Here is a 129199-nt window from a genome sequence, read left to right on the forward strand (position 1 = left end):
CATTTCGATGGGAAAGTTACGAAAATCACTTGTGTCTTCGATTTAGAGGCACGTTGGAAAATTCCAGGTGGTCAAAATTCACCTCCATTCCACGACTACGGCATGCCCCATTGTGGTTTCGACAGAAGAAGCACGACTTCCCTATGGAACAGTGGAACCCCAAAACGTTTGTGTGTGTATGTGTGTGTGTGTGTGTTTTTACCGCTCGATATAAGGACATCCGAGGCTTGACACCAGGCTAATTTGTCTGTATTCAGCAGCGCACCAAAATAGTGAAGAAACAAAAAAATTGTGATGATTTAACGGCAAATGTGAGTACCGCGTCAACGTGCAATCGTAACGTGTCGTGGGATTTTCAGGTCGCGAGTCCATGATTTAGAGCGCGTTCAGAGCATTGCAAGGTGATGTTGAGAGGCTCACTTGACACGCGAGAAGAAGAGCAGGAAGAAGTTAGCTGGCGTAGCCTCGGGAAGCCATCTTGACTTCACTATCAACCTTGCCACTTAAATAAAGCCGGTTCAACATGTAATAGTAAAAACAGCAGAATTATGTACTGACCGGTACAGTACCCAGAGCAGCCACGGTACCTTCAATCGAAGTAACGATGAACGGGCTACAGTGGCTCTTTCGGTAACTAGTGTTGAAGTTAGAAGGGCTTTGCAGTACATGACTCGGGGGAAAGCAGCAGGCGAAGATGGAATAACAGCCGAGAGGTGGAGGAAATATCATGCTTGAATAGGTTGCGAACCTTTATACGCAATTGCTCACGACTTCAACTATACAAGAAAACTGGAAGAATACGAAGAATATATCAATAGGTAAAAAGGGAGACGTTAAAGAATTGAACAATTATAGGTCCATTAGCTTGCTTTCAGCAATATATAAAATATTTACCAGGACAATTTGCAACAGAGTCTGGACAACACTTGATTCCAACCAAGCAAGATAACAGGCTGGCTTCAGCAAAGGATGTTCTAAACTGAATCGCATCTATGTCATCGATCAAGAAATCTACGAAGTACACTGAACCTTTCTATATTGCTTTCATAGATTATGAAAATGCTTTTCATTCAGTAGAGATACCATAAGTCATAGGGCATTGCGCAATCAAGGTGTACAGGAGGCATATGTGAATATATCGGGAACAATCTAGATTCCACAGCTGCCTTAGTTCTCCACAAGAAAAGGAGAAAGTTATACTATCAACGAAGGGGTCAGGGATAAAGGCACAATCTCTCCAAAGCTACTCACAGCACGCTTACAAGAAGTATTCAAGCTATTAGACTGGTACGGCTTATGACTGAGGACCAACGACGAATACCTCAGCAACCTTCGGTTTGCAGATGATATTGTACTGTTCAGCAGTACTGGGGACAAATTAAAACAAATTATTGAGAACCTTAACCGAAAAAAGGGTAACGTCGAGGTTGAAGATTACTATGAAATAGACAAAGATAATGTTCAATAGTCTGGCAAGTGAACAAGAATTCAGGACGGCCAGTCAGCCTCTAGAGTCTGTACAGGAGTACGTTTATCTAGATAAATTACTCACAGGTGACCCTGATCATGAGAAGTAAATATACAGAAGATCAAAAATAGGTTGTGGTGCATACGGCAGGCATAGGTCGAATTCTGACTGTGTGCTTTCCACTCTCTTTGAAAAGAAGAGTGTTCAGTCATTGTATTCTACACGGGCTAACATATGGGGCACTAACGTGGAAGGTCCGCGCAAAGAGCGATGGAACGAAAGTGTTAAGCGTAATGTTGAGACATGAAGAGAGCGGTGTCGATCAGAGAGCTGACAGGAATAACTGGTATTCTAGCAGACAATAGGAGAAAAATAGTAATCTGAATATGACACTCCCTAACGCAATATTTGAGCGCAGTTTTGTACGTGTTTGCATTTCTCCATATATTAGCTGGCGAGAAAAATCTGTCGCATGCTGCACGTTCCAAACGGAGCAAAGTGTGGCGCCACTGCCTCGCTAATCGGGAGATTGCGAGAGGCAGCGCGGAGGTGACACGTGAGCACGTTACACAGGAGCCGCCGCAAACAGACCTCCGCTCATTCAGCGCTTTGTTTCTACATATGGCATCAGTGACGTCATCGGTGAACAGATGACGCGCGCTACTCTGGTGCCATGTCGTAACCATCGTCGTCACAGAGCCCGTCTTCTACGGCACTATGCGTTTCTTCTCACGCTTCCGGCATACCCACCTCTTCCGCTTTCCGCTTCATGGTGCGGCTCCACCTACCTCTTCCGCTTTCCTCCTCCTGCTCTCTTCGCTATCGCCATTTTTCATCGCTGCGTTCCGCGTTCTCTCTTTCATCCTTCGCTGTGCTCATTCACTAGGTCATGCCGAAGACGCCGATGGTCACCGCAGGAACGTGTGCCGGAGCTGCGCTCTAAAAGTGGCAGTTCGAATAAGCTTGCGAATATAAAGCTTCCTCTGAGAGATAAATCCGATGGCGGTGACGAAAGATATTGTGTTCAGGAAATCAGCCGGCCCATTCCCTTATTAATCTACGATGATTTAGTAACTCTATTCAGTCTTCAGGGAATGCTCCCTCAGTTCATGCACATCTCAAAAGCTTCATCACCCTTTTTTAGCCTACCTCTGTCTATTGCTTGAGAAGCACACAGGCGAAAGAAGCACACAGAGGTTGTTTCGCACAGAGGCGAAAGATAAATTCGAAGATGGATGCGAAAAAATGTCGTTGAATGCTGAAAATTTAAGGGTGAAGAAAAAAAGTTCTGATGATGACCAGAAAGATCCTCTATAAGCGAGATGGCGTGGTGAAAGTGAAATAGGAGTGGCGAGATATGGATTATCTTTCCATTACCTTTTTTGCATGGAATGTCAAGTCACTGTATAAACCTCTGCTAGCACTTCGTCAACTCTGAAGTCCACGTCCTAATTACAGCCAGCGTTCCCAAGCACAATTTTCTGCAATGGACAGCTAATTTTGACGAAAATGGTTTTTAAGGGAGTGACAGCAATACATGTGCGAGAAGCAAACTTTATTCGCTTGAAGCGGCTCAATCGCTCGGTGTTCAAAATCGCTGTCCCAGCGACTCTTGCACGAAGCATTTTACCAGCGGGCAAATGTATCCAGCAGAAGTAACGTTCGCCTAAGCCACTGCGTGGCGCTGTTAGTTGTCGAGTGGTCAAGCAGTAACACTATGACAAATCTTTCTTCATCACACGACAGCTTATCTGTGCAGTGAATGCCACTTACGTGAAGCCACAGATAAATCTGCCCACGGTGTGTCTTGCGTCGCGCAAGGAAACCGAGGTGTTTCGCTCGCCAGCAGCAGACCACGGACAGTCAACAGGCTGACCTACTTCAGGTGTAAACCGATAGCTGTCCGTATGCCAAGGCGGGGAGGCCTGGGATTCCAAGGAAGCGTACGGGTAGCTGGTAATTCGGTCAGTCCAGTGGCAACTGTTCGTACTCCAGATCCACCGCGTTCCTTCCGCGAGCTCGGCCGGAATCCGTGACGTCATCACCTTGGCTGCCGTGGTCGTGGCCCGTCATTGGCTCCCTCTGAGCCTCGGTGTTTTCGTTAGCTGCAGATGCAGCGCGCATGGACCCCTCTTGGCGGCGCGGGCGTGGGTAGCGGAAGATGCTGCGTTGATGCTGCAGTAGTAACTGCTGCTGCCGCTGTTGATTTTGCTGCTGTTGATGCTGCTGTTGCTGCTGTTGCTGTCGCTGTTGCTGTCGCTGTAAGCGATGCTGCTGTCGCTGTAGTGGTCGCCCTACCTGCTGCTGTTCTTGCTGGATGGGTAGTTCCTGCGGTTGACACTCCTGCTGCAGGCGCTGGCGGTGGGCGTCTAGAAACTGGAAGCGATGTGCATGCATCGGTGGGTTGGCACCCATGGCCTCCGCGGCTCCTCCGAGGGACAGGAAGGAGGACAAAGCGCTGCATCCTTCGACGAAGCTCTCGACGGGCGAGGAAGCACCTGTGCGACAGCGTAAAGGATGAGAAACATTTATCAATAGGTTGCGCGCCTACAAATTAGTGACTCGACGACGAAAGTCAAGAAGAGTTGAGACGCATGTTGTCCTGAGACGTGTCTACGGCCTTACAGCAAGGCGTGTTAAACAAATGTAATGCGTTTTGACATGCCCAGTAACGCACTCTGGCACAAAAGGTGACTGCTGACTAATCCTTTAGCGGGTGTATGTTGCTTGCCAATTTAGTGAACTATGTTTATGCTTGTTCAAACGTTTAAACATAGTTTAAACGTTTCTAAGCTATGTCTTCCGCAAACTTCCGGTATCATAATGGAGCGGAAACTACGTCACCGTTTGACATAACGGCCTCCAGGCTAAGCAGTCCAAGCCAAACGAGTAGCCATTCACGACTCGATTATCGTCCCCGTGTAGTAACTACCAACAAGAGAGGCCTTACCCTTATGCCAGAAGTGCAATATTTTTTTGGTGCTGTAGATTTCTACTACCCTTCGCCTAACCTCGGCAGCCAGCTTAAGTCGTTATTTCGGTAGTATTCAGGTTGGTTCTCGTTGCCGAGAGATGGAGGCCCGTCATAGGGTAACATGCAGGCAACCAGCCATTCCACTAGCCTAGGTTGGCGCGGCTGCCGATAGCATGCCCCACCATACGCTTCGCGTTAGCTCGCTCCTTCATGCGATTCAGGCGCTCATTGATATACACGAACGCGTGAAAAGGCTTAGTTTTAATGGATGCAATGGTTCCAAATAAATGAATTCATAAATGCACCTTCATTGTTCGACGCGCCTTCTGCAAGGTGGATAGTTTGTGTAGTACGCTGTTAGAGGCGCTTTTGGTGTTCTTGCGTTTTTGTAGATCTTGAACCACAGCATGTGTTACGAATATGCGCCAACAACGGCACTCAAAGCTTCTGAACAATTTCTATTTGTTCAAATGCACATAGAGGAGCCGGATCAACAATTCGGACTATTTCGGCTTTTTTTTCTTTCGCTGGACCTTGCGAATTGAGGCTGTGTACGTGCTCAGTGATGTTTCTAAACGCATGAATGCGTGAGAATTCTGCTACACGTCTTTCTCGACTCCCAAACGAACCCTTCGCGATGGCTATGGTAACGTGAAGGTAGGAAGACTCTCACTTTACATTTATGATTTCTATGCCACAAGGTGGCATATGTTTTAGCGATGTGTCACGGTGAGCAGCTATGGATCCATCGCGATAAAACGTTTGATCAATGGCAAAGAGGTGTACGGAGCGAATTTGGTAGTACCTGCAAACGAAAACCTCATGCGTAGAGAATAGGGAACGTGCAAGGAACACAATGCAGGCTAATATTCCGGGACGTCTTACACTCCCCAATGGAGTACGCGTATTACGACGAGAGTTGCAATGTGAGATTGTCGGCATGACATCGTAAGGGTATTCTACTGGAGCAAGACGCAAGAAGAGCGGATGCAGGAGGACACAGACAGCAGCGCCTCCTTATGCGTGCCACCTTGGTTGCGCTGTTAGAATTCCCTACGAAATAGCACGTTCTCTCACAACTCTGCGTTGTAGAGTGACTCGGTACACATTTAGACTGTGGAAACAAACAGAAAAATAATGGGAGCGAGGAAACACACAAAACCGGATACTGTCGTGCGTCCTCCCTTCGTGCAGCTGTCCGGCGCCATCTCTCGTCACTAACATTTTTTTATGCTTGTTTCCACCGCGTAAGTGGTACGCAAACTCCCATTGTACAGCGAGGCGTTACAGCATGGCCTCTGGAACCCCACCCATGCGCTGCCGGATCTACATTGGAGAGCAGTCACGTGTTTCACCCGACGTGGCGCCGCTAGTGTCCTTCCAGAGTTTCGAGAGAAAAGGACGAGTTTCCGAGAAACAGGGGCAGGACGGACTCACGGTAGGAGATGTAGTTCTGCAGGTCTTCCTCAAAGTCTTCAAAGTCCACGACGTCGCTCTCGTTCACGTTCCAGGGCATGAGGAACGGAAGGAAGGACGAGGCGTGGCGCGCCCCGTCCGCGTTGCCCATGTCGTCCACGTAGAGTGGGTATGGCGCCGCCGCCGGATGGGCACCGTGCTGGTAGTGGCCGGCTGGTTGCAGGGGCTGCCGTACCTGCGGTCGCGGAGGCGACATACCGGGCGGCCTCCTCCGCTTCTCCATCGCGGTCCAGAGGAACTCCATCTGGAAGGTCGTGTGCGGAGCGGCGTCAAAGCATTTGGATGTGCCAGAGATTTCGTGTGCAATGCGGCCAGGTCTATTAAGGAAAGTGCGGTAGAGTGAGCGTCTCTACAACAAAATATACCGTAGGGAAAATTCTGTCCCTGTTCTATCGTGTACTGCGCGGTTTGCCCTCTTTACAACGAAGTCACCTATACAGCGAATGGTTTCGGACCCCGACCGCTTTATATAAAGGCGGTCGACTTTATAAGGCTACTTGGTAGCTCAAGGGTAACAAAACAATTTAACAGCGCCAGCGAAGGGAATGGACAAGAGTTGACAAAGCCAGTGCTGACATCGAACTGCTGAATTTCTTTTCAGGTTGACGTTACATATAGCCACAAATAAAGCAGGAAAAAACTCAAACCCAAAGATCTTATCCCTTAGTCTATTGATCAAGAAAGTTGTTAATCGCGACATTCATGTCCATTGCCGCGAGCGCTATAATACATTTGCCACATCGCTGTAATATTTGCGATATCATCGAGGATAATGTGTAATTTTTGTTGTTTGTTTGACTGGCTTTGTAGCAGTAAACGCGATTATTGAATTTTATTTTTCTTGCCTTCTTTTGGGACATTCTATATATAGATGTGAGAAACTAATATAGTTGGAAGTCAGCGCTATGTTGCTGCCTTTCGCTCTTTTATAATGTTTTGCTGAGAGTAAGGAGAAACATTGAATTCTTTTAAATGGACAAGGTATTCTTTCAAAACTCCATTTTGTAGCGCTAATAATATGCCGGCGATGAGAACATAAAATGAAGGTCACACTCTCATTCTTCTTTAATTTCGTGCGAGAACCTTTAAGGTGGTATGTCAGTGTGATTTTGCGGATTCCAAAGTATCTTCTCGCATTCTGGCTTTTGTGGTACAATAAGTTCTGTCCAACCTTGCTAACTCCAGTATTTGGCCTTTTCAGAAAACACAATGTGTTTTTCTTTTTACTTCCAGGATTTTTTTCTTCAAAGCTCACATAAGTTACTCGAATCTGGTCACTGCAAAATAATTATATGCTCAGAAGGACATTATTTACTAGAAGAAGCTACGTTAAGTAGCTCACGTTAAGTAGCTTCCTAGTTACAAACTTTAGGGTACATGTTTATATTGTAAAGTTGAAAGAAGTCGGGATAAAAGTCTGGTTCCGTGTTTATATATTTAAAAATGGTCATGTAAGCGGTAATAACTGTCCTCGACCTATTTGTTGAATTTACGTGGTTTATTCAGTGAATCCATTGTGTTGTTGTTTTTTTTTGCAAATGATGTCTTCGTGGGGGCATAATTAACCTCTAGTGACGGGATTCGAGTACCTGTCGTGGGCCATTTAAAAAGAAGTGCTCTGAATGAAGAAAAACACTATTTCAGTCCATCATTTAACAAGGCCCGAGCAGATGCCGTAGATATCTATGACGTCACGGCGAAATGTTACCAGAAATTAGGTGTCGCCACCACCTCTTCGTTTCTTTTGCGACTTTTCTGGCTAACCATCCCTTTTCTCAGGGTAACAGCGACTTTTGGTATTCTAGAATAGTAGTTAACTTACCGATACAGCTCAAATATGGTTTCTCTTTAGAGTCCCTTCAATTTGCTGCTACGATGTAAGCAGGTAAATAAGCGGCTCTTCACACTAAACCACTGCCGGTCGGTAATTGTCAAAATGTGCCTTTGAAGCGGCCCAACGTCACTTTGTTTTAAATGCATAGCCATTTATGGGTGGCAGAAGGTTTTCAGCGAGATGTGTATTTTAGGGACTTTTCGCGACCGGAGCGGAGGCCTAATAGGAAGAAGGCGAGGCATTTCGAAACTACCAACATGAGACCAACGGACGTGATTGTGATTGGCTGAAGCGATCCCTGACGTCACCGCTAGAAACAAAGACAAGTGCAAAGGGTCTGCGCCATCGTTGAGAGAGGGTGACTGAGGAGGAAGGGACAGTCGCGGAGGTGCAGGGGCCTCGCTGCCGCTATTGCCGCGTCACCTGCAAGCGAGGCCTTTAATCGTTCCGGAGCTTAACAAGCGTATTTTACAAGACTGGACGTTGGAAGTTTTTTGTTGTTATTACGGTAACGTGAAATAAATCATCATTATGTGTGACGTGCACGGAAAGTTAAAGGCGTGTGGGTGAACTACGGCTCCAGCTAAAATTTCCTTGGTGAAGCGCTCAAAAGCGTTACATGCCGGTGCTTCATTAAAGCGCGTGGCTGAGTTACAGACACCTGAAACCCCCAATGCTACTACTCTAAAGAAACAGTTTCACTGGAAACTGGGATGTGTTTCTGCAATCTCGCATGAGTTGGCTGCATTTCTTTTTTGTGTTCGCACGTGTGTGAACAAGAGGTGCACCTTTTTACGCTCCCTGTTCAGCGCCAGTTGCAGCTGCGCGTTCTCGTCTTGAAGGGTGAGAATCTCGTTCTTGAGGTTGCGACGCCGGACCTGCAAGTCGGCCACCTGCTGTACCAGGTCTCGCAGTCGGACCAGGTGTGACACGAACTGGGCGAGGCGCTGGTGGCCGTTGCCGGCGAAGCCGCGGAGAGCCTGCTGGCGGCAGGAAGAAGGCTTGGCCCCGACGAGGGCGTCTCCCGTAGGCCGGCGGTTATTCCGCTGGTCCCCAGACCCCGCGGAGTCTCCATTACCGGATTCGCCGTCCCGCGCTGAATTCTGGGAAGGTGACAGAGCGCGTGTAAAAAAATTATGTCAGTAAAAAAAACCAACAAAGACGTTTGTGAAATACCGGGCTAGTTATTTAAGAACCGCTGGAATCCCGCTGAGAGGCATTTTACATGAAGCACGTGGTGTGCACGCCAGATGACACCAGGCCACTCTGATGTGCACACCAGAACACGCCAACCCACTCTGGTGTCCGCACCACGTAACGCCAGACCGTGCAGGTGTTCACACTAGAAAACACCAGAACACACCAAACCAATCTGGTGCATATTTCATCTGGGACCTAAAAAACGAAGGGCAAGCGCACCCAAGATCAGGGAGCAGAGTGGCGTGGTGCGCAGTGAAACCACCACGCGACCACATCACGTGGCAGAGGCGACCATGTATAAGTGGCTCCGGCATAGGCCCAGTTTGCTATTACACCACTTCCGCGATCGGCCCAATTTTCTCGGCAACAAACCGACGGGGCGGATTCGCTGTATTCCGTAGATGACAGAACATTCATTAGAATAACCCGCAACATGCAGATGACAATTTCTTCTCTGATAGCGGGAGCGTTGAAACTTTAACGCTTGGATCTTCCTTTTGCCGCTCCAGGCATGATAACCGGCAAGTATTAGTGCGCGTGAGTGGCGACTTCCTATGTATACGTGATTGTGGCGCGAAATACATTTCGTGAAAAGGGGACAGAAAAAAATGTAGCAGTTTCGCGCGAAAGGCGAAGCATCGATTGCGATAGCAAATTAGTAGACAGCTATACGAATTACGGAGAGTAGTTTTCTCGGCCGTATAACCTTGGAAACAATCGCTTACTAACTGAAAAAAACTAGCATGGTGTCAGCGCGCACAAGCAAGCATGAACACATCACACTCGATGAGTGCGGACACTCGCTGTCAATACGCTGGTTTGAGCAAACGCGGCAGCAGCAGTGAGCGAAGTGACCTTCGTGCGGTCTGTCGCATCAATGCAAGAGTGGCCAGAACGCAGTGCGCACAAAGGTATCAGACGACTGCAGATCTTTCTCAAGGTAAAGCCCCTTAAACTTTGTAAATTATCGACACTCTCCTCCTGCGCCTTCACTCCTCCTCGTTTCTCCTCTCTTTCACGCTCCCTCCTCGACCGTGGCGCCGCCTACATCGCTCGAGCGTAGCAACGGCGCCAACATGCGCTCCTCGCCACTCCGTAGGCGCTCCTCGAGCAAAAATGGCGCTGATGCAAGGCGCGAGGGCCCACGTGATACTATTAAGCCAATAGCGACGCGGCGCCGGCATTCTTCAAAGCGTGGCAGTACTTTACGAAGTATAAGGGGCTTTATCTCAAAGCAGGCGCGCGTGACCCCACGCGGCCATGTACCGCAGTCGAAGCGGACTCCCCCGCCCCCCTCACCACCGCGCTGCCTCCCCGCTTTCTTCCACGTATGGCGCGCGAGATTGAGGCGCGATCGATAGTTCCCATTGCGTCCGGTCGCGAAATGCGCATATGCTACTGGAGCACAACGTCGCCCGCCCCCGCTCCCTCTCATACCCCCACGGCCTTTCGCGCGACGGAAGACAGCGCGCTTGCTCTACGCTTTTCTCCTTCGCGCGCGCCAGACTGAGCCGTGATCGCCGGCTTCCGTCGCCTGCTTCCACTCGCACATATAGCACACGATGGGCGGCGACGGTGTTATCAGCCTTGGACTTTATGCGGAACATCATGGCAACGCCGGTGGAGACGGCAAAAATGCACCTGAAGTGTTCATATAATTGCTATTGCGATAGAAGAAGAGAGTAGAAGAATAGAAGAAGCGCAAACGCACGGTGCGTTTGGTTCGTGGAGTCAGCTATATTAAAAAAACGGCCAGGCTTAGCTTGGTTAAGCCAAGAATGCGTTGCATATTGCGCGAGTTGGGGCAAAGCTTTTCCTCCGGATGTCGTGACGTCACGTCACGTGGTTGCGCTAAAGGTCAATGGTGGCTGCCCGGCGGCGCCCAATGGCTGAACTGAGTGATTGCAATATGCAACGCATAAAAATGCACAGATATAGCAGTTGCGCCGACGTTCCAGACATTCTCCGAGGATGCAACGCGATTGGCGCAGATGTCGGCCGCCGTTTACTCTTGCCTATGCTGTGTCATGGTGCCGTCTTTGTGTAATATGCTAGAATAACGCTTGGCTTCAACACAGAGAGAGCGAGCATTTCTCGAAACCAGTGTCAGTCGTGATGGACGACGATCTCGCCGCCATATTTAGCGCAGATATGCGGAGGGACCCAAGCCTCCAACCGATGGCTCGAGTCGAAAGCTGCTGTCCAGCTTACCTTTGAAGATCTCGTCTTCTTGCGGCGCTCCATGGCCGGCTAGGGGATCAAACCGCCAAAAAACATGACAACCGCGACACACGCGGGAGACGCGGACCGCGTTCTCATCTCGCGCCCATCCCGTCATTTTTCTCTTCTTTCGACTTCCTCCCAGCGCCATCTGATGCATGGTGCGTGCAGGATCATTTCGGCAGCTTGAGGATGGGCTTCTCCCTTTGCGAGCGCCTGTACTGCATGATGGACAGTGCCTCGTGTTACTTTTTGTCGTTGCGAAGACGCTATAGTACAAAGGCTCCTCTTACGAAGATGAAGGAAGGACTTTCCACCCGGTACTGTAAGTCGACTGGACGGCAGAGTCGTCACGGAAGAAAAGAAAAATTGGAACCGCGGACTCGACTGGCCGCCACTCCGGAGCGTTTCTACACTTCTTTCGGGCAAGACTGGGCTTGGCGACGGCCATTTACTGCGCAGTGATTGCTGTTGTGTTCGTGTGTTTGTGCATCGCTTTTTATCTCTTTCTTTTCCCTAATTATCTTTTCTTCTTTCTTTTCTTCCGCCTTCCCCCATCTGCCGTGTAGTATAGCAAACCAGCTGCAACCTGTATAACAACCCAGCCTTCCTGAATGCAAGTGGTATTCTTGGCAATCTAAGGCCACTTTTCTTTCGCGAACCCAAAAATAAGGGCCAATACCGAATATAGTGCCCTCTAAGAATGACTGTGTTTGCTCCAGTTTCCAATTAACCTCTTTCACGCCAACTTGGGTCAAAGGGTTTGTACTTCTGGTCACGTGCCACTCGTCATAATAATTATGACCAATCACACACTCATGATGAAATAAGTTGCTCATAATTTGGGCAAATCGAGTAAAGCGCACATGGAACTACAAACATCCGTTCAGTGTAAAATTAATTCATTTTCATCCCAGAAGAATACGAAACCTCGATAGTCATCATGGTTGGGTCCTGCCGAGCTTTCTCATTCCTTCTCTCTCCATTCCTTCACAGAAAGAGAAAAGGATTGAAATGACGGAACGTAGCCAGTGGGTAGCGGCCGATGAAAGAACGCTTTATTGCTTGGTGTACCTAGTTTTATAGCGAAACAGAAAAGGGTCACATGACTGGACATGATAGCAAGAGTGTGACACGTGTAATATGTCTTGCTTATGCTATACATCAGCGCGCGGGCTTGCTAACGCCACATTGCATATACCCATGCATATAAGTCTGCTGAATCCATGCATCGTCTATGTCATCTCCCGTTTTCATGCTAGGCAGATGACCACGGCGCACTTCAATTTAGACGAATCACTGTGCCCTGGCTTAGCAACAGAGGCACAACGAAGGCCCATGCAGCCCCGATTGACCATTCAGTTAGATAGAAAGAGAAATATATTATTATGCTCAAATGATGGCTCCATGTTTATCTGGGAGAGCGGGAAAGGGACATAAGCACGCAGCTTATGGTTGGATGATATTCCATATTTATTGAGCAATTGTATCAGCACATAGACAGACACTTAATGATGCTAACTTCGGTATGACGATGATTATTTTTATTAATATTACTTTTCTCGTTTCTCGGCTCACGCCCACTAAGTGGGATATGTGGCCATGATCTGGTGGCAGGCGGTAGCTTAAGAGAATCCTCATTTTAAGAGGAGAAACGTCATTTATAAAGAAAAAAAAGAAAAGGAAATTCCGGAAAAGCTAGAATAGCGTGCGAGTGAGCAGTCAGACTAGGAAAATTAGCGGTTCTGGTGGTGGTGTGACTGATGACGACGAATATCACCAATATCTTTATGGCACTAGCTTTGCAGCGATGGTAAGACAGTACAGATGGTGATATCCATTTCCCATCGGTATCTCGGACCGGACCGGCCTTATCTGCCGGCAGCTCCGAGGCACGGAGCTGCTGTCTGTTGCTGGAGACGGTGGCTGGGCTTCACATTTGTTTAATAATTTTTCATTAGGTCACCCTACTCTTGGCCAATCCCGCATAGTGGGTATGAGCCACTCGTAGAGGCAAACAGACACGCCCACGCCGCACGAGCAACGAAGTGTGATTCGTCTTCTATGGGGCAAGGGACGAACGCCCCTCGAAATCCACAGGGAAATGCAGCCCACGTATGGGGAAAGGTGTCTCGCTTTGAGAAGTGTGAGGTGGTGGTGTTGCGAGTTTGCAAAAGGCCGTGAGGACTTTCATGACAACGAGCGTTCGGAGAGGCCGCAATGGGAGAAATGTCTTAACCGGTGCATAGACTATGTACAAAAATAGTGTGGGGTATGCACAACAGTACGCATACTTGTCATTACCTGTATGCACCTTTTTTTGGCTAATAAAATATAGAGGCAAATACTTCTCGATTCGCCCTGGTAGTTTAATCTCCGTGCCACTATATATTTACATCAAATAAGAACAATGACTTTACCCACCGCTCTGCAACAACCCGGGAAATACAGAATCACCCTCGTGCACACCAACGCTCACGTTTTCACGCCACGTGTATACCTGTACGCCAAACGGTGCTGGTACTTATTCTACACCCCCGCCAAACTGCAGTCGGCAACTTCGAGGCGCTTCCAGCAGTGCAATCTGTTCCTCGTCCTGCCGACATCCCAACGACACACAGTTTCTTTAAGGTTTGCAACTAGCGTGTGACGAGAAACGAAAACAGACAAGGTGACGCGAGTGAGGCGTTTTCGTCTTCTTGTGATGGGCCATTTTGCAAATTTGCCAATTGGCTCGCACAAGGCTGCACGTCACTGACATTTGCCGATGCTTCCTCTGCTGACAAACAACCGCCTATGCTATAGACCACCTTCTAGCGAGAGAAAAAAATTTACGCGGGGTGAGGGTCTCGACACATTGTTTTCAAAAACCAGATGGAGCCTTGAAACATCGTGGCCATAGAAATCGTAGCGAAATTAGCATGTTTTCTTTCTGTTTGTTTGTATTAATGCAAGAACAGGAATGAGCCTTTGGTTGTTCTCCTTCATTGCATTGGCAGCCCTAGCACTCCATGCTTTCAGGTAGCCGGCAAGGGTAGATAGATCTCAAGTGCCCTTTATCCTTCACTATGTCCCCATATACGAAGAAGAAATGGCAATGCTCAAAAAATACCCCGGCCCTCTTCCATTGTATAACAATTGTCGTGTGGTGCTGTTCATAGTCGTTGAATGAAGCAGAGGGAGCGAGTGATTATGGTTGTGTTTTCTGTCACAAGCAATCAATGAACTACGTTGAGCATTACAGGCGGGTGCAGCAGTTGTGCGCCTCGAGCTAATGCTTTAAGTACAGCTCGAAACTTGAGCGGTAATGTGTGGTTCCCACATTAAGATATACCATGCCGTGGTGACAACTAAGAATTACTGCCGCAGTTTCAAGTTCTCAAAATTGAAACAAGAGCATTGGCTGAAACGGAAATTTTATTGTTGCTTCGAAGATACCACGTCAAAGAGAAGCTTTCGTTCATTTTGCCAATGATGTGGCAGTACTCCTTCCATTATCGCGGTTGTACAATTGCCAAAATTTGCCTTCGCCACCACGGATGTACCATGTATTTCAATGAGCGCCCCTTGAGACGATGAAGAGAGCATCATGTAATGCTTTTTATTAGACCTTCAGTTGATTTCCAATTTCAGGCACGTCGAAAGGACAGCCGCCTGTAGTACTGGTACTATAGCACCTGGAAGACAAGGATTTTTAAATCGGCTGCCAGTCATTCCCGAGATCACGGGTACGTGTAAAAAGGAACATCCGTGAAGTACTGGTTCCGATGGACTTCACGGGCTCTGGAGCATAGGGCGTCCTCATCACAAAAGCTTGCCTACTCTCGTGGTGGCGGAGTTCGGCGCCGCCTGGAGGGTTCCTTCTTCTGAGTGTCCAGGGCGCGTTCCAACTGGAACAAAGGCCATTTCGAGCAAGTAAATGGAGAGCGGCTGTTTGCGAATACCTCAGAAACACAATGCATTCCCCCAGAATCCTCCTCTTTCCGAGGGAATGGCTCCCACCGTGGAGCGGTAGATGCTGTTCAATTACATAGGACGACGTGAAACAACGTGCAAGCTCATGCAACCACACGCAGCGCTAAAAACACACTGCCATGAAAATAGCTACCCTCAATGAAAAAATAATAATAAACTGTGGTGTGGCGGCTGAAGTTTCAGAGCTGGCATCCTGTGTTTTATGTTCTTCGAATTTTCATTCCCTGTATACGGGCGAAGGTGAGGCGCTGCGCTGAGACAGAACTCCCCCTGAATGCAACAATGCGAAACTGCCATCTGTAGCTGCAGCTATCTAGGCCACCGCTCCAAGATGCGTAAAGCGAGTCGTGCATTACCCGCACGACTCGCTTTACCGGGGCGTCCCGCAATGCCTAATTTGTTTCGAGGTTCTGTGGCTTCTTTTGTGTGTGTGTGTGTGTGTGTGTGTGTGTGTGTGTGTGTGTGTGTGTGTGTGTGTGTGTGTGTGTGTGTGTGTGTGTGTGTGTGTGTGTGTGTGTGTGTGTGTGTGTGTGTGTGTGTGTGTGTGTGTGTGCGTGTGCATGCGCGTGCGTGCGTGCGGGCGGGCGGGCGTCACTGTCACTGTCAATCAAGTAACGGTTAGGCCATTTCATAGCTTGCGCACAACTGTTTCCCCTGCGTAGAAAAAAAAAGGCATTGCTTGGTAAGCTAACAGCACAGTAGTGTCTCGCACATGAGGAGAAGGTAGAATGAGATAGGCGCCTTCTAGATTCTTTTCTCAGTTTTTTATGGAGTCATTTCATCGTCACGGGATATCTCAAAGAGAAGCAAAAGATTCTGAAATGCACCTGCAAGACAGCTGCCTTGAATCGCTCCAGTTCCCGAGGCCCCATCCTTTCCCGGAAGTCGTCCCTGGTGTCCATCTGCTCCCTCACTGTGGCCAGCATGTCCTGGGCTTCATCCAGGGCTTCCCTGGCCAGGGCCTGTTCGTGAACAAAGCTGCGGCGGCGGGCCCTTCCACGGCTACGAGTGGGGACGACGCTTCGCCGGGATGTCGGACTACGATTGAGTCCTGCCACGGGCGCCATTTCGTCGCTCGGCACAGGTGACGGACTAGGGTCCCTGGCTGGAAGCGAAGTTGAAATGGCCCGACGGCTGCACACAGCTGGCACTCCAGGACTCAGCCTTCGTGCCTCAACCGTTCGCCTAGGCCTCCCTCTGGCGCTGAGACTGTACTGCGTGGGAGAGCCGTCGCTTTCTGGCCACTGCTCCACGTCGGTCTCGACGGGTCTGGGTGGACCACCGACCACCGTCAGCGAGCTCATCGCGTAAGGCTGCGCGTAAGGCTGCGCGTAAGGCTGCGAGTAAGGCGTGCAGCCTGCGGCAGGCCTCAGAATAAGCTTGCCAACATACTGGCCCGGCACGGTGGTGGTGGGCATGGCGTTCAGCTCTCGTTGGCTTCTCGGAAAGCGGCTGTAGCCACCCGAGCTGCCCGCGGGGTTATCATACGGCCCGACGTAACCGGCGGGCGAGGAGGCATCGCGTCGATATTGCGGCGCGAGGGCGCCGTTGTCGCAACAGGGCACGCAGGCGCAGCCACCGCTGGTTGACGTGGCGTTGGAACCGTGCTGAGACGTCAGGCCGCCGGCAGTCCATGGTCCCGGAGTGCCGTAGCGCTGAGCTGGGCCGCACATGGCGCCACCTCCGGGTTGCGAGGACATCCCGGCAAATCCCGCGTTGCCGTAGCCTATAGCAGGTGCAGATGGTCCGCAACAACTGGTAATCGGTGGAGCAGCATTGCCACCGGGCGCTGGCGTCAGGCTCACGAACGTGATGGGCACAGTACCTCCTCCGGATTGGGATAAAAAACCACACTGCTGCAGCACGGTCGCGATTTGGGTGCCAGTCAGAGCCAACACATCGTTACTGGAGAGCTGGGCGGTGGTGTAGTCGCATCCTGGCGTTGGAGTTACGTTGAGAGCGCCCGCGGACACTGCTCTCGCGGCGGCTAATTGTGGCGTGCCGGAACAGGGCACCATTATGGGTCTCAGAGGCCGAGGCGTTAATTTGGGGTCGCTAGGCGAGTAGTAGGCCATGGTTTCAACAGGACCGCATGCCGACCACCGCGGCTGCGTCTCACAGCCGGCAGAGCTTCGGCGTGCAATGGCAGGAGCCTCGAATTTCTTGGTTGGTTGTTCCTACATGAAATGGTACTGCCCACTACAGAGGCTAAGCTGTTTATTTGGTGGTAAAAGAAGCAAAATTTTAAAAAATTCACCGACGATTACGATACTCTGTAAGGTGAAATTTGAGCGCAGCTCTACGCGTGTTTTCATTTCGCGACATATTGGCGGGAGCGAACAATCTGACTTGAGAGGAACGTTTCAAACGGAGCCGAGTGTGACGTGGCTGCCTCGCTCATCAGGAGATTGCGAGAGGCAGCGTGTGGGTAGTGCGTGGGCGCGATTCACGGCAGCCGCCGCAGACAAACCTCCGCTCATGCAGCGCTTTCTTTCCACATGTCGTACCGTTGGACGCGCTCACCGCACGCCTTATCGATGACGTCATCGGTAAACGGTCGATGCGCGCTACTCTGGCGCCATCTCACAGCCGGCGTCGCCCGAGAACGTGTTTTGCGCAGCACTATGCCCTTTTTTTCCTCACGCTTTCGTCGTACCCTCCTCCTCCACTTTCCTCCTCGCCCTCTCTTCGATCGCTATTGCCGCATTTCATCTCCCGCTGCGTACCGCGTTCGCACTTTCATCATTCTCTGTGCTCGTTCGCTCGCTTACGCCAAGGGACGCCGACGCTCAACGTAGAAACGGGCCCCTAAGTGCTGAGCTCTGAAAGAAAAAAGAAGCGTGATGCTCGGGAGCCTTCGGTCCCCCCAGTCGAGTTCCTCAGGACACTCTTAATAAAGTTCTTGTCACTGTCACTGTCACTGATGCTCGGTGCTTTGCTGTTGTGAAATTTGAGAAACATATTAACACAAGAGATACTGATATAATAGTTACAAAATAAGGATAAGATTGTAAGATTATCAATAAATTTAGCATAGCAGTCACTTCGTAAAAATCGGAAAATCAGGCAGTGCATTACGTGCGTTCCTGGCGCGGAAAACAGTGCCAGCGCCTGTTGAGAGAGAAAAGCTGGAAATCTAGTTCACACATTATCTGATCTTCGAACGAGCACTTGATGAACATCTAAAGTGTCCTGAGAAGCAATGCTCGATAGTTTCGGGTTCGTTGAAAAACTTATATTGATGGGAATGCAATGGCAGGCGTGAAACGATCATCGTTGAGCGTTGATTTGGCATGAATGGGGTCCTATTCCGGACGCTATCAGAGTCACATAATTTTCTGCTATGTTTGCAATTCGAGTCAATGAGAACTGGCGTAGTCACTCGGTGAGCCAACCAGATCTGGCCAGGCGGAATCGTGATAAGCATGGCGGAATCGTGACAATGTCAAACAGCAGCGAAAGAATAGATTTCGCAGTCCCGGCGCGAGTGTTACCATGGTACTATGGACTTACAGATCAGGAAAATGCCACTTTGTAAGCGTCTATTCTATTTAAGACAATCTCTTGCACTGCACTATTATTTGTCTCTATGAGGATTAGTTGTTTCAGAGAAATGCTGACCTGTACCTAGTCCCCCAATAAGCAGCGGGACCCTTAACGCAAGAAATTCCTTTTTTTTTTGTCAGACTAGTTGTTAAGGCCGCAGTAAAGAAATAATTTTACTTCATCATTGTATTACAACTGTGTTTTTTTTTATTGGACAATCTAGGCACCGTCGAAGAGATTTGATGTAATGTTTTATTTTTCTTTGCTTTGTGAGTGTCTAGACTACGGAGGGAACACACATTTCCGCACTTACCTTCAACGACTATTATCTGGAGTCATACGCTTTATTTGTAGCCCCTTAATCTTAAGCTACGCAATTGTCCCGTTGCAAAGCTACGTGCAAGGTGCAGGAATCTAGTCCTGCACTTCAAGTGACTGTTTGGTATTTAGTAATTGAAAACTTCGCGATTATGCATCTTATCCGATACACCAACAGAAAACATTTAATCCTGCGAAAGAAGGGAACAAAAACGGAATGACGGGGTGGAGTCATGGGATGGTGTGGCGTGGGGGGGTTGGAGTAAGTGAGGCGGCAGTCCTTCGCCAACGGGTGTACGAAATTCAGAATACGAATGAGAATAGCCTTTGCTATTCGACTCCTACTTTAAGTGGGAATTCATTGTACGAAACTGTCAAATATTCATTTCTGTTCATATGTTCGAGACTCCTAGTGGCACTCCGGGGTTTGGGCCCTAGAGGAAGAGAGCGCTACGCAAGTCATGCCTGGTCCAAATGATTTTACTCAAGGAGAGTCGAAGTTGTGGCGCAGTCACAAATTCCTGAGCAAACGTACAGGGCAGACAACTTCAGCTGCCTTATTCGCAGCTACTCAACAAGAATACATTTTTCACTGCCAGTTAGCCTACATACAAATTTGTTGTCTGGGTTCAGGCCAAGCTAATTGTAATTTGGCCAGTTTCACCGTGTTCCAATAACTGTAAAATAATGTGACGTGCTGTGGCATCGGGCGTCTTCCGTTAAACGAACACAGCAATGTACGTGCCTCTGTTTGTGTTATTCGTTTCGGTATTGTAAATTTTAGGTTATTGCAGACATAGTTGAAAGCAGTTCTCTCTCGTTTACAAGCCTGTTCATTTGCTGATTACCCGATCGCGGATGACATTACATATCTACATATATATATATAAGGTACCTCTGTTTTGTTTTATGCTTTTTTTACAAATTGACGGCACACAAAGTTCACATTCAATTTGTTCAGCAATGGTAAATTAGTTTCTTTTCACTTTTATATTTGGGGTTCATTTCTGTGAAGTATTTGTATTTGATTCGATTAGGAAATTTTGCTATTAGAACGATACTAGATCTGAGAAGAAAACTTGTTCTTCGCCAAGGAGGTCTTTCTTCGCGTGCCATATGGGGGCCGCTTATGGCGTGCATAGAGAACTCTACAGCACTGTACGTGGGTTCCTGGAAATTCTGTAAGCTGTAGAGACACGGATTTATGCCGCCTGGAGCCATGCGCTCCTTCCTGCGGCGAAGATATTGTCTATAATTGAAGCAGTACCCAGAAAAAAAAGATGAGCTTCGAGTTCCAACGACTGCGGCCTTTGAAAAAGATATTTTCTTGTTTAAGAAAAGCAACATATGTTAATGAAATGTGCAATATAAATCTTCTGGAGACGTTGCCTTCGTTGTTTCTGCTCATGATAGCAGTTCCTCTCCTATCGTTTCTCTTTTCCCGAATCTACTCTTTGCTGCTCTCCCTCGTTTAAATATGACCTGCCACCTCCATCACAAATCCTTATCCACTGGCCCTTTCCCAAAATTCGTTTCAAAGCTTATATCCCGCGATATCTTAGTCGTGCTGAAGGAATACTACATTGTCCTTCTCTCCCACTTAACGGTATTGTCATACCACAAAGCTAGTCAGCTCCTGGCGTCCGCTGCTGTGGCTGTGAACGCATTCGTACTTCAGCTACAGAAGAGCCCACAAGTACTGTTTCTGGTGCGACGACAATGTGGATGCAAAGTCTAAACACCTGTGTCTAGCACCAAGTCTGGAGTTTTATCTGCCAAACAAACATATGATTATAAGGCACGCCGTAGTGGGGGAATCCGGACTAATTTTGACAGCCTAGGGCTCTTTAATTTGCACTCAACGCACTGTGCGCGATCGTTGTTTGCATTCTACCCGCTTCGACATGGAGCCGCCGCTGCCGGGATTCAATCCCACGCCCTGGGGCTTTGAGCGCAACGCCAAAACCACTACGCCATGGTAAACGCTTTTATGACGAATGCACGTGCTTCCTCAATAAAACTAATTGTTGAACACCGCGTCACGAAGCACGATAAAACATTTATCGGTCGTCGATGCTTGATACGCAAAGGCACAATGACACTGGCTAGTGTATGCTCATAAAGTCATACAACCGCATTTATTTCCTTTGTGGCACAAAACTCATTAGGAATCTCAGGTTTCGGAGATTAGGCACTCTATCGAAAAAAGTTTTCTTTCCACACAGTGTAATAATAAAATTTTATCTTGTCGTCATTCTGCCCGAATTTTCTCCGTGATTTACGCGTCCATGTCTTCAGGAAGTGAACGTGCCTTCAACCGGAGAGGGTCTGGCTTTTTCAGAAGAGGTCCACCTGACCGCACAGTGATATGCTGGTATACTAACAGTCCACCAATAGGTGTCCCAGCTTGCAATCCAACAGCTGAAAGGCGCAAAATAAATTTTTCTTCATTCGTTGCTCGACTAACGAAGGCACGTCAACACAGGCTAGTGTTGCTTGTAAAAGGGTATGGCCGCGTATGCTGGTTTCTCGGACTGTAACCTTAACACCAAGGTCCTAAAGGTTAGGAACAGCACGGAAAATTTTTCTTTTGCCATTGCGTAATGATACAATTTTTGCGCCACCGTCCTGTTGCAAATCTCCTGACCTCAACACTTCGCGCATTCCACGTCCTCGAAAAGCAATTTGTCTTCACCAATAGACGGTCCGGCTGTTTCAGAAAACGTCCAGCTATTGGTCACCCCGGCCCTTCCCGCGACACACTCCTCCTCAGTTGAGGTACGGGCACGAGTCAAAGATCGAGAACATCTTCTTGCCGGCGAGCTTGTTGTTCCGGTTGGTGAGCCTGTTGTTCAGATCGTTTATGTCGTTCTGGCCCACCGGAGACCTCGCGTCTGGCGAGAGCGATATCGGCGACATCGCCAGTGGCGGTCCTGCGAGCAGCGCGAAGCCGGGCGAGGTCGCCACGGGAGAGCTCGAACTGGCGTTGCTGTCGTTGCCGGTCAGCGTCCTCAGGGACGGTCTCGGTCTTGACCTCGTCGCCGAACCGCGGCCTCTCTTTGAGCTCGGAGACCTCTTGGCGCCTGGGCCAAAATTAGACGTGAATGTAGCGGTCGGTTCTGAAGGGCTTATTTGTGCGGTTTAGCAAGTGATGTTGAAGCGGCCTCTCTTTGAGCTCGGAGACCTCTTGGCGCCTGGGCCAAAATGAGACCTGAACGTAGCAGTCGGTTCTGAAGGGCTCATTTGTGCGCTTTAGCAAGTGACGTTGAAGTCCTGCCGCCGAGCGAGAGTATATAGCTAATGATTTGAGTGTGTTCTAGGCTAGAGCGAGTGCAGTCGGTGAACCCCTGGGGCTACGTTTTCGCTAACAACAACATAAAGTCGGTAGATAATGGAGACACGAAAGTTATAGGTAAAATTATAAGCTTTCTTCTTAATTTAAACAGTGGATTGAGTTCTAACATTGAAATATACTTATTTTCAAAAGGAAACTGTAAATTGATGTGGGAGAACAGAAAACTTGCCACTGTTGAGAACTGAGCCCGAACATCCCCATGACGTGTCCAATGCTCCATAATTAAAATAGAGCTGGCCGCGGCGGTTGCATCCCCCCTCCAACCCTTCTAACTTTCGTATTTACTCGTGGAAGTCATTACGGCTTCTTGCAGTGACAAGTTTTTTTTTTAGTTTCATTTCTTTTTTTTTAACTCATTAAAATTATCAAGCTAATCCCAAAGTGAGCGCTCAAGCACAGTTTTAAATTTCTGTTTAAGAAAAACAGCCACTTTCTCTCGTGTTTTCCCTTGCTTTACTGTATGTTTGCTTCGTAAAGTTCTAGACGGCTCATTGAAATTCAACTCATATGTGCGGCTGCCATCGCTTATTTAAAGTGCCTGGCATTGTCCTGAACATTGTAAACCGACATGGAGGGTTTTCGCAGCGCCTGTGTCTAAGCAGATTGAACACGGTGCATGAAGAATTACAAAAACCCCAACATGAAAAACTAAATGCAGAATGGGCGCTTATTCCCCGAAAAGACTTACCATCACTTCTTCAAATGCTTCAAATTCACGGGAATATTATTCTGCATATCTTGGTAATACCACGGTTACGGCAGCCAAAAATATTACCCCAATGACTTTTTCGGCGTAAGACTGGGCATGCGAGTGCCGATAAAAGACGTGCAGTCATGAGAAAAACAAACTATGGTTTTTGAAGTGCCCAAATGACAATGCGATTATTAGAAACACCGTAGTTCGAACTCCAGTTTAACTTTAGCCGCCTGGGGTTCTTTAGCGTGACTTAAATGTAAGTACGGGGAGTGTTATCGGGTTTCGCGAAATCAGCTTCACACAATCAATGGAACCTGTGTGGAACTCAGGTGTATACCGGCGACGTGGCTTGCACTGCGGCCCCCTCGAGTGAGACCGCGACCTCTACGAGACGTTCCGGAAGGTCCAGGACTGGGAATGACCCTGGACGTCGATGCGCTACTGCCGGTGGTCTCAAAAGTCAAGTCTATCACGCATGAATCAGTGTCGCTGAACGGCTGGTATCTGCAACGCATCGCAAAAAAGTTGTTGCATTGTTTTTATAGAGAGAAATATGTGGCGTGCAAACCATGCATATGTATACATTAGCCCCTTCATCATGATTTTCTTTAAGTTTCAAGGCGTTGCAACACACACACACACGGATATATATATATGTATATATGTAGTTAAACGAGAGAAAAGGGGGTTAACCGAGGGGCCCGATTTTTATTAATCCTGTGATGGGTAACCAACAAGCACAGAGGCCAAGGACAACATAGGGGAAGTTACTTATGCTTACTAATTGAATGAAAGAAGTGATAAATTGCTGGAAATGCAAGTGTATGAAAAAGCAACTTGCCGCAGGTGGGGAACGACCCCACGTCTTCGCACGCGTAATGCGCAAACGTAGGAAGCAAGACGTGTGATGCATCCGAAAGTGTGATGCAAGAGATGGCTAAAAGCAGCAGCCTAATTTAGGCGAACTGGTGTATTACACTGTTTTAGCATACCATTACCGTTCTACTTTTACCGGTACCGCCTGCCACCAACTAGGCATGCACAGCTTGAGCGAAGTGATATCACGAACAGTAGCACTAAGGCGGCAACAATATACCGAATACTCTATTGTTGGCATAGGCGCTTTCACAGAAGATAAAAAACTTGGACTTAGTAAAGTACTTAGGAAACAGACATATAGCTCAGTCGCAAGACAACGTCAGGACTTGTTGCCTAACACATACTGTTACTGCCATATTGCTGCCATTGACACGGTTTTGCTATAATTGCGCATGCTCACTGTTGATGACAGGCGGCGTCTGCAACGGTAGATTTTCGTGTCCATCTTTGCCTTCTGCAATGCAGTAAGTTTTTATGTCAACACAGCACCAACTTCATTTACCTAGGAGGTGACGGCGGGAACATGAACGGGCGCATCGAGTTGAAGATGAAGCTGCTGTCGCGTCTTGGCAGGATCGGCGGCGGTATCTTGCGTCCTCCTCGGTTGGTGACGGAGCCCCTGCGGTCCCGGCCGTGCGCCTTGCGTCTTTCGCGGACCAGTGCGCCGTGCAGGTGGACGTTCTCGTCCTGCAGCGTGCGCAGCTCGTTCTTGAGGTTGAGTCGCCTCTCCGCGAGGGCGTCGGCCAGCGACTCCATCTGGGAGATCATCTTGCTCACCTGCGGACGATACCGCCCCACAGTAAGGCCAGAGTCCTTGACTGCCGAACAGCTAGGCACGAGATGTGTTAACGCCTGGGGCGCATGGTCAGCGTCACACGCCTAACCTATTTAAGCCCGCTGCACAACTGCTATTTCAGTGTTTACATCAGTTAGCCATGTCATTTGTCAGTCGACTTTGTGCTTCTCTATGTTCGAATATCAACATTGCGTCTGATTTCTTGCAACTCTCAAATGAGCCAGTCCAATTGGTGCTCATTCCGTTAAGGGTTATCTGTTCTACATCTTTTTTTTTTAACTTTTCCGAGCTCCTTTTCCTGCTCATCTCAACAAAAAATATCACCTGCTGCCGTTCACTCTATAATATAAAACGCCACCTTTCTGTGTTCTAACCTTAAGCCTATCAATATCTGTGGTTCCATCGCGCATCGTGGGGTCCTTGGGTTTTTTTTTCAACTTTATTCGTTATGCTCTGAGGTTGGAAGTCATACTTCAGCAGCAATCAATGCTTGGGTACCGATTTCCTGTTCTCTTTCACGATAGTAAGACCCGCGACGGGCATACCTCATACCACAGCAGGGTATGTTCCTATCGAAAGTAGTGTCCCGAGGACATTGGGCGATGTGACCGAAAACGAAAGGTCGACCCGAAGAATGCCGTGACAGCGGTACGCCCAGCATCGTATACAAAAGGCGAATTAGCAGGCGTACGCGGAGCTAAGTGCTACCTTTAGTGCGTCCGCCAAACTTTTATAGAGCTCGCCGATTTCATAGAGTTTGCGCCAATGAAGGAAGTATGTAACATGAGTAGGAAAGCCAGTTCGCACAGTACAGAGAGAGTGCTTGCCTCCAGCAGCGCCTTCTTGAGCTGCGGATAATCTTCGGGCGGCACGGTGTCCAGGGAGTCCTCGATGGCGACTAGGTGGTCCCTCAGCACAGCCGCGTGCTCCTGGTAAGCGGCCAACGCTCTGCTCGGCCCCCCGCCGATCATCCGGTGCGGAAAGCCCTTGCTGGGGCCGGCCTTCGTGTCGCTTCCCACGGTGCACAGCGGTAGAGCCCGCAGCAGGAGCGGCGGCGGAGACGGGGGCGGCGGGGGTGACGCTACGAGCGCACCTGGCGTCGCGTCGGCCGCGCTTGGCGGGAGCTCGATGACGCTCATGGTTCCTGGAGATCAGGTCATCCTGGCCAGACTTAGTCCCCGAGGCCCCGGTGTGGCCTCCCTTCGTCTTCCTCTTTGCTGATGTAGAACCCTTCAGTCTGTGGCATTACCCACCCTTAAGGATTGGCCAGGAATCGGGTAGCGGAAGGCCTTACCAATAGAAGTGAAGAGTGCCGGTAACTTTTTTTTTCCATAAAAAGATTATATCTCTCAAAAATTAGTTAAGAATGTTGCTCTGTCTTTGTGGTGATATTTTTTCAGTGATGCTATTCCACTGTTGCACTGATGTATGTTTTCTTTTTTCCCTCTTGTTTTTCATCGTGTACAATTATGTATAATCAATTCGCATTTGTTCATCACTGTCCTGATCGCCGTAGCACAAACGCATGTATACCACATGGGCCCACGCTAGCCTTGGCTATGGGCTCAACAGTTGTTTGCTTATGTTGATGTACACATTTATGATGAAATAAATAATGTCTAATGTCTAATGTCTAAGCAAAAGAAAATTCAACAGAAGTGTGGAATAAGTAGGTTAAGTTTAAAAGGGATTGGCGATGGTGAATTATAATGTGGCTCGCCATCGCGGCCCTGCGAAAGGGGTTTTTCAGCGAAGCTTTTGTAAAACCACAAATATAACCGCTGAGGGAGGTATGCAATGCTTTATTGATGGTTCGGATGCTTGTTTTGAGCTTGTTCTATATTGAGACGTATGCTATTCTGTGTGTTGTATGGGTGATTTCAGTGAATGTAAACTGTTTGCTGCACTTTTCTGAGCACTTGTAGCCTCTGCATTAGGAGGGGGATGATCCATCGAATTCTTGCTTGCTCAGGAGGGTATGAGTCATTCAGACGATAAATTTTGTTCACGGACGAACGCCAATAACGCCGACCACCGAGTGGCTAACAGCTTCGCCGTACGATGAGGCAAATATAACTAAATGTCAAGGGAAGAAAAGAAATGGTTCATTTTTCCTGTAGTCTACAACACCAAGACATTATGACAGTGACTATCATCATCAATAAGCTGTTTTCCTTATGGGCATTTCTTCTTTCATTCGAACATACTGATCTCTACTGCAGGGGGCAGAGAGGAGACTAGCGTTGAAACGTCTTGCTCTGCGGCATATCAAGATGCTTCAATGGAAGCGTGAAGCGACTGAACTCAAAGCCTGCAAGGCCAGTATTCAGTATTCGGATTTCCAGCCTGTACCAGTGTATGCGAACACCATTGCAATGTACGGTTTTACTGGCTACTGATATAGGCGGCTCAGAACTTGAACGTTTTCTGAGATACCATGGTCTGTAAACTTTTTCTGGTCCTCTTTATATGCTAACGTATTTTCATGTTGTTTAGTTAGGAACATGGTGTCTGGGATAAAGCGGCTAAAGGCAGATGCAACCGCCTGAATAAGGCCCCCTAAGCTGTAGATTACTCAGAGGCGGAAATCAAAAAGGACACAGCAAAACATTACAGAAGCGTCAAGAAAAGTAAAAATGCAGCGATAGGCCACAGAAAGAAAGATATACGAGAAGCTAAAAATTTATAATTTATACAAGCTTTATTATGGATAGTGCGAAACAATTAGGAATATTTCTGATAAACAACAACGGTTTAAATTATTCAATAACGTATACAATAAATAAATAAGATAGAAAATAACAACACGACCACAGCAGAACTACATACCGGACGGAGAGGGTTCTTCTACAGAACGCAGCAACACATAATCTTTACCTTTTTTGACCGACTTCCACTGGTGAATCATTGGATTTACGTAAGCTCCACCGTGTGGCAAGAGAAACCCGTACTTGCAATTTTGTGTTCTCGCTGAAGCTCTCTATGCGCAAGTTAGCTCAGTCGCGCTTTTATGCGAGGAAGCGTCAGTTCCACGCTTAACTCGCCCACGTGATTCAAACGGACAAAAGCGCGTCTCCAGGGTGCTCTGTGGTGGCCTCTAGGCAAGCTCACATGCACTTCGCACAGTATGCAGATCAGCATGATAATTTTGGCGAAATGCTTATCACGCGGTATAGACTGACGCCCACAAGGGGCTAACGCCTAGGGCGGTATACCTTTCTATATACGTCTGCACATTTACAGCCTCCTCCCCCACTACTGTAGTGAGTACATCGTTTCTTCAACCGTTGTGCAGAAGAGCACGTCATACACTTGTTGCAATCGTAGGCACCAATATGGCGACATAGACGCTACAAATATTAAAGTGAAGGATATAATAAATTACTTTGCATTCGCTATATGTAGTTCATCACAGACAGAAATAAGAATATTAACGTGGTAGCGTTAAGGGGCCTGTTTCGCTGAAAATCCGCTGTCGAACGACTTCTAGGCAAAAAGACTTTCGTACTACTCATACCCAGGCCCTCCATGTGGCGCAAGGAAATTACTGAACTAATTGAATTTCGCGAGCTAAAATACGTTTAAAAATTGTAAAGCACGACTTACGTACAACCTACAGACAGGATAACGTCGGATTGTAATTTGACTATAGGAGAAAAGGTAATTCTGTTACGCGAAAACTTAAAGAAACCCCTTTTCCAGCGTTTCTACCATACATAGACCAGCTACGGCGCCCGCGGTTGGCGCGCGCCGGCGCGCGAGTATCTCGGAGGTCACGTCCCGATTCCTTGCAAAACCTCCAGATGGCGCTCGCCTCCACGCAAGAGGCCGCATTTCCACAAGAAAGGCCGCCTTCTTGTATAGCGTTCTCGGCCAGGGTTCCCGGTAACACTACGATTACATACGCTCCAGTTGCCGAGAAGTGTGAGAAGCAGTCAGGGATCTTTGGATGCTATCGCGTTAAACTCTTAAAGGTGAAGCTTAAGCGTCCTCCAAATTTTTAGCGACGCATGGCATACAGTTAAGACACTAAGATGGGCTAATTGTTCGCTGTCTTGGTGGAACATGGTTATAATAGAGCGTGCGAAGACAGGACACAGAAACAATGCACCGAGAAGGACCGGTGATTGTCGACTGTGTATTCTGTGTCCTGTCCTCATGCGCCGTTACAACCATGTGCCATCAAGGCATGCAGTGGCCGTGTGCGCAACGTTAACCAAGAGTCGGTGAGATTGCCGCCAATGGAATTTCAACAACATTCCACCCGTACAGCCATAGAGTTCGTGTCATTTCCAATTAGCGATGCGCTAACATTCCAATTACGCGCCAATAAAAGAAAACTAACCAGCTTTCTTTTTTCAAGATAGTACGTTAACAGCCTTGCTCTAAACTGTCCTAATCGTTAGGCAGTTCTTTTATGGCTAGCAGCTTGTGTGTCACGCACCTTCGACAAATAAACATTTAATATCGCAGCTGTCTCTTAGCTTCACACGTTTCGTAGCCTAAAGCGACCGCTCCAGGACACGCCAGGAGGCCCTGTAGGTCAATAAACCACTACTAAGTGATCTCCAGGCTTGTTCGTTTCTTTACCCAGTTACGTCCTGTATTTTCTTTTATTTCGAGACAACGAATCACGTGCACATGTACTGATACCTTGTTTCTCGAATTGTTGGCGCAATTTTCTAGTCACGCTGTGGAGTGAATCATCCAACTAGCCTAATGCTGTCCACCGAAGTCCATAATGCAGCTGCAAGTCTTAACACATTCTGTGATCGACACATACGAAAACAGTAACGTTGACTAGGACGGATGGCGTATATACCACAATGTGTCCTTCCGGGTGATTCATACATAGTCCGGGCTCCACACGTGCTAGTGACGCCGCCCTATCAAATTCGCCATGCCAGCAGCCTGTTCGGACGGACAAACAGAACATGCTATTTATACGGTATTCCTGATTGGCTCAAGACGAAGACGTACGTCACTGAATTCGACGACAACGGCGGCATTCGGTGGCGTCCATAACGCGCTTTAGCCCAGGGTCGAGCCTATGGGCACGAAGCATGCCGGTGCTTTTCTCGCGAATTTCTCGTTCCGCTTCTGAGGGGAACGCACTAGTTGTTCTGATCTGGGTCGTCCCGTCCCGGTTCCGGCGTGGAGGTGGGCGGCGGCGTCGAGTCCTGGGTGCTTATCGTCAGTGTGCCTCCCGGCGCAGCTACGATGACTGGCGAGTTCGAGCAGCCGCTGTTTTCGCAACCGCTCGACGACGTTCTCGGTGGCCGCCGCACCCTCGACCTGTTGGCGGAGCCGCGGCTTCTCTTCGCGGAGCCGCCAGACCGCCTCAAGCCTGCGAGAGGATATACTTTCGGATTTGATAGATGAACTGAGCCCACTATACGCTGTTGTGAAAATCTTGAGATATCATAGAACCGATAACAAGTCGTCTACCGACCACCAGAATGAGTGCCAAAGGAGGGAAATACGCAGTCGAAGACGATAGACGTGGCTTGTAAGGCACGAAAATTCGCAACCATAGGATGGATGGTATGGGCTGGGGTGAAGTCGATGTTGTTTGATATTGTTTGGAGAAGGTGGAGAAAGGTGACACCGTCCTACAGTGGATACAATGTAGGTTATAGTGCTAGCTAAATTAAATGGAGTCCTGGTGTCTTGCGTGCCATCGACCTGATCTGATTTTACGACCTGATTGTCTGCACGCCGTGGGGGCCGACTGCGGATTAATTTTGACCACGTCGAGTTCATTAACGTGCATCCTACGCATGGTACACAAGTGCCTTTTTTGTTTATTTCAGCCACATTGGAATGCAGCCGCCGTGATTGGTATTGAACCTGTAACCTCGTGCTCAGCCGTACAATGCCGTGGCCTCTGCGATGCTGCAGTGGACATAGGTGGCCTTCTTGGATGTGGATGATAATTACGATCTTGTCTCTGATAAAGTAAATAAAGTAAGAACGGTGGTTTGGAATATACACAGAACAACCTTATTATTTGTTAGCGCAGGCTATAGATGTCTACTTCTCGCCATTAGCAATCACCATAATCATTAGGTCGTAGCTGAATATCGCGTAAAGAAATTAACCCTGTAGACATAACAGCCGTCTTCTTAGCCATATGAGAGAAGTGTTTGCTTCTCACCTGTCATGGTGCCGGTTGTGTTGCTTCCGCCCCGCCAGGCTCGGGAAACCCCGCGCCCCCTTCTGGTGGTTGCAGATGGACCGGTACCGCTGGCCACACTGGCAACCACCCTGCTGGAAGAGGCGCTGCTCGCAATGCAGTCATTCGTCAAGTCGATCAGGGACGACTCACTGTCGCTGAGTTGTCGGTACCTGCAAACCGCGATACAAAGAGGACAAGGTTGAAAATGTAGCACCAAGCGCGATACTTTAGCTGGCAATCCCGTGAAAACTTGGCAAAGCTCGGCCTGCTCAAACTGTCACGTGGTTAGCCAGCCTGGCAGTGCGAGTATTGTAAGGCTGTAGCTAGTCACTGAGTACATGCTACACAATATAATAAGTGTAGGATTATAGGCATGCAAAAACACGAGCAAAGAGTAGACGCGGAAACAGGATCGACGAGGGTTAGAAGCCACTTCTGCAGAGAAAACAGTCAATTATTTTTAGCCAGTCGCTGTAAAGACAGACTTGACTCCTCGCTTTTGCTCCTGAATTTCTTCCATTCCCTTCCTGCATGGGCACAAGTGGGACCTCGGCTGCAAAAAAGTGCCTGAGCTTGCAGAGGTGCCAGAAGCCCTGATGCAGGTTCGTCTTTACACCGACTGGCTACGAGTTGTGGCCGGTTGTTATTTCCTTTCCACAAGTGGCGTCTGTTCCTCGTCCGTCCGTATCTTTATTAGCACGCCGCTCAGCCCACATAGAGTTTTGTAGTTTATTTCAAGATATCAGTTTGACCATGCATCCCCTCATCGTAAGTTGTTCCAAGGGATGACACTCTTGCTTATGGAAGTATAGTAATATAAACTGATCAGGCAGGTCTCATTATCGCTAAGTGGCTAAGTGGTTATCGCTAAGTGGCGTACCTGCAACACGCAGGCACGCGGACACACAAGAAGCACTAAATCTGCATGCACTGCATACTTGGATGATGATGAAAAACTTTATTTATCCCTCTTTAAAGGGAAGGGGGCAATGGAATAGAGGGTGGGGGAGGAACTACTTGAAGTAGGCCTCCTTTATCCTCTTAGCCCACTCCAGGATGGCCTCCTGAAGATCGGGCCTGGAGCTGCGCAAGGCAGCCTCCCACTGCTCCTCACTAGATATTAATTGCTTAAGGAAAGGGGGAAGGGGGTGCTTAGGGCACCCCCACATGATGTGGTTTAAGTCTGCTTTGGGAGAGACACAGAATTTACAAGAGGGAGAAAGGTAAATGGCGGGATGAATGCGGTGGAGGAGGTAAGGGGACGGAAAGGTGCGAGTCTGCAGCTGTCGCCACAGAACTTCACACCTACGCGGGGATTTGCCCATGAGTGGCGGAAAGGTTAAGCGGTCTAATCGGTAGTGTGCGCAGATGTCGTGGTAAGTAATAAGTCGATCCCGCGCTGTAAACGGTGCCTCCTCCGTGGCGAGGTCCGACACATCTGATGCCTGAGCCCGGACAGTAAATCCTCGGGCACAGGCATGAGCCGCCTCGTTTCCGGCAAGGCCCGCATGCGCGGGAGTCCAGATTAATGCCACAGTTTGCTGGAAAGGATGGGCCAAGAGGAGAGAAAGGGCTGGCTTAGAGACCCTACCCGCTCCGAAGTTATGTATGGCTGCTTTGGAGTCGCTAACGATAACTGATGAATTTGGAATTGTGAGGGCCAGGGCTATGGCCGCTTCCTCCGCCTCCTCCGAGGAAGAGCCAGGAATGGAGGCGGCCGCAGCGACCTGGCCGTGAGAGTTAATGACTGATATTGCGTAATGATTTCTGTTCCCATATTCGGCGGCATCAACATAGAGCACGTCTTTAGAGGTGGAGAATTGTTTTTGGAGAGCCTTTGCTCGCTGCCTCCTGCGCTGTTTGTGATGCACAGGGTGCATGTTTTTAGGAAGTGGGGGGATGCAGAGGTTTTCGTGTATGTGATGTGGAATGGTGTATTTAGTCTTGATGATGGGTGCCGGAGTGATAGAAAGAGTTTGTAGAATGTGTCGACCTGTTGCGGTGTTAGAAAGTCTGCTATATTGGGATGTGAGGTTGGAAGAACAAGTATCGTTGGAAACTCAATCAATAACGTTATTCCGTCCTCTGTAAAGCACTCATTATATGTGAATGATCTACAAATTGAGTGCCGTGCCTCAAATTTGGCAACCTGTGAACGGCAAATCCAAATTGCATTAAACAAACTCAAGCAGTGGGCATCCGATAACTGTTCTCGCTTCTCAACTGAAAAAAACTAATAATGTTGTCTTTTCACAAAAAAAGAGGTCTACAACCAGATCTCATCTTTAAGCAACAGGAAGCTACGCTACCAGTAAAAAAGGAGACAAGTTTGTTGTTCTGTTTGGTAAAAAGTTGTACTTTCTCGAGCACATAAATAGTCTTAAAATTAAAGCGAACAATGCACCTAACAACCTCAACGTCTTGTGCCGTAAGCGCTGGTGCTCTGACCGTAAATGCTTGCTACGCATCTGCCGCATATTAGACTGTGGTAGCATCATATATGGTTCAGCCAGACAGTTCTACATCGGGCGATTTGATCCAGTTCATAACCTCGGAATACGACTCACAAGTGGATCTCACAGAACATAGACTGTCCTGAGTTTATACGTTATATGTAATGAACCTCATTTGCAGCAGCGCAGAGTGCGACTAACTTTTCCATATGTACTCAGAATCAAGCCCTAATCACAACACATATGCTACAACAACGTTACACAGTGCAGCTCACGCTCACACTATACAAATAAACCGAACATCACTGAGCCGCTTGTCCTGCGATACGAGGAAAATTGTACGGATTATGACATCCCTCGCGAAGCCCTCCAGGTTGCCAGAAAGCCACGATGTTTTCCCCCGTGGTGCGATTTCACACCGTTATGCGACTGGACACTAATAAATTTAAAGAAAAGAGACACCCCACACGAACACATTATACAAGAATTCCGCACTCTTCAGGACAAATAAGAGTAGCAGGCGAGAGCAAGTTATAGCTTAGGCCGACCTCTGTGCCTTTCTGTAAATAAATTTCTCTCTCTTTAAAGATTACATAAAATTTTATTCTTATGGCCCTAAAACATAAAACACGTGGGTATGCGAGCCGTAACAGATTGCAATGAAACAAGTATTCGGTTACCACAGCATGCCTCTGTCTACACAGCCGAAGTATACGCAATATGGACGGTAGTTCGAAATATCATTGACAAACACGAAAACCGAGTCATATACACAGATTCATTAAGCATATTCAAGGCTCTGCACGTGAAATCCGAACGCGAACACCTGTTAGTGCATAGTTTAAACACATTCACGTCAAATAAATATGGCAGATCAATTAGTTTATGCTGAGTACCAAGCCAAGTTGGGATACCGGGTAACGAAGCAGCAGATAAAGGCGCATGAATAGCAGCGAACAAAAACTTAACACATAACTTCCATATAAAAATAGCATCAATGCGATTCACAAGGCCTTGACGTCAAATTGGCAAGACGAACGGGACCATTGCTTAAGCAAGAAGCTACATCTTATTAAACCTGTAATTGGCGAGTGGAAGTCATGCAGTCACCAGCAATATGGTTCTATTAGGTGATCTTGTGTTGACTTCGGATTGGACGCACACTTCTGACGCAAAATTTCCTCTTTCGAAAAGAAAACCCGCCAACTTGCGCAAAATGCCATGAACGTCTTACAGTCATACACATCCTAATGACGTGTCCACACATCGACATACAGAGACGGAAGTTTTTGCACAACCTGTATAATTTACATATACCATTACACCCTGCCCTATTACTGGCAGCTGACCCCCCAGTGCCATTTACTAACTTGTTCGACTTTTCAGAGAAAACTTGCTATTCACACCAACTATAGTGTAATGCAGGTTTACCTGCTTTAACGTTGTGGTTCCTTTTGTCTTGTCCTTTGGCGCAGCATGGCCATAGTTCCCTTTGCGCCATTAAACCCAAATTAACCAGGGAACCAACCTTGTCATTAGTCGGTCCAGCAGTGCTGTAGCTCTGTGCCTTAACAGTGTAGCGCATGGGCCTTCAAAATATTAGCTTGCTTTAACACCACCGTATCAGACACGGACTTCTTGCTTTTAAAAGAAATATCCTAATTTGAACTGAAGAGCGCAGAAAGAGAAGCTAAAATCCGCTTATCTTTGTGAGCACAGCACGGTACCACAAGTGGGAAAATCTAGAAAGCCTGAAAGGCATGTGGTCCCTTCGAGCACTGCCTAATATACGAATTCAGTAAGATGGCTGATTGGTTACTAATCGCTTGAGAAATTCTTGGGTTTTCCGAATCAAAGATACTCGGACCGTGGCCACATCCGTCGATGACGCAAAAGATTAGGTGTGCACTGGTGAAGTTCTTGAAGTGTACCGGCCTGAGTGGCCATTTATACTCCTCTAGTGCCTCTTCCTGCGTGCACGTAGTGTTCTCTCACCCCTACTTTTTCTAACCCCCAGTGTAGGGTAATAACCCGGATGCTCGTCGCGCTGACTCCCCTGACTTTCCTCTGCTTGATTTTTCTCTCTTTCTCCCGTTTTACGTGCCAAAACTACGATCTCATTATGAGCCGCACCATAAGCGGTCGTCCGTCCGTCCGTCTGTCTGTCTGCTGTCTGTCTGTCTGAGCACGAGGTGACGGGTCCGATTCCCTCCCGCGACGGCCGCATTTGGTTGGGGTCTAAATTAAGAAAGCGCTCTTGACACGTAGATTCAGATATACGTTAAAGAACACCAGGACGACAAAATTAATCCGGACCACAACTCCATTGCGGCCTCTCCCAAATCCTTAGTGTTGGTTTGGTACGTTAAACCGCTACAGTCAGTCAGTCAGTCAATCAGTCAGTCAGTCAGTCAGTCAGTCAATCAATCAATCAATCAATCAATCAATCAATCAATCACGTTAGCCACGACAACACGCATGCAAGCTGCGCTACCTGGTCAGCATCGGGGAGCATAAAACCGCACGCGTCGGGCTGTAGAGGGAGACACTATCACGCCTCGGAGGGAGAGGAGGAGGCGGCAGAGGCGGAAGCGGTATGCCTCTCCCTCCGTGCAAGACGGGCCCGCCGCGGTTCCGCGCCTGGAACTTGCGGCGCTCGTGCGCCACCGCCCCCTGGAGGTGGACGTTCTCGTCTTGCAGCGTGCGCAGCTCGTTCCTGAGGTTGAAGCGTCTCTCGCTGAGCGCGTCGGCGACCGCTTCCATCTGGGATATCATGCTGCTCACCTGCGCGATTGTTTAGGCGAGCAACATTGCAAGTTCAGCCAGCACTGCTGGCAACCCCGATAGGGCACGCCAGGCAAGGATGACGGAACGTAATTTTGAATGTCCTGGGCGTCGGGAAAAGAAAGACAGATGTGTTAGCGATCTCTCTCACGCGAGCCATGATGGGTCGTGGTAAAACTGTGATGTAGAACTGTAGCCAGGATACCTGGAGACGGATAATCGTGCGCCGTATCCGGTGTTTTTTCGTCGTTCACAAGTGAGCTCCTTTCTCATGATTTTGCTTGCTTTCTTCATATATCTTAATCTAGACATTTATGCATCCTCTCTTGACCAAAGATCACTCGATGCCAAAGTTTCAATGATCGATTGCAATAAACAGTTTGTAGGTTGCTATTCGAGAACCTTGTCTGGTCTGTTCCTCCGTCGGCAGCAGTACTCAATGTATTACAAGATCAACGAACACAAACCAACTGAATTTATCGCGTTATATAGACGGGGAATTTTCGTCAACATATTACCCAAAACCTGTCCCTCATCTTCACCATATATACAGAAGGTGCTTGTTCAGTTCACCGAGAATGCCGGCTGAATCAATGAACGATCATCTCATTCATGAAAATAGGGGCAAAATACCATTTCCCCAATTACAAAGGATAGATGCTCGATGTGAGGTAAAATATTTTCGCAGAATTGGAAAGCATATAGGCAATAAACAGTGTAAAACTTTCGAGTACTTGCTGAATGCGTTTTATACAAAATATGTAACGTGAATTTAACTTCGCACGTTGATTTGCCAAACTGTTTCCCCCAATATTCTCCAAATTTATTCTCTGATTCTTTCGTTTTTATGCCAAGGTAACGAGCTAGGTTTTGCTTCGCTCGTTGAACATAATCATAACGCACCGAATGGCTTGCAGACGTAATTTATTGCCAAGGCCACAAGTAACCCGCACACATTGAATATAGATCACACATTACCGGCAAGGCATTCCTTGACCAAGTATGCAATGTTGGTGTAATGTAGAATTCTCTCGCGACATTGAGAATCATACCTGTAAACGGCCGCATGACACTGTCGAATGCATCTCTAAGAATTGTTATTTTTGCAAAGGCATGGGCTTGATTCACACATATTTAACTTCGCACGTAGTTTTACTTCAGCATTCCTCCTAATTATTGCTATGTTTGTTCTCGGTAGTCTTTCTTGTACCGCCAAGGCAGCGGGCTAAATTTCGCGCCGCTAGTAAGGGACACCCAGGACGCTCCGGAACACATTAATACATAATATATTGGAAAGGACGCACTTAACCCATGCACTGTGATCTTTGCCTACGCATACCCGATAAACAAGGTGTTTTGCTTAGCTCATTGAGGACACTGAGGGAACCAATTGCAAACCTCGCAAGTAGAAGTAAACAAGATGGTTCGTCAATATTTTCAACGATTTTAATCAGGTGAGAAACGTTAAACTTTAGCTGCGCGTTACACCTAAAATGTGCCACACTTTCTGTCGAATTCGAACTTCGTGTCATGCACGCTTTTTTTATAGAGAGACAACTTATTTGAAACAAGGACAGTTTTTGACGACTACATGGGAAGTATTGCGGGTAACAGCAATATGACACTTAAACGCCCGAAAAAGGTAAATCTCACCAATGTTCTCCAGTGAGCATAAGCACGTAAAACATTTATTGCACGTCACCCGCAACGTGCTTCTTTTTCAATTAAGTATAAACAAATAAGTATAAACTTATTAGGAAACGAGCAATCAGTCATTATTTTCAAGGCATTTAATTAACCCACACACTTGAAATTTTCAGTACGTATTGCCCACAGTGTGCGAAAAAAACTTACTTTAATGTGAAATCGGCGCCGTTTCTCGCACTTTCAGGGAAGCGAAGAAAGTTGGTCACTATTTGTTATGTAACACTGGTAAACAGGCTGGAGACGAAAGTTTAGCAATTTTCAGTTCACCCCTACACACTCTAGAAATTGGTCTGTTTCCAGCATTCCGCCATACTACAGGGCTTCGTTGTTTGCACAAGTTTCGTCGCACAACCGCAAAACTACACATCTGTAACATTTTCGAACCCTCCTAGCCCCCACGAACAGTTTCGCTGTTGGAAAGTAGCGCAAATGTGGTGAGCCGCGTGAAATTTCCCTAGCCACCGTAGTTTCCCTGCAGCGACTTGTCCAGCATTGATTGTGCCGGCTGTGAAAGTTCAGATTATGGATCGGAATCTCCTGATTCCCTTTTTAAAGCTTTTTTCCCGGCCAGATACAAAGGGTATATGTACAACTCGTCATAACAGATTAGGGGGTGATTGCCGAGGACAGGAAGGGCTTATAATGTTGCGCTTATTCTTAACTACATCACAAGAGACACCCGTATGATCATTATTGAAGCCACATGAACACAATCATTGCCTTTAAAGAGAACATTTGGTTGGTTGCTTGTTCCTCGCTTGTGGCGTTACCCACTATGGGGTATTGGCCGAGAAGCCAGCGGCAAAAGGTTAGAGAGAATGTTTCTTAGCATCATTTTGCGACTTTGTTGTACTTCTAACTTCCACCGACTGCGTGTGCACACTCACATTATGCAGTGTTTATCGGGTCATGCAGTGCCTAATTCGGGCCACGAATTCTGCACCCTTTCCGCACCCTTAACTCTCATGAGCATGTATCAGCCCCGGTTGAATGTGGCGGTTGGCTAAAGTTTGTGCGCTACATGGGTTCCTACGCCGCTCACCCAATTTATGACGCATGCGCATAGTAGCTAACGGTTTAAATGCGCCGACATCGTCGGCACGTAGTTTCGTGGCAGTAAAAATAGTTGCGCTCCTAAAATCACTGGAAGAAAGTGCCCACAACTACTGATCAATCACAAAGATGCAGTATGACGTCATCAAAGGATACTACACAACGATCCTTTCGCTACATATCGAACGGAGCCTCCTCGGAAGACCGTACAGCTGTGGGACGAGAAGAACCAACCCGAAACTATGCAGACGTCGTAATCTGTAAATGAAGAAGACCTGACTGGACATAACATGTGTTGCGTTTTAAAGCACCTTTCTCCAAAACTAATAGAGCTCCGTTTACACGGACAGACATCGGCAATGTGTTCTACGTTTATCACGTCGATTTGTGTAGCTACTGCCCTCCTGCGACATGTACTCGCCTTGAGCAGTGCCGTCTTGAGCTCCCGGTAGTCTTCGGGCGGCATGGTGTCCATGGAGTCTTCTGTGGCCGCGAGACCCTCCCTCAGCAAGGACAGATGTTCCTGTAACTCGGCCAGCGAGGTGCTCGATTTCGCAGGTGTTGCTAGGGCCCTCTGGCTGCCGCTGCCAGGCGATGTCGGGGTGGCGTCCACAGCGGCGGCGCTGGCCGCCGATGTTTCAGGGGGCAATGCCTGCGCCGCGGGCAAAGGCGTCGGCTCCGGCGACGTCTCCGTCGTTTGCGTCGACGCTGGTGCACTGTCTAGCTGCTCTGAGCTGCTCATGGTCCCGGAAAGACGATTTTGTCGGGACGTCGTGTCAAATTTTGTCCCGGATGCCTCGCTGCCTGCTTCTTCTACTTCTTCTTCTCTTCAATATCGCTCACCCAGTATGAGGAATTCGTTACGGAATTCACCATTTCCTGCGAAACCGGCACAAACTCACTCGGCCAAGAATCAAATGGATTTTACGAGACCAAAAAAATGAGAAATCAAATAAATTATGCAGGTCCAGCAGATATATTGAAATGCATGTGAAGGAATTCCTTCTTGAATTGGTTCTTCAAATGCAATGCAACTGGTTGCGATTGTAACAGTTGTCTTTGTTTTCATCCTATGCAGAGTACCGCATCACATATGTTTACGCTTATACAAAGAGGAGGATGTTGTAGTTTAGGCGGATCTAGCCTTGCGAGACATGCCGACAATTACTCTACCCTACTCTACCCGAGCGACTCCTTTCAGGAATTTCTGAATGTTACGCCGCCATGGTACTACATCGTTTACCGTTTACAGGCTGTGGCAAAATGCAAACTTAAGTCAATACGAATGTACACACTTTCAAACGTAAAGGCAGCGATGTCATGAGAACGAAGGTGACGTTTGATGTGTGTTCAGAGAAAAATAGTGAGGAGATGTGTATGCATGAAGATTGAAAAGTGAGACATGCAATTAATACATTTAAATCTTCTATACTCCTTGCGGCACAATTTCGCACGCTAATTCCGGTGAATAGGTCAGGTATGCGCGTACACTCAGTGGCACGTATGCCAGTGACCCGGGGACGCGGCAGGCGAAACATATGAAATGTGTGAAATTCGAAGAAGCCGTAGGATATTGTGGGCTGTTCCAAGAAGAGGTGCCTATGACCCGACAATATATGTACAAGTGTCATTCGTTATTTGTAATTCGATTGTGCAGGCCAGAGGTTCACGCACAGGCTCTGCTTTGCTTGTCAGAATTCCGTCATCATTCTCTGGAACCCTCACGTGTGAGGCTCACGCGTAAGCTTGTGACTTCCGCTAGCACTGTTGTATAAGCTATAGTGCTCACTTAGGCGGAATAAACCGGTAGTTGCCGCCATTGCTTTCCGTTTCACAACATCCAGTTCTTTCGAGTTTTAAAGCTTTTCGTTTCTCGGCCAATCCATCATGGTGCTATGTGTCATTCTTCAGAAGCACGAACAAGAAGTAGGTCGAAAGACAGGTTTATACACCTGCAATACACCTGCAACGAGACCCGAGCTTGAGACTGTGGCGCATCCTGGGCCCACGGCAAAAGCACCACCTGCGCGCTACGCACCCGATACCGCTGTTGACGTTCTTGCGGGCCGCGAGCCTATACAAAACTTCGTAATTATACCTATAGTGTATATGTGTAAGTACGTGAACATACTATAAGCGTCATTCAGCGTCTGCAGTAGCATCTGAGGCGAAAGGCCAGGCTAACATCCCGAGCATATCAACAAAGCTTGTATATATATATATCTCTCTGTCTTTCTCTCTCCCTCTGCAAAATCTTAGGCAGGAATTTCTCTCCCTACATTAATATAACAAACTGGCTATAGATTAATTGTAATATTTATCACCTTTAAAAGCAGACCCACCTGACAGCACTGACAAAACGCACAAACGCACATATTTTCGACACACTTAGCTGTTGAGTTTTCTTTTCTTTCCCCAAGACCATATATGAATGGAATTGTACGACTTTCTGAAACAGATGATCCCACGGTGAGATAACATTCATGGGTGTAAATAGTTGTACGCTTTGTTGCTTACTGCTATTTCGTTTTCCTTTGCATTACCCGCGCCTGCTTGGACCTTGTGTCCGCAGTATAGAATGAAGTTCCTGTTCCTAGCCATTGTTTCTTTCTTAATAACTTGTACCTGGCTTCTTAACTCGTTTATTTCTGTATTCAGCCATTTATAACCTGTGTTGTATATTTATAACTTTTCCTTGATGAATCCCCCCCCTATGTAATGCCCGCATTGGGCCTTTAGGGTATTGAAATAAATACGCTCTCTTTAATTTTGCAAACTACTTCTTCATCTTGATTCCACTACCAACCGTTTCTTGGCGAATACGTCGTAGTGGGTTGCGCCAATCTCTGTGGGGCAAACCAACCATCCAATCTGGTTTGGTGCGAGCTGCGTTCAGGTGCCTGCTGATGGAATCGTCACCGCTTCCGTTGCAGTCGCTGGCCCGTCTTCGGACCTCAGCGATGAGCACTGCGAAGGCCGCTCCAGCGGTGGACCAGCCCTGCACCAGCCGCGGCGAGCCGCTGCTGCGCGCGAAGTCCATGGCAAGGGCGCCACCGACAGCGTTGGCATTGTTCCAGGAGCACGTGCAAGTGCTGAGGCAACACCTGGTAGGCGCCGAGCAGACGCTGGACACCACCGATCCCGATGAGTTGCGTCTGCTCAAGAAGGCACTGATACAAGTGAGTGCAAATTCGTCGAATTGCGAAGGGCACTGCAGGTCACTGCTGTGCAAGGAAGGGGGAGTTCTGGTATGCGAAGGTCGTCTCATACGTATTAGGCAACGCTACGATGGATAGAGAGAATTTTAGCACTGCTCGTGTTGGCGAGGAGTTAGTCAAGTAGGCAAGAAGGATTTGGGAACTTGATGCAATGTTTCTTGTGTAGTCTATGCCTGCTGTGGATACACTATCTGGGAACTCGGAATGAGCACGCGAAGTGCTGCAAAAGTACCGACATCCACGCAGGCAGAATGCCGAGAGGTGATCTTTATTATCTAGTCTGCATAGGGTAGTGCGTTATGACGTCACATGCACTCGAAAAATCGTCGCTGAAGTCACGCTGTAGAAAAAAAAGCACTTTGAAACCAGAATTCTTGGGCTACATTGCAACCTGAACATTGTAGCATACTTCTATGTCGGAAAATATGACGTTATTATGTGTAAACCGTCGAAGATGCAAATTTCTTAAGCAATTTCTTTAGCACCGATCGAGAAGGGGTGACGCGTTTGTGTGGCCAGCGACACACAGTGCATCGCTTACGTTCATGGTCAAAACATAGTATGACGCATACTTAAAGCACAAACAAGTACATATAAGTCTTGGTTCAATTCAACGTCACGTCTACGATATGCAGCCGCGATGCTGAGGAAAGCAGTTCCTATCCCGGCGATGACACGTCCACTTGGTCTAAACGTTGGCTCCAGCGACATTCCTCGTTCTGCCACTGTTAACGAATACATGACGTATTTACTACGTATGGTAGACGTCATAGGTCAGAGAACCGCACTGTGAAACGCGCGGAGTGAGATTCCTATAGCTGCACTCCTTGCGTAGTTTCTGTAGCGTTGCCTACTGAGAATGAATCGGGTTACAGCATTGACCAATTCGTTACGAAGCACGGATTTGCATTTGATTTTCTAACCAAATTATTTCTTTAGTAATCGCAACAAAACCAAGGAAGTATAGGCGTTTTATCAAGTTGGGGCGCCACTAACAAGCTAAAATAGCGTGAAAAACAAGTGGCTGAAAGAACAGAACAGCACGCAAGGGTCGAAGTCGTGCTGATTTATAAAGAGCATGAGGCATGGAGAAAAGAAGAAAAGCCGTAAGTAATACTGTTTACGTTTTAGGTTCATAGTTACTTTAAAGGTAATCCACATTTATTACAGTGTCATTGCCCTGTTGCCAATGGCTTCCTAATTCGGACGATAATCGTGCTCGTTAAAGCTCACCCTGACAGCTTTGCAACTCTGCACCACTTATTCCTGTTCTAATGATGAACTACGAGGGAGGATCAAAAAGTCTTTGACCCTATACTATTTTTAAGCAAATTGTGGCTGTAAATGCAAAGTCAACACATCCAGACCCAGCGGTGGACCTTTCTTGATCGGCCCGGCCTTATCCCTGGGTAGCTCTGCGGAGCGGTGCCGCTGGCAGCTGTTGAAGATGGCGGTTGTGCTTCACACGCCCACGGCGTACGAGCAAAGAAGTGTGATTCGTTTTCTGTTGAGCAAGGAACGAACGCCCATCGAAATTCGCAGGGAAATGCAGCACACGTATGGGAAAACTTGTCTCGCTTTGAGAAGTGTGTTGTGGTGCTGTTGTGAATTCGCAAAAGGTCATGAAGACTTGCATGACAACGAGCATTCGGAGAGGCTGTGTGAGTTGCTGACTGACTATAAAATGGCACATGGGAATCTCAAATTTAGCGCTACGATGGGACAAATATCTGAACCCGTGTGAGGACTATGTGCAGAAATAGTGTAAGGTACGTAGAATAGTGCGTTATATATGTAATTACCTGTAAGTACCTTATTTTGGCCAATAAAAAATTGGGGGAATACTTTCTCATTCTCCCTCGTATTATCGAATAAGAAATTACCTACGTCGGCCTAAATTATGCAAGACAAAGGCCTCTCCCAGCGAGCTCTGATAACAGTTGTTTACGTAAACTGTGTTCATATTATGCCTGCAACTTTTGTGAAAACATCTAATCATATGCCATGCTCGACCAGGCACCCCTTTTATGAACATCAATACCAACGGCTGCGTAATCTATTGTACAGATCTCCAGCCCTACCCTTTTCGCTCAGAGGGACTAACATCGGAATACAAAGGAAGCCTGAGCCTGACACTAAAGTTTCGGCGCGTGGACTTGCATTTGTACTGACAAAAACAAGTTTCTAACTCCAAACGTTGGCTCCAGGCTCAGGATTCTCGTTTACGCCCACTGTCTTCCACTTGAAGATGTCTAACTTCCTGTCGAGCCCTCTTTTTCCGATGCTCTCAAGGATTTCGCAAGCGAATGCCACTAAAAGTAAATACCGTATACCTGCCGGAAGCAAAGAAAACAGCAGTACTCTTTGACTAAGGATTGCGTTGGGGATATAGTGCCAGGCTTGCGCTTCGTACGTGCTGTTTGCTGTTCTCGTCTCTGTGGTTCAACATCGCAGCGCTGCTTTTTAAACACAAGCAGTCTTTGCTCTCTCGCTTTTTGATGACGCCGCTTCGCTACGCTCGAGTTTAGGAGAAAATGGAACGCTTACCCCCCCCCCCCCCCTCGCCTCCCCCCCCCGGACAACTCGCTGATGTCCTCGCAGGTGAGCAAGATGATCTCGCAGATGGAGTCCGTCGCCAATACGCTCGAGCAGAGGCGGCTCAACTTGAGGAACGAGCTGCGCACCTTGGAAGACGAGAACTCGCAGCTCAAGAAGGCGCTCTTCCGCGAGCGCCGCAAGACGCTCAACAAGAAGGCCAACGATTCGCCGCGTCTTGGAGAGCGGATCATATCGCCTCCCCCGCCCTTTTACCGTGGGGAGAGCAACGTGGACTACGACTCGCTGCGTCAGTTCCTGTTCGCCCCGACGATTCTCAGGTAACGCCAACTTCCACAGAAAATGTCTGATAGACCACTTGATTCGCCCTGTTTCTAAGAGGAAATGGGCAGCAGGTAGTGAAAAGAAAGCAGAATATTCTCTCGAGCCAGTAGAAAGTTAATGTGGAGCGAGATAACTAGAACGCGAACTTGTGCCAGCACGCTTGCAACGAAAGCACAAGGACTATTGGAATGAGAAATCAGAAGCACAGCTTTCGAGAACAAATGAGAAGCACAGCCAAAGCGGTTTTAATGTATTATATAAAACTGCAGTTTCGCCCCAAAGTGCGAAGCAACGACACCGATGGCTAGGTTCGGGGCTGCACTTGGGCTCCACGGGAGGTGTTCAAACTGTACGCGGGTGGGACATGCTGGCGTGGCGCAGCACGCAAGGGAACGGCTTCTCGGTATAGAAATAAGAAACATGCGCCCCTGGCAACAACCAGGCGCCTCACAACGCTGGCGCAGTGAGGAGCATCGCGGGCGTCGCGCCTGCAAAGGTCATGAGATGAGACCGACTACACGGGAAGCCATAGATGGAAACAGTGGGCCTTAGTAAGCGCCCACCAAAATATTGAACAACGTTATGTTGACGTTCACTGCCCATTCTGCCCAGATCGGAGCACACAGGCAGCAGCTCAGCAGTAACGCTAGTGTCCTGAAGACAGTTACCTGCGCGCACCGCTCGTACCATCACGTTGACCTGGGGAGGTATTCTATAAGAGTCCACCTAGTAGACTTGTCCATTTCGTCTACCGCTGAAGTGCTGAGCAGCTGGGCTGGGCTGCACGTCCGCAGCAACCAGGTGCCACAGCCAATCAGCATTTCAGTAGCAGACGAAATGGACAAGTCAACTAGGTGGACTCTTATAGAATACAACCCCTGGCTTTGACACCCAAGGTGATCGAGTGACGCACTGACGGCGCCTCAGGCTTAGTTTCGTCCCTGTCGCAGCCAAACGCACTCCGCGTCTGTGGCGGTCCTCTAACCCCCCCCCCCCCCCCCCCCGCGGTAAGCCGAACTGCGTTGTCGACCATAGGGTTGAATAGGGTGCATCGATCCCCTTCTCGCTCGAAGACATCGAGGCATGCTAGTCGAGTGGTACAGTCCGACCTGTTCGACCGCGACGGCGGCGCCACATATGGCGCTTTTCACGCCTCGGGCGTCCACATTTTTGCAATCGCAAGCAAAACGCCGAACTTATATTATTATTCATAAGAGAAGAAATTGAGTTGGGCGGGGCAGAGTGAAGGCCGACGCAACATATTGTGTTTTTCGGTTCGATCGCGTGCCCATAAATTTTCTCATTTTCTTATTTCGACCTAACCATCTGCCGGTTTGTACCGCGTTTGCCTGCTCTTGGTACTTATTGCGTTACTGTAATAGAAGAGCGCGTATCCCGTTCTACAAACTCGAGGATCCTTCCCAAAAACACGCACCTGGCTTCTCGTAGACTGGGTTTCTTTCCCTATGAATCTCGCGTGATAATTTACTTGCTGGATAGTTCAAACTATGTATGTGTTGTTTTCCACATGTCCGTGCGATTTTGCTGAGAAATCCCTATGGCTCGCTCCTGGACGTTCGGCTTTGCTTTGAGAGCAGCGAGCTTCGACGCTGAACAGCTTACAGCAGAGAAAGACGGTTCTGCTAAATGGAGCTCCGCAGTAAATGAGTTCGCCCTTCATCTGAAGTTAACTTTCTCGCAACATTGGATACATAGGCCGTTTAACTGGTTCTAACTAGATCTTGTGAACGAAATAAACGTGTTCGTACATGTGTGACGACCCTTTCTGTACTTATGTTGTAACCTGCATTATGCCAATAATATAACTTATGTGCTGGTAGTAGAAAAGCAGACCTTCTTCAGCTAACCACCGCCATAAAACCAAGCCACGTCGCTTTGCTTCACTGCAAGCGTGGATTGCTCATGCCACTTCTGGAACTTGGATGTTCCCCCTTAAGACTTATATGTTCAATCTGATTAAGATACTAGCGCCACGACACATGCGTGTTTAGACTTACTTCTACGCGCTCCAGATTCCCATCTGCGGACGAGAACGACTCATTGGCAGACTTCCTGTTTGATGGCCCTGATAACAGCGCCTCTACGTCCAAGGTCAGCACTGTCTTCGGCGCCAATCCCGGAACTTCTGGAAAGGCTAAGAGAGGGCGTGGAGGTTCGCCTACAGGCCGGAGTGCCAGCAACGTGATGGGTAAGGCTAGACAGGCCTTATACTGGAAGGGTTTGGCGTCACTTTTTGATAAAATACGATGATGCCCTTACAAAAATACAGCTACGGCTAACTTTTGTATATAGGACACGGCGTCACGGCACCCGCTCTCTTTACAATCGCACACGCACACGCACACACACAACATATATATATATATATATATATAGAGAGAGAGAGAGAGAGAGAGATTATTGCGAACTGTTTTGTGTGTCCTTTGTGCACGTAGTTTAGAATGAAAGAGCACTTTACGAAAAATGTATGTGGCGCACATTTCGGCCCTAGCAAGGCCTCCGTCAAAATAAAGTATATGTACACTCGCTCACAAAATATTGCGGGGCGCGCGAGCGCGTGGCGGAACGACCCTCCTCCCCTACTAGCGGGAAGCCCTGGTGTCGAGACCGACGCCTGAACGCATGCGCGTCCCTCCGAGACGGCAAGCGTGCATGTTTCCGCGCTTCTTCCCTGCGCGCCGGCGATATCCGAATGTAGCCGCGAGGTAGCTCTCTTGCGATTGGCGCTGTGGCGGCTTCAACGGGCACAACTATGTGAGGCGTGTTTAGAAGCGTGAGCTTGCGCGCGCCTCTGCGGCCGAATTTTGTCCAGCCATAATCGCTGACGCATAGGTGGTGAACGCAACAACCCAGGTAGCACACAAAGTCTTGAAAACGTCGTATTAAGGGATTCAACGTCAGAAACGGATTTTTGACCAAAATCGACGCATCAAAGACGTTCCAAACAAGATAGCTTAAAAACGAGGGGTGAATACGTTTGGATAACGTTGGAAGCCAGGCGGCTTAAAAACGAGGGGTGAATACGTTTTGAAAACGACTTCATATGACTCGCTCTATCTCTTTAGTTATCATGTGACCAAGGTGGCCACGTGATTCGTGATGCCGGGCAGCCGGGCGAGCCGGGCATAGTCGCGTCGTCATGGCGGCGTCGCGTCCCCGCACTCGCATTGCGCTGTGGTGTGTTTGCGGCTGTTCTGAATGTGCTGCCGCTGCCCTTTGCTATGTAAGTGTTGCAGTGTTTTGCTGTCACGAAAACGATATTCTGTGATTAGTTTGGGTTGTGCGAAATTGTTTGTGTGGTTTTATAATTCGGAAATCAGTAGTGTTTTCAATTGTTATCTGACCAAGGCGGCCACGTTATTCGTGAAGCCTGGCATAGTTACGTTATCGCACTCGCATGGCACTATAGTCTGTTTGCGACTCTTCTGAATGTGCTGCCGCTGCCTTTTGTCATGTAAGTGTTGCAGTGTTTTGCTGTCAAGAAAACGACATTCTGTGATTAGTTTGGGTTGTGCGATCTGTTTGAGCCGGGCATAATAGCGCTATCGCACTTGCATTGCGCTGTGGTATGTTTGCGGCTGTTCTCAATGTGCTGCCGCTGCCCTTTGTCATGTAAGTGTTGCAGTGTTTTGCCGTCAAGAAAACGACATTCTGTGATTAGTTTGAGTTGTGCGATCTGTTTATGTAGTTTTAATTTGTAAATCAGTAGTGTTTTCAATTGCAGGGCGCCGAGTGGAGGGCACTAATCAGCTCTCCAAGTTCATTGTCATGGTATTTGAGGCGCCTTTTCACTGACGCTGTAATGCAGGCGTTAAGGGCAGTATAAGGATGAAAGTTAGAGGGAAGAAATCGTGCCTAGCTGTGTGTCCCTAGCGTCGGGATCGGCCGCTATGCGTGATCCTAACAAGAAAGCATTTTGCAGAATGCGAAGAAAGATGGCAAAATTGCTGTCTGTGCGCACCTTGCCAATCTCCGCAATAGAGCCGTCATCGTGGTATTTTAGTCTCCCGTTTAGCAAGAGTGTTGCAGACAAGATAACTGGTTCAAACAGGCTTTTTTTATGATTCTGTACTAGTACGGTATCCCAAAAGGTGAGGTCAACTGCTCGCCCTATTTTCTTCCCTCGCGCTACAGCGCACTGACAGAATTTTGCGTGCACCATATATACCGTGCTTTTGTCGTTTACGCTTCAGGTTCTCGATTGTGTTTTCGCCCCCTTTATCCACGTGAGCGGTATTTCATGGCCTTACGGGGTACCACGTGTGTCCATATATTGTGTCCAATATATGAAACGGCCCAATTCTATTTTATTTGACGATTCAAATGGTATTAATGTATTGAGTCCCTTGTAGCTTTGTGCTTGTTATCAATTTTACTACTTGGCGAATGGATATCATGTACGCTGCATAACTCGCTTGTGGATACTGCATACGTGAGTCGAGTATGCTTTAGGTAGTACGATTGTTTGCCGTTTGGGACATGTGTCGGAATGTACGCTGTGCGCCCTTCGCGCTTTAAGCCTGTTTCACATGATGCGATTTTCGTCGCACCGGAAGTGCGATTTCCGTCGTTTGCGATGAAAATCGCAGTCGCAGTGCCGACCCCCCGATTTTCGGCTGCGACCAACCGGTTGGTCGCACAGTCGCACCGTCGCACCGATCGCTGCGATTTTCCGTCGAAATTGCGCGGAGAGCTGTCAACGGAGCTATTTCGCCGGTTTGTTTTGGAAAGTGGCGTCTCGCCCGACAAGTGCAATGCGCGGAGACGTGGATCGTCGAATTCGGTACGTACGCGAAGGGAGAATAAAAAAACTTGTACCGCAGATTGCATTCGATTTCTATGCGTTTGTTGGCACGCTACACAGCAAATGAAGTGCATTTTCACGTTTTCTTCGTACGCCTTTGCGAGTTGTCAGTGCTAGCTAGAGATGTTCGATCCCCAGCAGACGACGAGGTCGCTACAATGTTTTGTTGAGTAGCATAGAAAAATCGCGCTTACGGAGCAGCTTGAATGATTTCAACCTCGGCAAGGGCAAATGACAAGACAGCAAAGTACCCGAAATTTCAACGTTGCGCTGAACGCGGTACCGTTCAGTTGCATTTTCTTGTCGGTTTTCAAGCATGAATTTCCCGATGCATCTTGAAAGCTCATCTTGCCTCTTATTAAATTTGACAGAGCAAAAGTGTAGGCTATCGTAATGAATTTGCTACGGTAGCATTAAATCCGTGGCTCGAATAAAATATTACATGCACGTTAAGTTGCACCTCTTCTCTGGAGAATTTTTTTTCTTGCACAAAAACCAATAAACATCGACTATGTTGCGGACTTTGTATCCTTATTGCATCTGTATGAACAGTTGCTCTGCAAGGTAATTAACTGTACAGCTAGTAGATTAAGTAAATTGCTTGCTATAGTGGCACAGCGACAACGTACCCTTTTGCACAATCATGTAGAACTTGTGCAACAATGCAAAAAGCAGGCAAACGGCCTGTTCTTGTGGGGCTAAAACAGTATAAAACGACACGCTGAAGAAAAGTAAATCAAAACTGTGCAGTGAAGTCAGCCAGTACAAGCAGTTCTTGCACGTTCACAGCTGATCAAGTCTGCAGAAACATTCATGCCTTACATGTTTCTAGTAAGTTTATAATAAGTTTGTGATCACATATATTAGTGTGTAAACCCATATAACGATATCCGCTGCGATTACTATCTTTATAAGTAATGAAATACCATGCTACTTGCAAGAACATATATCACCCGAGGATCTTAGAACAAATTTCTGCATTTCAACAATACACAATATGTGGTTTATTCAATAAAGGACCACAAACTAGGCTTTTTTTGCAATGACAAATTTATTCCAAACTTTACTTGCATACAGGCAAGAAAAAAAATTATAGACAGAAATATTGTTCTTCAATTTGTTCACCTGCCACTGTGTCTATAGCATTCTGCTGCTAACACAAGGTGAGGGGTTGATTTGCCAGCCATGGAAGTCGCATTTCGATGGGAGTCGTAGGTGAAAAAAAAAAAGCTCTTGCACTTAGATTTAGTTCATCACCTTTTATTGAACCCTTAGACTTCAAAATACTATTGCATAGGGGGGCATGCTTAAGCAAAATATAACACCAATAAAAAAGCAATAGAAAGCAGAGGGCAGAATTCTAAAACAACCATCTTTCGTGATAATTCGAGTGTGTAAATATTCATTGCATCAATATGTATTGTTCAACAGCACTGCACAAATAAGCATGATCAGGTATAGCAAGTACTGTGTCAGGAAGCTGGTTCTACAGATGTATAAATGTCAAGGCATGAATGCTCATACTACGTTGCACACATAGCACAAAGAAAACCTTTTTCAAGAGTTGTCTGTTCTGGCAGTTATGAGTGGGCCATAAGCAGCAGAAACTTTATCGCAGGACATTGTGTAATACCGCTTATGAAAGAATGAAGAGGCCTTTAACAGCAGTACCTTATGCTGCTCTAATAAGAGGAACGATGAGGAAAAAAAATTTCTGGTACAGCACTTAAACAGTAACTTTCTGCAAGACAGAAAATTCCAGGTCAGAGTTGGAGGTACATTTGGCCCACACACACCAACAACACGGGCATACTACAAGAAACACTACAGCCTATGGCGTATTACAGTCTATGTGAAAGCTATCTTATACAGAAATCAAGAATGATGCAACAAGCCCTCGACAACACTGCAGACTTTCTTGGCCAGTCTGGCCTCTCGCTTTCTGATAAGTCAGCTCATATCGACGTCGGAAAAAAAAGAAAGACTAGAATCAAGAACTACCCCAGATTGCACATTGTGATCCACATAGCTGGACAAGTATGCCCGCAAGTCAACGTCCACAAATCCTCAGCAAGTGTAAGCCCATGACGGCACAGCCAGCACGTGGGTGAAACAATTATGCAATGCCTGGACGCAACTTCCACACCTGGTGAAAAGAATAATCTCGAAATAATGGGGGTGGACGAGTGGATACTATAGAAAATCGCAGATGCTTTGCTTGTGTCCAAGGTATGGTACGGTATGAATTACCTGCAGCACACAAAAAAGACAACTCATCGAATACAGGCATCGGGTAGTAATAACAGGTCTTTCCAACTGTACCATGCTTGAAGACCTCTATGAGAAAGAGCTAACGAACAAGCACCTAGACAGAGTAGAATTCGCTGCCTGCAGCACAAATTCTTTGTCTCAAGAGCTCAGAACCTCATCGCAAGATACTATGACAGCTAGCATATGAGATGCAAAGACGACTACCCCTCCCTTCAGAAACACAACCTCGGGAGTACCTGAACTTGAAACACAACAAGGCCCATACCATGGAATATGGGGGCAAACAATTAGGCCAGGAGACTATATGCAACTGCCAAACACACAGAAGAGGTTGCTAGTCATGAAGATACAAGCAAACATAAGGCACATATAGTACACTGATCTGGCAATAGCAGTGTAACAGTAGTATGAGACTACATAAAACTAAACCCCATATAAGTGAGTACCATTCCAGGTCATCCTACACCTAGAAAAGCTGAACTGAAAGCAATCAAAGCAGCACTTGTAGTGCAGATTACACCCTGCACAACACCCTGCATGGATTCACCAGAAACTGTCTGGGCCTGCACATCACACAAGATTGTCAGGAAAATCAGGAGATTGACACGCAACTTGCAAGCACATGGTCAGAAATTAAATTACAGGATACATAGCCATGCAAATATTCCAGGACACAAGCGGGCTTATAAGCCTGACATAATAACTGAAAACTAGAGTTTGTGTGTATTCATTATTAACTAAAGTGCAACAGATAGACAACAGACAAGAACGAAGCGCTCTGTGTGTTCACTTCGTTCCTGTCCATTGCATTTCTGTTGCACTATAGTTAATGAATTCATAAGGCTGCACAGGAGAAGAATGATACGTCTGCCCAAGGGCCCGATCTCACATCCAAATCCACATGTGTGCACACACACGCACACAAATGTTGCAAGAGTGCATAGCATGAAGCAGTATCAACAGGATGACAATAGATATGGATGAGGACTAACTTTCAACTGAGGTTCATTTGTAAAAATGTGGCGAGTTATACAAATTACCAGAAAAAGAAAGGACGACGAGCAAAACGAGAACAAGGTGAAAGCAGGAGCCAACGTCTCGACTAGTGGACTTGTCTTCTCCAAGGTCCACGTTTGGAAACGTTGGCTCCTACTTTCACCTTGTTCTCATGTTGCTCATCGTCTTGAATTTCCATCTCCTGCCTTCCCCGAGTTTTCCCCAGAAAAAGAAAGACATCTTTGAAAGATAGATAAAAATTGGTGCTTGATGCAGCCAAACATAAATAAAAATGCTACAGAAAGAAAACAGAGAAAAATTCCAAGTGCAGGAAAAAATCATTACAATTGCCAATCCTGCATGCCAGCACCTTTCAAGAAACACTGCTGTTATTCCAATAGACAGACTGATAGCTTGCTTATGTAAGCACATTCTTCTAGTTCCATGCCATTGGGAAAAAAATGAGTTTCCTGGAAGGTAGCCACATGCACACTTGGTGATCACAATGTTTTTTTTTTCCCTGGACTTGTATATCTATATGTATTTTCTCCCTTTCCTGCTTTTATGTTTGGTTTCATCAAGCACTAGTCTTTATCAGGTTTTATTGTTGTACTACTTTGTGGTAACCTTTATAGATCATTGCATTTTCACAATAAACCTTTTAATTAGAAGTTAGCATAACCTGTTCTTACTGCTTCACACTGTACGTTCTTGCTACATTGGCCAAATAAAAGATTTTATAAGCTCTCATGAGGGCCATTAAGGTGACTTGTTGCAGTCTAAAAAAAAACGAATAGCCTGGCTGCAAATGGCACCAGAGAACACATAGGACAAACAAGAAAACCGACATGATCTAACAATCAAAAGTTTAATGTACACACCAAGTTAATGCTCGCTGACAAGCAATAGACTGAACATACACAAAAAGGAGAAGCAAAAATTCATGTGCATTTCCTGACAGGAAATGCATCCATTTCTAACAGAGGCCGTGCTGACAAGATTAACCCAGCATTTTTAGATCTACAGCTTCCGTAATTTCTCTATGCAGCCGATCTGCACAAAATGCTAGCTTCTTCCTCTAAAATGCACGCTCAGATGTGGAGAATGCATTGTAGAGGAAGCTACCATTCTGTGCAGATCGGCTGCCTAGAGAAATTATGGAAGCTGTAGATGCAAAGACACTGGGAGAATCTTGTGTCAGCATGGTCGCTGTTACACTTTCAGAGATGGATGCGTTTCCTGTTGGGATCTGTATGGACACACATCAGATCTTGCTTCTGCTTTTTGTGTAAATTTGATTTATTGCTTGTCGAACAGCATTGACTCGGCATGTTCAATAAACTTTCATTTGTTAATACACCTCATGATTGTCTTGGTCTCTAGCAGAAAGGTGTTCATTCTTTTTACAGTGAAGCTGTGTATGCCTAGGCGAAGCACTCGTGGTCCGATCCCAAAAACCCTAGTGTAGGGGTATGAGCCATTGTTTAAGGGGGTGTGAGCCATTGCATTCGTCTTCCATGATGGACGGAGACATTTCGTGTTGGGTAGACATAGAAATGCTTATGCATTTCAAAGATACATTTATCTGCGTATTATTGCAGGGAAGGGACACAGAGAGGGATGGGGTTAAGACAAGATCATGATGTCATTATTATCTCGCAGCGAAGGTGTGGTGGGCCATTGGCTAGACCGATAGTGACGTCGTTTCTCTCTAGCAGCAGAGTGCGCGTGCAGCAGTCTCTCTCCGACTTCTCAAGAGGTTCGAAAATGTGTCCCTGTATTTAATTAAATGAAATGTGCAGCCCCGGTGTGTCACTTCGTAACTACAGTGCATAACTGAGTCATAAACATTATGATTAAGGCATTACAAAACACAAGTGCGTAACATAATCCAGAAAGACTTTGATGGACCCGCTGGATTAACACAATGAACCACTCATTGCACTTTCCTTGATGGTGATCTTGCAAAGTGCAATGTGTGGCATTCCAAACAAACAATGTGATAAACCCAAGCCAAACATGTGCATAACCTCATTAAGAAACACAGACATAACCAATAAAATAGAAAGACTTGAATAAACCATTGGAATTAACTCAGTGATGAACACCGGGGCCGCACATTTCAGCTTCGCAGGTTTACCGTCTGTACAGGGTGCATGGGCAGTAACTTTTTCTGTTATTTGTTAAGTATTGTATAATGTTGTGCCAGTAAAACATGTTGTGCTAGTTGGTGCAATGTTTTGGTACTGCTTTTTTTCTTAATGTTGTGCCCTTCTTCCTTTTGTAACAACTTTTTTATTCCCCCTTGCATAATACTCCAACCTTGCAGCCTGCGAGGTATATAAATAAATAAGTACATAAGCACGTCATTCATTCATCTGCATACACCTCGCACCATTCCTTGCTCAACAAACGTCACTGTGTTGATGTCTCGCAGCGTGTATCTACATTAACTGCCGTTTGCGTTTCGGTATGGTTTGTGAACAGTGTAATGCATAAAGATTACATGACATTAAGGTTGTGACCTATGCGGTGCATAAGCAAACCTTGCAAAAGATGACAAGTTGGATTGTTGAAAATAAGACAAATGGTATATATCGTAGTTACTTTAACAGCATTTAATTGACCACTTGACAAAAACTTCACTTCGCATAGATTCCAACACGTACACTGAATCTGCAGTTTTCTTTTTTGCTTATTAATGCAGTCGTTACTGCATGGCCACATTGTAGATTTGAAAACAAAGTGAAATAAATTTGTTTCTTGCAATATAACAATATGTGTAGATCACTGCGATTGTAACCCCAGAACTTAATGCAAACATGCACACTATAGGACGCAGACAAATGTTCAGGACAAATTTCAGAATGTTTGCATTCTGATACATATGAAAGTGAACGGTTTCATTCCATGGCTGTCAATGAGAGGGAGAGAGAAAACTTAATTGTGTTCGTGGAACAAAAACGCACTGATAAGCTTAGACATATAGTCATTGCTTAACACTTTCGAAATGAATAATTATAGCTTGCTATCGACATTGAAGCAGCCATTCGACAGCAAGAAAAGGAATCAGTTTTTCCAGCTCTGAACATTGAATTGGAGGAAATGCAAGCAGGCATAAAATTCTGACAATATAATGTATAGAAATACCAAATTGGAATAAACATTGAGGCTTGCATTTGTACTTTCTCTGGCTGAGCAATCTAGTTTGAAATGACTCCCATAAGCATGTCGTAACAATGTTGATCTAATACAGGTTAAATGCATGACTAGCTTAAGAAATCTGGACGATTGCTATAAATTACAGTGAAGAAACTATAATATCTAATAGCATTAATAATATAATAATATTTATTTCCACAAAACAGGCTAACCGTGAGCTGGAGCTAACCGTGAGAGGCGTGCGAGGCTGAGCAGAAAGCTGAAAAATTCTACGGCAAGTGCACCTGCCGTGGGCCTACGATCCTTCATTATGAATAGCGCGTATTGATATGGTCTTCTTGTTAGAAGTTCCGAGTATACTACCAGCGCGAGACACAGGACAACAAAGTGGACGAGAAGCGTGTCTTTTAGAATGCTATGTTACAACGTACAGGTTTCTACAAAAGTGATGGTAACTGCTCGAAACATTTGATGCGTCGGCTTTTGCGCCTTTAGAAATATTGAGAGGGGGCTCCCATATATATATTCGCAGCGCAAGCACGGCGATGGACGAACCAGGCTAGCGCTAAGGTTGAATTTCACAACACAATTTTCATTCCACGTCGTAATCACACAGATCGTTTGAGGCTTCGTTCAGGGGCACACGCGGGCGTTCGGGTTGGTGCTTCTTGTTGCGTTTGGCGTAAGAATATGGCTAGGAGCAGGCACCACATATGCGCAATGACAGGCAATATACACGTATCATTTCTCTAGACGCTGACGCCGAGCACGGGTAGCGCGAGGATCTTGTTGGGCTGACACGACAGCTTAGTGGCAGCCGAATTCCGAATACTGCATATACGGTGAGGGTAGCTATATGAACTTGACGATTGGTCATCTTGCAGATTGTTGTAGCACAGGCAGAACAAAACGGTCATAGAAGGTAGATAAGGCAACACACACCGCTGAACCACCTGCGAACAGCTGTTTACGTGCGCGATGTCGCACTGAACTACAGAAACCGCCGTCGCGCACCCCAAGACAAATCTTAACTAACGTTTTTAAATAAGTAAACGTACATATTATTTGCTTATAATCAAGAGAAGTCAATAATATTATAGTGTAAACGTTTTATTCACTACAATAAAAGAATTATGCAGCGTGTGCCACGAAACCTGGCACTAAGCAACCCTGGGCGTCGCACCAGTCGCATTGTTAAAATCGCAATCATGTGAAATGAGCCCTCTAAAAATCGCATTGCGACGCGTGCGACAGCACCGATTTTCGTCGTTGCAGTCGCAGCATGTGAAACAGGCTTTACGTAGTCGGCGGCCTGCCGAGTTCGTGCGAGTGCAATGTGTGCGCATGGAATTTGCGAAGCGCTCGCGCGGTTTTTTTTTATATGTGTTCTGTTCGCGCGCTTCGCAAAGCAGGGCATGCCGCAGTTCTTTGTCCTTGTGCAACACATTTTCCTAGCGTACGCCTGTGCATTATTTGATACCGGTTTCACACGGGGCTCTTTTAACCGCTATCCAATCCGTTACAAATCGAATTTCTCGGTCGTGATTGGCTCCTTTGCGCAAGCTACGAGAGTGAGCCAGTCGCATCGATAATTTCGATCTGGATCGGGCTTGATCGCGATCGAGAGTGGTCGTGTGACACCGGTTTTACACATGGCTCCCACATAGGGAACACTTTAAGTTCAATGCTACTGAGTGAAGAGAAAGTGCATATATATGCCAGTGGTGGTATGTGGGCAAGTCTTTCTGGTGAAGCCAATACTTGTGCATTCAAAACATTTCAACTACCAGCGTAGTGCATCAATGTGTCTACTTCACAAAACGGAGCACCAGTGCAGATATCTGAGCATACCTGTCCAGGACAGCAAGTGTGTCTACATTTAAACCACTACCAGCTTGTGCGGCAGTTCTATTTCCAGCGGGACTGCAGTATAATCAGTAGGGTGCGCTCAAGTTGTTTATCTATGAAGCTCTGCCTCGACTGTGTGCCAAATATTTTTGGACGTGAAAGTGGGGGTGAATTGGTAAACATCAGTGGAACTGTGCCTGGACGTTGTGGCAAATGTTTTTGGATGTGAAAGTGTGGGTGAACTGGCAAGGAATTTGCTCTGGGCTACATGTGTTAAGAGTTTTTCTCATTCAGAGTGCTTTTTTTTTACTTTAGGAGACTGAAGATATGCGCAAAGTGTGACATGTCAGTGTGCTAATTAATGTATTTGCTGGTTTGCAAATTACTCGTTGCAACTTTGTTTTTGCCAGAGAGGTACAACTTTGCCTCTTGTACAGGGTTTTTTAGATAAAACACTTACTATTTATTACGACCATTGCTTCCTTTGTTACACAAATGCAGCTTCCAGTGCATTCCAGTTTATTTCCATGTTTATGTAAGTTACTAATATGAGGCTTGCATATTCATTTCTCACGTTCTGGAGTGGCAAGATGCAGCATTACTGTCTCATCGTTCGCTGTACTACAGTAGTGTTCACTAGTTACACTGAATCCCCCGTTTAAGTATTCTGTAGTAATTTCACTTTATTGCTTTTTTGTTGTATGGTTATTTTTCTCGCCATTACCTTCTTTGATATATCCTAAAGGCGATATTTCCAATTTTGCATTGTTCCCATTTTTTTTATTTCCGTCACGGGATTATTTTATGATGGTATGCGGTGGTATTTCTTTTTGTGCTCTTTTCAAGCTTCTAGCTGATTGGTAACATTGCTTGGAGGCAGTTACCATCCGATTCATACTCTTGCATTTTTCAGTCTACTTCCATTCGCTCCGATGTCACTTCTGCATAACTCTACTAATAGCACGTGCTCATTACTATGATAAATGAGAAACATTAGTACACTCCAGGTTCTTCTGTTCATTTTTGTATGTGTACTTGGAATTTTGTTTATGTGCTAGTGAATGTTCACTTTCGAGTTCATCACGAATCCTTTCTGCGACTTTTGTCATTGCTGATGTACTTTTACTTCTATTTGCATTTCTCACACAGTTTGTTCGAAGCTTGCATAAGCATTACATTTTAATAAAGTGTTTTTGCTTGGTCACAATGTTCTCATTTCATGCACTCTTGGCATGAAGAGCTTGGTCTTACCGCCTGCCAAGTCGTGACCATTTGTTCTTTGCAGGATGTCATTCCCGTTTTGGTTGTTAGCATCGTAGCTTACTAAAGGTGGTATTAAGGATTCATCATTCCTAACAGGCTTATTTTCGTGGGACTTGGTAGAGGATGCGCCGGCCATGCGGGGAACAGTGCTTGGCACTGCGCCATGGCTCTTGCAGTCAACACCGACGCTTCTACTCATCTGGGGCGCGATTGGAGATCGTTGTTCGAAACGCCCGATCAGTTTCACCTCACGCGATTGGCCTAGGCCGTGCCGACGGGTGCGGCTGACGACGTCTGCGCGGCATAGGCCAGTCGCGTGAGGCGAAACTAAACGCGTGTTTTGAACAACGATGTCTGATCCCACCCATCACCCGCGAAAATTAGCTTCAGATGATCGTAAACCTTTCAAGACCACTTTTAGACCAGCTTTTTGATAACCTCCTAAAAACGTTTAGAAATTGGTTACGAATAGTTTTGGCAAAGGGATTACTTGTGTCTTTCCCAATCCTATTTCTAGACCAGCTTTTCGAATACGTCTTGCAGACCTGTTCTAGATCGTCTCAAGAAAGTAATTAAGCCGGACATTAGCAGAAATATACGACGTTTTCCCGCCGAAGTTCTCTCATTCGTGTCTTCTTTAACCCGTTTTTATCGTCTTGGATAAACGCTGCGAAAACGTTACGTATCTCTTTTGTGCTACCTGGGAAGTCTTTTTTTGTTCTACGCTGCACCTTTTCGTGGCCAATCTTCGTTGTTTATTTCTTGTTACGAACGGGGCGTTCTCCTGCAGAAGAGCGTGGCAGGAAAGGCGCTCTATAGAAGGAGACAGGCAAGACGAAAATGAGCTCTTGATTTCCGTTGTATAAACGAAGTTTTGCCCGTCAAAGCCGCCACAGCGCCAAACGCAAGAGGCGCACCTCGCGGCTGCATTCGGATATCGCCGGCGCGCAAGGAGGAAGCGCGGAAACATGCGCGCTTGCAGTCTCGGAGGGACGCGCATGCGTGCAGGCGCCGGTCTCAACACCAGGGGTTCCCCGCTAGTAGGGGAGGAGGGTCGTTTCGCCATGCGCTCGCGCGCCCCGCAATATTTTGTGGGCGAGTGTACATATATATATATATTGGGCGGCCAGTTAGTGTCAAAATTATTCCAATGCGCTTTGTGCGAACTCTACTGGAAGAAATTCAGGGTAGTAAATTTTCAGCATCTAAGAAACATCATCACTACTTATGCTTGACATAATGGATCTGCCTGCATATGTCTCAATCTGAAAGCAAAGTTCTGTAAAATTGATTGATTGATTGATTGATTGATTGATTGATTGATTGATTGATTGATTGATTGATTGATTGATTGATTGATTGATTGATTGATTGATTGTGTTATTTTCACACGGGTGCAGGCGGTAAGCGTTCCGGCAGCGTCAAGCGAGGTTGGGGAACCACAGCGGCGCGGGCCAGGCCCCGACCCCTCTTGCGCACCCTGGCAGGAGTCGAGACGGGCGGCGCGAGCTCCAGCGCGGCGCCCGTGCCCGCGTTGAATGACGTCATACTTCTGGGAGGCTCAGCGCCCGCCATGACGCCCGTCGCGCTGACGCCTCCGCCCCTGCCTAGCTTGGAACAAAACGAGATCGACGATCTGGCCCAGAGGCTCCGCAACCGCAACAACAAGTTCGCGGGCAAGAAAGAGGAGGCGTTCACCATCATAGAATGGAACGCTTCTATCGACTGAGCAGGCAGGCGTTGGCTGGACATATTGGCAACTATTAAAATTCACGCCTAGAAGGAGACACCGGTTTCGGGCACCGCTTTTCTTTGGAATAGCGACATGGAAGACAGAGGCACAAAAGTAAGAAAATCAGCAAAAGCTAAATGCGATTGTTTATGCGTTGCATATTGCAATCACTCAGTTCAGCCCTTGGGCGCGGCCGCGGGCAGCCACCATTGAGGGTATGAGCCATAGTTCATTGCTGCGCGTCTCATATGTGGGTCTATTCTCTTTTATGTTTGCTATGTTTTATATTAAGTTGCTTCTATTTTTATGCGTTGCATATTGCAATCACTCAGTTCAGTCCTTCGGCGCGGCCGGGCAGCCACCATTGACCTTTGCGCAACCACGTGACGTGACGTCACGACAGCCGGAGGAAAAGCTTGGCCCCAACTCGCGCAATATGCAACGCATTCTTGGCTTAACCAAGCTAGGCCTGGCCATTTTTTTTTATGCGAAGCATATTACGAGGGCTCAACCCAGCTCCTCACGCGCGGCGGTGACCATGAAATCACGTGACACCGTGACGTCACGACAGAGGAGAAGTGGCTTTGGCTCAACTCTTGCAAGACGGGCTGGGTGGGAATCGAACCAGGGTCTCCGGAGTGTGGGACGGAGACGCTACCACTGAGCCACGAGTACAACGCTTCAAAGCGGTACAAAAGCGCCTCTAGTGAATGCGGTGTTGCCTTAGAAACGCGCTGTTTCTAAGGCGTGCGTCTCTTGCTCAGGCGCACATTTCGTTGCCGCGCCGAACGCTGCTTTGCTCGACGCTCACCGCGTCCAATGCGGGGCGCGTAGTCGCTGCCCTGTAGCCCATTGTCTTACACCCCTTGGCGGGTCGACGGGAACGCTGTCGCGTTCCACTCTTGAAGGTGAAGAAGTAATGCATGAGTTGTTTCTTCGTCTAGCCGAACCAAATATAGCCAAGCAACAGCAGTTCACCAGGCTAAACAGTGGTTCAACAACTAAAATAAAGGCTAGTATGCTTCGCATCCTGGGCTTAACCTTACCTAAGCCACAGCCATTTTTTTGTTAGTCACTACCATGTGACGCTGCAGATGGTGAGGCCATGTAAAGTTGAGAAAGAAGCTTCTTAAATTTGAATGTGCAAGTACTTTTTAATGATAGTTAACTTGCGCTAAACTTCATCACACTCTTCATAAAGGAAAAGGCACATCTAAGTAGAAGAAAATTACTTGCACCGATGGGAGGCGCACCCACAACCGTTGCACGACCCGTGGGATGATTTAACGACCGCCAACTCTGCTCACTTTCTTGAGTAATTTTGTACGCGTACCCAAGATTTGTTAGCCAGTTTGTCGATCATGGTCATGGCAGCCACGAAGCAGTACCATTTCAACTGCATGCGTCACGTAGTGAGTGAACTCGGGAGCAGGCCACGAGTCGTTGTTGTTGTTGTTGTCCTTAGTGGCCGTGGCACATACCCACAGTGGGGGATTGGCCAAGAGTCATTCAAACCCTCGTATGCTACTTCGAGAGGAAGATCCTCACGATTGAGAAGGTTCTGCAATAGAAACTATTTTGGGACAGAGGTCATTCTGAGTGATTTATGATGATCTTGAATGATCTTGAGTTGCGTGGGCTTGTACAGACTGGTACTCGCGAGTACTAAGGTTCCTCTCTATACAGTGCATAGATAGATTTTTAAATTCATTACCTGAACACATAAGCAAAGTCTGCTCGACTCTTGGCCAATCCCCGTGAGTGGGTATGCGCCAAACTCAAGGGCATCATCATATTCAGTGTTTCTGTCGGAACGCGTGCCCTGAAGCCAACAGTTTCCTACGTGTACGAGCCTGGCCACTATAGCTGCACGGTGGATTACGGCGCTACTTTCAAGGCACCAAGAAAGCAGACAGATTGGTCAGCGCAGAAACAAAATTAAGAGAAAAAAACACGATAACACAAACTCCGAGCACAGAAATAGTGGGTTGAAAGGATTGAGGTCACCTTGAAAAGGTGCGACTGAATGAATGAATAAGCGGCAAATACTGCAGCGCAGTGTCTTCAACGAGCGTAAAAATAATAGCTGAACGCTTTTGTGAATCAGTGTGCAGTTTCTGTCGTGCACGAACTGACCAGACAACGTCTTGTCTTGTCTTGTGTCTCAGACAGTGGCGCGTACCCACTATGGGGGATTGGACAAGAAGCAGGCGGTTTTCCGTGCCATAGCCGCTGTCTGCTTCCTCTTTACAACGTTGCAGCGTTCTGCACACAGTTGTTTCGCTTCGCTCTTCTCTCACTGGCCGAATCAGGTAATGGACGACAAAGCAAGAAAAAATTCCACCTGAGAACACGTTCGTTTCGATTATCGAACGCTTCTCATCTCCATAAGAATGACACGCCAGTTGGGTAATTTTCCTTTTGAGAGCTCGGCCTTTTTTTTTCTTTTCAAATGCTGGTACACTTGTTCATGCACTTTGCGGTTCGAGATTATCGCATATATATGTCGCAAATAGACAGAGTAAGATACAGGGAAATTTCCTTTCTTTATCTTTGTTCGTTCGGTTTTTCTTCTTCCCAAGGAAATCAGATAAAAAGTGACGGAAGCAGGAATACCGGCCCTTGGGAAAGAGTCCTTCCTTTACTTATGGTATGTGGAAGGAACGCTGGAGGGCAACACAACATCACGTCACTAACTTTAGCTTTGATAAAGTTATCACTACAGGACTGTATTTTCATTAACTTCGCAGGTAAAATACTTGGTTGCTACTGGAGACAGGGAGGGCTAAACTTCCCTTTCAAGAATTTTCTCTTGTAGCCTCAGTGCCTTTAGGTCGGTGTGACGTCACGTATTTCCAAAGCACTTATTTCGTATTGGTGACCGGTTTGACGCATGACAAGTTAGAAACATTCGGTGAACTGGGTATACGAATGCGATGTAATATTTCGACGCTCTTATAGGCTAATGCCTAAGGCCAAATTTGTAGACGCCGCCAATTTCTATACGACGTGGAGGCATGCTACTACGGGGACTTTAGCACGAACTCGCAATCCTTCTGTCGTTTCTACGCCTTTTTCGACAATGCCGGCCTTTCTCTTAAAATAGGTAGAGCAGCTAACATACTACAGAAACGTGATTTGCAAGCTCATATCGACTGAACCCTATATAGATGAATTGCTTACAGGCAACACAATAGAAAGAAAAATTTGATGGAACCCAGTAGTTTTTACAAACGTTATCCCTTCACTTTTGTAACCCGTATACCATAAGTAAACGTCATTTGTGTCATCTAACCTCGGGTCTAAAGTTAGCATCATTCACTGAAATATATACAGGAACAAATAACATGTAATGCCAATGCTAGGCCTCATGTTACCTCGTTCATTACTAACTGTTCCGAAGTATAATGACATTCGATAGACGGGAGGAAATACCATTTGTCAGCAATTGTTGTGCACAGACCGTGAAGCCGTCATGCGGAAAGTAGTTGTTAACACCGCAAATCGGTCTCAACTGGAAAGAATGAATGAAATTATGCGGTTTCACGTACCCATAACTACGATGTCATTATGAGGCACGTCTCCAACGTGCTTATACGGGTGCCTATACGGGAGGCAACTAGACCTAAACATTAACAGCGCGATAGTTTCTGCATGAAACATCAGCCCTGGAGGTCCACAAAAATTTATAGGCTATCTAGATAACGCAAATTCATTTCTTATTTGTCTTCTATATAAAGTGCGGCGGCACTCAATCAGTACAGAACTCCTCGGAAAACGGCTGGACAAAGTACCCACAAGAAAAATATTTTATAGGTCTACAAGAAATGTACAAACTATATATAGACTGTACAAATGTTTCTGCATGGTGCCTGTATCCTGCGGAGATGCGGCGTTTACTCGGAAGACAACTTTTTGAAGAACTAGGAGACAGTCCTTACAGTACGTTGCGGAGTTAGGCCCTCATACCAGCGCTCGCTTGAATATAAACTCGTCACTCTGTAACAATAGCAACTTTGCTCGTCTACAAGCAATGTATGGACCTTTCAAAGATTATCTAAATTAATTATTGTAATGTCTGTCACCTGCGCCGACACGCTGCTATGCTCTGCTCCTGGGGTGAAATGCGGGACAAAGTGTTTAGAGGAAAATATTTTCTTTGCCGACCTAAACGAAACATATATGCTACCAATAGACGATGTAAATTCACTTTTTGGATACTCGTCTTCTGAGGCACCATGGGGTCCACTTGAAAGATAAGTGTGACGAGAAACGTTACAGTCCCTACAGAAAAACATTTGTTATGTTTGGCGGTCTTCGATAACCTATAGACTGTCTGTAGATTGTCCCCAAAAAATGTGTACTAAGGTTTTTCTCACCCGATGCAGCGCTAACCACTCGGGAGAAGACTGTGACGAAAAATGCGACACAGTCTCTACAAGAAAACGTGACGACATGTGACCCACAAGAAATAGGTAGGGTAGCGCGGTAATCTATATATTTTCATTTTCGGAATGTTTGTCCTTTAACCCATGGCCGGGGCTACTTCGAATATAGTTATAGCGAGAAGCGCAAGACAGTCCGTACAAGAAATATAGGCAATACAGTACAAACGACTATCCACGGACTATCCGATTTCCTACTTCTGCGGCTTGTCTCCCACAGACGCGACGCTGTCTACTCGGAAGGGAGCTTTGACGACAAACTGCTGCGGACGGAGTCTCAGCGGGAAACATTATTTTTGGCGGATGAAGGCACCGCCACGCCCCTCCGGTCACCGCGGCCAGCTTCTTTTCTCCGAACGCTTCGCCGAGCGCGGAACTGGCCAAAAGGAACTTCCTCCGGGCCTTTCTGCCGGACATTCTATTTCCATCCGACACGGAGAGGCGCCGAACCGCTACGGGCCGGACACTGCTGCGTAAGCCTGGGACTCCCTTCCAGGCAGGATTCCCCGCCGCCTGTCTGACTGACTGCCTGCTGGCATTCGGTCGAGATTTTTTTTTCTCCGAGCTGGCCTTAGCCTTCGTTTCCGCGAGACTAATCTCGCGGACCGGAGGAAGTCATAAAGACCACTTAGCGTGACTTTAAGAAGAAGAAGTGGGAGAAGAAGAAAGGAACTCGAGAATGTTACTTTCGGTCATTGTTCAGCGACCACGAGAAAGCTTGGCATTGGGGAAGTCCCTCGCATTCTATTCGCGGGATTCGCACGCGAACTCGCGAGAGCGTTTGACACTCCGACGGCGTTCTTCCTCTAGCCGCGGACGGCGTGGAATAGCCGTAAAACAAGAAGAAGAAGAAAGCGTGGCAATTTGACAAAAGAAATATAAGAAGAGAGGAGAAGAACTTTCTTTTCCATCTTCTTCTTCGGGCGACAACGAAAGACGCAGACGCCTATTTGCATACACGGAAATGGGACGCCTTTAGAAAACAGCCACATCCCCCCACGTCTCACCGCCACCACCGCCACAACCACGCTCCTCTGGTCCAATCTTTTGGTGGCCCCGCGCAATCACGCACGAAAAGAAAGAGAAAAAAAGAAGAACGGGACGGCCTGGCACAGCGGCGCTAAACGCCAAGCCCCCGGGGGTAAGATCGACTTTCCAGATGGTTGAAGGAACCTCCGTGCCTGAAGCTCTCGCTCGACGGGCAGTGTTCGTGGTCGCTTTCGTCTCAGTCATTTCTCTTTTCTCTTCTGTCTTTTTTCTTTCCTTCATAGAGAAAACTTCTACGGCGCGCACATTCACCTTATCCTCGCGTCCCTCACCTACTACTCGTCGCCCTTCCTCCTCTCATCTCGGACTGCCCCGCATGCCTCGTTCTACCTTCTCGCTTTTTTTTTTTTTGTCGGTCGGAGGAGACCTCGTTGTTCCTCGTATGTACGGGCGCATACCAGAGAGACGCGATGTCTCGTACGCATGCTAGCTATAGGCCCGCTCGCAGGCACCCCAAATGGGTCATTGCCTCCCCTCCCGACCATCGGCACCTCTTTCGTATCCTCCCGTACGCGCCTAACCTTGGCTCCTCCTGCCGAAGCAAAACAAGCCTCGCTCAGTTTCGCCAGTACGACGATGAAAGAGAGAGGGATCGTGCGTTGTTAGCGGCATCGGCCCTTTTTTTTTCTCTCTTTCTCATCCAGCACCTTCTTTCTTTCACTTCTTCTTCCATCTTCCTGGCTCCGACGTTTATATAAAGAAATGGGCCGGCTCCATCCCTGGCAAAAACTGCGAACCTAAGCACCTGATCGTCATATCCATACCGTTACGAAGGAAGGCGGGGAACGGCGACGAAGAGGCAACATGAGGACCCGTAGCCTGGCCTTCACCGGCGTCGCGGTGCTTCTGGTACTGCTCGCCCTGACGGAGCGATCCACGGCCCAGAACGGCATTGGCACAGTGGCCATGGGCCTGATACAGTCTCTCTTCTCGGGTCAGCTCGGCATCGCCGGAATACTTCTCCGTCTGCTGACTTCGGGCGCGTCGTCCGCCTTCGGCTGGATCGGACGTCGCGAGGCCGTGAACCCGTCGTCACCGGAGCAGCACCCCGAGGACGCGTACTTCAACGCCATCCGGGCGCTGGACGACAGGGACTGCATCTCGGCGCTCCTGTGTCACGTGGCCAAGGCTCCGACCAAGTTCAAGTCGTTCGGACGCGACGTGGCGGCGTACTTCAAGCGGCACGAGTTCGACGGCTCGCCGAGCGTGGCCCACTACCGCAAGGCGTTCGAGCGGGGCCTCACGGGAGAAGAGTGCACTGTGCCGACGTGCAAGGCCGACGTGGTGCTCCTGGGAAGCCTGCTGGCGGGAATGGTGTCCAATCCGTGAGGTCGACGCGACGTTTGTTCGAGTCTTTGTTGCGGACTGGATGCCGTGAATCGAAATGCCATAATCTAGAAGAGGCAACGGCGTGGTGATAGGGGCGAGCAAGTTCGGCTATGCCAGCTCTGTCGCCTCGTTCGAAGCTTGAAGAGCACTCCACCCTTGCATGGCCCCGTAGGGCGTTATGCCTTGGAAATACACGTTATCGCAAACTCATATTCAGGAATAACGGTACGACTATAAAGCGACTATGAAGAGGAGAGAGTGAAGACGTCCTGTTAGCTTAATAAGGAATGCCGTGACAGTACCGACCATATAAACCCGACTTATTCGACCATCGAAAGCACCTGGACGATGTACCATCTACAATTGAAAAGCTAGCGCTCCGAGCATCTACCAAAGAATGAAGAGGTCTTTTATGCAATCATCTGGGGGTCTTATAAGGACTGCATCATGGACGGTTCAGAGATGCTGGACTAAGTGTGATGGGAGAATGTGAACTCCATCTTTTCACTGCGTACAAAGAAATGAAGGCGTCGCGCAATGTCGCATCCCAGCAATTGCTTTATCTTGTACTTAGCCTACAATCATATATTGGTGGAGCTAAAATATTCTCGTTACTTGTAACCCATACCTCTGTTAACAGCGAGTGTATTGCTTATGTGTACGATGGCTTCGGAAAAGTCTACAAGCAGAGCGTTTTTAGAATGAAGCTGTCACGTGTGTCAGGTGCGCACTATTGCGGAGAAACGCCGCAAGAGAAGTGTCTTCTTTTTATTTGACCCCTTTCTTGCTTGCGTGCAGGCTTCATGCCTTTTTAAGGTGATCAAAATTTCTTCAGGAGCTGATTACGTAGCTCAGACTACCGCTTTGACGGTCGCCAAGCATACCAAAGATGTTCGCACTAGTGTTCAGATTGTGAGCTTCAGTGAGAAAAACGGCAGTCGTTAAAGACTGTGGCATGCCAGTTTTGGTTCAGAGCACCGCTCATAAAAAAGTCTTTAACGCCAAGATCTCCGCAATCGATTCGTATAACCTACGAACGACCTTCGGTTTATTTGACGTGATATGTGCTAGAGTTTCCTGGTTCAAACTAGGGAATCACCTATCACTAATTCTTAAGCAGCGGTCTTCGTCGGCCACCGTCAATAGCGAGAAAGTAACCCAACTTAGTAATGGTTTTTTGTGTCCCTCATGCCGTTGCCTTTCTGCTCGCCTCCTCCGTGGGACCCGGTAGAATTTTCAATCTCCGCTCTAACAGGTAAGATTGGGAAACATTGGCCGATGGCAACAGCCACTCCCTTCGGCATATTATTCTTCCAGCGTTGGCCTGCGTCTATCGAGAAAACGCAAATACTCATGGCGCTTGTACAGTTTCCATTACATCGTTTTGGTCATTCTTATGCGGCTGATATCTCACTGAGGCCTCGTCACCTCTCAGAGTGGACAATTCTTAGTCATTAAGAGCGTGCATGTCATCACACTCATGTTCTAACACAAGTGGCATTTTCGTACAAGATGATGTCAAACCTACTACCTCTATTTCTGTAAAATAAATACTCTTTTTGTTAAATCCTACATTGGCGTTCGTCTCGACTACGGGGGAGAAATCCTTCGATGTTCCTTTCGCGCTTTTGAGCAGCATATCTGCAACAAGTTTCTTGGCCTTCACGACAGACTCTAAGAATGCCGCCCCCTACCGCTCTGTAGTGTACGCGTTTTGTTCGTGCTTGTCTCCCTTGCTTTCTATCTCCCCCTTCTACTCTGTTTCTCTTTTTATCCCTCTTAATCCTTCCCCCTGCGCAGGGTAGCCAACCGGAACTACCTCTAGTTAACCTCCCTGCCTTTCTCTGCATTATTTTCTCTCTCTCTCTTGGCGATTGTGGCGTTCTCCTCTTAGGGCACGAGATGACAGTGTATGCAGCTGCGAAGGCTTTTGCAAACATCACACTACCTAAATCAGCCTTGCGCTTAAGGAGGTAAGCGCTCATTCATTTTTACTTACGGGCGCCGTTCGAGCACGGGGCGGTGCTTCTGTCGCGCTAGCTCCGGCAGAAAGCTTTGGTCAGGTTGGTACCATTGCAACCGACCTGGCCAACTCCGCCACTGATCTTGCAGTGTCCACGGTACACGGCATTTGCCACTCGCCAAGGAACGGCCGCTTTCGCGCGCGTGCTAAACGTGTCTTCAGTGTACCTTGACAGCTATTCGAAAGTGATCTCCACATCTAAGATATGGCGCGCAACGCCTCGGATGTCTTCACTGAGGAGGAACCCTGTACGTTCTCACTTCTGTCGAACGTACGCTTCTCATAAGGTATGAAGGATCTCGCACGTGTGTGTGTGTGTGTGTATGTGTGTGTGTGCGTGTGTGTGTGTGCGTGTGTGTGTGCGTGTGCGTGTGGGCGTGTGTGTGTGTGCGTGCGTGCGTGCGTGCGTGCGTGTGTGTGTGTGTGTGTGTGTGTGTGTGTGTGTGTGTGTGTGTGTGTGTGTGTGTGTGTGTGTGTGTGTGTGTGTGTGTGTGTGTGTGTGTGCGCGCGTGTGTGTTGAAGGGGCTCATGGATGTTTTTGGATAATTAGGGATAAATGTACTTGTGTTTTCTGCGAAGCGATATCTGCCTGGCTGGGTAATTCATGTGTAGTGAATATCGCAATATTTTTGTGTGTGCGTTTGTGCGAAGTATAAGACAGAAGTCTCTTCCTTGGGAACGCCAGCTAAAGCGGTGCCGGAGACCATCCTGGGGAGTACCATTCCCAGAATTCGCCTATAACGCGACGGCGAGAACCACACCCTGACCTACTTACTACCTACGTGTCAAAGTAAACGCAAAATTTGTGCCGCGGCAACGGAAACCTTGACATTTTAAAAAGAGACCAAGCGTGCACCGATTTTAGGGCGGCGGCACTTTCAGGCTTCCTGACGCAAATCACGCAGAAAAAAAAGAGAAAAGCAAAGAAAGGAAGGTCAGTCTACTGCCGTCACCTGCCGCCTTCGTGTCATCACGAATGCAGAGTGGGCCTTAGCGAACCTATTTCGAGGAAGTCGCTTCAGTCATTACACCACCTCCTTATACGTGCGAATCTGCGCACCGGTCCTGATGGAGGAAATGAACGCGTATATATAGGCCGCGCATGCCGGCGCATAACTGAATGCGCCGTGGTGAAAATTTAAACGTGGCCTCTGTCGGGAATAGTTGGCGCCGAAAATGGCCGTACGCATACCGAAATAAAGAGTGCAATTAGAAAGAACTAATACTTTATCGCATTAAAGTATGGATCCTTTCTTTTTTTTCTTTTTTTTTTGAAGAGTTTGCTCGGTCATGTTATATTGTGCATTTCTTTGTGAAGATAGATGTTTAGTACTTACGCGGCCGTAGTATCTTAATTCAACACGGTAGTTTTTCACGGTGGGGAAATCGCCAAGTATTTAGCTTGACGCTACACATTGTCGTAAGTGCAATACCATCAAAAATTTCTCCATCTGCGACGTCTTCCGAGGTAAGGGTTATTTTTCTTTTCAACGAGTTGAATTATATAAGCTAATGACTTGAAGTGCATAATTTGGGATATATCTTCAGATATAGAATTCTCCGCCGTGCGAAAATTGATACTAGAAGAGTCACAGAACCGTCATTTTTATGGCAAATATTGGTTTATAATGATCGAAGATTACGAAAAATGGCGTTGCCGCTTGCAGTGACGCAAGCGGCGCGTGGTCGCAAGCTTGCTACGTGGTCGCATTTCGGCCTAACGTGGGCAAGTTAGTGCGTACCTCACGGCAATGACAGTATCACTTACAGCCATTTTAAGGAGAAAGCCCTAAGTGGCTCATAACCCAATGGCCTTGAAAAAAAAACGCGCCGTCCGGTCCAATGGTACAACTATCATCATCAGCAATGGCTCATACCCCCATAAGCAAGCAAAAAATACAATGACTCACATTCTCGCAATGCTGAGGCTACAAGCACTCAGCAAAGCGAAGCGTACAGTACATATATTCATTGGATTCACACATACAAACGCACAGAAACGCGGCATCTAGTCGAGCGGCAAAAAAAATATCCACGCTACCTTCTCAATGACTCGATACCCCAAAATATGCAATGGCTCATACCGCCGTAAGGCTGAGGCTCCAAGCGCTCAGAGCAGTGAAGCGACCAGTGCGTGCACTCATTCAAATCACCCGTACGGCGCACGTGAAAACATACGTTTCAATCTACAGCTGAGAGGATGCATCCTCAAGTCTAAGAGGAAAGTCGTTGACACGAGTCTGACCCCGCTATGCGGGCGCGAGAAGACGCAGCTCAGCGTTGAAAACGAGCCGAAGAAGCGGAAGGCGCATTACCAAGTGCGCCAGCAGACTTTCGCCTTCACGTGTTACAGGAGTGTAACAAGCCTCCGTTATTTAACTGAGCGCAAGGGTACGGCTTCAAGCACACTTGGCGGTACACGGGTTCACCTGTTCAAACGAGGACCACTATTTCGCCCAACTACATTGAAATTGAAATTGTTTATGTGCTATACTGTACATTTACAGACGGGGGGACTGTAGATAAAAAGCTATCCTGCAACAGCTTGACGTGTCTACAATCCCTGTTTCTGAAGGGAGGCAGCATAAGATATGCGCACATACCTACACATACATACTTACACACACACACACACACACACACACACACACACACACACACACACACACACACACACACACATATATATATATATATATATATATATCACTGCAATATCGTCGCTCACTTCGGCCCGCCGCAGTGATACAGCGGCTATGTTGGGATGCTGCCGAGCTCTAAGTACTTGAATTCGTTTCCTGAACCTCATTTAGGTGGAGCGGAAGGCAAAGACGTTCATCTGTGCTCTAATGCGCTCTGTGGGGTCGTCAGAAGAAAGCCACGTGATCGAAGTTATGGTACTCGCCTTACGCTGAGCAGTTGTTTCGGATCTGCTAGAGGTGCTATACTGAATAATTGCTTCATGCATTAAGAAACTAAAACTTGTAGATGTAGGTTACGTGGAATCACGCATTCTCTTCAGCATGCGACGCACCATGTTGCAGTTGCGAGTGCCGGCACTATGCTGTGACCGCTGGTCGCAGAAATGTGTCCTTCCAATCCTTTGGTGGTAAATAGGTTGAGTTCTGCGATCCCGCTTCGTGTGATAAATGTGGCATAATTTGCGTCATAAAAGTACGAAGCTGAAGGTTTCCTCAAGATTACATGGCACGGGCCTTTATCTTTCTCATGCGCACGCCCTATTTTTTTGGTCGCGAATGTGTGCAATCACAGAAATCTGTGTAGCCTTCGCAGCGCTGCCTGCCATGCACATAACGAAGTACAGAAACGTTCAACCCCGTCAATCAAACTTCATTTTAGAGACTTAAGTTTCATTGAGCGGGCATTGGCAAGCATGCAGAAATTTTATTTACTAGACTGGTCCGCTTTTTTAATTAAGGTAGAACAGCACCTACGTTATACTCGTTTCTTCCGTCAATAAATTACTTCGCGAATAAAATAATGGAGGATAAAAAGTAAGAGCCCTTTTAATGGAAGCGCTTAGCGTAAGCGATCGTCTATTGCTGCAGCTGCCCAGTGTTTGAGCAAAGGATTAGAATTGTCCTAAATTATTGAATATCTTAAACTAGGTTGAAGAGCACATCTCTATAAAAAGGGATCACCTAATTAAACTCTGCGCGCCTAGTTCATTTCTTTTTAAACAGCAGGTATAATTCAGAGCCTTGTCTGCGTAGTTACTTATATTTGGCATTCATCAAAGGCATATACTTCTCTACGGACTCAGATTAATGCATTATAAATTCCCTAAGCTGTTCCTGCCGATCGCAGTTATGCATATCACAGCCCTGTGTTCGGTCTTCCTGCGGCTTACTGGGGTAATGACAACGTTGGGAAACGTTGGCACTGTAGCCATAATGGCCGTGACATTTCAAAGGGGTGGAGTCACATCCGTGTGGAGCGATGTCAATGTCACATTGTCCCATTCAGCTCAGTGTAGCCGAATGGGACAGTGGGCTCTAACTGGGAATTTCGGTATAAACAGCACACATGAGAACGACACTTCTTTTGTGCAGTAAGTTAGACGCTAGAATAATCGAAAGTTGTAATATGGCCACTGCACTTTCGACAAGCGAAGAACTGTTTGGAAGTGTGTGCGTCCATGTGAGGTGTGTGGTGTTAAATTACGCGAAGCAACTTCACCTCAGAAATATATGGACAAGTGACCTCCCAAAACTTTTTACCTAACCTAGTCAGATAGGACCGGTGAGACTCGTTAATCTTGCCCCTCTTTGAACTCCTGAACAATTTTTTCCGATGGGTTGTAGGAAGTTTCATGCTTCTTCAACGCATAATGCAATTCTTGTTCGCGTAAGGGAAGTAACTGTGATAGCAAAAACGGATGAAGTCAGAGCAAGTGATATGAAGCAACACTTCAGTAATACAGTAAGCAACAGGTGTATGAAAACGGTCGAGACCAAGAAGCATAAGAAATGTTGTCGAAACGTTTATTTGGCATTCGAATTGCACATATTTTTCAACATCGATGCGATAAAGGCATAATACGTGCTTCGAAAACAGCTGACTTTATGTGAAACATTGGGTGCTCTTAACCAAAATCACAATGTAAATTTACCTTCTCTTCTACTCAGGACAACCAATTTTTGTGCACGTTCACACAGAAATTCGACTCTTGCTAAATTACCAGTAATAAAGTAATATCAACTCTAGCACAGCCCTCTCATGAGGTACACATATGCTTGCCTGCGTTGGAAACAATGAAAGCCTTATGCATTTTGCTCAATGAAGCGCTCTTCAATCTTGTCGGCATTTGGTTTTCGTTTGCTACATCAAAAGTACAATTATTACACATCAGGCAGTTCCATAAGTACAAATTGGTGCAAGTTTTCAATCAACACAACACTCAATGTAGCAGAGAACACTGTTCGCAGTGTAAAGCCGCCCTTAAACATGGTAACGGACAACAAGAAACTGCGGCACATCACATCATGGTTTATGAAACATTACCAAAGAGAAAGCGTGCGCAGTTTGAGATCGCGCGCAAAGAACGCGTGCACAACAATGCTCAGAACGTCTCCGGTAATGTAAAAGCACAATCGAAGTAACCTCGAACAATAGCAACTAGCTTTTAACAACACGGTCTGTCAGGAAAAAACATCGAAAGCTTTCAAGGGAACACGGATTAAGCTCGCCCATTGAAGGCACGCCAGCCATAAGTATACAGAACGCTCCACAAGAGAAGCAGAAAAACGCTTAAGGCATAGTCTGGTTAAGCATGATGGTGCCTTCACGCTACAGTGACAAGCTGCAGAGCATGTGATGTGGTGGTCACATTCCACGCGCAGTAATAAACGTCTTCACATTCTTTGTCTGCAGGTGTGAATATTATACACGACCTGGGGCCTTATAACGTAAAATTATGCCAGTAAATCTTATTAAGAACTCCTGCCGTCAAATTTACGCATTCACCGATGCAAGCATCGGGTGCGGACCCGCAGCGTTGTTTAAACGAGCCACTCAAATGCTCTCCTTGTTTATAGGAGATATGTTTTGTTTACTTTAAATACGAATAGTACTGCCTGTCTTGACAGATTTTTCTGATCTAGTTGATTGACAAGAGGCGAAGAAGACGCATCAGTGGCGAGAGATTCGGTAGGACCGAGCTAGAGCAGTGAAAGTAGATAGCCGGAAGAGTAGGGCGTTGCCGGCGTCTGCAATTGGTCCGCTTCCCCTTGCTTAGCTTGCGGTGGCTTGCAGAATATATTTGTGGCGTGCAACGAAACGTAAAGCGTACCGCTAAAACAGATCTTTAGGGAGTGTTGGCACAGCAATTTCGTAAACATGCCGAAAGAGATTGAGAACACTACACTGCCATGAGAAAATGTTTTATTATACGCAAATGAATTGATGGTCCCCGGCAGCTCCGATTAGCCAGTGTCCCAATTATCGATTGACAGACATATATTCCTTTCTAAACGAGGGCAGTCTCCAGCTCTCGCGAAAAAAGTTCTGTTTTCTTCGCCAATTCGTGCACCTTAAAATTGTACGTCTCTTGGAACTGGTGAATTTTCGCAGTTTTGTGACGTCGCGTGATAGGCGAAATTGGTGCAGCCCGACATCGTTTGACCAATAGCGCAGGGCTAACGACAAAAAGAAAAAAGGTGCAGAGTTGGAAATGTCTATTTTTCGTATGTTCGGTCTATCATGCAAAATCAGTCTGTGCACGTCATGTCAGATGGGCAGCTTTCGCGGTTTACGTGACGTTGCATGATGGACAGGCGAAGTCTCGGTGTCCCGAAAAAAAAAGTTTTACCAATCTTGGAGGACCGCTTGTAGAAAAGTAATAAAAACAGTTTGGAATAGCTTTACGTTATATCACCCCTGGCTTCCATTACCTACTTGGTAGACATTGCTTTTCATAACGGTGAACTGCAAAGAAATATAACTGTATCAGCCTTGTCGTCTGATAGTCTTTTCTGTCATTTGCATGTTTGTTTGAAAATATGCACACGTGCAGGTTGTCTATTCCTCATTGAAGATGAATTACCACAGAGAGAGAGAGAGAGAGTTTCCGGTTCTCTGGGTACTAGGTATTCTTAAGTATGAACTGTTTTTGGCGTAAATGATAACGAAGAGCCAGAAAAGAAGAGCAGTGCGGGCTTCACATGATGCAAAATGCACGAACTAAACTCGTTCCCAATCCATCAGGCATAAACTTAGGAATCAGAATTCGTTATTAAATGTTTCAGTATTGTTACAGTTATTTGGTAGACAAAAGGAGATCCCATAGTCAAAGAGCGTATCGTAGCCTCCTTCACAAAACAATTGCTATAGTTGAAACAATTAGTATTTGCTTTGCCACAATCTTTCTGTTTTTCCTCCTTTTAGATTTTCCGCACAGTATTGACGGTGAATAGCAGCTGAATGCTGTTTTCCATGAATAATTAAATCAATGCGTTTAATGTATAAATTATTTAATTCGCATAAAATGACTATTTAGCAATGTATATATAAAAAATAAAAATAATGCCCTCATGTACAATGCCAACTACTCACCTACACGTGCATTTAAAAAATGAACCGCGGTCCGTCTACATTGCCCACCTATACACGTGCGGTATTTTGTGTCTTGTAAGATTAAAAACATACGGTTTGTCCAAAATGTACGAAGGTGTATCAAATATGGCATAGCGTGCTGAGGATTTCTTATTGTTTGAAGAATTAGGTGCAACGCGTATATCTTTGTTATACTAGCCCTCATGTAAAAAACCATTATTCCCTGTAATATATGCAATAATGCCCATAAAGTAATATTGAAAGAGTTTACTAAAAGGGAGGGAATATGTCAACTTTCACTGCTAAAGCAACTGTCCGACCGTTAAGGCTATGTATAGACGTGTTTGATTACGACATCAACTGTACCACTTTAACCTGTTGCGGCTCATTTTATTCCTTTATTACGTACTTCACAGCATCAAATAACGACTCACATTGACCTTGCACAGCCATCTGAACAATTTGGCATTTCGATCACGTGATGTCATGTAGACTTGAAAAGACTGCCTCTTATGCTCAATCCAACGATAAGCGAAGGCTTTTCCAAACCTCAAATATTTAGCACATTGTACGAGAGCACTTGTGATAAAATGTAATTAGTGCTGTAGGAACTAGATTATCTATGCATAAGTGCATCTTTATTGAATACGTGTTGAGATAAGTTGTACAGGATAAGAAGGTATAATTAAATAACAAGACATGTTTAACGAACACAATAAACAAGGAGTCATTTGCTACAATGGTGCTAAAACGGACACGCTATAACAGTAAAAAATGTGCGTATGTTTTCAACTTCGTTTGCTCGACAACAAACAACATGCATAAATATTAAGTTGTACTGAGAATCTAAGTTGCTCAGTAGCAGGCAAAGAACAACAACACAGTGAAAACATTCCAACTTAGGTTGCAGTCAAAGTTTCCTTCTCTTTGTTTTTGAATGTCAGCACATATGGTGACTCAGATAAGAAAGCCCACATTGTTCTTAGAGACCTTTGCTCACCCTTACAGCAACGGAGAGAAGGTCTGCACGGTGAAATAATTTTTAATGTCTACAAAAATATAATGCCCATTAATGATGCAGGAATCCTCAATAAATACATTGGGTGCTATTCGCCAAGTTTTCATTTCTGTAACTTCCACAAAGTTGACGCATGAAGACGTGTGAGAGAGGATTACCCGAGCTCGGCTGTGATATTTCGGCATTTAGGCCAAGTGCTTCCTGTGACATGGCTTGTCAGAGACTTCGGCCCAACAGTGCTTTTCAACCCCGTGCTCTATTGTCAAGTTGTCCTAAACCACAAAATAATGAATGTCTTGTATGAGGGCTTTAAAACAGAAAGCAAGCGCCACTTCAACGCGCTGTACACATCGTTTCGAAACTAACCGATGGTAACCATTTTTCAAGTGTCCAGCAAACATACAACCAAATTATTGAGATGCACGAAGTATAGTTGTCTCTCTTCAACTGTGTTTCAAACCTGTCCCATGGATGCTCTCATCAGCAACAGTGCTTGCTTTTCATTGGATTTTTTCACTCACGTGTACCTTTCCTTTTAATGTAAACTATTGTGACTGTTCTGGTAATTTCTTCACTTTTTTTCGCATCAAAGAATCTCGTTTATGTCCCAAACTTAATCCCCATATAGGTTGCTTCACCAGTACATTGCCTTAGAGAGCCAAATCGAACAGGAAGCTTAGGCCAGCCAATTTTGGTTCAAGTCCCCGTGATCATGAAGTGCTTCGGATCGCACTTAAATATTAAAATATTACGTTTTCCCTTAACTCCTAAACTTATTCTTCGGTAAAGCATTGTACGAGGAGGCACTCCTGTGGTTGTTTACGTGACACCACGATTAACCAACCACGTCAGACAGTCACAATTCTAGTTCGTGGCAGAAGGTAATGGTTGCTGCGGCAAGGCAGTTAGTTGCCTCAAGTGGTAAACTATACTGAAGCTTAGTGCCTGGCAGACCAGAGTAAAACATCAAGCGAGCAAATAGGTGCAGTTTTTCATGTGCCCAGTGTGGTGTATAGTGTCATGACGTAATTAGAACCTCAACTTCAGCATGCGCGACTTCAACCTTCAAAATGGTAAAGCCACGTGAGAGATGACTTCAGACGCGTTACCCCGTCTTAGTTCTTCCCTTCGTTTATGTCTTTCGTGCGGCTTTACTATTCCTACAGTCGAGCCGACGAAAACCAAGCTTCCATCCTACCCAACCTCAAGCACCTTTCAGGAGGCTCAAGCCAGAACACTGGCAAAGCGAAATGGTAGCGTGACACCTAGAAAGTCCAACAGTTGAATTCGCAGCCTGGCTTGGGTTTTCTCAGCACAGTGCAATGCCGAGGCGATCCTCGTGCATGTTGCCGTGTGCTTCTCTCTACTTGACCTTGCTGATGGCTCCAGTGCTGGCCCCAGGCCCCACGCCGTTCTTCAGAAAAGACGATTTGGACGACGTGGTTGTCATCATGTGCGTGCTCGAAGACGTCCGGCTCTCTGTTGCTGACGTGCCCCCGGAGTTCATGGTCGTTGTCGCCGTCGTCGCGGTCTTCTTTCCCGATGTACCAGGAGCGCTGGGCTGCTGGTTCGTGCCGGTGCCGGTGCTGGTGGTGGCAGCGTTCGTCGAGCTCTCGACCACGGTAATTGGCACGACCCGCTCCTGGCCGTGTGGCTTGTCGCTGCGTTTGGGCGCCTCTATGATGAGGAACCCGTCCGAGGTGATGGAGCACTTGACTGCCTCGGGCTGCACGTCCTTGGGCAGGGTGCACTTGCGCGTGAACTCGCGCGAGATGACCCCGAGCTCGTCGGTGCGCTCGCCGTGCTTGCCGTGGATCACAACCTGGTTGTCGACGGTCTTAACCTGCATGAGCAACACCCAGTGTTCATGAGGCATTGGCACAGTCGAAAGCATTTATGTAGGGACTGATTCGGATGGAGCACTATCTCCACTCTTATGGCATCTTCGACTTGCCGTTTGGGAAGTCTCCGGAGGCGCTAAATTTTGGCCGTGTAAAGCAAGAAATAAGAACTTCACTACGCAATGAAGCCGGTTTCAACATGTGTAGTAAATTCTGACTAACTTTTAGAGCATGCTTGTCTTCGAAATGTGAATTCTCTCCTCCACCGAACACGTACAGTTGCCGGAGCGTTTTGAAAGGGCCAGTCAATATTATCACTAAAATAAAGAGAATGCTGGCATAAGCTTTTCGATTCGAAGACCGAATCGAACTGGACACTATTCGTGAATGCGAATATTTTTCGAATACTTTTCCGATATTTTAAAACATCTACTGAGCTCAAATAAACATCAAATGGCAGCACAAGTACGGTAAGTTTTCACGCCCGCGGGTGTAGTGTATACATAAAACATGAGACCTTGCTTAGTGGAGCAGGCTACATCACTTAAATATCCATACATTATAGGCTGTGTCGCGATCATTCGCTCTCTATAGAGAGCCCTGTGCATGCGAAAAAACTACTTATCTGCTTCAAATGCTGTTATTCGAAAGTTTCGAATACCCGCACACCCCGAATCAATTTCTTTTGTGAGATTGCAATATCTTGCTTTCTGTCCGCAGCCAGCATTTGCAGTGTTTAGTGGCTTTTTACCACATTATGTAACTGCGTTTCAACCTTGTTCAAAATTCTCGCAGGACTTCATCACGCTCAAACAAATAAATGAAATGGAAAGACATGAGGCAGAAAATAGGAAATGTTGGACTGGGTGCATTCCTTATCTTCATTTTTTTGTTCATGTGTAGAGTATTGAAAAACAAGGTGTGCTCTTCTGCCAGTCCTCCACCCACCTCTAGGTCATCGCTGTCGAAATGGCCGACGTCCAGTCGTAGGCAGAAGCGTTCGGAGTCGTTGGAGAGCGAGGTCCAGACAGAAGGCTTTAGTGGACTGCCGTCGAACAGCCTGCGCCGGATGTCGTGGTACCGGTTCTCGTAGCACCGGTACTCGCGGTCCAGCCGCGAGTACTGGTCGTTGAGCCTACTACGAAGGTCGTCCAACTCGTCCGACAGGCGGCTGCTCGTGAAGAGCGAGGACATGGCTGTTCGTGTGTCCTCCTTCGCACCCTTTAGACTGTAACCTGAAGGGAGAGAAATTCAATCAAATCAATCAGTATATTTATTCAACGCATCCCACGTTCACAGCGCCGACATTAAGCCAGAATTACAATGGCTTGACGTGACTCCACGTCATAAAGCACAAGACTTGAGGCGGAGATGGTAAAGAGGTATAAGCTGCAAATATTCATGAACAAGTGAGTAACGGTACAACAATTTCTGATACCCCGAAGAAAAAAAACACCAACGTATTTAAGTACAATGAACTTACCGCAATGTACACAGCTTGAGGCTCACGCTTGAGGTTGCATGTATGCAGACAAGGCAAGAAATCGCTCACTAAATGATAAAGGTGAGAGCACGCCGATATACAAGAAGCGCATTTTGAGATAGACTGGCAGGTTGAGGCAGATAGAGTTTAGATTTCTGATAAGCTCTCCCCGATAAAAGAAACGTCATTATACTTTCTACGAACAGCTGAACATCTGAATTCGCGTGCCCATAAACAGGTATCGCCGTATTATGACAGACCATTCAAGATCATTCTGTAACAATAACTGTCTTGAGCCGCTTCCTGGCTCAAATCGTTGTCCGCGTCGTCAAACGTAACCGGTATCAACCTCAAATTTGGAAGAAGGAAACTGCAGGATTCCCTGCCAATTCCACAGCGTGCCAGGCGAAAGCACTGCGGCAGAGTTAATACCAGCATGAAGGGGAAAAAATGACGTTTGAGGCATCCCACGAGTGCTTCCCAACGCGCTGAATGCAAAACATATGTAGGGGCGTCATAAACGCGGTTGCATTGCTTCTCGTTGCATGCACGAAGTCCGCCTGCGGACTTCCTCGAATGGCAGGGTCTGTTTGACCCCCTCCTTCTCACCACTCAGCTCTTCTACGTACGGGAGCTATGCTTGCGGGCGAGCCGGACCGTGTGACATTCTCTCGCGGATGTCGATGCACATGCGAATTACGGATCACATTTACCTAGTCGCTCTGTTGTATGCATTTAGGTTGTTCCTTACACTGTCCTCTTCGATATTCTTTTTCTCCAACACTCCTCCTCCCATTGCTGACCGCTGTTCAAGTGTCAGTAGCAATTTACTTCTCCTCTTATGATTTATTTATTTATTAAAGAAAACAGCCCATTACTACACTGCATGTTGCCAAGCTGTGTATTCTCATAAGAAGGCAAGCGAACACGAATTATTCGAAGCGAGATGCAAACGTCAGGCCAAGTAAGACTTTAGCTCAAAGTGCGAGTAACAAGTGGGCTTCGCAGAAGTCAGGTTCAGGTGGTGCAAATCAGGTTAGCAGTGATGTAGATCACCAGACGTGAGAAATCGTTAACCTGACCAGCGGCGAAGAGTGCGAAATTAGCAATTCAGTCAATCGATTCATAGAGATGATGTTCCCGTTTATGTACAGGTTTGCCAAATTTCTTGTTTCGTAATGATTCAATGTAAGCCGAGTTATCGCACCGATACCCAGTTTTCTATCTCTTCTCGTATCCGCTAGCGCACTGGAGTCTACACAGTAAGGAAGCCGAAACGGCAAAGCCCCGGACAAAATTTCAGTGTTGCGACGGCGAAATGGCTCGTGGCGCCATCCCGTGGCGGCCGCGAAAGACTACACAATGCAGCACGTTCTTGCCATCTCGGAGGCCACGCACAGCAGTCGCAGCTACGTGCAGCGAGAAAGGGGGGGGGGGGGGGGGGACTGGGAAAGCAGGTAAAGTGAAAAAGAAAAAAAAAGATGTGATGTTCTGATGATGAAGTTCGGAAATGGTGTACTGATTTAATCTGCAAGTTTGCTTTCATGTTTAGTCATTTGTACTCAATTTTTTTCCCTTCTTTTACTTAGGGTTTTTCTATCATATGCATGTAATACCGCTCATTATGATAAGTGTTTGAAGTATTTTAGGAAGCTTGACCCTTATCATTACTACACTCTTTTACATATTGTATATTCTCTCTAATAAGTCATTGTCTTTACAATAATTCGTGTTTACTGATTCTTCTTATTCTAACTGTTATTTTCTTGTTTAGTTGTGTATGTTGGGTATTTTCTTACCCCATTCATTGTAATCTCCCCTCCCCCCAAAGTAATGTCATGACGGTGCATGGCGACATTGCGTATGAGAAACCATACGTCTGTTCACTGCTTTTCCCACGAGATTGTAAATTCCACGCTGCATTCAGTGCAATAATATTAGGCTCACATGTTCACAGGAGCCACATTAATAGATTGGCAACTTTTTTTTTATTACGCTCAAAAAGTGTTTCAGGGTCCTGTTGAACTTTTTTTTTGTTTCATCTTATTGCGAGCGGCCGTCACAGATCGGCCTCCGCTAGCACGGGTCAACGGCGAACTCCTGCCTATATAGTTGTTCCACTATCTGAATATATGTTTTCATACAAAAAAAAACTACATCTGTTGTTCCAGCCGGTATTCGTGACACGACTGTAGAAAGGCGCATTGCATTCCACCGCATGTAGATGCATTGCCCAGCGCTGTAGGGGCCGACGAAAATATCTCGAGCTGGGAGCGCAATCACCTAAGTTAACGGCGTCTCATACCTAGAGTGCCTAGCATGCAAACTAGCTCAACAAAAGGCCAAGGCCTCGGAAAACAAAGGCGAGCGACGTAGTTTGGCGCGCAAAACGAAAACACGCCGACTCGAAGAGGAAGTGCAAGTGGACGCTCTTTCGCGGAACGAAAGAACGGCACCCGCTATCGAACAAAGCTGGGCGTTGTGCGGCTCACTGGAGAAGAGAGCGAAAGCCGAAACTATACGCAAGCGCCGTGTAAACATACGAGCGTGGCATATGAAAGGGTTCCACGGCCGACCGACGAAGTGAATCAGTGCACTTTGGTTAGGTCAGTTGGGGAAGTGCTCACTTGGTCCTGCGTACCCGCTTTTGGGCCACGATATGAGCCAGCGTTTACGGCGAAGCTGTGGACTTCCTGCACCGTTTTAGCGCGACGATAGTGAAGGCTGACGGCGCGCAGCGGCGTGCTCGGTATCAAATGCCGTAGTGCAACAGCACCGTCGGTGTCGGAGCCCCAAATTAGCTTATAAACGTTATTGTTTAAGCTTTCAGATTAAAGGCTTTCTTTAGTAGACCTCACTAAAGCAGGCCACAGTTTCTTTGCATTTTATCTTGTCCAGTAATTTATTATTCTCGGTTTTCCCGTAGCGTTGAAGCGGCTCCACCTTGGAGGTCAGCTAGGAATAGGTCAAATCGACAGAACTCTGGAATTGTTGTGTAAAAGCAGTTTAGCTCACAGCAATATGAGTCCAGCAGAACACCATTGAGCAAGAGCGGTCAGTCGGCGAAGACGGGAGGGAGTACTTCGCGCTGGTATGCGTCAGCCGTTCGCGAGCAGTAGAAGAGTGTGAAATGAGGTCACCACACAGTGCTCTATTATTATTGTTCCTTTCGTTAAAACTAAACCCTTTTGCATATACAAGAACTTATACTTTGCTGCTTTCTTGAGTTGCCCAGCGACAAGCCAATGTCACGCCAGCGAAGCGAGCGAGGCATGTGAACGTTTGGCTGTTCGGTGTCCCGTTTGTCATTTTTTTTATGTAGTTCAGGTGTATTGTGCTCTAGGCGTATTTTTTTTTTTCATTCCTGCGGCACTTTGGCACGGCACTCCTGCGCTATTGTACCCCAGCAAGGGGAGTCGTTTTGGCAGTCGTCGATGCATTTCAAGCAATTTAGGCTTAGGGCACGACCCCGAGCGTATCAGTTATCGCAAGACTGCCCGGCTGTTGTGGCGCCGTAAGTGAGGCGTGTACTCAACCTGACTGGGGCACGTTTGTGGCACTTTCTATGCATGGGCCCCGACATTATTGTAACTTACTTTGGTAGTTTTCAGGGTTACGTTTTAGGACGCTGGCCGCACGGGACGTTGTGACGCTGTTAACGAAAGACAGGTCGATCGCTGTGGCGTAGTTCGTTTAACGTTTCTTAGTTACGCGTTGACTGAATCCTACAGGGCCAAGTGTGTGAAGCTTTTCATGCGCCCCCTCCCCATCCCAACATATACCTTCTTTCGGTAATCACGCTTATTCAAAACGTGACGAGCGATTGCCAAGAGTGATTACACGGGAGTGTGTTGCTTGCGCCGGCAGAACCTCCAGAAATAACGCCGGGGAGCTGAAAACTCGAAAATTCTGTCTTCTGAACGGCTGAAAACAGGCTTTGCACCCACGCGTACATCTTGGGGCCGAGTAGAAGGCATTCTTTCAACATATAGCATGGTGTGACTGGGAGTCTGTGTTGTGGCCACCTCTGTGTACGTGCCGCACCATCGCGTCGGCTGAGGTCAGTTGTGTCGAAAACGTTCAGTCGCCCATGTATTTGTACTCTTAAGGAGCACGAAATAAGGTCTGGGAATGAAGGAATGCTTGAAAGTTAGATGTTTTCGTCATAATTTATGTATTGTCTTGTTTGTAATGAGTGTGGTACCTTCTACGCCATGTTTGTGAATGCAAATTGGCTTTGTTCGTAATGTGGCCCATTCACCGGTCTCGCACGTTGCGCCTCTACACCCAGTTTACCTTAAGGTCTAAATACCAAAAAGGCCACGTGCTTGTAATTTACCTTTTTTCAGCTGGTGCCATCCGGTGGAGCTTCCTACGGGCAACTACTGCTGCTTACCTGGTGCTAGCACATCGGTTAAACGCACAAAAAACGTGGAATGAGCATGTATATAGAGCCCAATTAACATTTCCTCATTGAACAAGGCAGCTTCCGTCCACTTTATGAAATTGCACGTTGCACAGAGGTCAGGTTTGATGAAGGCTTGTGAAGATCGCTCGCAATCATATTTATTTTACGAAATTAATAAAAGAAACACGGTTCCGCTCCAAGACAGCGCGCGGTTGAACAGTAGAAGCAAAAACAAATGTGACGCCGATCATGCTCATCCGGCGTAACGCGTACCGGCTCGCGATAAAAACTAAAACCGGAAGTGGGGCTCAGGTTTTCACATAAGCAGCTTGGTGCGCTATAGTCGATTCGGCCGCTGGGCTCTATGGGAGTGTCCGCTCTTGTTAAATGTCTTTCTCTGTGCTTAAGAACATGCAATTGTTGACCTGAGTGATTGTGGCTAGGGTAACTGAGTGTTTTTGTCCAATAAAATTTCTTTTTGTAGATTTTGTAGTTATCGTCCGCGCACCAAGCACCTTGGCATGCGTGTTAGGGCGCAGCTAGCGTGCTGCCAACGTTTACTGGCCTGCCAGGCATCCCTGCTGTTGCGAATCTAGGGATAGCCCACCATCGCCGGCTATCCTGGGCATTGTGAGGATGGCGTTGAGAGTTCTCACCCCAACGTCACTAATGGAGTTGTCTTTTAGTCACAATGTGCCCAAACACACTGCGTCTTTTGAGATAATCGTAAAAAATGCAAAAGAATCTATTGGTGATGAAAAAGTGCTTTTGACGGCCTTAAATACAAAGAGCAGGTCTCTGCTTCTACGCTCAGGTTTCTACGCGGGTCTTTGCGACCGCAACGATGACAAGAATAACGAAGTCAACTGATCACATTTGTTGTCGTTCCAGCACTTCACTGCACTGAGAAAGAAAAATATCGCGAGTACTTTTAAGTATACTCGTCTTTGGGGGCCTGACAATTCTTGTCATTTGCTTTAAAGTCTCGCTTGAGGGATGTTTGCGCAGCTGTTCAGGAGTTCTTTGCGGGTACAAACCGAGAAAACCAGCTATAGTCGTTCTATTTTAACTTCTCATACATTTCAATTCATGCTGCCTGATTAGTTTTCTTTTCGTACATTTAAGGTGCAGATCAGCCTTACACGGAGTCCTTACTCTTCAGCAATGCTCGTGAAACTTATTTTATGCTATCATTTTGCTCTGTTTGCGTAATTCTTGGCCGATGCCCCATCGCCGGGTATGAGTCATGAAATGGAAAAAAAATGCAACATGAACAAAACAAGGAAGTATTCATAATTCGGCGCGCATTATACGATAATGAATCATAGAAGCGGATAACATAAGGTGCGGTCACAGAGTATGCAAACTAGTCACGTAGCAGACGACGACTCGAACGGAAGCCAACTTCGAGAGCAAAACAACGTGCGCATTTTCTGTTCCAACCGGTGAACTGGATGTGGCAAGAAAAAAAAAATTGGAAAATAACGAAACAGCTTAAATACAAGGAAAACAGCAACGTCAAGCGCGTGCAGAAAAAGAACGCGCAAACGAGGAACCTGCGCCAGCAAATATTTTCCGCAGACAAGAAACAAGAAGAGACGGAAATGGCAGACGATACCCGAACGCTCGTAAACACGGAACAGACGAGAAGGAAACCGATAGACGCCACGAAGAGTACCAAAGTACAAAAGGGAAAGGTAAAAACACATGCCAAAGGAAGGAAGGAAGGTGGAGAAGAAAAAAAGAACCGCTGTAACACACGGCGGTTTAGCAATGCCGTGTCGTGCCCGATTGCACCTGGCGGCTGTGGTGCAGATTGGAACAGCTTGGCGTGAACGGACACACAACGGGTCTCCTAGCCGGTAATAGAAGAAAACACGTGGTGGTTGTAGACGACAGAAGCGACAGTATGCGCAGGTTTTACGCGTACTGCGTTATAAGCAAAACTTGATAAACTTTCTCTCCTTGTCTTAGGTGAGAACTTCACTAAAGTTACCTCTAAAACAAGGAACATGACTTTTGAAGTAAATGCACCTACGAATACTGCAACTTTGCTCTGTTACATCGCAGAGCACCGTGCTCGGGGCCTTATTTTTATGTACATTTAATTCACATAAATCACCCGCGTATCCTCTGGTCATGATACAAACTCATCTACTTGCTGGTTAATGTGCGGTGTACAACACAATAGTCAGTGGCAAAAAGTCAACCAAGCAACGCAGTTCCATAACCCTACAACGCCAAAACACCATTTCAGATCACGGGAAATTGGAACAACATGTCCACCTTAATTTTTGGACAAAGCAAGCACATTCCTACTAAATATTATAGAAAGGTATTTGAGGTAAAAGTAATGAATTTGTTATTGATTGGTTTCCTTAACTGCGCCCAAATGAAACTTCGCTACGGCGTATGAATATCGCTACTACAGGCGTTACGTTACGATTCTCGCACCTAAATCGGCCACTCGAGGCATCGAAGTCAGCGTACCAAAAACCATAAGTCGGGCTATTGTAGGCATGACCCCACGAAACTTCCTCTAATAGATGTTCGCGGGAAACTAAGCACAACTAAAGCAACCCGTTGTTTCGTCCATCAGAAGAAATGAACAGTACTTTGCACAGACAAAACCAGACCCCTACCATCAATGGTGCAGCCGGGTACTTTCTTTCGAAGGGGGCCTGGCACACATGTGACCGACAACGAGGATGAAGAGAGGAAGGGAGGAGGAATCGGAGGGATGCTAATAATGACGATGCACTTTTTTATTTCTCTTTTTGCATCAATATTTCCAGACTGTGAATGGCAGCAGTGCACGATTAAAGAAACGGCTTTTTGTGGAAGAGGTTTGCGGACAACGGAAGCTGAACAGTCTAACGGCGTAAAGGCATCAAAAAGCGTTGGTGCGTGAAATCAACTAGTCAGTGTGTTATCACTCTCCGTACGAACAGCCCGGTGACCCTCAGTGTCGTTCCTGCTGGCCACGCTGTCTTCATAGCCGAAATCTTGTTTTCTTGAAAGGCTGTGACATGCATTGTCAACAGTGAATCCCTTGAGCTTTAAAAAAATGTAAGCAAATAACGAAATCTTGGGGCTTCAAGTCTTGAAAGTGCAACTACACAGTGGCTCATGAGAGACCACAACGGTAATCAAACACGTTAACTCGTGCTCAGCAGTAAATGGCCATAGCCACTGAGCCACCTCGGTGGTTGAGATAGAAGTATCACGTACAAAAAGTATTCTGGAATCAGTGAGCCATAACTTACAGACGTGAAAGGCTGCACGTGGATTGCGAGAGAGCTTGTGGATTTCTCTCGTTCCCTGACAACTCACCGCCCTGTGTGTGAGCGTTGAGGGCGAAGGATAGGTTACTTCCAGAAAAAAAGAACACGTGTGCATTTATGTACGCTCCCACAGACATGAACACACACACACAAACGTCCACACAAACAAATAGTCGCAACAGCTGCACTGTCAGTACCGCGTCTGATGCAGTGCAGCAGCGATCTCAATTTTAGGCTGCAATGCAATTTACTCCAATGAGTACGTAAGGAGCTTTGCACATTGGCTGACCTCAGTGACAGATTGTAGGGGCGATCGGCAGCCCCACTTGCCCACACCGTCTAGGCCTTCCCTCACCGGTCCTTTCTTTCTTTCTTTCTTTCTTTCTGTCTTTCTTTCTTTCTTTCTTTCTTTCTTTCTTTCTTTCTTTCTTTCTGTCTGTCTGTCTGTCTTTCTTTCTTGCTTTCTTTCTTTCTTTCAATTCGCCAACACCCTTTCTCCCCGCGCAGGGTAGCAAACCGGACGCGCGTGTGCTTCGCCTTCCTACCTTTCCTTTGTCTCTTGCTTTCTCCTCCTCCTACTCGCATTTGTAGCAAGCTAAAGAGACAAATCGTTTCAATCTTTCAACAAAGAAACGAGACCCTCGGCCACGAGCGTGAAAAGGAACATTCAAAAGCTAGCCACGCACACACCCGCACGTGCCCACACAAAACACAGACGCGGAAGCGGGAAGTGTTTGGCGACCAGCCCTTAGCGATGCCACACAGGGGCTCGAGAAAAGTAAACAAAAAAAACCAGCGAAATGTGACCGGAACTAAACCTCACGCGTAACTGCTTCGTAACCGAACCTCCCAGAGAAGGGCAGCAGGCTGCGGGGCCACGAATAAATAAATATATCCATCGTAGGCGACGTCTCTTTTTATGTTATGCCTTGTTGCTCTTGCAGTTATTGTACTTATTTTGTCGCTGTTTTCTCCATTAGCGTCAGTGCGGCCGGGCCACGCCGCCATTCCCGATTCACGGTCAGGCGTGAGCGTGTTGCCGGGGGGGGAAGGCCTGCCCTTTGCGTAAGACACAATTCACGACTTTCCGGCCGGCGACGCCCATCGGCGGCAGGCGCGCCGGAAACGTGCGTGAGTCTGCAGGTTTGGCCTCCGCTGCGGCGTCGCGGGCGGAACCGATGGCGCACGAACTCGCGCGATGGGGCGAGTTGGAAAAGAGTCGAAACATCGAACGAGTAAAATTACTAAGAATAACGACGTGGGGATATCTCCGCTTCAAGCTCTCTTCCAGTTCCGCGTCGTGAACGTCAATTGGGCGTTGCCTTTTGGAAGTACGTTACGTAGGATTACGCCTGTAGAGGAAATGCCCCACTAAATTTGCCAGCAGCAACTCGGGCGCTGATATCGTTAACCTACCCTCCTAACCATGTTACTTGAATTCGCCCGATCTTCTCTGATTGTCTGATTTGTACTTGTGGCTTTGGACATTCTCGCAGCTTTATTTGGTACGCCTGATCCGTCTCGATTGGCCTAATTATTTCGAAGGAATGCCATTTGTCTTTAGTTTTTGTTTACAGCGATAGCAATTATACGGGCACTCCAGTTCCATTTATGCCGTCGCCACGCGTCTTATGCTGTATTTGCGAGTGCAAGCACGCAGGGAAGTCGACGGTCGCGGCTAAATCCGGCGCGCGTGAAGGGAGAAAGCGGAGGGCAAACGCGCCGTCTTTCGTCGCGAGAGAGAGACAGAAGGAGATTCTTGATGATGGGAAGGAAAGGTTGGGGTAAAGTGCAGCGCAGTAACTGTCTCTCAGCAGAGGACACCTCAACCGCGCTGCACAGGGGGTAGGGAATGAAAGTAGGGGGAGAGAAAGAGCACCTTCCGTCGCGCGAAAAGCCATGGGGGTATGAGACGGATAGAGAGGGTGGGTCGTTCTGGCTCCGGCAGCCACTGCGTACAACCTTTACGTAGTCTTTTGCTTTCAGAATCGGATGGGCCGACGACGCCTCGTGTGATAACTGTCTTAGCGAGGAGACTCTTCAACACTTTCCCTATGACTGTCCTCGCTGCAATTTACAGAGACGATCGCTCGCAATCGCGATAGCACGCTTGTGCCAAAGACCTTTAACAGAGGAGACCATTTTAGAATGCCGACATCACATGGCTTCTCAGCGGAGGGCAACGAGGGCTTTGTTGCGGTTCTTGAAGACAACAGACCTGCACAAGCTGCTGTAGCCTGAACTGATATTTACAGTGTGTTACGCCTCAACACAACCAAGGGTGTTAATTGAACGTTTGCCACATGTCAAACCACCGCACCTCCTAACCAGTCGTCAGCGCGGCGTGGACAACAACTAGAGGCGCTCACCCCGCCATTACCTGGAAACCGGAGAAAAGAATGAACGGGAGGGAACCAGGACAAGTAATCGATAAGTGGAGTTAATCTGACGAGTCACATCACCACCCATTCCTCGGCACTTATTCAGCCATCGAGACAGCCTGTAAACGGGCCGTTGCAGGATTACACGAAAGGACCTCAGCCTCCGCCTCACCTTGGCGACCGACCAGGTGTCGCTGGATGATTTCTTTTTGCCACAAATTCGCAATACGGTATTCGGCTGGTCGTTTTCGAATACTTCATACCTGCTCAGAGCGTTGCGATACACATTGTCGGAGCAGTTATAGTGATATGATGCTCGCATACTGTATTGTGACACCAGCTTGCACGTGCATCTGCCATTGCCAGGTCTTCTTTTGGCACTTAATTGTGATGGGTCGCCTTCTTCATCATTATATGACTTTGCTCTAATGATGCGCTTGACTTCACAAATGGAAAATAAAAAAACGGTAGGGATAATCGATAATGATTGGCAAATGCAGCATAATCTACTCTGATATGGGATGTAGTTCAGCTGAAAAAATTCCTTTGCGTGAACCACATAGAAGACTAAGGAAGGATAATTGTTCCACCCGTCCGGGAAGATAATGGCGTGATACGCAGACACCACCACTGGTTCCCATCACGTGATACACGTGACCTCGTAGAACACGATCTCCAGGATCGCCTCAGTTCTCAAACACAATCTCTGAGATCGACCCTTGTAATATTTCGCTCTTTTCGAGTTCACCCCAATTTTCTCGATGACAAACGAACTGAGCAGGTGTGTGAAACCCCAGGGAGAAAGACAAAGAAAGTTTTGTGCTAATAAAGGAATACTCCGCCTGAACAGATATATATGTTCCTGCACTAACATTTAGGTACATTTTTTTTATTTCGTTGTATAATCCGTAGAAAACCGATTTGGTCACCGGCAAAACTGCAGAAGGCGTACAGATGGCTAATAAGACGACTTGGGTATATGTGTACCACATGCCATTTCTCAGCGGTCGCAGTGAGAGGCCAACCAGCCATTTGTTGATTGAAAGACTGGGTCATCGCAAAGGAAGTAATGCGCAATAAATAAGCAATTCGAGTATATCGGCGTCGTCCTTCGCTTCGATCTGCATTCTGGGCCCGCTCAGTAAGCAACCCAGCCGGCGGCTTCAGCTGTTTTCTGCGCGGCTTGCACAGAACCGCCAACATGTCTCGCTGTCACGTTTTTGCCATTCGCTCGTCTAGCTGCTGTCAGAATGAGACGCACTCGTCCGACATTCACGACGGTCGTCTGGCTCCAATTCAAAGCGAGCGCAATATTTAATGATGCCGATTCTAAGTAGTGAGGATCAATGGAATTCTTATACAGCAAACTCAACTCTAAAGCTTTTTCTTTTCCCTTTGATTTCTTTCTTTCTTTTCTTTTTGCGGAGTTCAGTTACCACTGGCACGACCGAAAATGAGTGAGCGATGCAGCTCCTAACGGTGTTTGCACTTAGGCTGTGCTGGCCTCCGTACTGTCGTACAGCCAGCATGGAAAAACCCACGCACGCTCTCGATGGGCCTATATCTTTAAAAGCATAGTGAATAATGTCAGCAGGGTAGCGATAAGGAATACATGACGTCATGTTAGTCTTACTTGTACCGATATAAAGCTTCGGACAAGGAAAATCTTGTTTTATTGCGCAATACATGGAAGAAAGGAAGAGCGCGACATGACAGCTTTCTTCTTTTATTTCACGTATTGCGCACTAAGACAGATTTTCGCTGACTGAAGGAATGTTTCACGAAGCAGCCCAAGTAGCCAACTTTTTGAAATGAAAGCCACAACGACGCATTGCCCAATTGATGCAATAGCCAAAAGTAACCATCTCGTGTTCCAGACGCCATACTCTTGGGGACAAATGTACCATACTCTGCACAAAAGCCAAGTACTCCGAGATTGTAATACCATCTGCACCTTCAGTGGAAGCCTAACCAAGAGGTGCTTGAAATGCAATAGCCAAAACCTTCTTTTTCCGTTTTTTTTTTACCAGAAGAAGTCAAAGAAAACTAAAACGGTGGACGAGAGCCACAGAGAGCAGCAAGACTTCCAAGCAATTTATTTTATCAGTTTATACAACGTTTAAAGCACTTTTTAAATGAACAAGATTAATTCATTAAGGCGGCATGATGGGAGAAGGGGGGGACTTATGACCTTATCTTACGCATAATGGCGACTAATGTCCACAAATTCTGTGCAAACAACCTTGGAAGAAATATAATAACCACAGCACATCACAGCAAATATACTAAAAACTCATTTTATCTACAGGCAGTACAGAGTTTCTATAGTCTAATGAATAGAGACCGATTTCAAAGTTTTTCGTTCTGAAGTATTGTTTGCTATTGGCCGCTGGCCATCGCTAATATGATGTCCTAGATCCCTATTCGCAGGCGTAACCCGTTACGAGCAATTCTGTAGCTGAAGCACCTTTTTTTCTGAGTGCCACCCCACGTTTATAATATTGGTGTCACTTAGCCTTTTTGTATCAAGGTGGAGCCCTATTGGGATTGAATTTCCCTTTTGCGATATTTCCCTTGCCCGATAGTCCCCTGTGCAAGCTCGCGGACCGGTGCCTTGGGGCTTGCTCATTTCAGTCACGCACGATCAATATGTTCTTGAAAGCGTACGTGTGACATAAGATGGGAAGTCAGCGTAATCTAAAAGAAATCTACGGACAATTTTTGAATAGCCTAATAACCGGTATCACACAGTCACTTTTGACCACGATTGGCTCCCTCCCACAGCTCGCTGAAAAGGATCCCGATCGGGCTCGATCGCGACTGAGAATACGCCAGTATAACGCCCGTATGAATAAATTTTCTGTGGATCACACAATGTCCTTGGCCGTTTGACTGATACTCAATCGGCAAGCCAGAAGCGCAAAATTATGTCGTCTATAAGTAGCGCTTTGAGTTTGCCCTGCAATACTTATTTCGACACGTCACCTCTCGTCCGACACGTCAGAAATGCTGTTCCAGTAAAAGGCAGCAGAGGGGTACAAAAATGCGGTGGGCGCGCAAATACATTTTCCGCATTGTTTCCCTCCGGCGTGTGATAAAACGCGTTTGGTGTCCCCGAACCGCATGGACCGCATTCCACTTATATCGATGCTCGACAAGGGAGCTGCGCAGATTGACATGCCACATTCCACGTACAAAGCGACAGCGCGACGCTGACGGCGAGGACGCCATAATTAACCTCGAAGCTGTGCTATACGACCGTTGACCCTGCCATAACAATATACGGTTCTGCCGGTGCTGCGTGTATGTAGAACGCATTCCGACCGTCGCACCTACCGCTATGATACGTGCTTGTGTGGCTGACGTTCTTGAGTCGTACCTAAGCGGCCCATTCCAGTGGGCGCATTGCACTCTGAGTAATAGTAGCAGCCGAATGAAGGGCCCAATACCTCATTTGTACGATACATATAATCCTTGGTACCATGGTACCCAATTGGGTACCGTGCTTTCAGTTTGGTTATACTGACCAAATTACATATTGGTCCATAATGAGAACAAACTTGTAAAGTAATTACGTCCCTGGGCGGCCAACTGGCCTGAGCAGGCTAGATTTCGTATATAAATGAGTACCTTCTTCCTCTTGCCTTCTTTTTTAAATGAGTACCTTCTTTCGTTTTGTTCACTTCTTAGCATTGGCCTTGTGGAAAATGACCTGCTTAAGGCCGGCGGGTGAGGGTGAGGGAGGAGGAGGATGTGGCGTAAGGAGCGTAGGGGTTAAGATTCAATTTCATCCAATGCTTTCTTGGTTTGACAAGTTGGGCGTACAAACACACACGCACTAAAGGGACAAAAAGTACAAAAAAATGTGCCGTTTTTCTTCCTTGGAAGCTGCTCGCCTGTCCGTGCTTTTATACGCCTGCCTTTTCATAGGATATTCCTGACGGCTTGCTGGGACTTATGTCACTCTAAATTCCTTTCTTTCTTCTGTCCTTACGTTCAGACCAAGATTCATCTAAAGTCGTCATGGAAGACTGCATCTCCAACTTATACTAGAAGCCTAGAACAGGAAACACATGAACAGTCAGTTGTCCGACAATAATGAGGCGCACTATAATATGCTTGCTTTGTTTTTTTGTAAGCATCACAAACCCAACCTAGAATGAAGCCAATTAAATAGTGTCAAATGCGCCACTATGCTTGTTTTGCGCACTGTACAGGTGATGAGACTACCAACATCGGAGTAGTTTTTCCTTCGCGTCACCTAAATTCTAGAACATTATCTACTCGCGTTGCGTTTTTAATGCGCACTTATCTTTTGACCTCTTTAAAGTTCCGATTGGACGATATTATATACTGATATCAAGTCGGTACATAGGATGTCAATACGCTTGAGCAAGCCGATGTAGCATATCTATGTGGGGACGGCACGGTAAACAAAGCCCACCTTGTGAAACGACGTCGCTCTAAGCTCTTCTGGTGGTGTACTTCTCGAGCTACTCCGGCTAGCCAAGATGCTCACTCATTTCATGGCTGCTTACTTCAACGGCTGTTTGGTACTGCGACGTGAGAGCGCAAGCGAGGAACTAATCTCTCAAAAGCACTTAAAGATGCAACAGTGCAGAGAGAAAGAGAGAATGAGCAGGTGACACGCACGCGCATAGTTTCAGAGATAACGCTGTTCGCGATTCACTTGAAGCCTCGTTGCTGAATAATCAGCGTGCGAGAGGAGTCTGATAAGAGCAGAACGTACTTATCGGTTCGCTGTTGACGGTATCAGCTGCTCTGAAAACCTGTTGCCTTGCTTTCGCTAAGTGAAATATGGGACACCCCTGACTTCATACCAAAAAATAGGTTTGGCAATAATAATATTCATGCTTTCTTTGAGATGTCGTTATGCACTGTATGAACAACACCCGCAGTTGACGCAAATACTTGCATAAGTAGCCAAAAGTTGTTAGGTTGTAGGGCTGCTTAGTGAGGCATAATGAACTTGACTACTGTACTAGCCACGTGATTTTGCTGCCGTATTTACTCTCCTAGCCTGCGTTGCAAGCGAAAGGTTGCTGCTAAAAGTGCACCAGATGATTTAGTGGCGCTCAAACGTAGACCACCAGTGCAAGTGTTTGGGATCGAACGGGTACCGTTGTGGCGATATGCAGTTGAGCGCCGGAGGCTCTAATCACTAAGCTATGGTATATTGCGCAGGTTTTTCTATGAGACCCAGACTCTGAGAGTTGTGGCGCCTGTGTGCGTATTTCGGAGCAGTCGGTCGCCGCGCAGCTTTTAGCATAACAGTCATTATCAGCGTGTCTTTTTTCTCTGCCTTGGATGTCACTCAACGATGGGTCGTTGTACTGCTGCCGTAGTTGTCATAACGTCAGCGATACAAAGCACCGCCACCGTCGTTTAGTGTCATCGTGTCGTCCTTGGTCCGCCGTTGTGCCACCATCGCCACCGCTATAGTGGTTTTGTCACCGTTGCATAGTGTCGAAGGAAGGATTGGTGAAGTGCTGCACATTGTTGGACTCGTTGAGGGAAGTAAGTTAGCAGCTGTTGTCGCACTTTATAGCGCTAGGTATCGCTGCACTCCCTGAATATTTTTCCTCCCTGAGGTTGAGCTATTATTGAAGATGTGTATGAAAGTACAATCGACAAGCTACAAATAGTATCTGATTCCAACGAGGAAACTTTTTAGGCGCAGTCCTACAACAGACTCCTTATATTTTCTTTATCGGTCTTAGGCTTCTTCAAAACAAGTTGTTCCCATTACTCGACCTCGTTTTCAGGTGGCTAAACCCCTTGCTCGCCTAAATTCAGTTTGTGGTGCTGTCAGCATCTTCATTCAGCCAAAAAAAACGTCTCCAAGCAAGCCCGCTCGACAAAAGCGTGGGTAACTCACACCGTCTTCACCCTTCGCTAGGCACGGCCGAGCAGTCTTTAACACACGAGCGATCGCTTTAGCTACTTCTCTCGGCTTCTGCACCCGAGTTACCCAATTCGGGCGCGAACAGTGCGGGTGTATATGCCGAGGCAACAAGGTCGCACAGACGAGCGCACGCCAGCGCCGCGGAAACCTCGTTATTATGCGGCGGCGGGGGGCGGCATTCGGGCGCATGACGCAATTTCCTTGTTGACAGAAACGGCCACCCAGACCATGTCTAGCTGTAGCGATCGTCCTAGTCCACGCGTCGCTGTGAATCAGCACCGACCACGCGCGTGCCGTGCGTCATAAGCAATTTACCGCCTCTACGCCGGCCACTCATTTGGGATTCCACGCGCGTTCTTAGCTGGACTACGTAAACCTTGTCTCTAAAAGGCCACAGCGTGTGCACGCCGTTGTCACCCATTCTCGTTTGGTTTAGTCGACAAACACACTTGTTCTACACTTAGGTAAACTTCGTCTGTAGACGCGTGGAAATGTACAGGCCCCCATCACTACTGATGAGCTACAATTTCTTTTACGACACTCTTGTAAATCGACTCAAGTAGACTGATTTACGAGAAAGCAAAGGTAAGCGAAAATCGTATTTGACGGGATGATCAACCCTAGACATGTTGATATGCATTGATTAGGAACACTGGAAGAAGTAAAATACTCACGAATGAAACTCATGACCCTTAAGCTGCCAAATAGTCCTCATCCGCCTATGTTGGGCCCACTGCAGCACGAAGGCCTCTCCCATCCATCTACAAATTACCCCTGTGTTGCGCCATCTGGCCTCATCCTATGAGCCTGAAAATTTCAGAATTTCATCACGTCACTATTCTCTGCCATCCTCGACTGTAGTTCTCTCCCCTTAGGACCAATTCAGCAACTCCCATAAATGATCGGTTATATTGCCTACGCAGTACATAGCCTGCCCAACCCCATTTTCTCCTCTTAACCCTATAATTACGGCACGTGTAAACATACAAGAATGCTTATTTTTGATCTAAATGCGCTAACCAAATCGAGAATAAGACTTCATCGACGAAAAGAAAACTATATTTTGCGAAAAATTTTCCAGCAATCGGAGGAAAACCGCAAGGAGAAAAGCTAAGTGGGCTTCAACCCAAGCCATCTATGGCTTCGTTTGGAATTTGTACATACATATCTCGTCAGAGGTATGTATGTACAGAGGTGTACACACTGCGGCGGGAGATCTTAAACAGGTCTGCCCCGTCTAACCACGATCATGATGACGATGATGATGAAAATAATTGCTCAGTTTTTGGCACAAATACACTGTAGGGTATAGGCCATGAACCCGATGGTAATATGTTTTTAGAAAAGGTTGGAAAAAGCAATCTAAGATGCGAAAAAAAAAACGTTATAAGATGCTTTCAAAAGAAAGCGAGTCACGGATCAAATTTTTCTTCATCATTCTGTGTTACTGCTTTAAACCAACAAATGACGCTTGGTGCCTGACACTGAGTGTTGGCCAAAGGCCAGGAAGTTCGTACTCAATACTGAAGCTCAGCAAGAAATAAAATGTCTTGTTTGTTGCCTGTAGGGAACACTGATCAAGGAAGGGTCAAGTTTAGTTAGAACACCAGCTGCCCCTGCTTGCACTAAGATTGATGCCTCACGTTTTACATCTCGTAACGCTTCGTTTATTGTTTTTCATTGTATCATTCGTTGAGTACTCCTTGGCATCTGATCAAGCTTGTTTGTCAATCTCAAAGTTTCTGTCCCGTAAGTTAGTGCCGGTAGAATGCAATGATTGCCCTCTTTTCTTCTAAGGATAGCGCTAAGCTGTCAATCATGAATGCCCACCGTATGCGCTGCAGCCCGACTTGATCCTTCTGTAGTTTTCTTTTTCAAGATCTGGGTCCCCTGTGAGTAATTGTCCTACATAAACGTACCCTTGCACTCATTCTAGAGACTGACTTCCAGTCAAGATTTCCTCGTTCTCTCGCAAGACTATTGAACATTACATCAGTCTTTTGCATAATATTATTGAGAACTACTCTTACACTTTGTCAGCTGAGGTCCTCGATCATTTGTCTGAAGTCATATGCCGCGTTGCTTGATAGGACAAATCCATCCTCACATCAGTGGCTGCTCAGGTATTACCCCAATGATTGTCGCAGCCTCTAACAGATGGAGCAATGTTAAACGTGGAGTGAATAGCAGTGAAGAGATTGCGTCTCCTTGCCTGACCCTGTTATTAATCGTCGCTTTCCCCCTTTTCCTTGGCGTGAAGAACAGCTAGAGCATCGCGTTCTATACACCATATAGTAGTCACTAATCGGTAGGCTGACTGCTCCGGTCACACATTTATTTTTAACAGATCATCTCTACCTTTAGTATTTGCATGTTACCTATTATGTTAATAGTAGCCGATTTCTGAGCTGTAGCCCCAGGTTGGTGTGTTCTTCTCCTTCTTTTTCCTTTTCTTTGAGCGGGGGAGGGGGGGGGGGGAAATAACAGCATCTAGGTTTCATTTATGACGTCGCACCATCTAAGCACACCGGTATGCTGTAAGGGAAATGTAACACAGCGTCGACAAAACATTGCAAAGCATGAGTCCATGTGCGCCATATAAAGAAAGACATTCCACCTGGGTTTGGTAATGGCGACAGTGCAATTTGTCATCGCTGGTCGACCGCACTCCATTGTAGAGTCGAGGTTATGGCCAAAGGTTTCTTCATCGTGTCCCTGACACCACTGAAGTCAACTTTCACTTTCACGAAGACAACTTTTGCTTTCACAAAATAGTTGTTTATGGAGTTTTAGGAACTGCGTTATGCTATCCAAAAACGCTTTTAAGGTAGGCTTTAACAAGGCACGGTTGGATGGCATAAGTCCGACATCGAGTAGCAATCTGAGTATCGTCACGAACCTCAGAACACGTGAATTTCTAAAAATGACTACACGACGAATCATATGCCTTCGGCTACGACGACCTCCAAATGAATTATATTCACACAGCAGAAAATAGACGTCGAGTGAAATTACGGCACAATAGGAGTAGCCTGTGCTATTTTGTGAAATTTCTTTCTCCGTCCCTTTCTCATCTCATCATCCCCAGCCCGTTGTCAAACAACAATGACACGCTTGTTATCAGTGATGCAACGCCGCCATTGTGCGCGGTTCCGCCTCGTTTCCGCTTTTCCTTTGTTTAGCAGCGTGTATGGCGAAGTTCGTGACCGACACCTTGGCAATGAAAAATAAACGTGACAAGATCAGTCACGCTATATCAACTGTGTGACCGTGGTTCAATGCCCACTTCTCAACCTCCGGCCAGTTGTAGGATCGCATACTCACGCAGCCACTAGCGCGAGCACAATTGTACTGTTCGAAAAATTGAAACATAATTGAGAATAAATTACATTATTTACTAATTAACAAACTCCCGAACTGCAAACTGCTCTTTAAGTGTAACTACATTAATTTCAGATTACTCTTTTTATGAATCAATATTGTGTTTCATATAATATTATGGCGGTTACATCCTGACTCTATTCGGAATACTAAAGAACCAAACTCTTAAATTGTTTTTCAGAACATCATACTAAGTTACTGATGCGGGAATATTACTCGCTATTTGCTCATTATTCGAGACACAAAGGTACAGCTACAGCATTTTTTACCGCATAACAATGTCACTCAAATCAAGTGCACTGGTGTCCTTGGTGGCTAGAAAAGTCTTGAAACGGCCAAGCATTGGCGGTTGAATCTGCATATGGCGTAATAGACACGTGCAGTCAAAATGGTTCCATGTTGCAACGCGAGGACTAGGAAAAAGTACTTGGGATTTACTGTTTCTCAATTCTAAAGCAAAAAAATTCTTAGCGATGCTCCTGCAAATATTGTTCACGGAAGCTATTGTTTTGCGACGCTGTACAGAAGTAACAATGACTCTTACAAAAGTAGCATTGTTTTATTGGCGCTAAGCATGCGCTGCGAAGCGTCAACGTGAATGAACTGGAGCTCCTAGCTGGTGTGACGGCGGGTCCCTGATGAATAGCGGTTGACAGGAAGGCTGCTAGCGTTAGCACCAATTGCTGCGGCGCCTCACGAAATTTACGAAAGGCTACTTAGAGTCAGTCAATATCGACCACTTTTCAGCCATAAAGAACTAATCAAAAGACATCTTCTTAAAGGCTTCGCAAGTGAGAAAACTGCAGTTTAAAAATACAGAAAGTCGAGCTAGTATGTACGGACCTACTGTGAAAGAAGATAAGACGTGCAGACACGGACACAGGAGAAAAGAACTATACAACACAAATGCCGTTTACGGCAGTTTAATACTGACCACCGCAGTTTAAAAAGGACTACGGCAGTTTAAACTGGCGTAGTCCTGCTGATGCTGGATTTTGGTTACGTTCATGAACGAGTTCCTTAGTTCCTACGTCTTTTCTTTTTATTCAGGTTACAATAAACGTTGAGTTTAGTTCAGCCTGTTGCAGTACTTGATGAGAGCCCTGTGGCCTTCGTATAAAAGCACAACTGAGGAAGCGCGAAGGTGGAATTGCGAATTAGGGTTAACTAGCCCACAAGTTGATGGAAAGTTCCAACTAAGGGTGACGATAGACCGCACTTGAAAATACGAGACAATGGCTACAATGCATTCCCGTGACACGTGCACTACAGCCAGCAGCTGACCAAAGCGTTACCGATGGAGGAAATGTAGCCGCACAATGCAAGTTCAAGAAGGCTACATGTTGGGCGATTTGGAACATAATTTTGAGAAGAGCATTGTTTGATCACACTTTTGTCGGTAAACTGAAAATCAGACGAAAAATTTAACGTACACTAGTAGCTACTTCTACATAATCAGCCTTACATCACTTCGGAGTAATCAGGGTATGGTGCTATCGTGTACCATATTTAGCACACGTGACTACAAGGTAATCAGTATGTCGGGTTAGTTGCTCTGTAGTGTCTATATCGCCGTTACACAAGAGCTTTTGTCTTGTGTAACTTTGTCTTCCTTTCGACTTTTGTTACCTCATTTCCAGTTTGCCAGCACTGTCCCACTCAAAACCCAATTGTACCTTTTACCATGTGTAACACCGCCTAGCCTGTCCAGATGTGACGAAGCAAGGTCTCCGAGACATTCCTCGCTGATGCAACAAACTCACAAGAATCAGAACTATTCGCAAGTCTTTTTCTCGGCGGCACCACACTTACCAATGAAAGCCTGCGTTGCATCCGGCTACGCTGTCACTTCCCGCGTGTATCGCCAGGCGCAATTCCAGAAGCACGGACTGTGTCCACAAGCTGAGCTTTCAAATTTCCAACGGAAATGAAGGCCTAGCTAACATTCGCATGCAAGGTTAGCGAGGAAAAAGAGCTCCGCCACGGCTGCTTAGACGGGGAACGTGGGCGGCAACCACGTGTACGCTCAACATAAAAGAGACTAACGCCGACTGCCGCCCCGTGACGTCAGCCTATGCATTTATAGAGTGAACACCGTTAGTTCTGTGCAGTGTCTGTACTACTTGCGCGCGGAAGAACTGTGGCTCGCACGTTTATAGTGAACTGACGGGAAAGTTGCGCCACGCTCGATCACTGTCACATCCGTGCTGCCACGTGTTGCCTCTTTCCAAGAAGTCAGAGATACATTTACGTTGGCATCAAGAAAGAAAAACTGAAACGTAACAATACATTTCGCTTTTTTTCAGTTTTTGCCGCCCTTCGTCAGTGTGCGCGGACGCCGTTGAATCTCCAGTTGTCGCCGAGATCGCCCACTCGGCACCACAGATCATGAAAAACAGCAACTGAAATAAATCGTTGCAAGATAACGGCTTTGGTCGATTTGCGCACATTTGCAGACATGAAAACGGTGCTGAGATGTCTGTTCGTTGTTTGTGGGTCGATACAAGGGCGAAAGAACCATGGAGGTGATCAATGCGTCCCGATTGTGTTGACTGCGTGGTGATTGTTTCGACAAGGACTTCTTCCCCTGAACTTCAACAAGTGGGAAGGTTCAATGTTGTCAAGCAGTCTGAAAAGGCACATTTCCACTCCAAGAATTTGGAGCACGGGGAGACACAAGGGTTCACACTCCGCGAAAAAGAAACCTGAACACCTGAACCCCTCAAACAGAGTGTGTTGTTAATGCACGCCTGTTTTCCAACAGGACTTGCGGGAATACATCTCTCCGGTACAGGATGATCTACATTCCCTATGCTCCGCCGTCGACACAGTTCAACGTCATTTGAACAAATGCCCCTATACACATCCAATCGAGGTCAGAGATATCAGATCAACTTTGACAAGCGTGACTCAGCGGGCAGCTTTCTGTTTCTCTATTCTAATTTCCCAGCAGCCTTTATTAAGCCTGATGAGCAGCCGGCGTCACGAGGCTGTCACAGAGCGGAACTGCACCAACGCCATCACGCAGCGAGCGAGACAAAGAGAGAGAGAATGTGCGCAGACCCTGACCCGCACTGCACGCAACTAATTAAACGGAGTGCCGGTGCCGAGCTGTAATACCTCCCACGTGCTCGCCGTTTATCCGTGCCACACTTGCGCGCACGTACGCCGGGTCCTATCGGGCGGACTGCGCCGAGCGAATTCCACAGGCCAGCAGCCTAACGACGGCACGAAACCCATAGCAACGGCAGATGCGCAAGCGCCGGCTACGGCACGGTGACGGACGCGTGCTTGTGCAATAAGCCTAAAGCGGCGTCCGCTGCCGGCGTCAGCAGCGTCGGCGTCTTTTTTTTTTCCTTTCCTTTCATGGTTCGTTGGCGTAAGTGCAACGCCGCACTGCCGCACTGCGTGATAGAGCAAGCTAGCTCTTTCGAAAAGGAGGTTGCAGACGCAGGGAGGGATGTGTTTGCAGCGGTTGTTTGTGTCGGAGCTGTCGAATGGCGAACGTGAGCGAAGGGTCCTGGCACTGCTGGGCATTGTACGAGGTCGAGAAACTATGGGTGTTCGAATCGACCCAGTTTTTTTGGTCGTGTAGTATGCGGTATCCGGCGTCTTTCGAGAAGCAGCCGGTAAAATTATGCAGACCCTTTCCGCTCTGCTCGGGCTGCTTCTACAGAACGTTCCAGAAACGCGTAGTGCAGTCGATCTGCTCCAGGCTCCTGCGGATATAACACTAGGGTCCACTGGGCATGTGACCATACACACAAACGCACGCACACAAACATGTACATGTGGGAAGCACAACTTCGCGGTTAGGTTCGGTTTATATTGGCGGCAGATAAACCGCAGATGACCGCGCGGAATTCTGCTTCTCAAGTTCCTAAACACGCTTGCTCCAGTAAAAATCCAGCCACTATATATACAAATATCGTGTGTTTTTTAGAAGGTCAAAAATTTTTTGAAATTACCTGTATCTTATATGCCAATTCTAATCCTTCATCTAAATTGCTCGATGATGAGGCCGTTACTTCTACGAGAAATCACGATGCCTAATTAAATAATTACCCTAACTTTTATTTAATTATTTTACGAAAATATTTTTACTGCTAATTGTGGCTAGTCTGTCCAGAAGGCGTATCCACTTGGAACGAAATCCCTGGACCGCATCAGTATGGAGATATTAATTTTGAAAGCGTTCGACGAAATGCGTTGGTGTTCCAGTCACTCTTCTGCTACAACGCATCAAACAGCGTTTTCTTACAATAAGTTACTGAAATGCCAAGTTCAAAGTCAAGTTCAAAGTTTAGCTTCGAAACTGCCCTGACGCTGATGCTGCAAGCAAGCATGCTTCGCATTTCGCCGAACGCCAACTATTCTAGATTTTTGAGACGTACTTGCTGTCATGCGAGAACTTACCGACTTCTGAAGCTTTAGATTATGTGATGCAGTGCTCGGCAAATACAGGCGCCGTGGATTTTTGGGCTTTTCGAACTGTTTATTTTCCCTTTGCATTAGAAACATAAAGTTGGCCAGGCTGGTAGGGATATTCATACTACGGGAAGGCAGGGGTCCGAAACACGGACACAAGTATTTAACGGGAACAGATGGATGGATGGATGTTATGAGCGTCCCCTATGGAACGGGGCATTAGGTTGCGCCACCAAGCTCTTGCTATTATACTGCCTAATGTCCTACCTAGGTTAAAACAAGAAGAAAACAAATACGGTGAACTCCCACAACCAGATTTTGTGACCCCATATTGCGAACTTTGCTTTTGTACGCCTCCGTTTCTTGTTGTTTCCCTACTTTCATTCCACCAATCTTCCAATCACCTCTTACTAACCTCTATTGCAGACATGTTTACTTTTCCCCTGCTTTCGCTGAAGCTAAGGGTTTCAAGGAGGCCAGTGGTGCCTAAATCGACCGCTGGGCAGATGTCTTCACAGTCTAATAAAACATGCTCCATCGTTTCCCTAGCTTTGCCGCAGCCCGCACATACTTCTTCCTTCTTATATCTCGCTTTATAGTTGCGTGGTATAAGGCACCCCGATCTCGCTTCTAAAAGCAGTCAGCTTCCCTTTGAGTAATCATAAATTGTTTCTTTCCTGTTCTCGTTTTTTCCTCTTAAATAGTTACTCATGGCAGGTTTCTTTTCCATTGCCGCTATCCGTGAGATTATTTCAACCTTTTTTACTTTCCGCTTGACGTTCTTTGTTGCTGTGTTGCTCACCCTATACAGGCCGCATACTTGCTGGTAAGCTTCCTAGTTGTTTTCCTCCATGGTGACTCAATGTTTTTCCTGTACAGATACCTCAACACTCTTCCAGCCCATTTACTTCCTTCCATATTCCTCCGTCGTTCTTCATAATCAATTTTACTGTGAGCTTCCGTCACTTAAAAACTAGTCCAGCCAATATCACCCAGCACAGCTTCATTTTTAGTGTTTCCTTGAGCGTCCAATGCGAGGCGTCCCACTGACCGTTGGTTCCCATCGAGCCCTGATTCTACCCCTGATTTCAAGCAAACAACTGCATTTCCAAAAGTAAGTCCTGGAACCATTACACCTTTCCACATAGTACAGCGACCTCTAGCATTTACGAACGCGTCTAGGCCTACTTAACTGTGTCCGTGCATTGCAGGCCTGTCTTTGCGTGACGCCATTTGCTTCCTTTCAGTTCCAATGTAACGCCTGTACAACTGTAACTTGCTAGCAGTGTAGTTGGTGTTACCATGCTTATTACCGACCAACCTTGAATTGAGTATGTAACCCATTGCGCACTAACACTCGCAACATAGCCCTTTCATGGACGGTTCTTGGTAGCGTTGCATTTTTAGCAGTGCATCGGGCCTAGAAACAAATACTCAAAAGAAGTAAGAGAGAAACGGAGAGAGCGTTTGTTTGAGTAGGATACGGCGGTTGCCTATACACAATGCAAGCAAAGCACAAACAGATGCATCACATACACGACTCGATGTTGGTGCACCGATCTTGATGACCAACGTCTGTCTTAGAAAGGTGGTTGCTGAAGTGATACTAGCCGCGGATCTTGGTTTTCTTGTTGTCTTTCCTTCATTCGAAATGTCGCCTCGTTTTGGAAGCGGTCGCCAAAGATGGTTGAAACCATCATACCACGTTGAGTTTCCCAAATTGAGCGCTTGTGCAACGACATCATGCGGCATGTCGAATTACGTAAACGAATTCAAACAGTGCCTAAAGCATGACCTTCTGCTTCAAACCCTGTACCTCGCATCCCTTTCGAGAAACAGAGACTAAATATATGCCGCGAAATGCGCTGCTGTTCCGGTGTTGCAGTTTTCCGCAGGGCGCCATTGTTCCACAGTGCAGAAACACATCAAAACTGAAACAGCAATGCGCTTTTTTCAGATTTCAGCAAGGCATAATTTGGGCAAGACATCAGAGGTTATGTTTCGAGAACAAGTTGACATCAATTTTGCAATTTCGGCATTCCTCATAAAGTAATTATTCAAAAGTTATTTAGTGAAATCTCTCTTCATAATTTATGCATTGGAGATCAGTGTACTTATTTATGTCCGCCGCTTTTATTAAAAGATTGGCCAGCGAAAAATTAACCTCTCTCGGGTTACCTATTTTTAGTAATCTGAATCAGTCGTGTTCTTCATATTATTCTTTATGTTAGATGTGGTAGACAGCATCGATCGGTACAACCAGTTGCCGTTATTAGTGCTGTTTTATGTTAACTGCACTTATATACGGGGGCATACGTAGAATCTCTAGGTATTCACAGCCTAGTTATGACCTCATTCTATGACGATGAGATAGATAACCTTCATGATTGCAACAATAACACTAAATGGCGTCACTCACGCGTCTTGAAACGAAAAAGTTTGTCACAGAACCCATCTCACGATGAATGTCGACGGTAATGCGATTAGCCTACAAGCAATGCTACGACACACCGTAACATTGAAGTCCCGTTTATGTAATATCCGTAGTGATGATTCTGAAATTTCCGTTGGTTCGGTTTACGCGTCATACAATGCCTCCGGTATCGGTCAACTTTTTCTGTGACACTCCCTTGTCAAGGTAGACCATGAATATAGCGACATGACAACCAGTATGATGACGACGCAATGACGAGGATGCAATGACGTCAATGGAGCGACAAAGGCATTATGACGACAATAGCATAACACCGAAACGGCAATTCTTGAATGATGACAATGGTATAAAGACGACAGCGTGACGATTACGGCACGGGGACAGTGGAATGACGATGAATGCATGATGATAATGGTGTGACTACAACGGTATGAAGACAGGCCGAAGACGAAGCTCGAATGAAGACGATGGCACAAACACAACGGCGTGACAGTGACGGTGTGACAACGGACGCGTGACAGCAACTGTGTGACAACGACGCCATGAAAAGGATGGTATGTCAACGGCGGCATAATGACGGTTGAATAACGACAGCGTGATTACGATAAAATCACGAAGACGTCGATGGCAGACGAAGGGCGTATGACGATGAGGACGTGAAGATAAGGGGACGACGTTTCGGAAGTGATGACCATGGTGAAACGACAACGTTAGGACGACGGCATGGATACAATGACATGACGACGAATGTGTGAGAACGTTGGCGCGGCGACGACAGCGTGATCAAAGTCGCTTGACCAAGTTTCAATGACGAGGACGGTACGGCCACGACTGCACAACAGTCAATGTATGATTGCAACGGCATGACAACGATATGAGGACAGTGGGATGACAACGAGTGTGTGACGACGATGGAATGAAGACGATGGCGTGACGTCAGTCGGATGACGAAGTTGGAGGGACGACGATGGAGCAATCACGACGGCATCGCTACCACAAGCACATATCTAGTGGCCCAAGGTATTCGACTACTTGGGTCATTGGGTGGGTGGGTGGGTGGGTGGGTAGGTAGGTAGGTAGGTAGGTAGGTAGGTAGGTAGGTAGGTAGGTAGGTAGGTAGGTAGGTTCAAAGCACATAAGTTCGCAAAGAATGCTAATCGCATTAAAAGTGTGAGCCAAGTTTCAAAGGTCACGAACAGTCATGGCGCTATCGCGAGGACTGACTGCCGCTACACGTGCCAAACTATTTCATGCCAAACGTTCCCTTCGCAACCGCACCGACAGTTACTGCTTCATGTCATTGCTTAGTTTGGTGGACTGAAACAGCCGCTAATTGCGCCACACATGCAGGAGAAATTAATTCGATTTTATCGTCTCTCTTTTACGCAAGTATACACCGAAGAAACTTCAGACGTAGACACAACAGTTAATCAAGAGTGTTGCTGAGAAGACTGAGATGGATAACGCAGGTGGTCGAGAGCTAGAGAAACCTTTAAATTATGGGGTTTTACGTGCCAAAACCACTTTCTGATTATGAGGAACGCCGTAGTAGAGGACACCGGAAATTTCGACCACCTGGGGTTCTTTAACGTTCACCTAAATCTAAGTACACCGGTGTTTTTGCATTTCGCCCCCATCGGAATGCGGCCGCCATGGCCGGGATTCGATCCCGCGACCTCGTGCTCAGCAGCCCAACACCATAGCCACTCAGCAGCCAAGGCTTTTTTTCTGTGTAATTTCACTGAGCAACCACGGCGGGTCTGAAGAAACTTTCGCACAGCTTTCCTTCATGCGTGTACCTTCACACGTCGCTTCACAGCGTGAGCCCTCATCTTTTATGCACACTGTGTAGCAAGCTGCCCTTCTCGCGAATGACATCGATAACCGCACGTTGCCTAGCAGAAGTTACGGCTAAAAACATTGACCTCAATTTTTTTTCCCGTGCCAAAGCTTGACGGCATTCCCGTCAACTGATCAATAAGTCAATAAAGATTCCTTTTATAGCAACAGCAATCGATTACCCGGCGTGCCCCACGTGGAACAAAAAATAGCTCTACTGAAAAACTATGAAATAAAAAGAGAGCAAGAGAGCCAGAAATAAGTGTCTGCGTATTTGAAGAAAGGCAGAGAAGTCAGCCGCAGCCACGGCAGTCACGTGTTCTGCCAATAAGGAAAAAAAGGGAAATAGGAAAGAAGGGTTGACCGACGATGATCATCACGAGCAATCTTTCAGCCCAGCGTGATATCGCGCGACCGTCACGTGACACGATGTGCAGCAAATATAAAGCGGAATGTAGGCTGAATAGAAAGGAAACATTTGAGATTCTGAATAAATCATATCAGAAAGGTAAGAACGGGCACAACTAATGCAATGTGCATTCCCCGATATCAATCCAAGATGTAGACTGGATACATGGAAACACACCGGTGCCAGTAGTGTAAGTGATGCCTTAGCGCTGTGTAGGATAAGTCGAGTGCTCCTTGTCGCAAAATGTTATACCTTGTGATATCTTCATTTAGCAAAAGATTTTATAATAAGATATTTTGAATAATACCTGCAAGTTAACTGTGCCAAACCTCAGAGGACGATTGTAATTTGATGAAGCAGAACACAGTAAATGCATCTGAGGTGCGAATTCTAATATATTAAGATTTCTTTTTCAAAAGCTCTTAATTATGTCGAAAATTCTCTGTGATAACACTAAGAACAACAGTGAAGTGGGAAAGTTCTATGCTTAGTGCAAAAGGGATCGCTATGTCTGATACGTGGCACACGGAATTTCTTCCGTGCAAGCAAAGGAAGGGAACCTGCATGCCGTGCTAACATACAAGTTCCAACTGTTTTCCTAAAAGTACAGAGTGCCTGTGCGAACATTTTGGGTAAGTCATCGAAAATAGAGGATCTCTATGACATTGAATCTTATAGTGCTGCTGCAGTTAACATTTCGCACAACCTGCAACGTTTGAAGCTGGATTCCGTAACGCACTCAAAGCTGCAGCAATCTCGGGTAGCTCTGGTATGTTTTAGCTACAGCTCGGTGGTGTTACTAAGCGGTCCCAAAGAGCAAACCACCGAAGTACTCCCCCTCGTTTAAGCAACTGTACTGAGTGACCTAACATTTCAAATAGGGTTACTGTTTATGGTGGGTTCTTTTTTTTAGCTTTGCCTTAACATTAACCTTCAGTCTTTGTCACCTGGAGCACACTTGTACGGTGCTCCGTAAAGTCTCCCTTATAACAAAGGAACCAATCGTAAACTATTTTGAAGGTGTAAATCATTCCTGTAGCAATCTTGTGTCCACAAATTCTTCATTTGCATCGTCATGTCTTCATGCACAGTGACGCCTCCTTCAAGACTCGGCATGCCCAGAATATCGTTTACGATATTGCCATGCAGTGCGAACAAAAACCAACGCCAACCATTCGTGCTATTCATAAAAAAAACTGAATGAATAAATTTGCACTATAGTAACGCTAGTCCCGTTGCAGTTTTCTATCTTTTGTCTGTCTTGGCTGTTTACGACTTGAAATTTTCTACCTGATTAGGAGGGGCTGCATCATTGTCCGCTGGCGCTTTTTTTATCCGAGTGTCGGCCTTAACATCTGTTTATCTGAACTTCCGGAATTGCAGCATCCTGTACAGGTCCCACTCAATATTGCCATTATCACTATCTCGTGCCCTATTAATATTTCGTACGTGACGTGCAAACGCAATAGCTCAATAAGGTAATTTCATTCTCTGCGCCACGAATGACTCGGACTTAGCAACGAAATTATAAGCCATTCCACTCTGTGCAGGCGGAAGACCAGCGAAGCTGTGTAGCACACGACAAAGCGGTGATGCCGAATTCAGAACAAAGGTGCGAAAATATTCATTGTCTGCATCGGTGGCCATCGCGACGAAAGGTACGCACACAGATTTATTTTTATACATCCGCGTTCATCTGTGTTATACATTCTTTGTGTGCATTGGTGTCCTCATTTCGTAATATATTGCGGCAAAGAATTTCAGACCGAAATCACCGCACCAACTGGCAGTGGACCAGTGCCGTCAGCGCTTTCGCAGAGGGAGGGGCAGACAGTATGGGAACGCCGGCATGATGAGCGGCAACGGAGCCAGCCATGAAAGACGACGACGCTATCATCAGTGCTGTCATCTATCATCATCATCATCAAACTATCATCATCAGATATTGCTGATGATGATAGTTTTTGCTCGCACACATTTGTCGACGTACACGAAAAATGCGCCGAACCTTAGCCTCAAACATCTTCGCTGTAATAGGTAACTAGACTAGTTTTCTACTAAACTCTGGTAGTTAATTTATTTTTGTTATGTCTTGATAAAGTTGTTTTGCTTTACATTTGCCATTGACCTTGCTGCTTTGTGCTACTCCACTTTTATTTCGATAATGACCGTTCTTGTCTCAATTCCCTTCCAGTCATAACCCTTTATGAAGAGCAGTATGTAAATGTAGAATAAATTAGATCTGTAATGACAGCACAACAGTGGATTGTGATGATGTGGTCGTTAGCTCTCTTTTATTTTCACGTTCTACAATGATTTTCCCCGTTTTATGGTTTTGTATAGTATGCACATTGTGAGAAGTTTTCTGTACACCCTCAACCCCTACCCTCTTTTGGGGGGAATGAACGATTAGAACATTCGATGCAAAAAAAAAAGCGTGGGGCAGGAAAATTATTCTGAAACGCTGTCAATACACTCCTTGTGCATGCATGTATATTTATCAGAATATTCCAGACATATTAGGTGGGAACTTTCTGAGACCAGACCCGAGTTTTCCCAGTCGCAAACTTCAGAAGCGCCGAAATGCTTTAATTAAGCATTTCCCCGCATCGGTTAGAATAAATTTGTTGAACATAAAAGAAAAGTACAAATTATACTGACTCGCATGGACGTAGAGTCATGACTTAGACTTTGGGATAATTCCGCAAAGCATGCTGGAGCTCGTATAATGCCCAAAAGACAAGAACCAGAGCACTAATTTTATATAACTGTGCAATTCCTCTGAAACATCGCGCATGGCAAATCAGAACACTATACGTAGCAGATCGTTTAAAGTTGCCAAACTTGTTGTATAATGTTTTGATTTAAAGCATATGCAAATCATTTGATAACTGAAGTTGTGTGAAACTGAAGCAACCAACTTAACAAGCAGTTTTAAACTGCTTACGAGAATACACCTTGATTGTGTTAGCTCAACTTTTTCGATCAGCCTGTCATTCTTTCCCCTTTATGTGCAAGAAATGTGATTACAACAGTGTAAGCGGCGTTGAAATCGGAGCACCTGAACTTTCTCCACGCATATAAATAAATTAAAGTACTCGATTAAAGCTTACTTCTTGGAGAGCACTGAACATTTTGACATTGGTCATACCACCCTTAATACACAAGTTCTCTAATTAACACTGTCGAGATATTATGGCACATACTACACGCAGGAAATTAGACTGCCATATGTTAAATGTTTTACAGTTACGTCACTAGGGAACTCGTCCATGGTAGCATGGAAATGGCCAACATCTACACCATGAACTGAATGTCATTTAATGTCACTTCAAAAGAAGCACCACTGACGGACATACATCTCAAAAAAAAAAACGTCAAGCTGGACAGGTTGTAAAAAAGAAAGGTTGACATGGCAAACACTTCATTTCTATGCATTTCCCTTCAGCGAACAACATTCCAGAATGAACTTATTCCGGAAGTCTGCACTTTATAGCCATACAGTTTCCTATAAAATTACTGGATGGAACTGTGATACTGGGATGGTTCGTTTACCTCGGGAACACCGTTTAGAGCATGTATTTCTCTAATATTTGTACAGGTGGCTTCAAACATCCTACGATGGTTTTTATTGTGTTTTATCTTTCTATATTTCCGAGCACCCGTTGTAGATTTATAAGCACATGAAGGCAATTATCTGCGCGTGCGCGTGATCTTTGCTAATGATTGTGTTTAAGATAAGTATTTCGTTGAATATGACTCATTCGCAAAGTTGCAAAGCTGTTTGAAGCCAGAAGCACGAAGTTAAGGCAAATCCATATATACCCATTATTCGCATACTTGCCGAGTCTCCAAGCTAGCAGCTCCAAAGGACAGTACCGCCACAGTTCCTTCTGGAGATTGATGTTGGCAGAGGAAAGAATGTCGCTGAAGTTATATTGCATTCTTTGATTTGCCACCATCAATCACTTCAAGCATCCATCTTCATGTGAACATCTCTCTCGTTTACACATTCCCATGGTGATATTTGTGTGAAACTCGGTGCTTCCTGCATGTCACAGATGCGCATTTCTTTCACCTCATTCTTTACTTATTCGCTCTGTGTCATCGTTCACCGCTCAGTGAGCCGCATGCTATACGGCGGAAAAGACGGTCCCGCATTAAAAACGCGCCTGGCACATTCCTCGAGCCGTGATAGACGCTCGCTGCGCACCTAGCAGGGGGTAAGAGAACGGGGGAGGGGGGTGGGGGAGGGCATGGCACCTGTCCTCTATGCTTCCGCACGTAGAACGGCAGTGTGTGCGTCTCTGCTATTGTTGGGACACGCATGCCGCGCACATGCCACTAGAGGAAGCAAAAAAAAGTATAATACAGAAAAGCAATACCTATGATATCGTGCAGCAAAGCTGTCATGGCTGGCAGCACAAATATCCATGAATAAACGAACCTATCTCCCCTCTCCCCGCCGTCCTTTCCTCCAACATAACGCGAAGCGTTTTTCGCGCTTTCATTTTTCAGAGCACAGTCTTTTGATCGATAGAGTAATGACTCACCCTTGAAGCGAGAGGCCAAGATGCAGACGAAAGCAAACTCCTTCGGAGTGAAGCAGACGACACTACATGGACGTTCTTGACACAGGCGTCAAAAGTGGCAGCCGTCAGTCGCCCAAACACACGGCTGAGACAAAAGCCCGAAACGAACTATTCAAAAGGCGCGGTGCGGTTGCTTGAGGCGACGAAGCGAGGAAGCAGTTCTGTCGTTGCTCGTCACAAATGTGCGTATCTGTGTTTCGGTCGAAGATGAAACCGCGCGCTACCGTTCGCGCCGCACCAGTCGCGTTAGAGATGGCATCAACTGTCGACGGTCCCCGCTCACCTCTAAAGAAGCCTAAACCAGCCTAAACTGCGCAGCGCCGGTTCCCCGAAAGTCGGCTAGAGGGGGCTCTTGTTGATTGGAAACTTGTCCCTTCAGACGCCACGGCACCCACAGAACCACGCCACAAAAGGAGAGAAGTGCCCGGGGAGAAGCAACAACAACAAAAGCAGACTATAGTGCTTCAATTTTCGCCCACGGCAGGCCGAAACAGCAGGAAGCGTGTACTACTACACACGACTACGCAGCAGAGCCGTCGTCTGCGATGCGATACCGTTCTGTCGTCTGCTAGCGTCGATGCGGGCGGCCGGCGTTGGCAAGCTCTCTACTACTATACAGCTACATCGCGAGCCACGTGACCTCGGCGCTCTGCCTCACGTGGGCCGCGACGTCGCCGTAGCGTCACAAATCACGTGGGCGTGACGTCAGGAACTCGTCATCACTCCAGCGGTGCCCGGGGGCGACGCCGGTGGCCTTGCGCTTGCTTTTCTGGATGTTTCGACGGGCCGCCGCCGGTGGCGTCACCCCGCCACCTCTCATTCGGCAGCGCTCGTTGCCGAGGTTTCTCGCGATTTGGCGTTGTTTGTTTCGACCTTTTTTTGATGGAAAGCTTTCCGTTTCTTGCCATTTCTGGCCGGGTCAAGGTCTCTCGGAGCGCTCGGCCGCTCTTTGGCAAGTCAGCAAACATAGCTCTTGGTGGCGATAAAATAAACACCTTGATGGGGCTCTTTTCGTGGCTGCATCGTTTTCACATCCTCCCACGCCACGCACTCTTCTCTAGCAAGAACCACATATGACGCGTACATCACGTACTTTTGGCCTCGCGTGCGCCGGAGTTATGGTGTATAACAGAGCGTCATTAGCTTCCGCAAGCCACATGCGATTGAATTAGCCTCATACTTTTGCTTGCTTCCTTAATAGCTGCCGAGAAATTGTGGAATTTTACTTACCTATTGATTTATTTCTATTTATTTACTACTGTAACCAACGCAAATAATAATAAGCGTGTTAATGTACAAGCTTTGATGACAATCACGCGAAAAATATCGCACACAATCATAATTTAGGCTTACAATAAACAACGAAAATAAAACGGAAAATTGTGCTCGAGAAATTCATTACAAAGAAAACGCATCATGTGTGCAAAGCAATAAACCCTAATCCAGCCAACGAAGACGAAGAAATGTACCAGTGCGTCGTGGACAGGCGCTTTCGACATGTGCACATTGTTTTCATAAATTGTGACTGGTCGGTGAGACCGATTGTCCGCTTTTCAAGTGCAGTCGGTTTTCTAGGGAACAATACTTCGATGTTTAAATAAGTGTTATGTATTCAGAGGGCTGCTGTCTTCAATATATGAGATACACGTGACCCCGAACTTCACGAACAGACGCTGCCCTTTTCATAAGCTGCTGCTTGTCATAAGTGTGTGCGGCTATATAGATACCAAACTTTCACTGAGGTATAGAAGCTCAGTTAACAAGGCATCATTCTGAGTCGCACAGTTGTGTCGGCTCTAAATGTGGCGTTGCGCAAAGTTGTGGCGACGTTCTTTGATGAACGGTGGATAACCACTTTAGGAAATACAAAGAAATGGTGCGAATTATTTGCGAGAAGCGGCTGCCGATATTTGGCAGATGTGAAACACGGTATACTTGGGCATAAAGCCATCGGTCATACTCAAGCTGCTTTGCTGCTTCTAAGAAAATTCACAAAAAAAATGCCAAAGCTTGGTCGTACCTCTCAAAGTCACGGTCTCTGAGCGTTTCTTAGGCATCACGACTTGCCAACAATGCCCAACAATACCCCGTCATATCTGGGTACATTTATTTGTTCAATACTTTTTCCACACCACAGCGCAAAAAAAAGAAAGAGAATTCGGTATGATCCACTGTTAAAAGAAAGACGAGATTAGTGTTTCAGGGCTGCTGACAGTACTCAGTCTTGACCCGAAGACTTCTGCAATACTTTTCTGCCAATACAGGTATCCCCAAAGCACAAAATCAAGCACATTTCCCCTATGATATTGATGATGCGTTCAAGTGATATTGGATTAAATACCAATTAGGTGTTCGGTTTCAAGGTGGATAGCAATATGCATACTCTGCTTTCGGATTATCATCAAAGAAACTCATTCACATCTCAAAAGGAAGCTATTTGAACATAGGGAAAAGGCAGGATGGTGTCTCGGCAGGCATACTTCATCACGTGCGCGTGAATCCCTGATAGCACGATGAAATAAACCTACGCATTCAACTTACTATGACCGAAGGCATCTGCATTAAACAATAAGACGCAACAAGTTCAGGACACAATCCCGTGACCTTTGAACACATGGTAGACGTCATATACTCGCCACAACAATACTCTGCTATTGAATCGTCAGTCGTCACTCCGCTGTAATGCCACAACTAAAGCAGAATAACACAACGTCCAAGCCTCACTGTCGCCAATGGCACGGGGAGAGCGAATTACTCTAAGTGCACTGGTGTGCCATTCGTGCATTTGCATGCAGGCGAACCCGAAACAGCTGCCATACGCCCCGCGATGGCCCAAGGTTCAATGAACCGAAGCAAGCGACCGTTCTTTGTCGGTCGCCATGGGAGAGGCATCGCCGAGGGCAGACTTTCCAGACGCCCTGGGAAGACTCATTGAGGCAGCAGCAGCAGCCGCCGCAGTACAACGCTTTCCCATACAAGGCGTGTTCGTTCCTATCTGACAGCCGCGCGTTGAGGCGACTGTTTTATTCCACAGCGATCAGTCGTCACGTGTCGTCTGGGTCCTCACGGTCGCCTTGATTCGGAAGCCTCACTGACTTAATGCATTTGGCAAGTGATGTTGGACCTCGAAGCAAATGTACGAACATTAAACACATTTCTGAACGCTGTCACGTTCCGCCGTATCGCAGATATCCGCCATATTTTCAGCTCTGATTGGCTCGCAAGACGGCTACGCCCTCGCTCATTGGTTCGAACGGTCAACGCAGCGGATTCAGAGAACAAGGAGAGGTTTCACGACCGGAACATCACCAATGCACATCGTAAAACTTCGCCCCATTGACGATACCGACACTAAGTTCTAATTGGCTGACATGGCAGCTGTACACCGATAGGTTCAAAATGGATGCGGGGCAGAATTCGCGAAACCTGAGAGCGTCCGCGAAAACATCCCAGAACGATTCTGTCAGTCGGCGGTTAAGAGAACTGAAATTCCACATACGTACTGTCGCGTGCAATAGTAACCGACTCCATCATCCCCCTAACGTTTTCCGAACCACGATTGGGCAACTCGAAGCAATGATTGTCATTACTATTGCTTATCGTTCAATTGAAAACATTCCAGAACGATTCTCGCAGTGGGCCGATAAGATAACCGAAATATCACACACCTATTGTCACGCGCAGAAGTAACAAAGCCTTCCCCCAGCGTTTCTCAAAGCAGGACTGAGCAACTTGAAGCAATCATTGCCGTTACTTCCGCCTACGCTTACTTATAGTGCACGCGATACACCTAAAGGACGTTCTTAAATAGGACCACGACGAAATACTTGCTGGCTTAAAGAAAATAAAAACCGAAAGCGAGAGTTCGCGCTGGATGCCACATGCGCTGTCGTGGACAGCACATACTCTCTCCTTAAAGGTTGGCGAAAACCATCAGCTCGTGTTGTCGCCCGTGTTGCCGCCCGTGTTGTCTTTTTGCGTCTTCCTTTTGTGCGTGTTCAATTGTGGCAAAAACATGTCTTTCATCAGCTCCCTTCATGATTAAGTCAAGGAAAGTCATTTGGCGCGCCCTAACACTTAACATTGCACGGACAGGGAAGCAAGTATTTTGGTCGCATAAGATGGGCCTCCGTCCGGGAGGCGGACATCGAGGCATAGACAATCTCCCGGTGACCACGCTCGGGTATTTCTATCCGGAGACAATTTCCCACAGCCTTCCATTGAGTTTCGCAGCGGGGGTACACATTACACACAGCAACTTTACAACTAAAGCGTTTACGTATGCTTCACACGCCGAGAGAGAGAGAATGAGTGAGAAAAAACGCAAATAACATTCAAATCATTTGATCAAGGATTCACTGGCATTATGTTTCCCCTTGGTGCTGCTCCGATAAATTTCGACAGGTAGACTTGGTCCGGTTAGTTGGTTTGTCTGAGTCGGCAACTGAGATGTCGGTGCGCGGGAGGTGATGGCATGAGATAAATGGGTGTTTTGGATTTGGTGATGGGCGGGCACTCCCAACTGTAGTCAAATACTATACGTATCCGCGTTCTTATAAGGCGCCTTCCCCACAGCTGACAAATATTCCTCAGCTCAAGTGTGTATTCGTGCTGGTGTTAGCAATTGTTAGTCCTAGTCGTAATGTGTAATGCTCTAGAGTTAGGTTTGTGCCTGCATGTGGAAATATTCTCGCTATTCTGTGAGACTCTACACTCCTGATTGTACTGCGCTGCCGTCTGAATTTTGCCCGGTGATGCTGGGAAACGCGGCAGTGTATCCTGATATCCAAACGGTGCCTTACTGGTTTGTGGAGGAGTAGTTGCCGTTGCTTGGTAAGGTTACCAGGCTCTTCTCTCTCTCCCTTTCGGTACCTGTCGACATGCTGCCATGCAGTCTGTGAAAAGCAGGCATTTGTGGCAGATGGGGTGGCAGGCGTTCGATAGAGCATCCAATTTTCCTTTTTTTTTAGATATGTGCTGTCGTAGGCTCTCTAATAGGTGCAGGTTCTATATTCACGGTAGACCACTAGTGGGTTCAAGTGAAGTATTCTACGTCGGCACGGGCATCCATCGCACGTAATGTGTTCGTCGCATATACGTTGGCACCAGTTTGACAGTCACTACTGTTAGAAAGAAACGTACATTATCAAACAAATTGTGCGACAAATACGACCACGTCATCCTCAAACGGTGGTCTGTAACAGGCACAACCAACCGCAACAATACCGATCAGCCAACACGCGTGATTTTCAAAGAATTCCCCAAGTAACTGTCAAGCGTTGATAAAGACGGGACGCCAGCTCGCGTGACCATCGGTGCATGTTGCACAGAGTGAATGGAGTGCGTTCTCAAAGACTGTGAGCTTTACGAGTCCGGCATTTTGAATGTGAACTATGGAAGCATTGAAATGAAATGAAAGAGGAATTATCCCACACCGGCTAACTTCTCCACAAATGTGCAGTCTGACGCTGTATCATCGCTTCCACCATTGGGCGAAGCTTTTTGCACGCGGTCGTACAAAGGTATCTCTCAAGGTGTGTAGAAAGAAACATAAAGAAAGAATCACGGACGAAGAGAGCGCTCTTTCTGTCAATTTGCTCTTATTTATCACTCACCTTTCATGCCACGCTTCTCGGCAGTTATGTAGCAACTAGCACGCCCTTGCACTTTGAGAAAAGTGCAGTTCGCATCAAAGAGTCAAGGCGAACATCTGACCTTTTCATTCCACTCTGCTATACTCTGGGCAGTTTCTCCGCTGGGCCTCTTCAAAACTGTTTCTGAAAGCTGCACATACATTAGACGGACACTGTCGAGTACAAAAACATCTTCAATTGGTAGTATTGACGTAAGGAATGGTCGTAAGCTGAACTGTGTAGGCATCGTCTGCCCCTTTGCTCTTCCACGCAAAATCATCCCGAAGTTTTTTGTCAAACGATTATCTACTCTGATTATACTTGCAGATGCCGCTAGCGGTAAGTTATTCAAAACAGTGCTCACAGCGGCGTTTGTCTGACATCGTTCTAGGACAAACGTGACTAGACACCCGTAGGTTATTTTGGTGAACGGGAAAGTTCATTGTAAAATTGTTCGTTAAAATGACACACAATATATGTATAAGACGCCATGCTGACAAGGCTATGTTGTTCCTTTACTGATACAGGTCATTTTGTCATATAGGTATTTGACTATATATATATTTTCCCTAAGAAACATGGCTTCCGTATAGCTTGCTCAACAGCTAGATGGCAAATTAACATGTAGCGGCACAAAATGAGGTCGACTATATCTCGAAAATGATGCTATAATCTCAGCATTCCTCATAAGTGTTCATGCCACCGCACTGATTGCCTTCACTTCCACAACTGCAAGAAATTCCTCAAAGCATTGTTAAATCACAAGCTTAATTAGGTGTTCAGTGACCACCACATATCTGCTGACGCGCTCCGCTGCTATATAGTAATAAGCTGACGAAGACAACATTACCGTCATGACACGAGTTCAAACATCTTAGATTTCACCACTTAATTCATATCGCATAGTGTAAACAGTGCAATCCTGAGAGCGTATATTGTGCTTACGTCGCGTGCTACTAGGTAGGATAAAACAGATTTGACTGGCAGACCATTCTTTGAAAACTCTCTTTCAGGAAAAGTTGCTTGCTGACTAGCGGAGAAAGCGGCCACACTTCCATTCTTTTTCGCGCTCATATCAAGGCACTTCTGACGACCATGGGTGATGTCACGACGTTCGCAACGTTCCGACTTTTCCGCGTTCATTCTCCTATGTATGAGGCGACAAAAGTTCAAGGTTACGTTTTCCTTCACCGGTCCTCTTTTCGATCATGAAATAACGACATAGCATTGGCTGAACGATCTGAGAATCTATGACACCTCGGAGAACTGGTGCATGAACTTGGAAGTAGGCAACATCACCCGTTTTGATGCGAAAGCCTCAAACGACCTATCCAGAGGAAAAGCAGTCATCCGTAGCAGCGAAATGGTACCTTGGTCGCGACGCCACGTCACAGCAAGTCTCGATGGAGCAGAGCGGGCGAAACGGTACACTTGTTGCTGCACTAGCGCGCCAAGTGTTGCGTGAGGGGAGAGGGCACCTATGCGACGTTAAAACCCCTTCAACTTCGTAAAGTAGCGACACTCTTCTCCTGCGCCTTCACTCCTCGTTTCTCCTCTCTTTCACGCTCCCTCCTCGACCGTGGCGCCGCCTACACTTCTCGAGCGTAGCAACGGCGCCAACATGCGCTCCTCGCCACTCCGTAGAGGCTTCTCGAGCAAAAGTGGCGCTGATGCCCGGCTCAGAGTACCGCATTCATTTTCCCCGCACCGCCGACGCGTTCATTGGCCCAACCGCACCACGTGAGTTTGGGGTGCCATATACCTTCCAAGCGCCGGGCGGGCAGGCTGAGTTTGAGCGTAGGCAGCGCTAATTCCCTACGTTTTAGAGCGCAGCTCTTTGGCGTCCGTTCCTGGGTTTCGCGTCGTCGTCGGCGTCGTCGTCGTCGGCGTCGGCCTCGTAACCAGCTCGCCTCCGCCGCCGCGCTCCGCCGCCGCGCATGCGCCGCTGCTCCGCCGCCGCGCATGCGCGCTGTCGGCTCTCCGGGCGAGGGAGGATGATGGAAGGGAGGAGGAGAGACTGTGGAGGAGGGCTGGCTACACAAATGGCTCTTTGGCGTCCGTTCCTGGGTTTCGCGTTGTCGTCGGCCTCATAACCAGCTCCGCCCCCCTTTCATCCCCCCAGCGCTAGCAGCGACCGACTGATACCGCTTTCGTGAGTCCGCTACCGCACTCACGAAAGACGTCGTGCACTTCCTGCAACTCGCATTAACCGTCCATCGATCCACACCGATGTTAGTAGTGGGGGACTTTAATGTTGACATAAAGACAAACAGCAATTTCCTAACACTTATGCGGGAGAACATCCCGTTCCTCTCGCTCGTAACGCGTCCCACGGCTGTGACAACCTCGCGAGGCACTTGTATAGATCTCGTCTTTGAGAATCAAGCATTGGTGTACCAAGTCGAACATATATCAGTCTATTTCTCCGACCACAAAGCTTCCTTCATGACTGTCAAGAACTGTTAATGGAGTCTTTGTTAAAGGAATACGTGTGAAAAATAAAAAAAAAATTCTGTGATAGCGCATACATGTGTTGCTCGATTTCTTTGCCTCAATCTATCGAAAAGGTGAAACAGCTTATTTGCTGCGCTCAAATTTCGCATTAGGAAGCAACGTAATCGTCGGTAATTTTTTTTGTGTTCCGATTGTCGCGCTCGCGTTTGACTGGAAGGAAATCATGCCTGGCTGCTGTGCCTTTGGTTGCAGCAACCGAAACGAGTCTGGAAAGACTTTTTATTCGATTCCGACCGGGAAAAATGACCGAGAGCGTCGTTCTGCGTGGTTACACAGAATCGGCCGGGAGAACTTCAAGCCTACAAAAAACACCCGCGTGTGCGAGGTATAAGTACACCTTGCTTGTGCTTTTCGGTGGCACTGTTTTAGAAGGTATTTAAGCGAAGTGCACGCCGTGTTAGCCATGCTACGAAAATAGGGGTTCATTGCAGGGATCGTTCGCGTCTTGCACGCTTGACGCGGGTGTACGCGTTTGTTACTCAACACACGCTGTTATTCCGTGATCGTGGCATGTGAAAGCACACTTGTCGCGCGAGAATTCAGCGTCCTTACGTGCACGAGCTGGTACTCGCATTATTTCTCCGCGCACGTGAGCGTGCTGTCGCCTCGAGTCACTCGACCCATATGGCACTTGTTTTTAGCAGACCGTGACGATCGCATTCAATGAAAACATGGTCAGTGCGTGTCGTGCGTCCACATAATGGCCGCTTTCTGTGCAGTTGTGTTGGCACTCGTAGAAAAATAGAAATGGGTTAAATGTTAGCAATCCTTGAAGCTGCGTGTTTGCGACGACATGCACGTTTACATCTCAATTGAGCTATTTTAATTGTTTCACTGCGTAAACTTCTAAACCTTTGTAACGTATTCTTCGTCTCTTTAGTTGGGTCTTTCAACTTATTATTACAGCTACCTTTCATGTTTTTCTTGTTCCACATGTCTGAAACAGGGCTTCATTCAAGAAAGCCCTGGAAGCCTCCTTGGGCAGTCCAGCATTAGTGTGACAGCATCACACTTCTAACCACACGACGGACATTTGCCGGACCACTTTTGTACTGAAGACTTTGAGAAGCCTAGAGTAGATGGGCATTCCACTTGTCGTTTGCTCATTTATACATGCGCATTTTGAGGTTGAAACCAACGGCCAGCTGATATTCACAACAGCATGCTTCAAATTTTGAGCTTGTAAGCCGAGCACATGCAATGAACTCAAGTAAGCATACATATTATGTTTTATGTTGAAATGCTACGGTGCATACCCAAATAATGTTGTGCTTGATGCATAATACAAAACAAGAGAGCACCCATTAGCTTTAGTTTCACTCCATCACTATGCATGTTACATAAACCGCTCTAAAAGCAAAAGAATCTTATACATCGCCCATGTACCTTAGAAAAAAAAGTGCTGCGTCACCAGCGGGCGTTCCTCGCTTTTTTTTACACAGGCAGCAAATCTTGGTAGTCTAAGAAAACAGTCATAAATAAGTTGAGAAGAATAGCCGCTCATGAACGCACTAGACAGCCGCGTTCATAAATCGCAATGTAGCAAACTCTCGCTCATTATCAGTGTACAGAAGTACATATACGTTGCTGTAATCACGCAAATGGCTCATATTGGCCTTCTACAAGATTTAGCGCGCAAAGTGCTTATCGAAGTTGGTTTTTACACCTGCTGTGCACAGATCGTCTTACGATCACGGCCAAACACCGGTGCGCACACGACAGTCGCAGTGTGTCGTGCGTATACGGCGGACGAAGTCGCCAGGCAGAGTCGAGAACGCGCGGTATCCGATTACAAACTAAATAAATGTATGCGATTTAGCTTGTGAAATTATACAATGAACGTACGTACACGTGACACTGTCAGGTGTTAGTTTCGTCCTGCTTGGAAACATTCAATAGAAGCTGGCGGTCGTCCGCGATGTTCATGCCCAAAAGCACAAGCTTGCCTCATTGCGGCTCGAAGGGACGAAATGTTTCATTCGTAGCTCACTCCGCGGAAGGGGAAAGAACGCGTGCATAAGCTCCCGATAGCAGCGCTAAGCTGCTGCCCACAATCGTAACACAGTTCCAGCAGTAAACACGATCGGCGTGCAAAACTACCAGCGGCTGCATTACTTCGCAGAAACTAACATTTTCTTTTCGTTCTCAGCAGCCATCATCTCCGGGCGCAAAGTATTTGTGCTTCAGTAAACACTCAACCCGATGTGTCGCCGAATATCAAGCTCTTCCAACATGGCGGCCTTCCCGCGACGCAGTCGGCTTGGAAGGTATATGGCGGTGGCCGCTCAGTGTTGCCAGTCAAATCCCGACCTTTGCGGTACTCTGAAAGTTTTTCCAGTGATTCTAGCGCGAAGGCCAACGTGATGCTATCAGGCCAATAGCTACGCGGCATCGGCCAGAGCATGCGAGGAGGAGGCGGCATTCTTCAAAGCGTGTCGCACATCGCACGAAGCTTAAGGGGTTTTACGCGACGTGCCTCTCTCTCTCCTTCACTTGGATTAGCTGCTGCGCGCGTCTGCCGGCCTTGATGGCGCTGCTGCTTCTTCGGTCTCTCGTCGCGCAAGACGTTGGTGGCCTGCGGCGTTGCCACTGCAGGGTGCTGCTGCTTGCTGATTGAGGCAGCACGTAGCCGTTTGGGGTTTGAATTATCAACATCGGCGGCATCCGCAACCTCGGCAGCAGCGAAACCTGCCCGTCCACGCCGGTACACTGCAGATGAAGTAAGGGAGCAGAGGAACGCAGCAGAACGAGCGAAGAGGCTGGCAGCAGAATTTGCTGTCGTCCTCAATTTACCCTATACAGGGCGGGCGGAACGAGCAGCGGTGCAACGCGCTAGGAAACAGTACGAAACAATTCGAAAGCGTGAAGCAGGAGCGGATCGCTAAGGAATATCCTCTCAGCAACATTATCCAAATGATTCCGGACTATAGCAAACATTCTAACGTAGAAAAAGATAACTCGCACCAATTTAACCACGAGACTCAATAACATACCCCGCACCAAAACTCCAAAACATTATTCGCAGCGCGAAACTCTAAGGAACAATCAGCGGCGTTCTATTGGACATTAATGCTTTCGCATTCACAACTCATAGGAAGTGCTTAGGCCTCCTCGGATTGTTTTACATTATTGCCTCCATTATTTTATTACCTTGAGGTCCATAGGGATTATGGAAGGAGGGAATGTGGTTCCTTCTTGGAGTAACTACAGTCGTCTGAAAAAACTTGCTTAGCCAATTTTATCACTGACTTCTGTCTAAAGAGCAGTCATAAACTGCAATGACAGTTCTAAAATGTTTTCCAGACTCAAATTACTGTGAAAAATTACAGTATAGCTTTCAGCTAAATGTAATCACGACAACACTACGGTCCTAGTCTTTCACAGGCAGCCATCAATGTTCTGGTGTGTCTTGGAAACAGCAGGCAAATATTTGTTTTCTTCCTGTAAAACACGGCGAGGTGCTTTTAAAATTCACATTTTATTTCTCAGGCCAACATGGTACATCCTAACAGTTGTAACAAAACTCGGCATGTCACATATTTGCCTTGGGCATCTAGCAATGCCATATCTTAAGAACTTCACATTTCTATTTAACCTGACACCTGAAATAAGGTTTACATGCAACGCTGCCTGTAAAGGTTAATTCACACCTAATGCTGTCCCAAGACATGGCAAGTCAGTGACTTGTGACATGATTCTAGATCAAACCAACATTAACAGGACTTGTACTTAATTGACACAAAACTTAAAGTGGTGGCTCACAAACAGATAACTTAATAGATCATCGACATAGCATAACACTTATTTCAGAAGTTATTTTTTAAGGTTGAAGCACTTCACATTTAGAAGCACACTAAAAGTATTCAAGAGACATCTACATTACACACTGCAAGCTCCACATTGCACGTTATTTGTTGCATTCTTTACAGGAAGCTTCTGGACTATAAACACTTTTTGCAAATTTCTCCAAGATTGCAAGTTGTAAACAAATTTAAAAGCAAAACAAGAACAACATTGACCGAGTTCAGAAGCATAAAAGAAGCATTAGGACAGAACTCCAAGCGACTTGCTTCAACATGTTTGCACATGAGATCTGCAAAGAGGAACTAGCCATGCTATTTCCTCATATACTGTATTGTATTTTGCCATTAGGCAACCACCATCTTTATCATTCAGTGGTATTCATAAAGGATGGTGCGTCAAAGGAATAACAAAAAGCAATTTAAAGAAATGATAGTCGTTTATTTCCTTCAACAAAAATTACGGGTAGGCTGCAACAAATCAAGATATGGGACTAGCACATATAATTTGCACTAAATAAGTCAATTCTAGATGCACGTGCGATAGCTTGCTACAAGGTATATGCCTATACTAGGAACTTTATAAATGCCACGCATGTTGACATGGTATCTATGACTAAGTATCTATTATCACGGGGTTCTTCAATAAAGGCAAAGTTGGGGGTACTCAGTCTCATTAGCAAACAATCTAAATGCATATTGTAAGCATGCGGAAGTCTACCTACCCACTAAGAAAAAAGAGCGCTATACATATATACAATATGGTTGCCAAGACAGCCACAATTTGTATGATATGCTTGGATAAGACCAAGGGCACCAGGAAATTATATAACAGTAATTAAATAAGCGTTCTTAAATTTTTCGGCTATGGTAGGCAAAGTCATAACAGGAAAATGGCGAAGGGTTTAAAAGTAGCTCAATAAGGGAAGCAACTACAAATAAATGGCTTCTCCTTGAAATGTTGGCTCAATACCAAGACCTTCCTTGTTCAGGCACTGTTAATAACTTCATTTATAGTATGAAAGTGGCCAACAGGAAAATCCATAATACAGGCATGTTATAACATGGTCATAGCAAATACGATGCAAACTTTTTAAAGGTCAGCGACTGTGTGAAGCTACATGTTAGAAAGAAACAAAAATTCCGCAAAATGTACTTAAGCCTGTGCAGAACAAAAGCTACCTGATGCCATATAAGATCACAGAAAGAGAGCCCATACCCTATTTCAAAAGGTTAAATGGGGGCCACACCTACTACATTAAACACAGTTGTAATTTTCTATTATGAGGCTTATTCCATACATCTTAGGCTACAATAAATGCTACACATTCCATATATTATGAATTCTATAGCTAATTCCACATTTAGGAAAGCAATGAAGGGGACTAGTTGGTGAACGTTCATGGTTGTATTGCACTCAGTGTTACACAGACAATAAGGAAGGACAGGACGTAGACGGACGTAGCGCTACGTCCGTCCACGTCCTGTTCTTCCTTAATATCGTCTGTGTAAAACTGAGCGCAATATAACCATGAAAGTGCTAATTCCAGTTAGTACTGTGCCTAAATGGAATTCTTCATAAATTACTCATTCTATTATACTTTTCAGGGGCATTGCATTGGAGACTGCACCTCAATCACTGAAAAGCTGGGGTGCTAATAATATCAGGATTGCATGTTGTTCTCATTACAGAGTTGTTTGGGTTCACAACCCAATTTGTCAATCATGGCTAAATTTCTGATTTGGTACGCTGAAAACATACATTAAATAACCTGTACAGTCGTTATCGGAGAAAGCATTAACATTTATTTAGTATTAGGATATTTAATCTTGAAACGAACATACTATACAAACATTGAGACAACAGTATAAATTTAATCATTTATGTAGCATCAGCCAATATAACACTATACATGTACATGAAATACTACTACTTAAGCCTATGAAGCCCTTGTGCTGAAGCTCACTGATCCCAAATTATTGTGTCCAACAAGATATTTGCATACAGTCAGAATGCAGGAAGAAACACACACTATGTATGGCAACATCTTTCTGGCATCATTGCGGCAGTTTGTTTTTGCCCTCCCACTATAAATGAATACCAATTTGCCCAGCATTTAAGCATGCTGTAATTCTGGGCAAGTTGGTGGTGTTAGTGGTCCGAGACAAGGAAAATAGCTAGCTTGTCCGAAAAAGCCCAGCACTTTTTGTGGTTTCATGTGAACTATCATTGTACAGCTGCAAAAAAAATCCTACTCTGAAAAGACTGCCAATTAAAAAAAAGGGAATGTCATAGGCTGGTCTTAAAACAACCTTTAGCATCGACTCAATAATTTTGTAATGGTTTGGTTATCACAGTGTTGCTGCACAAAATGGCATTCTCCATACAATGGAATGTCTATTTATGGCCCGAGCCATGGAAACGTTGCAGCTAAGACTGAAAGAAAAGTAGCGTCATGGCTGTGCTGTACAAAAAAAAAAAGAATCCTTGAAGCAACAATGTATTGCTTTACACTTCAAGTAATAAAACTTTTCCGGCTCCTTCCAGCTCTTCGCTTTTGTAATTTCACTTCAATAGTCATGGAAACATAAGATCAGCTTCCTCACAACTTAAATGCCTATGAAATGTCTGATTAAATGGCCCTACATGGTATGAAAACTCTTATTGCCTTCACTCTATAATTTTAATTCAGCATTCATCATACTGCTGTAAGAAATTGCCTCCACATAACGAATTCGTCGCGAATTACCCAAGTCATAAAAAGTGCACACTGGAGCAGAGTAACTTTTATGGGCTTTAAA

At 46.5% G+C, this 129199-nt stretch overlaps 7 protein-coding genes across 11 annotated transcripts; 2 read left to right on the forward strand and 5 right to left on the reverse strand.

Annotated features, from left to right (window-relative positions):
- Positions 1-3002: 3002 nt before the first annotated feature.
- LOC139051056 (uncharacterized) lies at positions 3003-11288 on the reverse strand. The gene is made up of 4 exons (XM_070528106.1): positions 11164-11288; positions 8541-8855; positions 5880-6162; positions 3003-3966 (listed from the first exon to the last, which is right to left on the reverse strand). Exons 1-4 carry the CDS (start codon positions 11194-11196, stop codon positions 3434-3436), a joined length of 1164 nt encoding a protein of 387 aa, XP_070384207.1. The 5' UTR covers positions 11197-11288; the 3' UTR covers positions 3003-3433.
- A 3466-nt stretch (positions 11289-14754) lies between these two features.
- LOC139050622 (mucin-5AC-like) lies at positions 14755-17340 on the reverse strand. The gene is made up of 2 exons (XM_070527211.1): positions 15975-17340; positions 14755-15062 (listed from the first exon to the last, which is right to left on the reverse strand). The coding sequence occupies exons 1-2, from the start codon at positions 17220-17222 to the stop codon at positions 14991-14993; spliced, it is 1320 nt and encodes a 439-aa protein (XP_070383312.1). The 5' UTR covers positions 17223-17340; the 3' UTR covers positions 14755-14990.
- A 3891-nt stretch (positions 17341-21231) lies between these two features.
- On the reverse strand, positions 21232-25975 carry LOC139050603 (uncharacterized). Of its 2 annotated transcripts, none has more exons than XM_070527173.1 (4): positions 25566-25975; positions 24445-24719; positions 23401-23567; positions 21232-22094 (listed from the first exon to the last, which is right to left on the reverse strand). In XM_070527173.1, exons 1-4 carry the CDS (start codon positions 25875-25877, stop codon positions 21781-21783), a joined length of 1068 nt encoding a protein of 355 aa, XP_070383274.1. In that variant the 5' UTR covers positions 25878-25975; the 3' UTR covers positions 21232-21780. The 2 variants fall into 2 exon arrangements, with proteins under 2 accessions (XP_070383274.1, XP_070383275.1); XM_070527174.1 differs by having other exon boundaries at positions 22078-22205.
- Positions 25976-28706: 2731 nt separating this feature from the next.
- On the reverse strand, positions 28707-39789 carry LOC139050608 (uncharacterized). The gene is made up of 4 exons (XM_070527188.1): positions 39335-39789; positions 35864-36153; positions 30896-31086; positions 28707-30085 (listed from the first exon to the last, which is right to left on the reverse strand). The coding sequence occupies exons 1-4, from the start codon at positions 39653-39655 to the stop codon at positions 29853-29855; spliced, it is 1035 nt and encodes a 344-aa protein (XP_070383289.1). The 5' UTR covers positions 39656-39789; the 3' UTR covers positions 28707-29852.
- Positions 39790-41742: 1953 nt separating this feature from the next.
- Positions 41743-61163, forward strand: LOC139051070 (uncharacterized). Its single transcript, XM_070528140.1, has 4 exons — positions 41743-42092; positions 44733-45007; positions 47045-47220; positions 60777-61163. Exons 1-4 carry the CDS (start codon positions 41820-41822, stop codon positions 61103-61105), a joined length of 1053 nt encoding a protein of 350 aa, XP_070384241.1. The 5' UTR covers positions 41743-41819; the 3' UTR covers positions 61106-61163.
- Positions 61164-66647: 5484 nt separating this feature from the next.
- LOC139050744 (uncharacterized) lies at positions 66648-68567 on the forward strand. Of its 2 annotated transcripts, none has more exons than XM_070527453.1 (2): positions 66648-66694; positions 67301-68567. In XM_070527453.1, exon 2 carries the CDS (start codon positions 67405-67407, stop codon positions 67927-67929), a length of 525 nt encoding a protein of 174 aa, XP_070383554.1. In that variant the 5' UTR covers positions 66648-66694; positions 67301-67404; the 3' UTR covers positions 67930-68567. The 2 variants fall into 2 exon arrangements, with proteins under 2 accessions (XP_070383554.1, XP_070383555.1); XM_070527454.1 differs by having other exon boundaries at positions 66653-66694; positions 67245-68567.
- Positions 68568-74440: 5873 nt separating this feature from the next.
- Positions 74441-115084, reverse strand: LOC139050947 (alpha-crystallin A chain-like). Of its 3 annotated transcripts, none has more exons than XM_070527827.1 (3): positions 114412-115084; positions 80834-81120; positions 74441-79887 (listed from the first exon to the last, which is right to left on the reverse strand). In XM_070527827.1, exons 2-3 carry the CDS (start codon positions 81077-81079, stop codon positions 79408-79410), a joined length of 726 nt encoding a protein of 241 aa, XP_070383928.1. In that variant the 5' UTR covers positions 81080-81120; positions 114412-115084; the 3' UTR covers positions 74441-79407. The 3 variants fall into 3 exon arrangements, with proteins under 3 accessions (XP_070383928.1, XP_070383931.1, XP_070383930.1); XM_070527830.1 differs by lacking the exon at positions 114412-115084 and adding an exon at positions 102561-102729; XM_070527829.1 differs by lacking the exon at positions 114412-115084 and adding an exon at positions 95886-96037.
- Between the last annotated feature and the right edge of the window lie 14115 nt (positions 115085-129199).

This window comes from Dermacentor albipictus, chromosome 10, assembly GCF_038994185.2.
Source record: "Dermacentor albipictus isolate Rhodes 1998 colony chromosome 10, USDA_Dalb.pri_finalv2, whole genome shotgun sequence".
NCBI classification, from domain to species: domain Eukaryota; kingdom Metazoa; phylum Arthropoda; class Arachnida; order Ixodida; family Ixodidae; genus Dermacentor; species Dermacentor albipictus.

Bases quoted from the DNA above. Each gene is read 5' to 3' on its own strand.
- LOC139050603 (XM_070527173.1), bottom strand. From the start codon at position 25,877: ATGAGCGTCATCGAGCTCCCGCCAAGCGCGGCCGACGCGACGCCAGGT. The intron at 23,568-24,444 runs GTAAATGAAGTT...GATGCGTTGCAG, and splicing joins TTCCCGCCGTCACCTCCTAG to ATACCAGCCGTTCAGCGACA. The intron at 22,095-23,400 runs GTATACACCTGA...ATTTTGGCCCAG, and splicing joins CAGTGCAAGCCACGTCGCCG to GCGCCAAGAGGTCTCCGAGC.
- LOC139050622 (XM_070527211.1), bottom strand. From the start codon at position 17,222: ATGGCCTACTACTCGCCTAGCGACCCCAAATTAACGCCTCGGCCTCTG. The intron at 15,063-15,974 runs GTGCATTTCAGA...CCTTTGTTCCAG, and splicing joins TCAAGGCAGCTGTCTTGCAG to TTGGAACGCGCCCTGGACAC.
- LOC139050947 (XM_070527827.1), bottom strand. From the start codon at position 81,079: ATGTCCTCGCTCTTCACGAGCAGCCGCCTGTCGGACGAGTTGGACGAC. The intron at 79,888-80,833 runs GTGGGTGGAGGA...TTGCTCATGCAG, and splicing joins TCGACAGCGATGACCTAGAG to GTTAAGACCGTCGACAACCA.
- LOC139051056 (XM_070528106.1), bottom strand. From the start codon at position 11,196: ATGGAGCGCCGCAAGAAGACGAGATCTTCAAAG. The intron at 8,856-11,163 runs GTAAGCTGGACA...TCACCTTCCCAG, and splicing joins AGAAGACGAGATCTTCAAAG to AATTCAGCGCGGGACGGCGA. The intron at 6,163-8,540 runs GTGCACCTCTTG...ACGACCTTCCAG, and splicing joins TGAACAGGGAGCGTAAAAAG to ATGGAGTTCCTCTGGACCGC.
- LOC139050608 (XM_070527188.1), bottom strand. From the start codon at position 39,655: ATGAGCAGCTCAGAGCAGCTAGACAGTGCACCAGCGTCGACGCAAACG. The intron at 31,087-35,863 runs GTAGCGCAGCTT...CGCGGTTTGCAG, and splicing joins TGCTCCCCGATGCTGACCAG to GTACCGACAACTCAGCGACA. The intron at 30,086-30,895 runs GTGAGAAGCAAA...ATCCTCTCGCAG, and splicing joins CACAACCGGCACCATGACAG to GCTTGAGGCGGTCTGGCGGC.
- LOC139051070 (XM_070528140.1), top strand. From the start codon at position 41,820: ATGGAATCGTCACCGCTTCCGTTGCAGTCGCTGGCCCGTCTTCGGACC. The intron at 42,093-44,732 runs GTGAGTGCAAAT...ATGTCCTCGCAG, and splicing joins TCAAGAAGGCACTGATACAA to GTGAGCAAGATGATCTCGCA. The intron at 45,008-47,044 runs GTAACGCCAACT...TACGCGCTCCAG, and splicing joins TTCGCCCCGACGATTCTCAG to ATTCCCATCTGCGGACGAGA.
- LOC139050744 (XM_070527453.1), top strand. From the start codon at position 67,405: ATGAGGACCCGTAGCCTGGCCTTCACCGGCGTCGCGGTGCTTCTGGTA.